This window comes from Neovison vison, chromosome 6, assembly GCF_020171115.1.
Source record: "Neovison vison isolate M4711 chromosome 6, ASM_NN_V1, whole genome shotgun sequence".
Classification (NCBI taxonomy): domain Eukaryota; kingdom Metazoa; phylum Chordata; class Mammalia; order Carnivora; family Mustelidae; genus Neogale; species Neogale vison.
The window spans coordinates 150471948-150616126 of NC_058096.1; the positions used below are offsets into that span (position 1 = coordinate 150471948).

General features: G+C 36.2%; 1 protein-coding gene and 1 pseudogene across 6 annotated transcripts; one reads left to right on the plus strand and one right to left on the minus strand.

The window, feature by feature from the left end:
- Positions 1 to 228: 228 nt before the first annotated feature.
- On the minus strand, positions 229 to 111538 carry SLC4A7 (solute carrier family 4 member 7). Of its 6 annotated transcripts, XM_044252595.1 has the most exons (26): positions 111429 to 111538; positions 67459 to 67540; positions 63466 to 63612; positions 55939 to 56077; positions 55182 to 55342; positions 53366 to 53554; positions 50658 to 51026; positions 45477 to 45592; positions 43387 to 43544; positions 41488 to 41575; positions 40751 to 40897; positions 36540 to 36646; positions 34144 to 34318; positions 30543 to 30676; positions 29114 to 29359; positions 25915 to 26020; positions 23585 to 23746; positions 23073 to 23186; positions 20455 to 20616; positions 20019 to 20270; positions 16920 to 16988; positions 15264 to 15437; positions 11182 to 11313; positions 8863 to 8960; positions 6279 to 6386; positions 229 to 4299 (listed from the first exon to the last, which is right to left on the minus strand). In XM_044252595.1, exons 1-26 carry the CDS (start codon positions 111492 to 111494, stop codon positions 4218 to 4220), a joined length of 3783 nt encoding a protein of 1260 aa, XP_044108530.1. In that variant the 5' UTR covers positions 111495 to 111538; the 3' UTR covers positions 229 to 4217. The 6 variants fall into 6 exon arrangements, with proteins under 6 accessions (XP_044108530.1, XP_044108528.1, XP_044108525.1 ...); XM_044252593.1 differs by lacking the exon at positions 50658 to 51026 and having other exon boundaries at positions 53405 to 53554; positions 111429 to 111535; XM_044252590.1 differs by lacking the exon at positions 50658 to 51026 and having other exon boundaries at positions 111429 to 111535.
- LOC122909042 lies at positions 27932 to 28366 on the plus strand (annotated as a pseudogene).
- Positions 111539 to 144179: the final 32641 nt, after the last annotated feature.

The window sequence follows — 144179 nt, forward strand, 5'->3', positions numbered from 1 at the left end:
AGATATGCAGCAATTCTAATAATTAAAGTACAAAATAAAGACAATATCCAACAACTAATTCAGTAGACTTTTATTGCTCTCTCAACTTCAATAACATCTCTAAAAAATAGTTTTCTTCTAACAATTATGAAACAAATTTGAAAGGCAGAATTGTTCACATTATAGACTTGGTAGAGACCTGTACTTCATATAAATGAAAAATACCAGTTCTACATTTTAAATGTTTAATTTACCTTGAATTTTATTACAAAAGAAAATATTATCATTGTAATTATAAAAGTCATAAAAATTAGAACTGTACTGTGAAATTATACCAAGCTATCAAATACTATATAAATGAACAATAAAATTCAATTTCTATTTATTCAAACATAGTAAACATTGAAAGATAACCCCCTACAAAACAAACAAAAATCCCCCCAGATTTTTAATATTAAAGCAACAAAAGAAAAGCCACAACACAAAAATCACAAAATCTGATTTAAAAACCACTGGGGTTTAACAATTACTATAAGTCAACTGTAGAAGTCAGTATGTGCTAATTAAATTAAAGTTTTAAAATGATCTTTAGATGATTCCATTTCCAACTATATATTTTCCTATTATTGATACTTATATTACTTTCTGATAATGTTAGAAAAGAACCAACTTTACATTAAAATTGCCAAATTTTGAATTTTGAACACTATTTTAATTTTCAATGTCCTTAAAATCTTTAAACTTACTTTCTAAAAAATAAATAATTGTTGGACTAAACCAAAAAACATTTCACACATTTGCATTATATATGATTAACAATGATGTAATCTACATAAATAAATTTAAAACATTAAGTTATTTAATTTAAACATTTTTGAATTACAATGTTATATCAATGGCTTACACATCCAAAATCTGAGCACTTTAAAACAGGATTCACATGTTGAGCACATTTAAAGAACTGACGCACATGATATGATCCTTGAAAAACAGCAAGCTCTGGTGTAATACCTCAGTTTCAGAAACCATTTTATGTTTTACAGAATTCTGAACCTGTGTTTGTGAAAGGAAAAACTTAGAAAGCTATTATATACATACATAAACTTGAAGCATGAGGAAGAAACAAATGCTTTTTGGGTGGAGAAAACAAAAATTAGTAATTTTGAGTGGTAAAGAAACCTGCTTTATAAATAACATGCATTAGCACATCATGTTTTACAAAGACTTGGCAAATATGAACATTGATATGCCACAGCTTTTTTCAATAACTGAAGAGATTTAAGATTTTAAACATCATTTTTTCTCTCTCTCTTACACCACACACACACACATAGACACACACACACGAAAGACTGTGTGCTTCACTTCAGCATATCTAATATAAGAGAATATAAAGAATCATCCTTTTATCATAAGGAAGTTCATTCATTGTTTTCTCAAAAGCTGCTATTTTAGAGTGAAATAGCATTCAAAAGAAAGTAAATTTCAGATGGTCAACATCAGGATTTATTATAGTCTCTGTAAACAGGCCTCTATAAATAAATAAAATAGGGTGGAGAGAAGAATATCCTGAGGTGGCTCTGTAGCCAGGGTATTCAGTAGCACTAAGCTCCATCCTGGAAACCAAGGCATCTAAGAAAGTGCAGGGCTGTTTATATTAACTTATTTTGTAAATGGAATATGTACAGGTTTAATTATTTTGCACCTTGAGGTAAATCAGTACACTGCAATTACTACTGCTCATTTATACCTATTTAAGGCAACATTTAGAAATTAATATATGTAGTAAATTATAATTTTTACTGTCTTGCAATGAACACTAGCCAAGACCGTTATTTTTTTTTAAAATAGTGGAAAATACTATAACCATGTAGAACAAGCAGTTAATTACTTAATAAACATGAGTTACCTTTGCTCTTCAATGGAGTAGTCGTATCAGATCATTTTTTAAGTCAAGTAGTCAAAAGAAAGCAGAAACCATTAACAATTAGAAATAGTGAAAACATTTTGAGTGCAAAGTATTTTGCAAGTCATGGTTTTTCTGGCACTGGACAATTACTATACATAATTAAATAAAATCACAGAAACACTATGATCCCAGGTAGTTCTCAGTTTAAATTTTAAAATCCCTTCCTATAAAATAAGCACATCTGTTAACCCTATGATGTCTAGACACAAAGAAATGATGTGAGGAAATCCCCTTGTTCGGGTACACCAGGGGAGTTTACAAAATATAGCAGCAAATACTGGGGTCTTTGGAAATGATTATGCTGCTACGAATAATAGGAATCATTTCAGTGGAAGCTCATAAAAAATAATAAGCACCGTGGGTAATACTCAATTATCAATTGCCAATATAGTCTAACTCTTTTTCAGGCAGTGCCAAATGATGCCAGCTCTATTTTCTACAGAAAAGTAGCTACATTTCCAACTTCTCATTTGAGGCAGAAGTCGAATTCTTTAACTAGAATCTGACAATATGGTCTCAGATGGGGAAATTATATCAGCTACCGAGCAGTTTACAATGGATTCAAAACACGTCAGAATTGCTAAAATACCAGCTTTTGGCATTCCTCATGATCCTCTATAAGATCAACTGTTCATACTTTTGAACTTCAATTACAAATGATTAAGGGGCGCATTGGAATTTCATTAAAATTTTCATCCTCATATCCATGTTACAATTTCGGTATTCCTGTGGCTTCTCAATACTCATTTGGTTTTCGTAAATTATCCTCTTGCCAAATCACTTTCACAACCCCATTCATCCAGTCCTACAGGCTTAACAAGAATAACATTTATTTATTTCATGTAGAGCTAAGAGTTTATAAAAGATGACTAAAAAGATTTGCTAGAAGTTAAAGATAGCTCAGAAAAGCAGAAACTAAATAACAAATACTAACACAAACCAGAAAGAATGCCATCAATCTGAGCTATACATAAAATGTTTAAATTCCTTTTAAAATACAAATATGGCAGTGCTTTATATCAAAGATGTAAAATCTGTCAACTGCTTTCGAAGATAATAAACCATAAATGCAAGTGAGCACCAACTATTTACATGAACAATTTAAATTATTCTGTATTTGTTACCTTTTCAAATGTTTATATATCTAAGTATCATATCAATGAAAATAAATAAAATAGTTTATAATAGATCACAGATAACAATCTATTAAATATTATCTATACCATAGAAAGAATAACAACGTAAACAAGAAAATGAAAGGTAATTCTTTAGAATAAAATAATACTGATCATAAACCCATTAAGAGAATTGTGATTCCTGATTATTTAGTCATATTACTTGTAATAGAAAAATAATCAAGAATTTAAACCTGATATAAACTTAACCATATTTTAAGTAAAAGACAGCAAAGGCAGAGAACAGAGGAAGCATTCTGGGCTCTTATAAAGCATTAGGATTCAAAAAAAAATTCTACAAAGGCAACAAAATTTAACTATTATCAACTGGCATTTTACAGCTTCTAAAATCCACAAAGTTATGACTGGTATGGGGTTAAATTATAATAAAATCACCTGCAATTTTACTTGCCTATTCGAATAGAAACCTGGATGTGGACGTTTTTTAAGATTTAAAATAAATTTTAAAGACACAAAGGTCAAGACTATAGTTCTTATCTAGACAGTTTCTATTGTTCTACCGCTAGAGCCAAAAACTCTCCACTGCTTGTGAAACATGATGGACATCTGCATAAATGAAACATACATACAGAGAAGCCATGACATGTTACCATTTGTCCACAACAATGGCATAAAGACTCCCTGTTCTTCCCACAAAGAACTAACAAAAGTGAAATAATATGTAAAAATTTTTAGTAGCTCAAGTAAAAATTATAAATATATGGACAAAGTACATCACATAAGGTTGGTATGAATTACCACTGATGAACAAATAGACTTAAAGGAAAAGTAGATTGAATGCATTTCCCCACATCTTTCTACTGCAGAACAGAAATTTTTTTTTCAACAGAATAAATATTTGAATAGAAAGAACCATGTACCTCATTTCTAAGAGACCATTTCATTATATACACAGTCTCCATGGTGTTCCTAACAAACTTTAGACACTACTTCAAAAACCCAGGAGTCACACATAAACAGCATGACTTACAATATTGTTATATATAATGACATGAAATACACACATTATATATATATATATAAATAAAATATATATCTGTATAGCTATATATATAATTCCTCTTGGTTCAATTCTATAACGAAGTTTCAGCATCCATGTATTTCTTTGTTGGTTCGTCTTCAAGATTTATTTTCACACTCACAGGTTTTTCAGGGCTATTTAAAACAAGGAATGAGAATAAATGATTCTTATTACTTTCAAAAAATGGCCAATGCTTAGTATCCACAATAAGCCTTTTGAAATTACTATTAATACTATAAACATATGATTCACTATTATTATTTTACTGCTTTCTTTTCCTACCAATAAATTTGATTGGAAGGACAAATATTAAAAATTCTTAGTATTTTTAATGGATATGCTTGCCACTGAAATACATGGTTTTTTTTTTTTTTTACAACTGAAGAGGAGTTTCTTAGTCACTATATGACTAAGTCTGATTTATTAGTTTTATTTTATAAATAAATAGTTGTAGCATGTAACATTTCACTGACAAATCCATTAAAAAAAGCAACCTTTGTTAATATAGATAAGCATCTATATAATAATTTTCTGCAAAATGTAACAAATTTATAAACTTTCTCTCACCAAATTTGGTTTACAAATAAAAAAAAATAAAAACACGTATATTCTATATTTTCAAATTTATATCAAATACAATAATTTCATGTCCATGGATTTAAGTGACTAATTTAATTGTAACACATGAATATGTGTTTTGAAAAAGCTTTTCAAATGTATAACAACACACTGGTTTGCTGCCTTGTCCAGACAAGACTGAAGGAAGGACCTCCAAACATTTTTTCTGTTAAATGACATAACCTATACACTGTTTTTCTTCCCCTATTAATTTGGAATTGAGAGGCAACCTCAATGAGAGGCAGAAGCATAAAAGATAATTTTATATTATTGTATAGCATACAATAATATTATTATAAGGTCTTTACATTTGCAACTATATTAATAATCTGGGCCACAAGTGCTGACAACGTGTGAAAAATTATTAAGAGTAAAAAGAGCATTAAGCTAAATTCTAGCCGCATGGAATAATCAAAATGACAAAGAGTTCATTTTTTAAAAACTTTTAAGATCAAAGACAGAAAAAGGGAAATAGTCCAGCTTAAAAAAATCAGAAGGCAAGAAATTATTTTAAAAAAAAACAAAAGTCGGGGGGGATAATAGAGATTAAGTAGGAGCAAAGCTCTAAGAAGAGGCGAGGAAGGAATGAATAAAACCTAACTAATTACTATCAAAAGACAGTGGCCAGAAAGACAGTAACTAATCAATCAGAAGTAGCCAGTGACCATTTGCCCTGAAAAAAGTTTTGATCTGATGTCCAAGCAGAGTATATGGACACCCAACAGTGTCTGACACAAAGTGCACACAGAGTATTTGTGCAATATGAATGACTGCATGCACTACAGGATAATACCTCATTTCTCCACAGACCCAAGGGATTAAAGTAGTAACGGTTATCAAAATAGAATCCCTTAGATTCAGGCCTTGAAGTGAGCATAAAAGAAAGACAAAATGGATTCCTAACAAGAAATCTAAGAGAGGAGTTATAAAAATTGTTATGGAATATGTGGTCCATTATAAAACCAAATGGTGTTTATATCCATGGATTAAAAATTTCTTCCAACTATCTTCTAGGAAAATGTTTATCTCATCTGAAGAAATGCCACGCTAAAGCAAAACAAGGAAAACAGTCATGTCTATCTTTTTTCTCAGACCATCAGAAAGCATGACTGAGGCAGTGTTCACTTAAGAGTATTTATGTAACCTCTAGTAATTATCTTTCTTTATATGGTTTTGGTATTTTATATACTTATTCCATACTGCCACATGTATATATTCATTTTTATTATAAAATGGCTCAAATTCTTTTCGGAAATAGGCAATTATGAATTTAAAAGGTAACCAATCAGCACTTATATCTGATTTCCAATATTCGGCAAAATGATGGACAGACAGATAAAAGGAAGAGGGGAAGAAAAGAAGAAGGCTGGCTTTGTTAAGAGAATATAACTTATACAAACTGAGTTACCTTTAAAGGTTTTATGAAATAGCTATCTACCCATAAGTCGATTAAAAATCGGCTACAGTTAGAAAATGCATAAAGAGTTACAGCTACCTCGTGCTAGATCTGGTTACTTTGGCATTCTCAGTATTCATGGAAAGTGCCTTCCACTGTGCAGTTTTGGCCATTTCATCTGATATGTTAACAACTGAGGGATCAACACTGAAGAACAAATATACTTTTTGGTTAGTATTCAGTACTTGCAAAAGCATTAATATTATCACTCTCTATTAATATTTGTCTTCATCAATTTTAAAATTGAGAAAACTCTTTGTCATGCATTTAAACCAAGGTCTAGCAAAACATCAGAATTTCGGAGTTCTGTTATAAAGGTTTCGTGGGGAATTACATCCTTCTATATAACCAAAACTAGGAGTTAAGATTAATTAAATTGGCAATGAAGCCCAAAGATGATCATCTTGGCTATACACATATTATTGAAATAACAAAAGAATATATTACATATAAAAAATACAGCCTTAAGTCAATTAGAAAACTTTTATAACTAGGATAAATTTCAACCTCATCAACTAGAGATCCAAAGTACATAAGGAAAACTTAAGATCATGATTTTAAAAAAAAATGCAATGGCAGCTACATGATAAATAACTAAATGGCTGTAATTTTAGAAAGTGTTAGCTTTGTTCACATCTTAAATCCAAATGTTTAAAATATAAGACTTCTGAGAAATGTGACATGTCCCTGCAGAATCTCTAGAAAAGGTGGTTTACCAGATCAATTTTTTTAAAGTGTACAAAATTTGAATGCTCAGATTCACAAGGGCAGAGTCCACCAACTGGAAACTATCTACTCTGAGTAAATGTTTCTGTAGCTGGTTGCCAACTTCAAATAACTGAAGAGAGACATTCCTGAAGCACTTTCTAGCTTCAAATGTCCCCCTTTAAGAACTTTCCCATTAGGAGAAATCAAGACCTTTTTTTAAAAAAATAGTACATTTTGATTTTTTCCCCAAAATAAAACGAGATGGGGGAAAAAAAAAATCTGTCTATATTAAATCAACTACTTTCATATTTAATGGAGTTTTACAGTTTCCCAATGTTTTTCTTTATTATCTCATTTGATTTTTATGGTAAGTAACCCAAAGCTACTTAAGATTTTAAATTAGAACAGATAAACAGATCAGCCAATTGCTGGCATTCTTTAATGTCCAAATTTTAAGCAAAGCAGCCTTTATCTTGGCCTATGTCATCACTTAAAAAGACAAAAGTAAATAGAGATAATCATTCTTTTTGTTAAACATCAGATTGTGTAAGTATAAATTCCACTTAAATTTGTCAAGGCCTGTGTATAATCACACTGAGAAAGGGGTAATGCAGGACCTATAGAAATTAAGTGGAAAATAATCTCAACAAATTGATGTCACTAATAACCATCATAGCAGTTCCTATACTCTTTTTTTAAGTACAACAAAGTTAATATATTAACTCATTTAATGAACATTTACAGAATCAAGCAAAGCCAAGCATTATAGCTGTGTATATTAAGATATCTGTACTTGGCATTTAGTTTAAAGTATATTATATAAGAAAGATTTGAAAGGTGACACAAAGTAATACCAATGATGAAAATTAATAGTAAAAAGTATAAAGGACTATTACTTGATGAATTCATTTATCAAAACTAATCAACATGTACAAGTCTAAGTAAGACCTCTGTAAAAACTATAAAGATTCATTAAAAATGAAAACAAACCCAAAGTTAATAAATACCAACAAATCTTTTCCATTAACTGGTCAGGGAAGGAACCTATATACATTCTAAACCTGACTTTTCTACTATCAATAGCTAATTAGAAATAGAAAAAATGTGGAAATAAGAATCAGATATATAGGGGCGCCTGGGTGGCTCAGTGGGTTAAGCCGCTGCCTTCGGCTCAGGTCATGATCTCAGGGTCCTGGGATCGAGTCCCACATCGGGCTCTCTGCTCAGCAGGGAGCTTGCTTCCCTCTCTTTCTCTCTGCCTGCCTCTCAGTCTACTTGTGATTTCTCTCTGTCAAATAAATAAATAAAATCTTAAAAAAAAAAAAAAAAGAATCAGATATATACGTTTTTAATCTTTTAAAACTACAAAAAGATAAACAGAAGAATTTGCCACTGTCTTTAGTTCTTAAATTTACATGTAAATCAACAAACTCATACATAATAAGCTATACATGGAACTCAACTTTTTCATAATAGGAGCATACTCACTGCCAATGGTCAAGTCACAATTTGGAAAGTTATCAGAAAATGGGTTACAAAGATTAATTTTCCAGCACACTCTGATGCAGGCCTAATAAAGTACAGAGAGGGAAAGCTATACTGATTTTAAACTTCATTCAAACAGGAGTGATGCAAGACAAGTACTCTTGTCTGCTTGGCTTGGAAGTTGGTTTAAGGCTCTGGTTCAAGTCAAGCTTTTTCTTCCCTCCTGCCTACAAACCTGCAAGGGGAAGGACCATGAGATTTCCCTTTCAAATTTCCGAAGACCCCCTTGAGTTGTTGACCTTAGGCCAGGTATCAGTTTTGTCATCTTTTTAAAAATAGAGATCACTACTTTAACAAAGCATTAACATGGCTTATTCATGTACTTGACATGTACACAAAACACATTTTACAAGATAAAGTTTTATCTCACCTATATTTGAGGGCCTTAACCGGAATCTGTAAGAGACTTCCCCCTTCAAAGGGAAGGTGCACGGTGTCATCATCAGCTTGAAGCATTCGTTCAGCTTCCTTCAGAGCACATACATGAAAAAATTACTTTTCCCAGAATATTTTCACAAGGACCAATTAATAGATAACATCTTCAAGAATTACAAACCCAAACTGACAATATATTTAAACATATCTGTCATGACTGAAAAATTCCTTTTACAACTATAAACACATACTGGCAGCACAAAAGAAAACAACCACTTGTAAAGGTTAAATTTTAAATGGTTATAACTTTCATTTCTTTCAGTTATATGAATACTATGTTAAAATTAATTCAACTACATAAATTTTATTATCAATTATTAGTATATAGTAAGATAAAATTTTGTAAAATCTGATGGCTTTCATTACAATACAATATAAGCAAAACCTCATTTGGATGAGGCAGGGTTTCTCAATCTCAGCAATACTGACATTTAGGGCCAAACAATTCTTCGTAGTAAGGGAAAATCTTGCATATATAGGATATTTGGTAGCAGCCCGGACCTCTACCCACTAGATGCCCATCCAATTCTGACAATCAAAAGTTTCTCAAACACAGAAATATAAACCCTGAGGAGAAATGTCGCCCCAGGTGGAGAAAAACATATACTGGAGACATGACCTAAAATCATGATATCGTATTTACTGGGGATACATCAGGATGGACTGGGAGAACATCTACACGCTTCTTTCTTACCACTAGAAATCCCACTACTTGTAGGTGACAATATGCCCAGCTTTTAAAAAAAAAAAAAAAAAAAAAAAAAACAAACAAAAAACCAGAGCTAAATTTCCCAGCATTTGTAGTAACTCCACGTGGCCATGAGATTCAAGTGGAACTTACTGGATGACATTTCTGGAGACTTCTTAAAAAACAAGGATAGCAGGGGAGAGCCCATTTTGCTTTCTCACCCCATCCTTTCTGCCATCTCTAATGCTAACATGAGAGCTCAGGCTCTGCATTCATTTTGACCTATGAGGCTATTCTGAGACTGGAAACTGTATGCCTAGGCTAGGGGGAAAGAGGCACAGGCTCTCCAGACAACTCTGGGGAGCCATTACACCAGATCATTCACCCTTCTCAAGACTTCTATAGGAGACCATAAACGCTTGTGCTGAGGCCTCCTTTACTTTTGTCTTCTGCTATGTAAACTGAAACTTATTCTAACTTAATGCAAAAAATAATAAACAGGTAATTTTAACCTAAGTATTTTATAAATGAATTGCATCCTCTTTGAAAATTCACCAAAAGCTCATAAACATTTACACATATTTGTTAGTATCCTAAATAAAGAATCATAATTTCTGTTAAATAAAAACCAGTAATTGTGCCATAAATTAGCATTGAATAATCAATCCAAACTATGTAAAGAAAAAAAAATACCAAGGCCTAAACCCAGTTGTCTGTTAAGTTTTAACAAACCCATTTCCATAAATACTATGCAATATAATAAGGTATAAATTATGTTGCCGTCTCTCAAAAATTAGAGGAAAAGTAATGTTGAGATCCCTATTTAAACAGGACTACAATATCTTTCTTCTTATCTTTGAATTTCAAGCAATATTCTCATTCTAATGGGAAAACGGAGTTAGGTACTAAAATCAATACAATCATCTATGCTACATGTGAACTTGCTACATGTCTACTTTTCTTTCTTACTAAGCAACAGCATTGAACTGGTTATTTAAAAAATCAAATTCGGAATAAAATATTCATGTAAATCTCTGTATACAAAATAAAGGTACATAATACTGAAAATTAAGACTACAGTTTAACACTACTTTCTGTAAAAAGATTAAATTTAAAGTCCTTTTTGTCATTATGTATATGTCAGAATATTAAAATGTTAAAATTAAAATGTACAGTAAAATGTGCTTATGTATTTAATGTGCTTGTGTTACCTATGCATTACCTATGTTTTAAAGACAGCTAAATTCTCTCACTTTTAAAATTAAGTACACATGTGATAATGTAATTTTTGAAAGTTTTTTTTGGGGGGTCAAGGCTTTGGAGGGGCAACTTATGTTGGTAAAATGGATTAAGAGCTAATGTTTAAAGCAAGTTCCCTACTAACCTATGCCTCAGTTTCCTTATTTGTAAACTGGGAATAATAGAAGTACCTACGCTTCATAATAATAAGGTTCTTAGGAGGATCAAAGAAGCGGATTCCTGTAAAGTGACCACAAGAGGGCCAGTTACTCGATACAAAATATTAAACAAGTGAATAGCATAAATTTGAAATTCTGGTCTTTTTACCTCTTTCTCTTTTTTCTTTTTGTCATCTTCTTTCTTTTTCTTACTTTCTGGCATGAGATCGTCAAGCCAACTAAGTTCTCTCTTTGTGAAACACAGATCCATGAGTTTGCGTACAAAGACTAATGCAAGAACCTTTAAAAAGGGGGGGAGAAACTATTAAGTAACATCTAAAAATATACAAATTATGTCATTTAAAGAGAGAAAAAGTATCAAATCACAAATAACAAAAAAGTACTTCTTGCATTTTATTTAAAAATCACTTCAGGGGCCCCTGCATGGTGCAGCTGATTAAGCATCAGGACTCTTGGTTTTGGCTCAGGTCATGAGATCAAACCCCGACTGGGGTTCCACCCAGCAAGGAGTCTGTTAAAGTCTCTCTCTGTCTCTCCCTGCTTCCTCCCCTCTCTCTCAAGTAAATTTTTTAAAAATCACTTTATATACCATCTTATTTCAAAGGAACTGAGTCACCTATTTATCTTTCAAGATTCCAGCTCAAAGAAAACATATAAAAGAAATGGCATTTTTAACCTTTTCCTATATAAATCCCATACATTCTGCATAAAATTATAAAGCAGATTAAGCATGAGATCTTCACTTTAATTAATTAAATTCAATTAATTTTTATGATGACCTTAAACTATATACATTATATAAGCAGATATGTGTGTGCGTGTAAAAAAAAATATATATTTATTTATTTATTTATTTATTGGGGGGGGGTGTTGTGGGGGGAAGGGGGACAGACAGAGAATCTTAAGCAGGCTCCATTCCTGCCCAGCAGGAAGCTCAAGGTAGGGCTCGATCTCATGACCTGAGCCAAAATCAAGAGTAGGACACTTAACCGACTAAGACACCCAGTCGCCCCCAAATTGAAATAAATTTAAAAATCTCTTGAGCAATTCATTAGAGAGCCCATTTGCCAATACTGGCTTTAGACTTCCAATTACATATGTGATAAAGATACACCATTACTTTAATTTGTTTTCCTTTAACTGATACTAAGGTTCAAGATATTTTCAAATGTCCGCTGATTTCTTCTTTTCCTTATTACTATCTTTTGCCTGGTTTTCAATTGCCTTTTATGACTTTTATTCGTGAGTTCATAAGAGCTCTGTGCAGTTCAGATAGAAGCATTTTATCTGCCCCGAATGTTACAAACACTTTCTCCTAGTTCACAATCTGATTTTACTATGTCCATATAAAACATTTAATTATCATGTGGTCAAATAGATCTTTCCTTTACAGCTGGGTTTCCCTATCCTCTTGAAAGGTTACCCTCCATCACTAGACTACATAAATATCTTTCAAAAATTTCTACTACATTTTAACATTTAAATCTTCAATTCATTTATGGTTTCTTTCTGAATATGGTTATCAGTTACAGAAGCAACCTTAGCTTCCATACACAGTCAAATCTTCTAAGATTATATACTCAAAGTATATAGTTCACAATGACAACACCCTCTCCGAATACACACAAACACACATGTAAATAAAATTCATAAAATTCAAACATGGAAGTGACATTTTTACAATACTAAGTATGCACAAAGAATATGATGTATCTTCCTCTTTGTTCAGATCTAAATTTTATGTACTTCGCAACATTATTATGGATTGAATTGTGTCCCCCATAAAAGATACATTGAAATCCTAACCCCTGGTACCTCAGAATATGATTTTGTTTGGAAATAGGGTTGTTGGAGATATACTTAAGATGAGGTCATACTGGAGTAGGGTGGTTTCCTAATACAGTATGCCCAAGGTCTTAATAAAACGGTCATATAAAGACACAGTGATATACAGACCACATCACAAGGTACCAGTTTGGAGTTACACAGTTGCAACACAATGCCAAACTTTCAGCAAACCACTAGAAGCTAGGAAGAGGCAAAAGAGTTCCCTTACAGGTTACAAAGGGAGCATGGCCCCATCCATACCTTGCTTGCAAACCTACAGCATCCAAAGCTATCATATAATAAATTTCTTTTGGTACGTCAACCAGTTTTCTTGTAACCACCCACTCTAACAAAATTCTTACTAATTCTACTAGGGCTTTTAGTCTTTTTTCATTTGATTTATTTGAGTTAACAGGCAAACAATCATATTATCTACAAATGATGTTACCTCTCCCTTATAACAAATATTATATTATTCTTTTATCACAGTTAGAACCTTCAGTTCATATCAAATAACAACAGTAATAGTGTGCTTCCCTATATTGGAATTTATTTACAAATTTTTATGCACAATGACTACAATTTTATAAGACTTTCTATCTTTAATTATGTTGGTATTTTTTATTTGCTGCTGAAGTATCACACTCTATTTAATCATATTTTACTTATAGAAACACAAAAATTTATTTGTAAATATCTTAAGAGTTTTTGGACTTATATTAGTTAAGTGAGAAGTCACCATCACTCTTTTTACAACTTTACTAGGCTTTGGTATTAAGATCTTGCTAGTATTTCATGAGAAAAAAATGCAGACTTTTCCATCTCTTCCTTTCCTTTCCTAGAATAATTCCAGAAGTACTGGAATTAACTGTTCTTTAAAATCACCTGGGCCTGTGATCCAAGGGCAGATCTTTGGCCATTTTTCCAGTCTCTTGTATGCAACTGAGTTATACAGATCCATAAATTTTCCATTTCTCTTTGGGCTAATTCTTGGAAATGTATGTATAGAATGGAAATAACCCATCTCCTCTAGACCAGTGGTAAACAAACCACAGCCCCTGGGTTAAATCTTGCCCTACCTGTTTTGTATGGCCTGTGACCATACAAAGATGCACATTTGGAAATGACTTGATGATAGGGAACATTAACTTTGAACCTCAGCCCCATGAAATATCTCAAATGAAAAAGAATTATATTCTTCTCATTAGTAGTCTTTCATTTTAAAAAACTATACAATTACTTTTTAGGATTTACCAATAAGAAATTGTGGAAATTTCTCTCCTGTTATAGAAGTGCCTATATATCTTGTGATCTACAAAGCTGAAAATATTTGACACTTTACAGAAATAAAGTTTGTCAACCTCCACACTAGATGTACAAACTTACTCCTATAGATTCATGTAGTACTTTCTGAAAGCCCCTCAAATCTCTTCCAGTACTGTGATTACATTTCTTTTCTCTTTCTTAATCTTGTATATTTTGCTCTGTCCTTTTCTTCTTTACTCAAATTGAAAGGAGCTTATTCATTATTGAGTTTTACAAATAAAAAATTTGGTTGCATTTTTTAAAAAGTCTTCTTGAATAATCTATGTAGTGAAGGGTATACATTTTCCTTATGAACGTTAGATGTATCTCACCGACTTTGTTCAAAATTCCCTGCTGCAATACCCACAATGTTTTTTTAACTCAGTTTTCAACCCAGGGATTATTTCAGCATTTAATGTCTAAATACTTCACATGTTTTTAGTGCTTTTCATTATTCATTTGTAATTTATTTGTGATCAGGAAATGTAATTACCTGCATAATTTTTATAGCTTCTTAATTTTTAAAGACTTTCTCTGTGGCCAAGTACATAACCAGTGTTTACATGGAATTTAAGAAGGATGAATATTCTCTGTTTGCAAAATTCAATATTCTGTGATAATTTAGTGAACAATGTTATCTTCTTAATACTACCTAAAATTTTTATTATTTTTTAACTTCTAGATCTGTTAATTTCTGAGAAAGATGTATTGAAACATTTTGTTAAAGAACTATGCTGTTCTAGCTGCTTTGCTTTTTTATATCTCATTATCATCTTTGTTCCATAAATGTCCTAAACTTTAAAGTTGTTCAAAAATACAAAACAACATTCTGTAGCCCAGGGACTAAAAAACAAACAAAAATATGGAAAATAACAGGCGAATTCAGTTTCTAAAGTGACTGGTTTAATAGCTACGAAAGGGCCAGTTCATATTTTGAAACACCTAAGGTACTAAGGTGAGCTATTCCCTTTCTCAAATACAAACATTACTAATATGTTATTATATTACTAAGAGAAAAGTAAAATACTGTTGAAACAAAGAGCGTTATTAATTAGTGACAAAGTCTGAAAAAAAAATTAAAAAAAAAAAAAGCCTTACCATCATGGGGAAAACTACCGCCGCAGCTGAAGCTTTTATCACCCACAAAAGAACAAGACAAGTGAGCTGAATGACTGTGAAAATATGGACTTTCCAGAGAGGCACGTAACGAAGATATATCAGATCGGGCTGATGCTTAGCAGGCATTCCAAATAATTTTATACGGTCAAAAAACTACGTATTGAATGGAAAACAAAACAAAGCAAGAAAAAGTTTTTAACAAAACCATCATTTCTGCTACTTAAGCAATTATATACAACCTCAGAGTTTTGTAATTTAAACTGTAACTTCCTTAATACGTTCTCATAGTACAGGAGAATACTGCAATACAGAACATCTGGACCCAAGGAGGGGGCAAAAATCAAGGCAATCATTCTAAATTCATGCAATTAATTTAATCAGAAGACTCAACCCAAAATGTCTTAAGTTGGGGGATTAAAATATTTAGATATGTTTATTTGCTATAACCAACTGCATACGCCATTTACTTTCTTTGACCTTGTTTTCTAATATGTACAGTAAAAGAACAACAATTTCCAAGGTTCTTTCCAACTCTAACATTATCAATGCTATAAAATAGCCTTAAGTCACAATTATTAAACTTCCACCCAATGTAAAGGAAACTATGAGCAAATTCCTTGGTCTTTCTAAACTTCAGTTTCTTCATTTATAAACCAGAAGTAAGATCTCACAAAATTATAAAAGAAAGTTGTAAAAGAAAAAATAAAAAAATAAAGTGTGTTAATGAGATCATTTCTTGACCAGTGGAGGGGAGATCCAAGACTACTGGGGGGAAAAAAAAAAAAAAAGATGCAATCTCTGTGAAGCCTTGCCAGCCTTAGCTGGCAACATCAGACAATATGCTTTCCATGATAGGTGGTGGCTATGTGGTGCTAACAGTGCTTATGGAGCCAAGTGTTTTACATAAAGAACTAAATAAATTTTATCCAGTTGTTTTCCAGGAATTATTATAAACAAGACAGAGTAGGGAAATCACTGGGTTCTAACCTTGGCTCCATTGCTTACTTGATTAAGAATAGTCCATAAGTCCCTCTGTTTCTTAGTTGACAAAATTAGTATTTCTTCCTTTCCTGCCTAACAATGTTGTTTTGCGAATCACAGAAAATAATTTGTGTACTAGGTTCATAACTGTAATGCACTGCACAAATGGCAAGTATTAACAATTCCAGTCCTCAACATCCCCCCTCTTACTATACCAGTCTTTATCAATAGTTATAAGGCCTTTCACTGGCTTCTATTAAAAAGAGATCATGATCAACTAAGGGTTGGGGGGAGGGCAGGGAGAGAGTGGTTAGGTTGTGGACATTGGGGAGGGTATGCGCTATGTTGAGTGCTGTGTGCACTATGGTGAGTGCTGTGAAGTGTGTAAACCTGGCGATTCACAGACCTGTACTCCTGGGGCTAATACTAATTATATGTTAAAAAAAAAGTCATGCTCTCATTCTTGAGGGAAAAAATGTGTAGTAAGCAATAATCACTTGGAAAATGTGGATTTAAAGTTATCAGCTACCTGCCTCCCAGAATATCATCACTACCATTATAAATACATCACTACCATTACAAAAACAATCTTGGCAAATGTAAAATATGTTCTAAGTTCCTCTACAAAATCATTATTAACTACTTAAGACTTGCCTGGATTCCTTTTAATGAGGAAACTCCCATATAAAGGAAAACACCATACAGGACAGGCATTGGTATAAACTGTAAGTAAAAAGACCACAGTTAGAACCCATGCTACTAAAATAATTTCATAGCAATAAAATACACAAAACACAGTGAGTACCTATGGAGGTAGAATTAAAAGATCTTTCAGTGAGGAGACCTAACTTATATTCTCTATTTAAGAAAAATGGTAGTAAACAATAGCCTCCTTGAAAAACTATCTTCTACATGTTTTCTTCATGAAACGGGAGAATGTCCAGTGGTTAAGAATGTGAGCACTATAATCAAGACTGCTTGCTTTAAAAAGCCAGTTAACCTCTTCATAAGCCTTAACCTCTCTATGCCATAATTTCTATAACAGATTGCATGAAGATTAAAGGATTTCAAATACTAAAATACTCAGAAAAGCACATGGTGCGTATCAATCATTCATAAAGCTTTAACCAGGAATTAAAATAAAAGCTTAATTAAAAAAAATTTTAAGGGCATTAGCCATTAATTTTGATATCACTACCATACAGTAACTATTATACAGTAGTACCATTTACTGATATAATAATTGAACTCCACTCCAAAATAAAGTCCTTACTACTTTGGCAGTTAGAGGGATCCCAACTGCCTACCTACCATGCCTAGGCATCCTACAGTAAAGCCATTAACAGGATCCATCCACCTACTCAAAAAACAAGAAACAACACCTAAGAGCTACAGAGGAAAACCACGTTCATTCTCTATGAACAAATGAGCACGTCTTTCCTAAGAAACCCAGGAGGAAAAGGTACTACAGGAAGAGAAGAAATCTAATAAATATCCTCAGGAAATTTTAAGAGAATATTTTACCCATAAAGCAACTTTAGAATGCTAGGAAAAATAATAAGAAAGAAAAAGCCTTCTAGATTTAAACATATATTATCAAATTAATTAATTCTGTCACAATGATTTTGATGAGACCAAAGAGCTCTTTAAAAAAAAAAAAAAAAAAAAAAAAAGCCAGGAAATTTTCATTAACAGTGAAGACATGGGATAGAAATATGAGAACATATTCAAAGGTCTAATATCTGTAATAGGTAATAGGTGCTAAGAAAACTGACTGGGTCCTAAGGCTTGGGCAGTTACTCTTCAAGCAGCAACAGGAGCTTAGTGAAATAGGGTATATTTCTGCCTCCGTGCAGGCAGATCAGACTGCTTAGTCCTCAGTGAACACATAGGTATCATCATAATACTAATTATGTGTTCCCAGAGGGCTTACATTATTATAATTTAACTTACAGAAAAAGCATGGACAGTTTAATTATAATTACAGCATAGAATGCAAATGTTGGTAACCATTACAGTAAAACTAAAAACAGTCAACCAAAGGCAGCTGATGGAAGGAAGACTGGCTGGTGGACACATAAGTGTGTTAAATCCTCATAAAACATCCGACCTCGGGCGCCTGGGTGGCTCAGTGGGTTAAGCCGCTGCCTTTGGCTCAGGTCATGATCTCAGGGTCCTGGGATTGAGTCCCACATCAGGCTCTCTGCTCAGCGGGGAGCCTGCTTCCTCCTCTCTCTCTCTGCCTGCCTCTCTGCCTACTTGTGATCTCTCTCTGTCAAATAAATAAATAAAATCTTTAAAAAAAAAAAAAATCCGACCTTACATGACAGGCTCCCAAGCTTTTTGGTCTCAGGACCCTTCTAGGTTCTTCAGAGATAAACTGAGGACATGCTCCCCAAATACTTTTGCTTCTGTGGACTCCCAGAGGTCATCCTTAGACTAAACTTTAAGAATCACTGTCTTGGGTAAAGAGACTCAGTGTAATAATAATAAAGCAAAAAATAAAATTACAAAAGCATGTAAACCTATAATGGCTGTAACTACCAATATAACTTTTAAAAATAAAGATGTTAAAAAGAAATTATCTCTGGAGAGTTGGTTCTGGAAAGCCAACAGAAAATAGGAAGACTAACTTCTCATTTTAGGGCTTTCCTGATGTTCTATTTGAATTTCCTGCCTATATACAGTCAATACTTAAAAAATTTTAAAGGCAACCTTCCTTAGTAGGGGACAATATCCCCAAAAGAGTGCACTAAATCTTTCTCCTCTTTTGCCAAGTACTTCCAACAATACACTCACCACAATGCAGTAAATGCCCCTTTACCTATCTGCTTCACCAACTAGACTGCCAAGTTCTGAAAAGCAAACAATAATATATCCTATTTATTATTATTTCCCCAGTCTTAATAACAGCAGAGTAAGTACTCAACAAATATCTGGTGAATTAGTCTGTTGCTAGAAAGTTCACGAGATGAAGGCCAAAGAAGTCTAGCATACAACTTTAATTTTTTTAGTTAATACAGTAACATTAATACACATTCCAAGTTTATTCCCCAATATATAAATGTACATAGCTCTTTGCTTAATAGTTTTTTTTGCAATAACTAGAACACCAAAGGAAAAAAATAGAGCTCTTCCCACGATGAACTGAAAATCTCAGATTATATACTTAGCTACATTTGCTATTGTTATATTTTTTAATCACTAGATCCATTAGGATATGTATAGTAAATACCAAATGTTAACTAAAAGATATTTAACACAAAGTTAAAGGTCTTGCATTAAACGTAGTTCTTGCATTCTTCATTTATAGTAGCTGTACGTATTTTCTAATGAGCGCTACTACCTTTACTTCATTTAGCTGATCAGAAATAATACATTTATTTAATTAACAGCAATTATTTTCACGTTTTGGTCAAATAATTATATCAAGCATATTTCACTATTACTTCTTCTAAGATGCCTATAAAATCCTCTCAGTATATTCTTCTTTTAGATCATAACAAAGCCATGGATTAACTCCTTCCAAAACTCTATAGTCTTTAATACTATCCTTTTATAATATTTCTAAAATGGACACATCTAATACTGAAATGCCTCCTATATTAAACACCAATTATCAGAATATTATTTTCCAAGTAAATTCCAGGAAATGAAAACTAATTTTAGATATTTTCATGTTTCATTTTCATACAAGCAAGTATAATTTTATGACAAAAAAGATTTTAAAATATTGCAGTAAAGAGATTTTACCTTTAGTACTGAAGTCATGAACACAGACAGGCCCATCAGAATAAAAATCATGAGCCCTGTAACTCGCTGTTCACGAATTCCCAAAAACTTGGGTTGCTCCCCAGGAGCAGAACATTCAGATTCAACTTTCAAGCTGTTGACATGACTTATTGACAACACTGTTGCAGCCACAAACCATGGAAGTCCCATGATAGAGCAAACTCCCAACATAACACCAACCATGAGCAAATCAAGGTGATAGCCAGCTCCCTTCTGAAAAGTGAAATGAACATGAATATTTATTAGTTAAAACTGTTCTTTTAGGTTAAAATACTATATTATTTTATACACGGGGAAGAAATTAATTTTCATCTCATACATTTTAATGTTCTAGTCATTATGAAAATATCCCAAACTCTTGAAGAAATTATAGACCTGAGGCAAAGTTTAGAATTACCTTCAATTTGTGCTCCTTTCTGTTTATGATTACAGCTGTAATTTGCTGGTCCATAAAGATGAGAATGGTACAAAGCAGAGCTGGGATGGCAGCTATTAGTAAAGTCCACCAAGGGTTCTCTCCCAACGGGCTTATGATCCAGCCCCTACTTGGATCAGTGGGCTGTTAAAAAATTAAAGATAAAAAGACGTTTCTTCCTACTGCACAAAATTTCTGCAACATGGGTTGTGTCTATTCCAAGAAATTCCAAGGGGTTAAAAAGAACTAGATTAAATCTTGGAATGTGTAGTGAATTATCTGCAAAGACAGCCACAAGAATGCTTCCCATCCCTCGATACAGGTCACTTGGCCATGTAGTCAATCTTTCCATCTACAGGAGGAATCCATTTCCTCCCCTTGGACCTAGGATGTCCTTATGGTTTACTTCAGCCAACAGAATAAAGCCAAAGTGACACTGTGTGACTTCTGAGTCTTGATCTCAAGGGACCCTGCAGTTTCTCTAACCCTCTTGGAACCCTGAGATTAAGCTGTTGAGTAAGCCTGGATAAGCCTTCTTGAGGATAAGATACAAAATGGTGAGAGAGAGAAAGGAACCAATTATCCCAGCTGCTTCAGCCATCTGATCTGAGCTCCCAGACATGGGAATGAAGACATACTGCCACCATCAAAGCAATGGATGACTGCAGCCACACAGAAAGATCCCAAGCCACGAGACCAGACCAGTACCAGGCTAAGCTTAGTACCAACTGCCACCGATTTATGACCAAATAAGGTGTTGCTGTTTTACAGGCTTTAGATTTGGGAGGTTTGTTATAGACAAATAGGTAAATGAAGCAGAGTATCATTTCAACATGCTCCTAACCTACTTCGAATAAAGTGAGGTCAATCTACCTACCAGATCAACTCCTAAACTAAACTGCTTTGAAGATCCTACAGACTAGTGATCTTGGCAGGGTCAGTACTAAAGGGTCAGAGGCAGGGTCAGAACTGGGCCTCAGGGCATACTTTTCCAAAGATGTGGCAATTTATCGGACTCAAATACATTCCAATGCAGTATCGTAAAATTTGTTTTGTAATAAAACATTTTAAAAGATCCTACAAGGTTAGTATTCTTAGAAGGCATGGAATATATTGAAAACTAAACATATTTCCATTACCTAAACTTCATTTTAAGCCTGTTTTTTCATCACAAAAACATGTTAATACAAAAGGAACATTAAGTATTTTCAAATGCAGGTATTCCAATTTTCCCACACCGATACCGATACACATTAAGCTGTTTGGTATTAAAAATTGTACATGAATAAAAACATTTTATGTATACAATGCAAAGTTCTTAAGCGTTCCTTGATTTATTTCCTCAAATATATCTTATGCCCCTTGAAATCAGTTTGCTACTTGAAAGCTAGATCAATAAACAATTAACAAAAATATATTTAGGGATGAATATAAGAAACAGGGCCCAGGATTAAAGGAAATTACATCAATATTTTGAACCAGTATTAATTTATAGTTTCATCTGGTAAAAGACTTGGTTTAAAAAAAAAAAAAAAGATTTTCATATAGTCATCTTTTAATGGCCAAAAATCTTTAGAGGCTCAGTATCTGTGCTTTCAAACAAAGGTTTCCAAATTTTATTATATACTTCCAGCAATAAAACAATAAAATTTTTTTAAATATAACTGAGTATACCCAATGGCTCTATACACATTTATGTTAGGTTACGAATGGTTTTCCATATAGTAAAATTCATATAGTAAGTATTACAAAGCTAAATTTTTCTTATTTTCAAATAAAAATCTAAGTAGACATTCTTTATAATTTTGGTGGATCATTTTTCAGCCATGCACTCTACTTTGGAGACTACCGGTTTTAAAATAATTTCTCCCCAGTGAGAAATAAAACATACTAAAATTATATTCATTTTATTCCTTATTTCTAATCCCTCTAAAGAGACCTTCTGTTTTTAAAATAAGTCATATAATTTGCTATAAAGATAAACATAATCAGTGACACAAATACTCAACTATGAGCAATTCCAGAAACTACTCAAAAGCTATCAACTCCTACTTAAAAGGGAAAACAATTTTGAATCTATGTTATGCATATGCTATATTATGCACAACATACCTACAGGCTACTGATGAATGCAAAGGATTCATGGATGGTCACATAGGTATCATTCTTCTTGTGGAAGAATACACTTAATTCTCTCCTGATTCTGCTAGAAAATGAGACATGGAGTCTTCCATTTATTGTCAGATAACACTACCCTACTAATAACTAGGATCTCCTTGTTACAATTCTAAATTCAAGTTTGAGTCACTTCCTTATGAAGGAATAAAAAATGTTTCTTTCGCCTGGAAAATAAATCATGAACTCCAGCTACAACAGCAGGGTTAAATTTTTTAAATGACTCCCAAATACCATGAGTATTTTCATTCACTCTCCCTGACAGGACTAACTTCGATACCTTCTTGCTTACTTCCTAAATAGGTTCACTTGTCTCTTCACATCTTGTCACCTTTTATGTATGTGAGAAATATATATTTCTATAAAGTGTCTAATTTTAAAATAGTTTGGTATCCCAAGTAACAACAAAATATTTTAATTCTTACCTCGAATTTTTCAGGAACATGAAGTTTAGGAGATGGAACTCCTACAAGGTAGTCAATTGCAACCATTATTACTATTGTGAGAAATACAGCAAAGTCACTGATTGTCGATCGCACCTATATTAAAGGGATTATGTTAAAATAAACGCAGAGAAACTATGTCTTTTCTAAATAATTCTCACCTTTCAAATTAAAATATGCCACTAGAAAGTGTGAATAAGGTTTTTAATTAGTGACATGCCCATGAAATACATTTATATCTAATATCTTTTCAAAGAGACAAAACACATTTCACAGCTAACATACTACTACCATCCCATTCCTCATGGTACCATTATCTTCCTACTGTTAGTTCAGAAATGTGATAAACATTTTTCACTATAAGTAAGTTCTTTACCACTATTTGATATCAAGTATTAACCCCAAACAATGTATTACTGTTCTGAAAAAAAAACAAGGTAACAAAAACTAAAAACATGAATACTATCAGGACTCCAAAACCACACCCCAATTACCTTAGTAGGAAAATACCGCTTGGTCTTAAATTGCTTGAGGAATGAAGACAGAAAAAATGTTGTGAAAAATAAGATGACACACCAAAAGAGCACATCTGGAATATAAGGGCCATGAAGACTACAAGCGGATCCTACAAATACACCATGAAAGGTTCTACATTCCTGGGGGAAAAGGAGGAATAAAAATAGAAAAAGGAGAAAATGAAGAAGATTCTCAGGTATCTAATAAATTATCAATGAACTCCACTGACTCAAAGATCCTAGTGACTGAAGACATGCCATTATTTTATATTTCACTTAGAAAGAAAAAATACTGCCAAGTCAACTTTAACGCATCATCAACCATAAGATATACTCTGAGTTCAGAGATGTTACAGTTTGAAAAACATGTGTATCTTAAGTCACTGAACTGAAATACAGTGTTTTGCCAAGTTATACCCCACGGTCCTTTCAATTCCATATTCCCTTTAGTGAATGTCTTGGAGTGAATAGTAATTTCCACATATTTTGTATGCATTCTTGCTGATCTGCAATTTTACTATCTTTTGTTTATTTCCAAACAAGTTGCTTAAAACAAAAGCAACCAACAGAAAATTGCTACTGCATCTACTTACAATGCTGAATAAGAAATGGCTACAGTGCTAAATTCAAATCAGGAATAAAAACCGGGTGGCTTTTCTGACTTAACTGAAAACCATGGGTTTGAAGTATGGGACTAATTGCAGCAGAGCAATCATTCAAATAGTAATTCTATTTTTAAAAAAATCTTCATCAATTATATGGCATAATATAATGTAATTTTCTTTTGACCTAATTTTCCTTTTGGGGAAAAAGTACTGAAAGGCAACCAGAGATTAACAATGATACATATCACTAATGTTACTTATATTCTAAGGAGACTCATTTTAACAAACACAACTCAGGTTTACCAAGAGAGAAATAGTCCATTATTCTCGATTTCTAATTGCTGAGATTAGTACAGCTACAGATTTTCATCATGGATCACAAAAATAAAAGCTATAAGTATAAAAAACCAACAAAAACAAAAACTGTGGGACTTTTGAATATCAAGAAAACAAACGCAGAAGACCATTATCTGTAGTATCAAGACCTCCTATTCACCATGGTATGAGGTCTTTTTTAACAGATTACTTTCATTTGAGCACCTCTATTAACTCTTTTGTAGCAAAACTGAATTTTTAATAAAACACTGAAGCATTAATCTAGGTTGATTACTGATCTATAAATGTGTTTTAAATCAGCACTGTCCTACAGAACTTTCTGTGCTGACGGAAATGTTCTTTATCTCCACTGTCCAATGTAGCAGCCACACGAACTGACTGAGCTCTTGAAACATGGCTAGTGCAACTGAGAACTGAACTTCTAATGAATTGTATTTAATTTAAATTTAAATTAATTAATTGGTTTAAATTTAAATTAGACACATTTGGCCAATGGCTACTATAGTGGACCATACAGACTTAAATTATTAGTGAAATAAAATTGCAGACGGCACCCTTCCAATTACATATCGATACCCTTCCAATAATATATCTTTAGTGAGAAAACAATGACCTATAATCACTTATATGATATAAAAAGCACCAGAGAAGCTCAAGAGCTCTTGATTTTAATTGATATTGCCAGAATCACTTTATACCTTAATACCAAAGCCCAGTCTGGGAAGTGCCCTGAACAGATAGATACTCTATGACCAGAACAACATTATAAGAACATGCGGTAGTATTCCGTACACAGTAGGTGCTCATTACATGTTTTTGTCCTGTTTCCCTTTTCAGGTGCTTCAGTTACACTAGTTTCTACAGACTAGACTACAGAGTAGACCACTATGCCACCGTTAAACCAAGTTCAGTTTGATATCGAGGACATTAGGAAAGGTTTCATGATCTTCTAAATAAGCTGTTCATGGAGGAGATAAACTGATACACAGAGAACAGAACAATGGATATGGGCTGTTCTGTCAACCCCAGTATATTCAACCATAGTCCTAAGTAAACACTTTCTTTGAATTTATCAATCTACAATCTACAGGAATTAGATACCAGAAGTATATTCACACTTTTTAATTAATTAAATCTTGGAAGTCACATTTAGTTCATTTTTATCCCCCTTACCAGGTTCATTCTTTCCAGCCTACACTTTTCACCGCATGATACATAAACATGTGGTAACTCCTGTCTGCTCAGCACAACACTACACTCTGAAAACACCCCATACCTACTGATCAAGAGGAAAATGTAGGTCTACTCATAAAAAGCTAAAGAACTAGGTTAATGTTTGCAAAATCCTTTATTTTATAATGTACTCACAGAAACAGTGAGATTCCCCCAGAAAATATCATCTGCTGTTAAATTCTTTTCCTTCCAGATTTTTAGAGTTTCATTGCTAGGGTTAGGAGGTTCAACACATACACATCTGAGAAATGAGAACAGGATAAAATTTTAAGGGTCCTGCATTTCCTGTTTACATTTTATTAAATCAATCACACAATGTGGTAGCTTTTTTTTTTTTTAATTTATTTATTTGACAGATAGAGATCACAAGCAGGCAGAGAGGCAGGCAGAGAAAGAGAGAGAGGCTTTAACCCACTGAGCTACCCAGGCGCCCCAATGTGGTAGCTTTTTGTTGCTGTTGTTATATCTTATTTATTTGAGAGAGAGCACATGTGCGTGTGTTGTGGGGAGGGGCAATCGGAGAGGGAGGAGCAGACTCCCCACTGAGCAGGGAACCCAGTCATGGGGTTAGATCCAAGACCCTGAGATCAGGACCTGAGCTGAAGGCAGACACTTAAAACACTGAGCCACCGAGGCGCCCCTGTGGTAGCTTTTAATTAATCTTTTTTCCCATGCTGCAATGCACGGAGATTAAAAAGTGAAAACACATCAGAAACAATGGAAGGGAACAAGATTTGGCCTATGTAAATAAAAACATAATTAATATACAAATATCAATACAATGATATGTTAGAGTACCTTAAAGAAACCTGTTACATATATCCCTTGGGGAGGGATACTATTTTCTTTAAAAATATGACAAGATACCACCATGTTTAGCAAGGTCACTCTCCACTAAATCTTACCTACTTAACCCTCAGGGGAGCTATTCTGCCTCTCGACACACACATACACAAAACACACAGATTCCCAATAAAGTGATACTCCTATTAATGCTTTGTACTCTGACAAGCCCTGCCTACTCATGCTCATCCTTCACTGATCTTAACATTCATTCTTACAGAAATAAAGTAACATGATTTTTCACCGGGACAGGACTAGGAAGGTCATAAGGAGATCACAGAGTTCAGTTTATATCCAGAACTATCTCATCTAAAGACAAGCTAGAAGCACACACAAAGAAATCTCTAAATGTGAATTTTAAAAAGAAAAAGAAAAAATCAATAAAAAATAAAAAGAAGAAGCACACAGGAATATTCCCAGTTAGATTATGAGCTGTTCTGAACACAGGCAAGAGGCTGGACTTTGGATTCATTCCATGCTCTATCATTTACTAGCTGACTCCAGGCAGGTTTTAACCTCCATGAGGCTCAGTTTCTTTATATACAAAAGGGGTTATGATACAAATAATCAAGTCACATGTGATATGAATTACGCAACACTGCTAACACAGTACCTGCAAATGCTCACAGGATGTCAGCTGACTGAATCATGATCACATGTAATTACTCAGTTAACCAGAAGCAAATACTATTCTGATTGGCTGGCACTAGCTATAAAAGCCATGCTTCATAAAGATCAAAGGAATAGGAAAGAGGAAAAAAACAAGAATAACATTTAAAAAATTAACTAGTTTAAGAGCAAAGATGATAGCACAAAACAGAGTTGGCATCAGAATGTCTCTCTTCTCCTCAAATAGGTCAATATCAAAATTTTCATACCCCTCCCTACTCTGTTCATCAAAGTTGAGTATGCAAGAAAGGGATGGAGGGAAAGGGGAGAGCACAGGGATTTGAGACTTGGGTAGAAGAAGGAGGGAACTGTATCCTTGTTTGTTTGTGACCACTTTCTCCATGTAAGTCAACCAAATCCAGGATCACATTTACACCAAGCATTGACTGCTCAAAACAGCAAATATAGGTCTCTATCTACCTAGATACATTTAATTTTAACAACCTATTTGACTGTACTGAATATATTTGGCAACCATTTGTAACTATTATAATTACTTTTCAAATTTTATTTTATTCTAGAGTCTTTAAATATTTTCAATTCATGATTTTCTTATCATAAGTACTGCACTAAATATTACACATGAGAGTATACTGAAATTATACTTTAAAAATAAATACTATCAGCTTTTTCCGCCATCTTGGGGCCTGTGGAGGCCTGCTGGGAACAGGACTCCTCTAAAACGCCGAATAATGTCTGGAAGGCTGTGGTCCAAGGCCATTTTGCTGGCTATAAGCGGGGTCTCCGCAACCAGAGGGAGCACACAGCTCTTCTTAAAATCGAAGGTGTATATGCTCGAGATGAAACGGAATTCTATCTAGGCAAGAGATGTGCTTACGTGTACAAAGCAAAGAACAACACAGTGACTCCTGGTGGCAAACCAAACAAAACCAGAGTAATCTGGGGAAAAGTAACTTGTGCTCATGGAAACAGCGGCATGGTTCGTGCCAAATTCCGAAGCAACCTTCTTGCTAAAGCCATTGGCCACAGAATCCGTGTGATGCTGTACCCCTCAAGGATTTAAATTTAATGAAAAGTAAATAAAGGTGTAGATTTGTAAAAAAAAAAAAAAAAATACTATCAGACTTCAAATACAAATTATCAGACTTCAAAAAATGTTAATAAGATAAAATTTTATCAAACTTTAAAGTAAATATTATCAGACTTCAAATAAAACTTATCAGACTTCAAAAATGTTAATGAAAATGCAATATACGAAAAATGTAAGAAACAGAGGAGTACCCAGGTGACTCAGTTGGTTAAGCGTCTGCCTTCAGCTCAGGTCATGCTCCCAGAATCCTGGGATGGAGCCCCGCCTCGGGTTCCCTGCTCAGTGAGGAACCTGTTTCTCCCTCTGCTTCCCATCTGTGCTCTCTCTATCTCTCTCTCTCTCTCTCCCAAAAAAAACCAATAAAATCTTAATATATATAAAAAAGAAAAAAATAAAAGAAATATTACATCCTACATTCAGGATTTGGCTAAAGAATACAAGATCTAATACAATTGCCTGATTCAAATAGATTGTGGTTACCAATTAAATTTAAATTGACTGATTCAATTCAAACAGAAGATTAAAAATACACATACTTGAATAAGTTGTTTCAGGGAATAAAAATGATTGAATTTGTTCAACTGTATTTATGTTCATGGAGTGCTCTGGTAAAATCTCATCTGTAATAAACAAGTCAACCTCCATATAGCTAGTCGGGTAGTTACAGCTAGATATACAATGAGCATCACAATGCAAATAAATTCATTTTTTTTGGCTCAGACATCTCTGCAAAAATACATTTTAATACCGGGGAAAATGGAATACACTTACGAGTAGTGGGTCAGTTCATCTAAATTGTTGTGCATATTAAATGCATATATTTCTCCTAAATGAAAGAGCTTCTCCAAAGCCTCATAGATGAATATGATGCAAATTAGAGCCGCAAAAGCCTCCTCTGTGAATCGAGTAATATAACACACAAGGCTGCTCGCATCTGTTGCAACCAAAACAATGCACAAGAAAGCAGTCCACAGACCAATACTGGTTCTTAATGACAGATAGGAAAGCTGATAATCTCTGTTTAGGGAAAAAACATGGACATGATAAACATACACACATGGCAATGTATATCTTTAATTAAAATTTCATACCAAGCAATAAAAAGAGTATGGAAACATAAGATCCCGAAAAAAAGAGCAAATTACCGGATAAAAATAACAACTAAAGAAAGCTATCTGTACGTTTCTGCTGTAACTGAAGATTACAGAACTATAATGGCTCTATTTTACCTATACAAAAGATTTACAGTGAAAGTCTACCAGGTAATTAACATTCCAAAACCAAAGACCTCACTTTGAAATCAGTTCTAAGGAGTAAATGACAGATGTACATTCTATAGGACAACTGGACGTGACTCTCTGAAGACCCAGAAACTCTGTCAACATAGTAACCACATCCCTGTCCCCTTCACCACCACCACCAATACCATCCCCCCTGCCACCAGTGTCACCGCAGGAAGTGACTTCATTTTTTAAACTCAGTGTCAAGTAAGAAATTACTGTAAGACCACAGGGTCCAGAATAGTTCAGGACACTGCATTCCCTCTCAGTCTATGTACTTAGTATGCCAGATTGGAATCAGAATCAGCTTGTTCAGTGAAGAAAGAATCAGAACAAGATGAGTTAGGTGAATCAAATATTTAATAATTTAAGTTGTTTCAGGCTAAAATATTCAACTACACTTGTCTCACAAAAGGAACAGTACTGGCCATGTCAAATTCCAAGTCTACCAGCTATAGTACCATGCACTGATTCCCACTGTGAATGACCCAGCCAGTGGAGACTGACAACACAACAGATAGCTATGGCTGTCTGATTGATATAGCCTGATAGATAAAGTCAGCTTAAGCCTCCAAGATCCACCTCTTTTTAAAATTCCTTTGTATGATCAACATACCAACTAATCAACAATGAGTTTAACACTTTTTAGTGGGTTTAAATTTGCTAGAACATAAGATTCTTATTGCCCGAGTGATTTGTTGACCAGGACTCAAATCCACTGATTTTATACTCAAGGTGACTGGGGTAGGAATGATAGTAGGGACCAGAGTAGGGTCAACTACATGGTAGCCCCAAAATTCTGAAAATATATATATTTATCAGGTCCTCTTTTTCAGCTACTAAATACATAAGGTACCTTTAACTAAAGTTAATAAACAATGTAATTATACACATATGATAAGTAAATAACAATTACGTACCTGCAGAATTTAAATAAAATTTTTTCAAACACTAAAACTGGACCTGTGCTCCCCAATATTGTTAGAGGTTGCCCAGCAAACAACGAATAGGCAATCCCAGTTAATGATGCTCCAAAAAGAGACTCTATTGCACTCTGTTTAAGGAAAAAAGAAATGAATAGAAGTAATACATCATAAACCTATCTCTAACCTACCAAAATACATATAAGACATCTGGAAAATAAAAATACTAATCAAGCAGTTAAAAATATAAAGCAGACACAACTTTTAAGTCAAATTTAAATTTTAAATATGGAAAATTACAAATACATTTTAAATACATAGGGAAAACTGCTTTGTTTTCATATTAAAAGTGAACTTTTACAATCAACCTTTATTCAAAACATATTATTGTGGGAGGCCAGGAGGGAGGAGTAAGTGCAAGAGAGATACAGAGATTTTAACTCTATCTATAGGTATTTCATTTTTTAAGTTTGTGGGGAGTACAAAGACGTTTGTTATTTTGGATGTTTTTGTTATGTCTGAAATAGTTCACTTAAAAAAAAACAGAAAACATTAAATATTCCATATGGTGTGCACAAAAACACTTTCAAGTAAATAAATCAGAAATTAACAACTGATGCCATCATTCTCAAAATGATTTCTAAAAAGCAATTTTCTACACATCTTAAAGAAATTCATTTTATATGATGGGCTTAACTAACAGATATCAAAAATAAAATGTTTTTACCCTAAAACAGATGGAAAATGTCTTTAAAAAACTCACAGCAACCATTAAATAAAGAGGTGGTTTAAAAAGATAAAATAAGAAAATGAAAGCCTCAGGAGAGTTTTACTTAAAGCGAGCATCTCGTTTCTGTACCACTACCAACATTACATTTTAACTTATTAGGCAGTAAGGGGTACAGTCTATGCCACTAGACAGAGGGGAGGGATCAGAGAGAGAAGAGCAGTTTACCATTTACAAACATCAAGGTCAACGGAAGGCACTCTCAAGAGAGGAAAAGCCCATCGTTGGGAAGGCAAGGAAAAGCAGCTTATGAGAAACGCCCCTCCTGGACCTGGCAGGCAGCAGAGCAGCAGGCAAGAGCGGGCTTCAGAACCAGACTGGAGCAGGAGACCCATTTCTACTAGACTTTAAGCCATAGCCGTATCTCAAATGCTTCAAGCCCAACCTTTCTCTCTTTTAAATAGGAGTGACCAAAGCCAAGAGAATTTAAGGAAGCCATGTTTGTGCAAACACCTAGCAAGCCTACAGGCTGCCATACGAATGCACTCAATAAATGGCAGTAAATCTCATCATCAGTAATAACAACGTCTTCCAAAATCAAAATCACAAAAATAATAGTATGCAGTAAAAGCATTACTCAACTATTACTATAAAAATAGGATCAAACTCACATATTTTTGGCAAGACAAAGTGTCCATATTAACTGCTAAGCCATTATAAAATCCTTAGTTCAATTAGACTGTATAATTTAGGAATGAATTTAAGTAGAGCTCAAGTCAAAGAAAAAAATGTCTAAATAATGTCTACAGAGATAGAAAGCAAAAAATTCAGAAGAGAACCAAGGAGATGGCAAAGAAATGCTAAGGTGGGGGAGGGTGAGAGGGATAGGCACAAAATTACAGTTTTCCTTCCAAAGATCATGTTGAAAAGGCAGAACCTGCCAGATGAAGACCTTCCCTTCACCACTCCCCCACTGCTCTCCCATCCTCTTATTGACACATTCACTAGCTCCTTTACTCAGATCTATTCTTTTTCTAATTTTGTTATGTTCATTCCCAAACTGAAAGGTCTCTCTCCCTAAAGAAATCACTGCCCCACCACCCCGCCTTTCCCTCGTGACATTCACAAGTTTCCACTGTAGCCATCAGAAGCCCTACCATTATCCTCCCCATACACCTCGCCACTGCATGGCACTGACCACTCCACATTCCTCTTTACTCTTTTTCTCAAAGCCTCTATTTTGGTTTTTGCAAAATCACATCATGGTGATTCCTCTTTTGAAGTTATGACAGTGCCCATGTCTAATTTGCCATTTTTCTCCTCATTCTCATTCTTCCTCTAGTCCACAAATGTAACTTCCCACTTTTTCTCCTCTCCAGTCACTGTAAAATCTCTCCCTTGTTAACCTCATCTATTCCCAACCTTTGTTCTTCCTCCTTGCCACTCTACAAACTCTGGAACTGTACCTTCTACTTGAGGTTCCAATAAAGCACCTGAAAGCAAATGCATAATCTCCCACCACTCTCCTGTGCAATACTCCTGATTTCTCTGTTCCTGGTACTTCAGCTGCTACAGCTCTTCCTTGATCTCACTCACATGTGGCACAGCACACCATGACCTGTTACCTACATATACACTATCTTATCTTCTTCTCTTCGGTTAGGGTCCATTTCACAGCTGTCTACATTCCCCCAATGCCTCAAGCACTTCCACATGCACACGTTACTAAACAGCAGGATGAGAAGGGCAGGCAGTGCTGGACAGTCGAAAAGCAAGCAGCATTTCCGTGATGGTAACAGACAAGACACATCTCCAGGGGACCAGCAGAGTTACATGTACAGTATGAGACAGCATATAAAAGCAACTTACTAAAAATAGATTCCCTTGATACAATTACTGCAGAATAAGGTAAAAGAATCTAAATAATCAAAACCAGTATAGTTTCAAAGGAAATTTCAGTTGTCAAGTTTGTCTCAGATTCAGCTCATGAAGTATTTTAATTGAATTATCATTACTTATTTAAATCTTTTATCTGTAAAAAATGAATTTCCTCCCAAGAGTAAATACAATTAAATAAAATATACTCAAGAATTACAAATAATCTCATTTACATGCCATTAAAATGTATGTAAACAAAAAAATTAGTCTTTCAACATTTTACAAAGCACTGGATACTCTGTTATCATGCCTCCCACAGCCCCTTATACAACATTACCAAGAACAAAAAATCATAAAAACTTTCATTTTAGTCATATCAAAATATGGGTGCAGTTTTCTATTATACTTTCTAATTAAAATGTTATCTACCTTCACAAAAATTTAATAACAGCAAAGTAACACTAAAAATCCACCATTTGTCTACACCTTCTGAAGACTAATTGTGGAGTCAGGGCCTACCCACCAGGGCTGATGAGTTAATAATTGCATGGCTCTAACTAATCCTATGATGCCTTACAGAATATCAAGTAGCCCTGCTGGTAAATTCCCCCACCCATGACCCACCCGGCATCAGTTCAATTTGTCTCCCACAGGCAACCCTTCCCCACTCCCCACAACAAAGACAGTACAAGCCTTTTACTCAATTTATAAAACCATTCATCCAGCAAGCCAGGTTAAACTTTTTTTTTTCTCTCTTTTTTCTTTTTTTTCTTTATTTTATTTATTTTTTACCTCAACTGTGCATCTTCTCCTGCTCAAATGGCTTCCCCATGTTTTCCATAGCAATTACCTTTGGGGGAAGTCTGCTTTGGGACAGGTTAATCATGCTGTGGGTAGACTCTTCAAATGAAAGTATGAATAGTGAGACAAATGCATACACACACTTGCCTCTGAAGAGCTAAGAGCCTGGCCACTACCAATCTTTGTACTCACTATTCTGCCTTCTGTAGCTTCTCCAAGCAGCCCTCCAAAAGTGATTACAGGAGACATACAGGCACAGTATAGGAAAAGAATCGAGGCCAGGCACTGTAGACTTAATGCATCCTTGAAGTCACTCAAGAAAAAAGGTGTTTTCCTTTTGATGTCAAGTATCAAACCACCAAAAAGCCTAAATAGGTGAGATGAAACTCGTCAAACTGTACACTAGAGGATTCTAGCTAGTTCAAACTAAAACTATGGGCTACATAAAACTGCTGGTGCCTAGTGTTTCGTCAACAAAAATTAATATCCTATTTAAATCATGATATAAATTATAGAAGATACACTCATTTAGTCTAATCCACTGATAGAGGAAAGGCAGATCTCATTAAGTTAAAAGACACATAAACATCTGTATTTTATGGACTATATATTAAGAAGACTGCAGGTAAATGATTTTATATGAGTAAATGTAATTTCAGACACAAATGCACAAGAAAATATACAATAAAATAAGTAAGACCTAACACTCCATTCATGAAAATGAGCATAAGCAATTCTATCAATTATTATCTACATTATAAATCTTAAAGGCAAATATCAGAAATATCAGGAAGGCAATTATATTATAAATCCTAAGTCTCCCAAAACGCTTTAATATGAATATAGTATGTTGTGCTTAGACTCAGTCAGTAGTGAATTAAATAATTCTAATGACTTTTAAAATTAGTACCACAATAACATAAGTATTTCTTGTCCAGGAGAAAAGCCTAAAAACCACTTCAGAGCATTTAATTTACTGAATATATACTCAAGTTCATGTACACATTAGTAAAACTAAGAGATTTTAATTGGGAAATTTAAAATCTGTATTTGTACATTAAAGCCTTATCATTTTAATGTGTGTGTGTGTGTTATTTTTTTAATCAGACTCTTATAGACATCTTATATAAGCTCTGTGAGGGGTAGGGGCTTTTCCTTGTTCACTGCCTTTATCACCAGTGTCTAGAACACTGTCTAGGACATAGTAGGTACTCAGTAAATACTAGAGACAACTCAGTAATTCAAAAAGGTTTTGTGACTCATAAAACATACAATCACTCTGTAGAAAATACACCAAAAAATTAATCTTATGCTTTAAAATGCTTTGGAGGTATCAAGGTTTATCATTCTACCTTTATTTAAAGTTAATACTGAAATAAATGCTAAACACACATTGACAAGTATAAGTTACTCTATAAATAATGTGACAGCAAGGGAAATCAACTTGCAATAAAGGTGCTAATCTAGAAAATAAAACTGTATATTCAAATCAACAACTGTTTTATATTTTATGGGAGGCTCTTGTGTGACCATGAAATCAGTGGGAGTCCTACTTGGTATTTCTCAATCACTAACCCTATCTCAGTCAGAGACCTAAAGAAATAACACTAACAGGTAGTATTAGACCACCACTTTCCGCACCAGGGCAATCTTATTCTTTATGATAGAGACTATCTCATATATATTCTACAGAGACTATTTTCTATTGTAGAGATTATAATACATTAGGCAATGAATAAACTGTAAGTTTTAAGTTTCTCTAAATTTTATATTCAGTATGCCATTTGTTATTTTTCTTCTATATAGTATTCTTTAGGCATGTCATCAATGCCACCTAATAATGTTTCTGTATAAAATAGTCTGATTTGCTAAACAAGTATTTAAGATTCAAAATCTCTTATGTTCACTCCACCATCAATAGATAACAATATCAATATCCACATGATTTGCTATGGTATGGAAATACTGTAACATTTCTCTACTTCTACAAAATATTTTAAGACAATGTTTGCACCCAGCAATATTTCTATATTTATTGCAAAAATTAACGTCTTCAATAGTTTTTCTAGCTAGGTTTCTAAAGCTTATTACCGTGGTTTAATTATGCTTCACTCTCTAATTTTACATTATCTCATGATATAATGCTCATTTAAGAGTTTTAAGTCTAGGCACACACACAGAAAATCTCAGTTACAATTTCTCTCTATTCCTATAATTCTCTACCTTCATATGGAGAATTTTAATAGCACTCCACACCTTCTTCAAGAACCTTCTGTATGGGTAATGTAAATCATCCTATATACTATGTAACTGCTTAATATTCTTACTGTATGATCCATAATATTTTCACTTTAAATTAAAATCTGATACTCAAAGTCCAAGTATATATTAGTAAATTTATTTTAAAATGAATAATTTTCCTTAACATCATACATTTACAAAATACTTTTTTAAATATGAAAAAAAAACACTGTATAAGACTAACTTCCATATATTTAAAACGAAAAAAAGAATTTTTATGCCTTCTTCATCAAATCAACCCTTAGCCCCCCAGAAGACTCCCACACTGAATCTGTATTTGTACCCACCGTCCAGTCCTCTGTAGCTCAGGCCCAGCATGGTGGTCGGCCTCTTTGGGAGTATCACCCGAGCTGGGGGCAGATCCATTGGGAAATACAGGAATCTTTCTCTTTTCCTGCATTTCACAAAAAACACATTTTCAGAATTCTGTTTTAAAAAAGCTAAGACAGTACCCTTGAATTAGAGGGAATAGAAGATCTTATGTTGATTACATATCTAATCAGTACTTCTAGAAAAAATGATTCTCAATATAAACTCCACTTTAAATAAACTGCACTTTAGAATGGCATCTAATATCTGTCTCTATTAGTGTTTATGCTTATGATTGGCTTTTTATATTTTGTATTTTAATATCAAATATATGATGTATATTTATACTATTACATATTGATATATAATATCAAATATACTATATATATTTAATATCAAATATACTATGAAACACATTCATACACACTATTTCAAATCAGCCATAGGAAAATAAGTATCCAATAAAGCATCTCTCCAACCAGAATATTTAAAATATTGTTCATGCTAACTAATGAAGAGTATTATTACATTAATAAAAAAGTAAATGTCGTATTTATTTTACCAAACTACTTCCCTGAAGACATTAATACAAGAGTTATCTGTTAAAATACATTTTAATAAAAATAAACTTCCCATTAAACCTTATTACTAATTCAAGATTCTTATGATAAAGAATGTCCCTGCCCCCCCCTCACCTTAAGATAAAAAAGGTAACTTCTAATTTGTTACTTATAGGGGTGAAAGGTTGTATGTGACACAGGGAGCAAGAGGGAAGGAGACAAAAAGAAAAACAGAAGAAAGAGAGAAAGGTGGGGGAGGAGTGTTCATCCTTGGATATCCCCTGAGTCAAAAGCTCTGAGTAAACTACAAACTTAAACTACTTGGTTTATATGTTCAGTAGTAAAACTTATCTATAATTGTATGTTTACCATTTGAAAATAAATTAAAACTAACACATCCTAGCTCAAAGGGGAAAGAGAGAACAAAATTATAGAATTCCTAAAAAACAAAAATAATAAAAAATATTATGTAATACAATCTATGGGATATAGCAAAAGCTTCATTCAAGAAAATTAAGCACTTCTATTAAGAAAAACCAAAGGATAAAAATAAATGAATTAAATATCTAACTCAGGAAATGTGAAAACAAAATTCTTTAATGAAGTGAATGGAATGAAATAAAATGGCTAAAAGCAGAAACTGAGCCACAAAATGCTTTTTTTAAAAAGGAAAAATAAAATAAGTTGTAAAAGCTGCTCTATTTGAAAAAATATAAACCATTAGCTAATACTCAGCAAAAGCTGAGGGAAATTTTCTAAACACACACACACACACACACACACACACACAAACACAGACTATACTGTATAATGTTATGCAAATAAATTAAAAAACCTTGATGAAATGGGTAATATACAAATAATACATAATTTCCCAAAACTGATACCAGAAAAACAAGAAATAGGTAATGTTCTAGGAAAACATAAGACTGACCCCAGAAAAAAACAGAAAGCTTACACAAGCGAATCACCACAGAAGAAATAAGCATATTACTGAAGCCCACCACACAACCCAAGACTCAGAATCAGAACATTTTACGAAGGGATTCTTCCAAACTTTTAGAACCAAATCATTCCAAGCCATTTAAAGTTTTGATACCACAAGGAGAGGAAAATTTACAAATTTACCTTTATGAAACAAATGTAACAAAGATGTCAAGCGTGAATGGAGACAGCACAAAATACTGCAAACTAATCTACTTACAGTGATGCAAACAACTCAAACAAAATATTAGAGACAACCAGCACTTTGAAGCTGAGTCTGGGCTTATTCTATCAACACAAGAGTGTTTTCGTATTATATACTCCTTTACTATGGTTCACCACAATAATCGGTAAATAAAATTCATACAATCATCTCTAGAAATGCTAACAGGCTATTTGAAAAAATTTAACACCCACTTATATTAAAAATTCCAATGAAATAAAAATTAAGATACTTTCTTAGCATGATAAAAATGTGTATTTTGGCCTCCAATGTCAGTGACTTAATGAGAGAAACATTAAAAACATGGACTACAGTTCAGGGGCGCCTGGGTGGCTCAGTGGGTTAAAGCCTCTGCCTTCGGCTCAGGTCATGATCTCAGGGTTCTGGGATCGAGTCCCACATTGGGCTCTTTGCTCAGCGGGGAGCCTGCTTCCTCCTCTCTCTCTGCCTCTCTGCCTACTTGTGACCTCTGTCAAATAAATAAAAATAAAATCGTAAAAAAAAAAAAAGAAAACCATGGACTACAAGTTCAGAACAAATTCAGAAATGCCCATTTAGGTGCACCTGGATGGCTCAGTGAGTTAAGCTCTGAGTTTCAGCTCAGGTCCCAGTTTCAGTGCCATGAGATGAAGCAGAGTCTGCTGGAGATTCTCTCCCTCTCCTTCTATCCCACCCACTCTACTCACATCTACACAGGAGTATTCTCTCTTTCTCTCTACAATAAATAAATCAATTAAAAAAAGAAAAGAAAAGAAATGCCCATGTAAATTCAACTACCACTTAACACTACTAGAGTTTCAGTAAGTACAATTAGACAATAGAAAATGTATTAGAGCTGGAAGAATGAGAAAAGGATGGATAAAATTATCTGACTGCAGATGATATGACTGTAAAACTTACATACAATGAAAGAACTAGGAAGGGAGGAAGATCAAAAAGAAACATACAGCAACAAATAGCCTTCATATATAAAAGTAAAAACTGGTGATACAATGAACAAAACCCTCATTTACAACAGAGACAATAAAGACAAAATGCTAATGAATACACTCACCAAAAAGTGTGTAAAGTGTAGATAAGGAGAACTTTATTGCATTCCTTAAGGACATAAGAACTGACTTGAAATAGGAAAACAAGTGGGGGAAAACATACCATATTCTTGAATGATTCAATGTTACAAAGATGTTAATTCTCCCTCAGTTCACTTACAAATTTCACAATTTTTGAAAAATCAGGTTTTATTTCTGGAAATTAAAGCTGATTTTAAAGCTTACATAGAAAAAATAGACATGCAGAAACAGCAAAGAAAATTCAGAAAAGAAAAAGTAATAGGTCAAGAGGGAATCTAGACCTACTAGATATTCATATATGCTAAAAAGCCTCAGAAATTAAAGTGTGGAACTGGTCCATGAATAGACAGGCTATGGAAAAGAAATTCTAGAAACAGACTTGAATGAAAATGGAAATTTAGAAAATGTAATGTAGCAGCACTTAACACTTAACTTTTTAATAAGCTAGAACAAAAAGGCAGCTAAAAATTTAGATGAAAAATAAACTTGGATGCATACTCCACATAATATACCATAATAAATTCCATAGGTTCAACAAGTGAGTTCAGTACTAAGAAAAGGTGTTTTTTTTGAGGGGGGTTGGAGTGATGAACTACAGATAACCAAGAATATTCAACTTCACTAATTACAGAAGTGTACATTAAAACCACTTTAAAGTACTTGACATAGTAGGATAAAGATAGCTATCAGACTGACAAATACCTAAAGTCTGACAACACAGTTAGTGAGGCTGTAGGGAAAGGCCATTCATCAGCGTGGGAGTCCAAAACAGTGCAACCCAGTAAGAAGGGATTCTGGTAGTATCGACTAAAATCATAAGTAAGTTCCCATGTGAGCCAGCAATCCTATTTCTGGGAATCTACCCTATAAATACACCTACCTAAGACTAAATTGGCATATTAATACTGTTCTATGCTTTGTAAAAGCAAAAGCCTAAGCCCAGGAAAAGCACAAACTACGGGATATCCATAAATGACCCATAACAAAGCTGTGAGAAAATGAGAAATATTTCTAGGATATATTGTGATCGAATCTCCAGAATATATTGTCATATGAAAAAAGCAAAGTGCAGAACAGTCCATGTGGTATGTTAACTTTTGGTAAGAAAGAGAAAGAAATAGGACTATATTCATATTTCCTTGTACTGAATGAAAATTAGAAGGATAAACAAAAAACTAATAACAAATGGTCCTCTCACAGGAGGTGGGTATAGGGTTTTATAAGAAGGTAAATGGAATATGGTAGGAGTTTACATTTTTATATATAGTTTTGATTTCTGAACCATAAAAATATTCAATTCAAAAATATTTTAACTAAGAAAAAGTAATTCACTGAATTGTGCAGATTCTTACCTGAGAAGGAACACTTTTTGGTGGCTCTATGCGTATTGAAGGATCCCACTCTCCTGGAGGTAGGACAGTTACTTGATCTAAAAATTCATCAATTCCAGATAAGAGGTCATTTCTGTCTTTTGCCTTATAGGCTACATCATGAAAAATCTACCAAAAAAAAAAAAAAATGGGTAAAAGGATTTTAAAGCTGAAAGAAAATTCTACACATAGTAAATCCACTTTAGATATGATAAATAAGTCTAACACTTAATTACAAAATCTCTGCCCCAAATAGAAACAGCAGTCCTGGTCAATATAAGTCATGTTCAGTGAAAAGGTTCAAAAACGAAGAGAGAAATTATGGAGAAAAAAAAAGCTAGAAGGAGGAGAAGATGAAATCCTGAGCAAAACCCAAAGAAATGATATCCTGAAATGCAGGATGAACAAAATTTCAAGAAAGTGGCCAATAACTCCAAATACGGGGGGTTGGGGAGGAAGAGAAAAAGACCAAAAAGCATCCACTGATCTTGACAGAAAGGTCTCAAAGACCTTACCAAAGGCAAGTAGTTGAAGAGGTAATAAGATAAAATAGTACAGACAGCAAGGACAATTTTGTAAGCTTCACTATGAAGAAAAAGAAAACTAGAATATGTTTCACAATCAGTGCCCGCTTGAAAAGGATCTGAAATTCCACTTCTAAGAGATTTTATAATATGATATTCATAATGAGTATCTACCTCTTGGGACATTTTAATTACCTCATCTGTCATGAGAGTGGCTATTGATCTTCCAATTTCATGGTACTGTGGTGCCTTGCCTGCGGGACCCAGTAACAGAAACAAAAATCTAAAGAAACATTAAAATACACAGACTTTAATAAAAACAACATATACAAAAAGACCGAGGCAATCATAAAGAAATAATTCAAATATAAACACAGAAAGAACGTTCAGATCTCTTTCCCACCTCCCACACTAATCAGTGAGAAAAAGAGGACACTCTACTCATAGTAAAGCAGACCACAAAACTAATAAGCAAGGCATTCATAATTAACTTTCTACCAAGTTACTGCTCCCCATCTTCTTTAGGGTAAAAAAATAATTAGAGAATTGAGAGTTTTATGATAAAAGTTCCCATTTTCTTTACCCTTTTGAATCTGAATAAGCAATTTTATCTAATCTGTATTGATGAAAAAGTAAATTAACGAATAATGGAAATACCAATCCCACTAAATACTTAGAAGTAAGGTTTACCTAATAAAATAGTGCAGAGTATACACAAAAAATTCATAATCCCTCAAATTATGGTCTGGATAAAGACTCTACTGCGGTAAATAAGGGACTATGCAGGGGTTCCTCGGTGGCTCAGTCTGGTTTTTCTTTTTTTTTTTTAAAGATTTTATTTATTTATTTGTCAGAGAGAGAGAGAAAGATCACAAGTAGGCAGAGAGACAGGCAGAGGGTGAAGCAGGTTCCCCGCCAAGCAAGGAGCCCCATGTGGGACTCGATCCCAGGACGCTGGGATCATGACCTGAGCTGAAGGCAGCCACTTAACCAACTGAGCCACCCAGGTGTCCCGGTGGCTCATTCTATTAAGCATCTGCGGCTCAGGTCACGATCCCAAGCCAAGGTCCTGTGATGGAGCCCCACCCCTCCTCAGCAGAAAGCCTGTCTCTAATTCATCTCTCTATCAAGTAAATAATTAAAAATCTTTTTTAAAAAAATGGAACGCTGCAAGGAAAAAGAATTTTTATTCACAACTCCACAAATTTAACATCAAATTTCATATTATTTTAGTTTTTAAATTTATTTATAAATGACTAAATAAAAAGTATTTAACTACGTACTTAGTTATACCCTCATTAACACTACAGTAAGATATTAATATTCACACCCAAATTGGAAGTGCTCATCTTCTTGTTTCATGAAAATTTAAATGTGAATCTACAGAATTCTTTTTCTCACTTATCTTAATACTATACCATTAATGTAACCCAGGAAAACATACCAGAAATAGGCACATATACTCTAATCAAGTTACAATTAATTCTTCATCTTTACTATTATAAAAAATGGTTTTCTGAGTATTCTTAAAATTCTTATTTACAATTAAATTTATATAGTCAGTAGCTAATAAACTGATTATCCTATAACACAACTTGCTAATTCTTATGTATACTGAACAGAAATTTTTGGTCAGGTCAGAACAAAGCATTTTACCTAATTCAGAGGCATTTTATTACATTTAATCAACCTATGAAGTAATCACATCTTCATTTTATAAATGAAGCTTAGGAAATTTAAGTCAGGCTTGACCTTCCCAGAAAAAGTGACCCAGCAAAGATTCAATTCCATTCTGACTCCACAGAACATAATAGGTCTAAAATGATGAGCTGCCTTTTAAACCAAAGCTCCTAAAACACCAAACCTCTTATAAAGGTATAAATGCTAATTATTTTTTAAAAGGATGTTTCCTTTTTGTTTTTAATTCCAGAAAGAAAGATAACTCTTTTATACTCTACTAGTCAAAGCATTCGGTGCAATGACAATATTAAAAATTAAAATAAGCTTTTAAAAGCAAAAATGCTCCTTTTAACCAATAGATAAAATTTTTTAAATTTGAGCCATGCTGAGAGTGTTAATCAGAACTAACTCTACCTCGTAGGAACAGGGACTTCAGTCAACCCTGAGAGGAGAACAGCAGGAGCCAGTCTCACAAATGCAATTATAGGTCTTTCCAAAAAGTCTACTTCTCCCACCAGAACATTGGATGCCTCGGCTCCCGAAGGAATTTTTCTCATGAAATTCATATCAACCTATTGACAAATAAATAATAATTAAAATCAAATTTGTATGGTATTTTTAAGCCTATTTAGAGGTAAATAGGAAAGAAAAACTCCTTTTAAGGCTACTATTTGCTAAAAAAAAAAACCAGTGATCTAATAGATGTAAAAACACCAAAATTCTCACACATATAAAGAATAGAGTAGACAAATACAAAAAAAAGCAAGCAACACATCTATCAAACAATGCTCCCAACTGTTTTTTCTTTACTATTTCAGAGATCTAAATTTTCAAACATACAAACTAGAGAAAATTTTCAGTGATTATAGCACTATTCATTAAAAACTATTAAGGACAAAAATATATTCACAAACTAACAATGGCTCATGAAATTATACACAGTGCTAAAAATTATTCATTTCATGATTATTTTTGTTTAATCTTAGAAATGAATTAGCCCTTTTATATTTTACATATTTTGTTTTAAGTCCTTTTTATTTTAAAAAAGCTCTGTGTATTCCTTGGTATTTTCATTAGGTGCAAAAACTGTTTTTATTTTTATTTAAAACTAAAGTAAATAGCCATCGCTGGTATAGATTTAGGATAGTGCTATAAAATCAAATTTAGTAGTCTGTGTATAATTACAAAGAAAAGGTTATCAACATAATATCAAAGTATGGGGACTTCATTTCTATGCAGTTTCACACAAGTCACTAAACGACCACTTACAGGGCTATCTATGAGAAATGAAACCAGCACTTACAGCGGGCCTCTTGAGTCCCACACCCAGTGTGCCACAACTACAGTGCCAGGAGGCAGACTCCTGCCCAACAGGAGACAAGGAGGGGTACACAAGGATAGGCCAAGTAAAAATAAGTAAAACTGTGACAGAGGAACAGAAATAAACGGCATCTGCCATGTCTAGAGGAGATGTCTAATGAAAATTACATTTATCCATTTAACCAGAATAAGCTGCAGTATGGTTACTAAACACTTTCCACTCATCTGAAATAACAGAGGTACCAGCAAAAATACGGTCAAGTTAGAATAGAAGAATTAAAAATACTTTTATAATTTTAGAGCAAGATGCTCAAGCAAAGCTATACTGCAAATCATTTATTTATACTCCTTTTCTGCAAAATGTGATTTATAGATTTTATACCATAAGAGGCTTAAGAAAATGCATCTTACTTGAAATAGTCACATTTAATTTAAAGTCTTAAATTGGATACAACGATGTTAAAATAGAGTGTCTTACAGCAAACTAATCAGAAATTATAACAGCTACACAGAATCAACTATTCAGAAGGAATACTCATAAAGTATGCTTTAAATTCAACTGCAATTTGAACTTAAGGGTTTTCTGCCCAGTTCTTTTGAAATTTTGAGTTTTCTATTTTTATTTTACCTAAATACTCATCTACCAAAATAAAAAATCACAGCTGAGATAGGTAAGTTGTGTTTAAATCCATGCCTTTACCTACCCATGAGGATACACCAATATGTTTCCCAGGGACATTCCAGAAAATACTGACACTGTAAGACAGTAATTCTGGGATCTTATTACAGCCAAGAAAAAGCTGAATCACCAATGCTGTAACAAAATTCCCAGAATTATTCTTTCTGCTGGAAAGTAGCTCCAGAACAAATGACAAATTCAAAAGGTACTAAAGTTTCATGATATCTATGGGTAGGTAAGATGGAAATACCATATTATTCACATATTCTTTTGTCAAAATTCCTGAAACTAGTAATATAGAAAGATATTCAAATGCTTTTAAGACTGTTAACTTTCTCATAATTTTTGACCTTAAGTATCACAAGTATCACATGTAGGCTTGTAATCACCAATTTATTAAAAAATTATTATAATCAGTGTTAATAAAGTCACATTGCTAGTGATTTTCTCTGTGATTATAAAAATCTCAGTGATTAAGAAAATTTACCGGGAATGACAGAATTACCTTGCTGAAGTCAACAGTACTATTTTCTCTGCTTCCTCCACCTCCATTACCTTTAATTTCTCCACTTTTACTATTGTCCAGGTTTCCAGGTGCAGACTGTGGAGAGGCCAAAATACCTGTTTTTAAGAATCAAGATATTCCAAATCAGTAAGGAGGAAATTCACTTTGCAAACTGACTCTGCTCATATCCTGAAAGTGATAATTTATTAAAAGCAAATGTGCAAGGTTTAAAAAAAAAAAGTGCCAAGTGTTAGTATCATACCAGCAAGACTAGAATAACATTTTAAGCAATAATGAAGCTGTATATTTTAACATTTAAAAATAATATAATTGGAATTTACAAAAACGGTGGCCATTTGCAAAGAGAAGGAAAAAGTGAGTAGGTGAGGAACACAGAAAATGGAAGAGCTGAGTCTCACTACACCACTACAAATACTCAAGGAATGCACTTGCGATGTACATAAACACACATGCCAACTGCAGAGCTTAATGATGCCAAATTACACTTGGCATACTTACATCAGTGACAATATTTATTTTCTGATAAACCTTAAATGCAACTCAGAAAATCCAAGAGTTCCATCAACTAAATGTAGGTTAAATTTATCAGAATCTTCCACCATAATGATATCCTCAATAATTTCATTTCTCTTGAGTAGTATTTACATGCTGCCTACTGCCATTACTCCTAAGAAGTATAACTTGAAAATACAATAGCAATGTTTTTACAGTATAAATACAAAAAGTGTTTTATAATCAAACACATCTGTGTTGAAATAAGCACCCTTTGCCACTTTGTAGCCGTATGACTTTAACTCACTCAACCTAAAAGCTCAGACAAATCTCTAAAATTAGCTTGTTTAGATTACAAATGATAGATATACATTCTATCAGTAGTATGCTCACTTCAAGTGATATCCAGCAGCAATATTTCACAACAATAAAATAATCTAAAAAAACCTATAGCCTATGACCAATTGTTAGCCCTGTGAAGTCTGCAAAAAGCTCAAGTCTCAATGTTTATAAAGTACAGAACACAGATTTCTACCACTAAATGTATCTCACTTTTTCAAAACACCCAGGATATTCTAGTTCAAGAATACAGCTTATTATTGTCCAAAACACTGAGCACAAGAAAAAAGGTGGTAGGCTGACCTACAACAGACCTGACTTTTAGTTTTAACTCTGCCACTCACACAACAATCTAGCTACCCACAGAAATTCAATTAAGCAGTTTGTGCCTAAATCCTATAAACTTTAAAGTTAATATTGGTAAATTTCCTGAATTTTAAGCACATTGGATATACCTGATCCATGAGAGGGAATTTTCATTTTTCTAGAACATAGTGTAACTAATAATTGAATCTACGTCATTTGGGTTTACTACTCCAACGCAGTGACCAAAGACATTTGTGACATCCCCTTCTCTTGTTAAATACCTAAAACAGGATGTTATCATGACCCAAAAACCTAAAAATAAAAAGCATATATAACTGTTGGGGTGGCTGACTGGCTTGGTCAGTGGAGTGTGCAACTCCTGATCTTGGAGTTGTGGGTTTGAGCTCCACACTAGGTGTCAGATTACTTAAAAATAAAATCTTAAAAAACAAACAAACAAACATATACAAACAATTTAGCTACATGCTCTGGAAGTGTTAAACAATTCTCAAATAAAAACTATATGCTAAAACTTATCTCATTTCTACCACCTTAGCTTAGCAGAATAGTGACTATGATTCCTCTTCTTTGACCTTTGCCTCTGAAATTCCAGAACAGAGTCCATTCCTTTATTAAAATACATGCCCAGTTTGGTGGGGGGAGGTGTGAAAACCAGGTTAACCAGTATTTTTCAGTGGCATATATTCAGTCCACACATGTATAATCAAAAGAATATACATGCAATTTCCCAGAACAGTGTCAGCCACCAGATTTTAAAGAGAAGAGTAGAACGGAGACTATGGGGAGAATGTAAGGATATAGTGGGAGCAGGAAGAAGAAATGATATGGAAATGCAAAACTGATAGAAGTTAGAATAGGATCTGAAGTCATCCAGCTAACCTGGTCATCCTAAACCTATTAGAACTGGCATAAGAAGTATACGTTAAAAGTTTTTCACCAGTATCTTCTCTATGTAGTCCTTCCCAATCTCAGCTAAGTTAAAGCTGTTTCTCAACCAGTAAAGGAAGTCTCCCTGCTTGTACAATAAATTCCAGTGCTCAGAATTAAATTGAGTAAATTCCCCAAAATTAAAACTATCACTAGCACAGATAACTCAGAAAGGCTGTACTTCTTGGCTTTAAAAAAAAACAACGTCTGTGTATATATATAAAATCAATACTCGGATTTAAAAATCATACTTTAGTAAATCTATTCTTTTGTGTTTACAGTTTTTCTCACAATAACATATCTACCTAGAGAAAGATAAATCCAAGATATCAGAGTCTTCTGCCACTAAAAGATTGAAAATAGAAGCAGCTGGAGCAGTGATACACAAAGAGAAGATTCTGTCCCCCAAGAGACATCTGGCAATAGGGAGGGACATTTTTCATCACCACAACTAGGGAGTAATACTGGCAGCTAGTGCAGAGGCCAGAGATGCTGTAGAACATCCTACAATGCACCTGATAGCCCCTCATGACAAAGACGAGTCCAGCCCAAAATGTCAACAGTGCCAAATTTGAAAAACAGGGAGTCAGAGGATAGTTACAAATACTAAAACTAAGCTTAACTCTTTTACATGTAATTATTCTCCAAAGCATAATAGGAAACACCACTTTCTTTCTTACTATGGGTATGCACAAATCATGATCCCGTGATACAAGATCTAGGACATCAGTCTCTTCAAAATGACGCTAAGGCCACTTTCCTCCTGTAACATAACAGCAGACTTCAAGGAAACTCAACCAGGGTTTCTAGGTGTTTTAAGCACCACAGGTAATCATACCAGGGAACAACATATAGCTGTTCCTATAATTTTAATTACATACCTTCTATACATGTCTTTTTAAACAGTAATTATGGGCTTTTTCTTGTCTTTAGAAATTCCTCTCTTTTCCCTCCATTCTAATTTCTTTTCTTTAAATCTCATGGCAGACTTATGGCAGAGGAGAAAAAAAAAAGCTGAATTTCTTCAATTTTCAGTTAATTGCTACCTTTATCTTAACAACATGGCCTAACAAGCTACTGTGAAACCGTGTATCATCTCCTAGTTCCCTTACAAAATTTATAATCCCTCATAGAAGCTGGTAAAACAAGAAATGTTCAGTATTACTGCTAGATATAAGTAAAAACAAATGCGAAGGATTAACTTTAAAATCACTTTTCTTGGGGCACCTGGGTGGCTCAGTGGGTTAAAGCCTCTGCTTTCGGCTCAGGTCATGATCCCAGGGTCCTGGGATAGAGCCCCACACTGGTCTCTGCTCAGTGCGTAGCCTGCTTCTCCCTCTCTCTCTGCCTGCCTCTCTACCTACTTGCGATCTCTGTCAACTAAATAAATAAAAAATCTTTTTAAAAAAATGACCTTTCTTCAAAGAAAAATAGTAAGTCTTGCTGGTTCTTTCTAATTAAGACTATTGATTACTTCTGAGTAAATAATTATAGGTATTTCTTTTTGTTCATTACTATACTATGTATTTTCTACAAGGTATTAAAATCTACAATGATATATTATACTGTAGATTTTGCTGTGGATAGATTGGAGTTCAATTCCTGGTCATTTATGGCATGATCTTAATAAGTCTTTGTTTTCTTGATTTGTAAAATAGGGAATAACAAGAACCTCATCAAACTGTTAGGACAATTATATTTGAAAAGTAATACCATTGCATGTAGAACAAACTAGAAAGCAATGGAAGCTATAGCTATGGTCATAACTAATGTACAATGACTTAGCCACCATATGTCCATTTTTTACTTCTAGAAATATGGTGTTTTGTTTTTTGGGTTTTTTTTGGCAACTACAAAAAGCCTTGATTAAATATACTTGGTATGTCTGGTGAAATTCAGTACAGAGAAAGAGAAGTTTGTCATATATGATAGGATCTCGAGGATTTTGTCAGAGGACTTAGGCTATCACTTACTAGTTCTATGATCCAGAGAGAAGTTCTCTAGCTTTTCTGAGTTTCTGAGTTTTAGAATCTGAGTTTCTGAAAAAAATGGGTGCATCCAACTAATTGACACAAATTTTTATACAAACTGAATAGCTAATACAATAAACATAAGTTATCAGTGAAGCATTAAATGTTACTGGTATTATGAAGAAATGAAAAAATACTTCTATGATTAAAACCACTAGCTAGCATTTACATGTCACACTGACACTTAGCTGTCAGTAAAAGAAGTCACTAAAGAATACTTCTTTATATGAATTGAGTGGAATGATATACATGTTTAAATGTACATATAACATATATTATGAAAACAAAATTACCATAATATAGAACACTTGGATGAATTATTAAACCTTCTATCCACTAAGAAATAATTTTTCTAATTCACAGACAAAAATATATCCTAGCCACTACTCTAGGATCTCTGGTCTTAAGAATTTCAAGGTCAATTTGGAGTAAAGGTAGCTATGACATTAAACAGAGGACAAACTAAAGTCTATCCCAAAATATAATACTAGTTTTAAAATAATGATGATTCCAGATAGCCATCAGAGAACTTTGATCTTCTCAGAGACAAAAGGAGGAAAAGAATATTTGATCCTATTTGTGTTAGGAAGGTTAAAATATTCTGCAGTCTTTGGAAAAAAGCAACAAATAGTAGCTGAAAGGCACATCACCTCGTTGTAATTTATGTCCAAGATGTGTTCATTCATACTATGAAGGAAATGCACAAGAAGTCACCATTTTTTTTAAATCTTATAGAATTAAAAAATTACTTATAACAATTTGTTTTTCTGAACCATTCAAATGTCCTGATCTGTAAAATCTCAGTAAAAATTTTTGAAAGGGCTTTAAGTTATGCGTAGTTCTTTGCAGTCTTTTTGTAATCTAAAAATGTTTAATGCTTCTGTTCTTTTCTACAATATACTATAAGGGAAAAAAAACATGCAGAAGTCAAAATAAATTATAAGCATTATCTACATATGCTGCTAAAGCTCTGTGCTGAAAGGCATTCCAAGTGCAAGTGATCCAGAGGCAAAAAGCACCACACAAGGAGGATGCGAATAGTTGCCTGGAGTCATGTCAACATTTTCCTCCTTCTTCTGCTCCTGGCCTCTCAGTGCTTCTAAGTCTTCCTCAGGCGGATGAATTACTACTGTGGGAATATCATCACTGGCAGGTGAAACCAGTAGTTCTGGGGCCTGAAGCTGACTCTGCTGGGAACTTCTGGAGGTCAGGCGACTGACGCTAGGGCTGGAAGGAGGGCTGTTTTGAGGGGTGGGTACTGGGGTTGTACACCTTGAGCCTGCAGGGCTTCCAGCTCTTGAAGAAGGAAGAAGATGACTGAGAAGAAGAGATAAAGGCGATTCTCCTCTCAATGAAAGGTTTGAGGCAGACAGACCTGTTCGTAAAGAGTGGCGGGAGGCTGAAAGGCCTTCCCCTGAGATAAAACAAATAAATGAAAAATGATGAAGTTCATTGCAGAAGGCAAACAGACACACACACATAACATCAATTTACAATGTAAACTGCAAGCTTTAAAGCCCAAAATTTCAAATTCATGCTATCAGAGTTAGCATGGCAATCAGATGTTTAAATGTTAGAAAGGCAATGAAAAGCTGCTTAAATTATACCTGAAGGTGTATCCAGAAAACAAAACAGAAAATAAAAAACAATGCAAATGATAGATGCTGGGGGGTAATATTCTGTTAGTAATCCCAATATTCAATAATGTGGCTTTTTAAAAAAAACTATCAGTGCAAAGTTGATAAACAATAAATAGCAAATAAGAATGTAATATAAAAATAAGCTAAGAAACAAAACCCTAAACAAAACTTACAAGCACTGATAGATTCTATTTAGTGTATTTTTCCTACACTGTACCCAAGCTGCTATAGGTAATTCTCTCACAAGGAAAGTTTGTATCATCTAATAATTCCTAACTTAAAATCGATACCAAATCTTTACATTAGTCAGTAGAGCATCACCTACTGGTAGTGCTCTCAAGCAAAATTTTAAAACATAAGGAAAGTTACAGGAATTAAAAAAAAAAAAAGTATCAATTTGAAAGGGTATTCTTCAGCCCTATAAAGATACTAGAAATGTCTTAAAATATGCATCCATTTCTAATACAGCAGATAAAATTAAATACATACAATTTAATTTAGCTAGATAATAAAGTATTTCTCACCAACAGTGGCAAAAATGAAGTAAGTCTAGCATATTTCAAAAGGTCATATACATTTATATTTCAAAGATCTGGTTTTCTAAGAAGTGTAGCTTAGTGGAATACTGATTTTAGGGAAAACATGAGAACTATGACAGTCAATCCTATATGATCTAAGTTATCAAAGCCATATGCTCAAGAGATCCCAGAAATATAAAAAAGATGAACCTTAGTTCATAAACAACCACAACTTAGTTAAAACTAAAGCTATATGCTGTTAAATTACAACTATAATACAAAAAAATGACATGCGCATGCTAAAATGACATTTAAAAGAAAACACCCATTGTCTTATGATTAAAAGGAAACAAATGACAATCAGGGAATATCAGGAACAATTCCACGTGAAGCATAAAGATTTAATAGGGTCTCTCTGAGTAAGAGAAAGCTCAGGAAAGCTGAGAATATACAGTACATGAAGATGAAAAAGACGCAAAATGTGGCTTGGATGGCTTAATTTTAAATTGAACTTAGGTCCGTAAGAAGAAAATGTACTTAAGTATGTCACGCTGAGCTGCTAAAGATGATTACTGTCCACTCTAGACACATTAAACCCCATCCCATCCCCAATGGCTGTTTGTTTGTAGAATGCTTAAAAGCCATATTATTATTGCAGGGACAAAGATGATGAGCAGAAAAACACTGTGGTCCATCAACCACCCCTCTTAACTCTAATCCTTGGGTAATGGTATCAGCTAGAGGCAAGAAGGATCCTCCTAAGCAACTCCAGCCCTTTGGACCTAGGTTTTGGAGAGTCTCAGTCATCAGAGCTCTCTCTTTGAGAGCCAAAACAGAACCCCAGGGAAGTATCTTCTGCCTCCAGATGTGCCAGCCTTAAAACAGTGATGGAGGTGAATAGCTACAAAAACAATGCATCCCCACATAAGCCACCAGGTCCCACATAATCCACTGCTAGACCATGACAGTTGAGAGCTAGAAAATGGTCTGTGCCATTCTCAATGGTTTGGAAGACATCAAGGAAGTCATCCCTAGCTTAAGAACAAACCATCCATAAAAAACCTTACACAAAGTATATAAATAAAGGGCAGTCAAATCATCAAACCAACCCAAAAACATTTATGCTCTGCAAAAAAAGTATATTTGGGGAAACAAACAAAAAAATCACTATGAAAAATCTAATATAAATAATAAAGTTTCAAATCCAAGACTTAGAATAAAAGATTAAACTTACAGATCATAATTTATGTCTCTTTAATCAGTTATTCAATTGTTCTTGACAAAAACAAAAAAGAAAGAAGTAATTCAGGATTGGCTATAGTGATAAATGTGCCATTATAACAAAGTGAATATTTAGTTTTTTCATCTGAATGATTTCTACAAATTAGTTGTCATGTTATAAAGAATATTTTAGAAATGATATTTTTAAATACAAAAATAACATCATTCCTTTTTAAAAAATAATAAAAGAGATAATAAAATGATCTACAGAATTATCTGGAAAAAATATCTTTCTGCCCCCAAATGCTAATTGTACACTGGAATGCTGTTAGAGTAGAAGTGTTAGTGAAACTGGATGCCACAACTTATCTCACCATTCCTTTCAAGCAAGTGAGGGTCAGAATGTTTCTTGCCTATATCTGCAAAAGATCGAACAAGGGGAATCCGACTGGTGAATCTTTTCTCATTCTGATGATGATGTCTCTTCAGAAGAGCTTCTCTGACATTCTCTCTTATGGACTCATCCAACTGGCCAGAGGCTATCATGTTGTCCAATACCATATCTATTGAAAGAAAAGTTAACAGCCGTTTTTATTAAATAAATGAATATCTGGATGACTATAACATAAACCATAAAATGTACATGAAACCTTACTGAAAAATAAGACCTTTAAATAGTTCTCTAGAAAATATCATTCTCTTCTGATATTGAATAATGTATGCGTAAGGATAAATATGTGCTAAAGGGGTGGTGGGTGAGAATGGGGTAACTGGGTGATGGGCATTAAGAAGGGCACTTGATGTATAGAGCACTGGGTGTTGTATATAACTGATGAATCAACATTCTACCCCCAGAAGTAATAATACACTATATGTTAACTAACTTGAATTTAAATAGGGAGAAAAAAAAGAAAGATAAATATGAACATTATCTAAGAAAAGTAAACAAGTTACATGAAGACCCCTATCTTTTGTAAATACTGTTATTTCTAAAGAGGTCATTATTCTACACTAATAGCCTTCCTATAGTTGAAAGTGCTTTCCTGATATGGACACAATAAATTCTATTAAACTCAATATTCAGTAATATTGGCTTCCTAAAAAGTAAAGGTATTTTATTGCCTCGCTTCATATTTTTTGTCAAAATTACAGATGAGCATTGGACTCTTTCATTCAATAATGAACTATTTACTGAGTACCTTACATGTTGGGAATACAGAATTTAATTAAGGAGATCAAGTTTCCGCTTTCACTCTTCTAGAGGTAGAAAAACCAATGAGCAAGTGAAAGGATAAAATATCGTGAAGTAATAAATTCTAGGAAGATGAGTGTATCAGGCTGTGAGGGAAGTATGGGGAATGGAGAGATTAATGTAATGCCATATAATACATTATTGTAGTGATTGGACTATTTTTAAACTATAAAATATATATAAATATTTTAAAACAGTGCCATTAATTTGAGATAAAACAGTCAAGCTTTCAAACATAAGAGATTCCTCTGAGAGAAAACTGGAATCAACCTGATAGGTAGACTGTAACATTAACATAAGTACTACAGCCTACTATACAAAGGGACTTTGGATTAGAAGACATTACATCATAAATAATTAAAACATTGCTCTGTGTTATGTGATACTTGCAAAGCCAAAGTAATGTCTCCTAATACTATTCAAGAAATCTGTATACTCACAGGGAACTGACTTCCATGTGAGATCCATACCTGTTTTTCTATACTTTTTAGACCTTTCTTTCTTCTCTTCCTCCTCCTCAGAATACTTTCTTTTTCCTGTACCACCTGCTCCTTGTTCTCATGTGTTCAAAGTCTATAAATAAGTAGTAAATAAGCAGTACATTTAATGTCCTTGTGGATTTTCCCCAGATACCTTGGTCCAAAAACTGAAGAAACAAAAAGCTCTTTCCTCTACATTTCCAGAAACAGACTACATATCTTGCTTATGGCACCACTTTCTTTCTGGTACTACAGTTGTGCTTGTCTAGTTTATTAATCTTCTAGACTAAGTTTATTAAAGACAAAAAGGGTTATTTATATGTGTACTCCTCATGCTGTCTTACAGAGGACAGAACTTCAACCAAGAGCAATTTATCAATGGTCTAAAATCCCACCTCATTTTCCTTATTTAAATATGGCTAATTTCAGCACAACATAGGTACTGAAAAAGTGCTTAACCTGCTATTTCATCTAGAGTGCTTGCTCTCATGTCCAGCATCACTGTTCCATTTAGGATGCAACTTCTTAGTTCAAAAAGACTGTGCAAAGAAAGAGTTGCCACATAAGGTTTACTCCATCGGTCACCACCATCTTCAACATCCTCTTCAAATTTCAGCCATCTGAAATACGTCAACCAAAAATATATTTTGTAAATAATGATGATTTCATTTGCTTATTTTAATATAATAAACATACGCTTGTTCTTTTTTTATATATACTTGTTCTTTTAAAGAGAAAAAAAAGATTACCACTACCAACACAAAATTTGACTACAAACTCATTTTTACAAAGTGAACCATTAGCTAATGGTCCACTCTACTCACAAGTTACAACCTCTACAGTTCCTCATTCTGTTCTAGCTACACAATAATAGGTCCTCAAAGACAAACTACAGAACCTTGTGGTTTCCACTGCTAATCCTCTTCTAAACTGAACATATGCAGCAGGACCTTGATTTTTGAAATTTATTTCTCTAATTAAAGACATTAAAAAGTATAATTAACATAATTACTTCTATGCTATGTTAAAGTGGTAAGGATTACTTAAGAAAACCAATTTTGAGAATAAAGAGATAAACTAAAGCTATAGCTTCCAGAGAAGAAGAAATTCTCTCCTCATTATTTTAAAGCACCCAGGAACATTATATTTACAACACAAGAAAAAAAATCAAGAGAAGCCAACTAAATATGAAGACTAATAATACAGGTATTATTACCTGGCAGTTTCTTTCCATTCATACTCTTCACCATCTCTGTAACACAGTTCATCCATTTCCGTAAAGAGATCATGAGGAATGTGCTCTTCATCATCATCTTCAGTACCAAGAATGAACTGAACTCTTTGGGATGGTGTATCTTGACAAAAGAATTTAAATACACTGAAAAATTGCCGCAATTCCTTCAAAGATAAACTCAGTTTGAAAGTGAGATGCATTCAAATAAATGTATTTATTTGAATATTTAATATATTTCAATAAAAATAAATAAAAATATATTCCATCAAAACTTTTATTAAAATACTATAAATCTGGAAGAAAACAAAGACCAACAATCCAAAAACAAAGAGTACCACAGAAAGATCACCTCCATAGACAAAAAAGAAAAATTATATCTTAAAAATAAACAAGTAAGGGGTGTCTTGGCTGGCTCAGTCAGTAGAACATGTGACTCTTGATCTCAGGGTTGTAAGTTTGAGCCTCATACTGGGTACAAAGATTACTTAAAAATAATATTTTTTAAAAAGTAAAATTAAAAATAAATAAGTGAAACTAATATAACGTGTAAAAACAAATAAAAATATACAATATCCAAAAACATGGAACACTATATCAAAAATAAGACTCTTTTCTCACTAAAAATATAAGAAAATGTTGGACAAAACAAATTTTAAAAATATGTAATTAATATGTAGATAAGATCAAAGCTGAAAAAGGAAAATCTCCCAATGTCCAAAAAATTACGAGAAAAAGCAAAGTGAGAGGTATATAGAAACTGGCTTTTTGTACTACCACAGAGAAGCAAAACTCTGTCAGCTAAGGTTAGGGAGGCAGGACAAATCACTGATATGAAACAGAATCCCCATCATGGCATCTGAATTTAAACTACCTACACAGTCAGTATAGGGTCCCTTGAAAAATTAGTATAAACTCTAGTCCAGGACAGTTGATAGCCCTTGGACAAGAAAACAACCAAAAGCATCAGCTGAAAACAAAATCAACTCCTGCTGAATATGAGATATGAAGTCAAAATCAAAATCTACACCGAAGTAAACAAACTTGCAGGCACTTGCAGATGCAATAAACAGGTTAAAGAATATGTTAGGACGATTAATAAAGGAAAAGACAGGGACACCTGGGTGGCTTAGTTGGTTAAGTTGCTGCCTTTGGCTCCGATCAAGATACCAGGGTCTTGGGATTAAGTCCCATGTCAGGTTCCTTGCTCAGCAGGAAGCCTGCTTCTCCCTCTGTCTTTGCCCCTCACCCTTGCTTGTGCTCACTTGCTCTTTCTCTCTCTCTCTCTCTCTCTGGCAAATAAAATCTTTTAAAGATAAATAAATTTTTAAAAAGAATTTTTATAAATAATATTAATAAATAAATAAAGGAAAAGACAAAGCTGAAGAAATCAGACTGCATCAATAACAAATAAGAAGATGGAAAACTAAAGGTTCAGAAATGTAGAGAACAAAGTAAGAAAAATCAAACAGGAAAAACTCCAGAAATCAGAAAACACAGAACAGGGGAGAAGAAATAAAAAGCAAATTTGAAAATTTTCCAGTATGTATATCACATAGGTCCTCATATTAAAGGACCACCCTGAGACCTATGCAGGACAAACTAAAACATATTATGACTGAAATTCCTGATGTTTTGAACCTTCCAACATTTATGTCTTACAGTTCTCTTGTCAGATTTACTTCTAAGCAGTATTTTTGGTTCTACTATAAGTGGTTTTTTTTTTTAAAAGATTTTATTTATTTATTTGACACAGAGAGATCACAAGTAGGCAGAGAGGCAGGCAGAGACAGAGAGAGAGAAGGAAGTAGGCTCCCTGCCGAGCAGAGAGCCCTATGCGGGGCTCGATCCCAGGACCCTGAGATCATGACCTGAGCCGAAGGCAGAGGCTTAACCCACTGAGCCACCCAGGTGCCCCATAAGTGGTTTTTTTATTTCAATTTCTGATTGTTCATTGCTACTCGAGAAATATATAGAAATATAATTGTATATTTTATAACCTTTCTAAACTCACTTAGTTCTATAATTTCACAGATTCCCTAGGATTTATATACATGATCTTGTATCTGTAAATAAAGACAGTTTTACTTCTTCCTTTGCAATCTGTATGCCTTTAATTTTTCTTGCCTTATCACGCAAGCTAGGTGCTACAATACCATGTTCTACAGAAGTGGTAGAGAACAACCCTGCCTTTCTCCAAATCATAACGAGAAAGCATTCCATCTCTCAGCACTAAGTGTGAGGTTGACAAAGTGTTTTTGTAGATGCTGTGTATCTGGTAGAGGAAGTTTTCTTTTATTCCTTCTTTGCTGAGAATTTTATCATGAATGGCCGTGGAATTTTGTCAAAGGCTTTTTCTGCACCTACTGAGAAAATTACAGGGGTTTCCTCCTTTATAGTGTTAATGTGGTTATTTATATTGATAGTTAAATTTTATACCAACCCTGTTTTCCCACATGGTTATTATACTAATATCCTATTGCTGCTGTAACAAATTACCACAAACTTGGTGGCCTAAAGTCTTATATAGTTCTGGAGACCAGAAGTCCAAAATGAGTCTTACAATGTTAAAGTCATTGGCTGGTTCATTCTGCAAGCTCTAGGGGAAAAATCCATTTCCTTACCTTTTCTAGCTTCTGGAAGCTGCCTATGTTATTTGGGTCTGAACTACTTACTACAACTATTTGCTTGCATGGTCAAAACTACTTCCTCTCTGATCTTCTGACTCCCTCTTACTAAAGGATCCTTGTAATTACAACTGGCCCAATGGCATACTTCACTCAATTTCTCCATCTAAAAATCCTTAATCTAGTCACATTTATAAATTCAAGTTTGCTATCAAGTTAACATTCACAGTTTCTGGGCATTGGGAAGAGAGATATCTTGGGAACCATTATTCTGCCTAACACAGTAATGATACAGTATCCTTTTTGGATATTACAGGGTAAAATGTGTTTCTAGTTTGTTAATGCTTTGTGAATCTACATTCATGAGAGATATTTAGTCTATAGTTTTATTTTTTTGTAACAACTGTTATTCAGTTTTGGTATCGAGGCAATGTTGGATTCATAACAATGAAATGGGAAGTAGTCCTTCATCTTCGATTTTCTGGCAGTCTCTCTAATTTCTTCCTTATATGTTTGATCAGATTCATCCATGATGCCATCTGGGAGTAAAATGGCATTGTGGGAATGTTTTAGACTACAAATTTAATTTCTTTATACATGTAGGGTAAGATTATCCATTTTTTTGTTAGTTTATATTCTTAAGGAATTTCACCATTTTATCTTAAAATACCAATTTTGTTGGCATAAAACCATTCATAATATTCCCTCATCAGTCTTCTAATACCTGTACAATCTGCACTGAAATTTTCTGATGCTGGTAATTCATATCTTTTTTTTCTCCCTCATCACTCTGGCTATATAAGTTTATCAATTTTACTTATCTTTTCAAAGAATCAGACTCCAGTCTAACTGATTTTTACTCTTGTTTTTCTGGTCTTTATTCATTTTCTGCAACAGTTTTTATTTTTCTTTTCGTTTCCTTACTTTGGTTTAATTTGTTCTAGGCTTTCTCCTAGTTTCTTAAATTAAAAATTTAGGTCACTGAAGATCAGATCTTCCTTCTTTTCTAATATAAGGATTAAATGCTTCAAATATTCCTCTATGCACTGCTTTAACTGCATCTAACGAATTTCAATTTATACATAGTCCTAACTTTGCACAGTACCATGCTAACAGAACCTGTACACCAGAAGCATGTCCTCACTTTGCAAGATTTTATCTCAATCATTGCCAGTACTGTGTTTTTATTTTTATGAGTTCAAAATATTTCCTAATTTCTTTTCCGATTGCTTCTTTAACCCAGAGATTATTGAGAAACATCTGTTTAATTTCCAACTATCCAGGGATTTTTCTTGGTATCTTTGTAATTTAATTCCATTGTGGTCACAGAATATACTTTCAATCTTTTCAACGTATTAAGACTTATTTATTGACTGGAATATAATCTATCTTGGGAAACATTCCATCTACACTTGTAAAAAAAAATGTATTCTGCTATTGTTGGGTGGAGGGCTCAAGGAATATGAATATCAACCTAACTGATAATATTACTCAGGTCTTCCATATCCTTACTGATTTTTTTTCCTGTATTATCCATAACTAAGAAAAGAGAGTTGAAATCTATAACTTTTATAAATTTATCCAACTGTAAATTTATCTCTCTTCTCAATTTTATCACTTCTGCTTCATGTATTTTGAAGCTGTTATTATATGCATATTCATATAGGATTGTTACATCCTGGCTTCAGCAATTTAATTTTTATGTGCCTTTGTGTGATTATCTTCATGTTTCTTCTTGGGTTTTGCTGAGCTCCCTGAACCTGTCCAGAGTTTTCATTAAACTTAGAAATTTTATAACTATTATTTCTTCAAATATTGTTTTCTGCCACCTTCTTTGCTGGCACTACAAATATACATATGTCAGACTAACCGATATTGCTCTACAAATTACTGATGCTCTATTTATTCATTTCAGTGTTTTCTATTTCACTTTGGGTAGTTTCTATCACTATGTCTTGAAAATCACTGACTATTTTTTTTCCTGTACAGCCAAACCCACTGTTAATCTTACTTAGTGTATTTTTTCACTTCAGAGACTGTATTTTTCATCTCTGGAATTTCCTTTTGGGTTTTCTTACATTTTCAATTTCTCTGTTCATCAGTCACATTCTCTATCTTCTTGAACATACAAAGCAGATATGTTATAGTTGCTTTAACATGTTCACTTTTGAATTCCATCAACTCTGTCATTTCTGGGTCGGTTTCTACTAGTTTATTTTTCTCCTAGTTATGGCTCCTATCTTCCTACTTTTCATATTTCAAGTAATTTGTAGATATCAGATATTGTGGATTTTATATGCTTAGGTGCTGGATTTTACTTTATTTCTTTTAGTAGTACTGTACTTTGTCCTGGAAAAGGACTTTAATTCTTTTAAGACCTGCCTTAAAAATTTTTAGAACAAATCCACTGCAGCTTTTGGTGTAAAATTAAGATCCACTATTAGGGCAATACCTTTCTGAGAACTCTCCACAATGCCCCATATGCCAAGATCTTTCCTCTCTGTCTGATGGAAACACACCCTATTCCCAGTCTTATACAATATCCAAGAACTATTTAGCCTACTGTTTTCTGGTGGCCATTTCCCAGGCCTCAAGTAGTTTCCTTAATGACTTTTGGAAGCGTCTCTGTGTATAGCTCTCTACTCTCTGGCACTCCCTACCTGACTGGCCTCTTTGGCCTTACCAAATTCCAATCTCTGTCTCAACTCTCAGAGCCTGCAAGGTTCTGTTCCAGATTCCCCTCCCTGTGCTGTGGCCTGGAAACTGTCTCTAGGTAATATGCTCAGGCAAGCATAAGGCTCATCTCACTTTCCTACCCTCTCTCAGTGGTCAGAATGGTACAATGTGTTGTCCAATATCTGTAAGTTAATGTTTTATGCACTTTGTCAATTTTTCTAATTGTTTAAAGTAAGAGGGAAAATTCATGTTATTCCATCATGTCCAGAAGCAAAAGTCCTAAGTAATTTACATTTAGAGAGTGGACAATGGGAAAAAAGAGACCTCATTCATAGCAATTTCTTGGATACATATTGGCAGTTAAAACCAAAAGAAACCTACTTCAGTGGCATAAAACTTTTCTAAGAATAGTTATTCCATCAAAAAGTCACAAATATTTCCTCCACTAAATTCTTCAAACCACTATATTTAGACTTCACATGTATACCTTAGCTTGAAACATCAAACCACCTATCCTAGTGACCACACTTACAGTTTTACAGATAGCATTCTATAAAAACATGATCTACCCTTTTATTCACATCAATTAGAGAAGCATAATGATCTATTCAAAATAGCAGAAGATATCCTAAACTGGATGGATACATCATACAGAACAGCAAAATAGTTCTAAATAGTTCTAAATTACCTAATATCATCAAAGTCTACCAGTGACCCTTTCTGAAACTAGTACTGGTTTCTCCATTGGTACCTACAGGACTTTTGTTTAACTATGTGACCACTTAGTACTTTGTACTAGGCCATCATATACCAGGCCATGTACTACCTCTTAACAGAAGCTTTTAAGAGATTCCCATCACATTTAACCTCTCTAAGCTGAAGTATCTCCATCTACAAAATGAAAACAATACCCATCTTTTAAAAATGCAGAGAAAATGCATGTGGTATTGTTCAGCCATAAAAAAGAATGAAATCTTGCCATTGGCAATGACATGGAAGGAGCCACAGTATAATGTCAAGCAAAGTTAAGTCAGTCAGAGAAAAATAAATACCATATGATTTCATTCATATGTGGAATTTAATAAACAAAACAAATAAGGAAAGAGAAAAAAAAAAAAAGAGAGAAAAACAAACCAAGAAACAAACTCTTAACTACAGAGAACAAACTGATAGTTACCAAAAGGGAGGTGGGTAGGTGATGGGTGATATAGGTGATGGGGATTAAGGAATGTATTTGGTGTGATGAGCACCAGGTGTTGTATGGAACTGCTGAATCACTATATCATACACCTAAAATGAATATAACACTGTGTGTTAAGTAACTGGAATTAAAATTAGAATTAAAAAAATAAAATTAAAAGCGCAGAGAGAATTAAATCAAAGAGCATATGTCAAGGGCTTGGTGGAATGCTTAGCACAGAATTGGCACTTCATAGATCACTATTTTCTTATGTTCATGTTGTAGCTCTATGACCCATAAGATTCTTTCCCTCTTCGTTACAAAAACATTCCTTTAGCAAGCACACAAATGCCTCCAAGGACAGCTCATGTAACTTTGCTAGAATGCACATACTAGAACCCACGGTGTAGAGATGGCCATGCAGGCCCATTATGTCCTAAAAAAATGATGTTGCTTTATATGTCCACTAACTACAATATCCTAGAAGTCCTCCTCAAGCTGTACAGCATTTGCACATTTCAGGGCCACTTAAATCGGTACTTACCAAAATTTTTTTCAGGTAATATTCTCTTTCCTCTACCATATGCCTTTTTTCTTTCTGATTTCCTCTATTGGCCCTTCTGTATTTCTCTTCTTTCAAACAAACCTCTGTCCTTTCACAGGCAATACTATCAAATGAGAGCACTCTTTTTTTGCAAAGATAGCCAAATAGTTCAATTTAGTGGGTAAATTTTTCTAGCCAAAAAATGGAAGAAAAATTAATCTTATCCAGGAGCCTGAAGATTCCAGATATTTGTTCATTGCACATATAAATAATGAAATATATAATAGAGAAAAATATTATTACTTCAATGAGTATATTCCTTGGAGAAAAAAATATTACTTCAATTAGTATATTCTTCAAGGTTTAATAATGTGTCTAAATTACAGCAGACATAAAATTTAAGAAAGAAAATATTCTACTTTTTAAACAAAATTTGTCAGGAAAGAATTTTAAGGTGTTAACAAGGAACTACTGTTTTCTCTTACCATAAGAAGGAGACTCCCGTCCATCTTCTTTATCTGATTCTTTATCTTTTCTTCTTCGGTGGTGATGTTTGTGTCCACGATGCCTATGACGCCGACGACTCTCTTTACTAAATGGGACGTGAACGCCAATATAGACAGCTCGATGACCTAGCCAAGGGTTCAGAAACATTACTAATTTTCCAAAAAGGAAAGAATACACATAAAAGTATACCAAATTTTACTTTGATAAAAAAGAATTATATTTAAGCTCATGTAATTAACCATGCTATTTCCTGTTCTTTTCCTTTGCAGAACACTAAAAGAATGCTGTCACAGATTAATACCACTGACTAATAAAACAGGTTACTGTGTAAGCATTATTTTGGCAAGGTTAAAAAGGCATTTTGGGAAAGAAGATGAAAGAAGAGATTGGCCTATCTGAAATCATACCATGTAGACATAAATTTATTCCACCAACATTTTGATGTCAAACCTAGTTAACAGACATCCTTAAGAGATATGTTTTAATGATAATACCTTATAATCAATATTCATAGACAGATATTTATAAATATTTATTAATTACAGTTTTGAAAATCTCAAATCAGCAAGGTCCAAATTACTGAAAGCCAAATTAAATGTAAATGATCCAAATACTCCAATTAAAGGGCATAAATTATCAGATCGGTGGGGGGAAACAATATAATAAGGTTATCACATGCTTCTGGAATATTAAAAAGCTACTGTTGAATTTGCACAATTCCCAATTTGTATTGTGACCAACAAAATGGTTATAAAAGGTAGTCTCTGCTTTTGTCCACTAAATAAAACTTAATCAAGGAACTAGAAAGCTAGCAGCACTATGTCAAATACTGAGGCATGAACTTGACTTCTTAAATAGTTTAAGTAACGTTCCTTTCTAAGTTACATGGAGTGGTGGGCTACAAGTTTAACTAATTGGCAACTCTACAAATGCCTTCTGACACGGTGCTGCTTTTTGACCTTACGTACTTTAAAAAGTAACATGCTGAAATACACATAGTTAATGACATTCTTTTCTTAACAAGTTCCCTAAGATGGTCAGAAAATAAATACTTCAAGGAACTGAATTTCTTGAAGTATTTATTTTCTGACCATCAAGATCCTCTACTTTAGATGAGATGTGAAAGTACAGTCAATCCTCATTATTTGTGAATTCTTTATTTTCAAATTTGCCAACTTCTTAAAATTCACTTGTAACCCTAAAATCAATACCCACGGCAATTCTGCGTTCATTTACCAATATCCATTTACAAAAAATTTGAGTTTTCTGAAACACACATATCCAGCTAAATTTGAAAAAGTTGACTTGATTTCTTGCTTCAGATGCCAACACAGTAATATCAATAAATTAAGTCATTACATTTAAACTAAAACAGAACTAGATATACAATGGACTATAGATATACAACAACTAAAATTATTTGCTTTACCATCTTCCCATGCCTAGTACGTTGCCTAGTACACAGTACACACTAGATAAAAAAAATTATAGAAATTAAATACCAATTATTTTTTAAGCCCAAAATTAAAAATCAATTGTATAGCATGGGGGGAGGGGAGATGATGGAAATGTTCTAGAATTAGAGTGGTCATGGTTGCACAACATAGCGAATATACCTTAAATATAATTAACTATGCACTTTAAAATGGTGAAATTTATGTTAAATGAATTATATCTCAATAAGAAAACTAAAAAAATTATAACAAAACTCAATGATATTACTATTTAATTTTAGTGAGACTATTTTCTTCTGAATACTACAGAAAAGTAGAAATTAAAAAGTCAGATTCTCATCACTGAGCACTGGGAATTACAAGGTTGTACTCCAATTAGTACTAATGGCTCTGGCACACAGCCCTAATGCACCAAAATAAAAATAAATTATAGGAGTTTCCAATTTAGAAAGAATAAACAGGAATATGAAAATCTAAGCCTTGTTTATTTAGCTTTTATTATCAACCTTAGTGTTCTATGTTACGATTCTTTCTTTTCTTTCCTTTCTTTCCTTTTCTTTAACCTTTACTCTGTCAAAGGGCTATTCAGTCAAACGCAGATAAACGTAATCTCTCCCTCAAACCCCATACTGAAATTTAGATATCAAGTACGCAAAGCTAAAGGCTCTGGGATAACAAAGGGAAGCAAAAAAAAACCACATCCAAATGCTAGTCTTCATGTTCTAGATTGCACACATTTGAGAGGTAACATTATATGGTAATAAGCTTCCAGATAACTGAGATTCCTTTCAGAAGCCCTAGGAAGCCTAGATTTCTAAAGATAATTTTAAAAGACAGGGCTTTCTTCCATCTCACAAAGTAAATACGGAGAACACTTTTTTGCCTCTTTCCATCTCTTTTTTAAAAGCAACAGATTAATGTCCTTATAGGATACCAGCTTTCACAGAAGGCTTTAACTTAAAAACATAGTTCCCAAAAAGACCTCAAAAGTCTATCAGAACATTTGCCAGGAACACCACTCTAACCAAGGGTTCAAAGTTAACAATACTAATTAAGTCACACTGACATCACATGTCCCCACATACGATACGCTCACTTCTGTGGTAAGCTTCCCAAATATCCATAATCTCAGTCTGTTCATATGATAACATAAACAAACCCAAACTTAGAGACATTCTACAAAGTATCTAACCACTACCCTTCAAACACATCAAGGTCATGAAAAACAAGGAAAGACTAAGAAACTGTCATAGAAGAGACTAAGGAGATGAGACATCTAAATGTACTATTGGATCTTGAACTGTTTGACGTGATCCTGGAACAGGACACCAACATCAGTTGAAAATAGGTGAAATCTGAATAAAATTTAGTCTAGTTAATAAAACTGTACCAACGTTAATTTCTTCATTTTCATTAACAATGATGGTTACGTAAAATGTTAAAATTTTAAAAAGCTGCGTAAAGGGTAACAGAACACTATACTATCTTTGCAACTCCTCTGTAAAACAAAATTATTTCAGTCAGAAGGAAAAAATAAAAAGAGAAGAAACCATTTGCCAGGACTTCTTCCTGGAAGACAGAATGACATATAATTCATTTGTTCCACAATTCTATGCTGAGGTATCATAGCACTGGAAAAGGCTGGTGCAACTGACCTATAAAATGAACATTTAGATGACTAGTAATAACTATGGATATGGCATTCTGGATTGATAAAAACACATATTACCTAGCCTCTAGAAATGAAAAAAAAAAAAATAAAAGAATCAACTGACTTTTTAACTTTGGTATTTTAATTTCCAACGTAAATAATGGCAACCACCAGGGAAGATTGAGAAGCATCGATTCTAAGGGTACCTAGGTGGCTCAGTCAGTTAAGCATCCAACTCTTGGTTTTGGCTCAGGTCATGATCTCGGCATCATGAGATTGAGCCCTACATTAGGCTCCACACTAAGTGTGCAGCCTGCTTGAGATTCTCCCTCTCCCTCTAACCCATACACCCCTCCCTGCTCACACGCTCGTGCTCTCTCTCTCTCAGAAGAAAAAAAAAAGCATATAGATTCTGAAATCTTTGTTATATCAATACTTTCAACAAGAAAAATCAAGGAATATTCTAACTGCAGCTATGAGTATGGTTATATGGGTATATGGGTACCTTGAACTATATTTAGAAAAGTATTAAACGTTCTTTTAAATGTATGCTCTACCTCATAACAACAAAATGTTTCCACAAATAGGTAAAAAAAATGTTTTTTAAAGATTTTATTTATTTATTTGACAGAGAGAGATCACAAGTAGGCAGAGAGGCAGGCAGAGAGAAAAGGAAGCAGGCTCCACGCTGAGCAGAGAGCCCAACATGGGGCTCGATCCCAGGACCCTGAGACCATGACCTGAGACGAAGGCAGTGGCCTAACCCACTAAGCCACCCAGGCGCCCCCAAATAGGTCAAATTTAAAGCACACGAACAAACTTTCATTAGTAATTTATCCTGCTAAGCATAAGTTAAACAAACTTACTTTCTAGTTCTTCTTTTTCAAACTTTGTGTTCACAGTTGAACTGGTTTTGCCAAGGTCCACAACAGCTTCTTCATCAGGACCCTAAAAAGAAATTATTCTCATTTACTTATGATGTCAAATATACACTATATACCTACTAATAGGGGCATTATTTGAAAAAGCAAAAAAAATAAGTAACAGATTGCCTTCCCCTCAAAGAAGGTAACTATAAGCTAACTAATTATAGCTAACTGCATTCTTTTTCAACATAAGCTTATAGGTGTTTTTTTGTTTTTTTAATCCACAAAAGACTATTCCAAATTTCATGTTAAGAACTGAGGTAACAATTTTTTGTTGGTCTTCTATGGAAGTTACTAAGTAACTGGTACATATATTCACTACAACAGAAAGACCATCCAGATCAACAATTAGAGAAAAATGGGGGGGCGGTGAGGGAAACCCTTAGATATCAATATGGAATGCTTTTTTGGTTGTTCTTTGCTCTTAGGTCCCCTAATTAAAAAGGAAACACTTAACTCAGCTATACCAGATTGTATTATGGTTCCACATAAAAAAAAACACATCTATAGGAGCACCTGGGTGGCTAAGTGGGTTAAGCCTCTGCCTTCGGCTCAGGTCATGATCCCAGGGTCCTGGAATTGAGCCCCTATCAGGCTCTCTGCTCAGCCAGAAGCCTGGTTACCCCTCCCCCTCTGCCTGACTCTGCCTACTGTGATCTCTCCATCAAACAAATAAATAAAATCTTAAAAAAAAATGCATCTATAGACTAAACATGTAGTACACTTCCACTCATAAATTAACCAAGAGCCAATCCAAGTTACAAGAACTTAATTCTCTACAAAGGAAAAGCCACAACTAAATTTAACCTTTAAGGAGGTTCTAACTTCGACTTCCAAGTCTACCTTCTTAATTTTGATCCCTTTTCCAGCTCAACAAAAAGAAACATATTTTTGTAAAATACTGTAGACTATTTTTTTAAATGAATAAAATTTTAGTTTTACCTTCCCTTCCCAACTTCAAACTTAACTTCGAAAGGAACATTAGTATGCTCAAGATTCTGCAGCACAGATATGAACAGATGAGGAAATTCCCTTCCCTCAAAAAGTCTTCATTTTGAGCTGTGGCCCATACTGAACCCTTGCCCAGCATGGGTCAGCTGTAGCTGACCAAGGAAACCTCGCCAACTTTTACCATTGTTAGGGGGCCTTGCACTTTGTCCAATATGACTACCGCAACACGTCTCAACAGGTGCACCCTGACTGGGTAGACAAAGAAGTTTTCTAGTTCCTCAGGAAAGTCTATTCCATTTTAAGACTAGAGAACAGTGTACAATACTCAGTCAACAGTAAACAAGGACTCAGCTATGGTCAACAAAGCCAGGGACTGAGGAGACATATTGGAGAAGACATTCAAGAATTTGGAAAAATATACAAAGGTTCTGAGGAAGAGCTGGCAATATTAAACAAAACTACGTAAAACTTTAAGAGTGACCTAGATCAGCTCACACAGTCTATGCTATATGTGGAGTATGCTGAAGAACCCAGAATATGAAACCTCCTTCAGCAAACCAATCACACCAGGGAGGTCCTATCCTATAATGCTTTTGTCAAAGAATCAAACTGAAAGATGAATGCAAGGAAAGGATGGCCCAGGAAGAGGCTAAAGATCCAGATATAACCCGGAAGGCACTGGGGGGCATGATGAAGAAAGAGGTGGATAAGCTGAAACCACTGTTCAAAGCAGGCAAAAGGATGGGCAACAGGAAATGGACAATGTTCTGGCTCAGATGAAATCAAAGTACTACAAACCTTCCAAAGGAAGAGAGGAAAGAGCTATCAAAAAAGAAAATAAATAATTTAATTCATTCTCTTTGAAGGTCCTTATGCTATAACCAGAAATTCTGTAGGCAACAGAAGACAACTGGAGATAAGAGAATCAAATAATAAAATTATAATTTTAATTATTATACATAAATGTTTATATAAATAAACATATTTATATAGAATATATAAATACATATAAATATAATTATAGTAGTAACATTAATTACAACATTAATATCCCACTGAATATTATTTTTCTAGAATACAGGCACTTTTTTATTGATCAAATTATAGCATTTTTCAAATTTTCAAGACACATTTTCAGCCATTCCCATTTTATGGCTGATCTCATTGTCCAGGATCTAACACTTAGAACAATAAACCGGAAAGAACACAGTTAGCTTCTAACCAATTTCAAGGGCCAAGCATAAACTGGAAGACCATTTAAGAAAGGATCAAACAGGAGGTTGGTTAAAATGATCGATTAACGTCTCCTCCAATTTTGATCTATACTAGCATATGTTTGTGTACAGCTTTTTTCAATGCATAGAATTCGTATACAATTGTGCCGTCCTATCCAGATTCTGTGTCTAAATTCTCCAATCTTTAAATCAGGAGCTGAATCAATTTTTTTTTAAAGATTTCATTTATTTTATTTGACAGACAGAGATCACAAGTAGGCAGAGAGGCAGGCAGAGAGATAGAGAGAGGAAGAAGCAGGCTTGCCGCTGAGCAGAGAGCCTGATGTGGGGCTCGATCCCAGGACCCTGGGATCATGACCTGAACTGAAGGCAGAGGCTTTAACCCACTGAGCCATCCAGGCGCCCCAAGAGCTGAATCAATTTGATTAACTTTTTATACAAATACCCTGCTATCCAAACTCTATTTGCGTCCCAAAATTCAGAACCAGAAACAATACATTAAGGCAATGCAGATCTCTTAATATCCAAATCCACTTTCTGAAGATTAGACATTCAAATATATAATCAAATAGAATTTAATTATATATTTGAAGGCAGAGGCTTTAACCCACTGAGCTACCCAGGCGCCCCAAAACTTCATTTTTTAACTCCAAGAATATAATGAAAAACTAAATATAGTAACAGCAAAGAGCAACCCCCGACATCAAAATGTTTTCATTCTTAACATCAGATAAGTGAGCAATGTAAATAAGCCAATGCCTATAAAGCCTTCCTAAAATGAAATAATCCCAAGGCACTGAGAAAACTGAAATACATGGAAGAATAAAAAAGCTACCCAAGGGGCACCTGGGTGGCTCAGTGGGTTAAGCCGCTGCCTTCAGCTCGGGTCATGATCTCAGGGTCCTGGGATCGAGCCCCGCATCGGGCTCTCTGCCCAGCGGGGAGTCTGCTTCCCCCTCTCTCTCTCTCTGCCTGCCTCTCTGCCTACTTGTGACCTCTCTCCCTCTGTCAAATAAATAAATAAAATCTTAAAAAAAAAAAAAAAAAAAGCTATCCAAAGTATGTCAATGTAAGATTGACTCACACTAATCTTCAGAAAATTATCTGCATTGGTTTCAAATTTCTATTCCATTTCTGTTTGTAAAATAAGGTTACTAATCAGATTATAAGTGCTCCGTAACAAAGAAGACAATAAAGAACTAGACATATAAGATCATAAAGAAAATTTAAATTCTCTGTGTATGAAAGGACACATGTACAAGATTATTTATTGCAGCTTATAATGGGAAAAGATTGGACACAATCCAAGAGTCCCTTAATAGAGGAATGGCTATGCCAGTGGAATACCAAGGTACTGGGAGGTACTTTTCATGCCAGTACATATAGTGTCTAAGACCTATTATAAAATGAAATATACACAAGGTAAAGAACCATATATAAGGTCTGCTACTTTCTGTGTTAGGAAGTACCCAGAACAGGAACATTTTAATTTGCATAATGAAACACTGGAAGACATACAAGAAAACAGGAAAACCAGTTACCTCTGGCAGTAGAAGTAGACTTTTGAATTTATTATTGTTTATATTCTCTGATTTATTTTTAGCCATGTGAATACAGAAGAAGACTTAAGAATGCAATCTTCTGAAAGTCACTTACCTATCTTGGTCCTCATCTACAGAGCATAATACCCACCTGAAAGCATTGTGGAAGGATATATTACATAAAATGCCACAAAAAAGTACAGAACCCATAGAAAATGCTCCCATTTTTTACTAAACTAAATGAGGAAACTATTCCATGTTTAAGGGGGGAAAAAAAAGCTTTCTAACTAGATTAGAGAGGCCTTACAAGTACAGAAACAAATACCTATGAGTTTCTTAATTAAAAATGAAGTGAAGATTTAAAATAAATCCTATAAAATAGTATTACGGTTGTATGAAGAATTATTCACAGGAAATACATGCCTAAGTATCTAGGAGAAAATGCCAAGATACAGCAAGTAACTTTCATAAGGATATAAAACTATTACTTTAAGAGACTTTTAAATGTATTAAAAATTCAGGCACACCTAAAGAGTTTTTTAAAATTCACCTCCCCTTGCTCTATGCTAGACGTGCTCATTCAGTAGGTTAAGGTGGATAACAAGTATCTCTGTTAAATAACCCCCTTATGTGATTCTGGTGCACACCAAAGTTTAAATACCACCTCCCTCCCTGCATTATGATTAGGACTAAAGTACTACACATGCTCTTCAATAAAGAGTGCTTCATGCTTTTAATCATTTTAGTAAGACTGCCTGGGAGTACTGACAACTTCACTTACATTGTTTTAATCCTTCAGAAAATGAAAAGTATATTCCAATTCACAAGAAAATACTGTAAATTATACCCTTTCACTGAAATACAAAGAAACCTAAATCAATAAATAGTATTTTAAAAGTTGATTTATATGTCAGAATATTTCCCCAAAACGTGTAGGGCAATTTATCAAAGTATGTATAAATAACAATGTTGTCCCCCCCCAAAATACAAGTTTCCTCCAACATTTCCAATTCCTAACCATATCCCCATCTACCACCAAAAGTTGAACTTATTTAGGAAACTATAAATTTATGGGCAAAAAGCTTAAGAATAGGGCAAATAATCTTTTCTAATCCAATTAAAAGGAGATCAATCATCAGTGCCTACCATTTCATAAAGTAAAAGTCAAAGAATGATATTCATAGTTTCTAAAGAACTCACTTGGCATTTCTGATTCATTCCTCTAAAACATGCAGAAAAGACAGAAGAGGTATATGGGAAATTACTGCAAATTTAAAACAGCAAATTTCAAACTCAGGCAATCATGCAATTCCCACCGGGGCGGGGGGGATCAAAGTCTTGAGAAAAATGCCTTGTGCCCGGATATATTCGGATGTTGGAGGAAAAAGCCTTCAAAAATCTATTTTATGAAACAAGATGGGATCGGGAGGGAGACAAACCATAAGTGACTCTTAATCTCACACAACAAACTGAGGGTTGCTGGGGTCCTCCCTCCCAGCAACCCTCAGTTTGTTGTGTGAGATTAAGGGGTTATGGACATTGGGGAGGATATGTGCTACGGTGAGTGCTGTTAAGTGTGTAAACCTGGCGATTCACAGACCTGTACCCCTGGGGATAAAAATACATTATATGTTTATTTTTTAAAAATCTATTTTATATACCACTGTTTAAACTAAACACAATGAATTTTAGGAAAAAGTTTCAAAAGAAAAAAGTGAAGTAACAAAGAATGTAAGAGTAAGAAAACTAAGAGGTCTGAGGCATAAAAACTGCCACATAATGGACTCCAATAAGAAAGAGGATTGCTGGGACGCCTGGGTGGCTCAGTTGATTAAGCAGCTGCCTTCGGCTCAGGTAATGATCCCAGCGTTCCTGGGATCGAGTCCCACATCAGGCTCCTTGCTCAGCAGGGAGCCTGCTTCTCCCTCTGCCTCTGCCTGCCATTCTGTCTGCCTGTGCTCGCTCTCTCCCCCTCTCTCTCTCTGATAAATAAATCAAATTTAAAAAAAAAAAAAAAAAAGAGGATTGCTAGTGACTGTCACGTGCTTCATCACAAGGCACAAGAGTCATGAACAAATGGAAAGCCTCATCAGGGTTCTACTTGAAATTATAAATCACAAATATTTATTATATTATTTCTATGGGGAAATGCATTCTTTCCAAGTTCCAAATCAGTACACACACACACACACACACACCCCAAAAAACATACAAATCACTTATTTTATGGTTATCAAGTAGTATATGTTTACTGAAATAAGCATAATAAAATCTATTTCTAAAACAGGCTTTTTAAAAAAAACTATCACAATCTTATTAGTAATTAAAATGTGCAGAAAAGCACAGGCATTCTGCACTAAAGGGAAAACACACACACACACACACACATATCCAATCAGTTTTTCAACGAAATAAGGCCCAGTACATGTTCTGTCAAGATTCCTCATCTCCGGTCAGTACGAGGTTATCACTACCTGGCTATTTTTAGGGTTTCTTTGCAGTTTTCTAGTAAAAACCAACAGGAGACAGCCAGAAAATCCCTTAGCAATATGGTCAGTTTGCCTCTTCTTCCACTAGATAATAACCTTATTCCCCGTTAATCCAACAGGTCATGAGAGAAGTTTCATTCCCTTAAAGACTAGGAATTAAGGAACTCATCCATTCAACAAATATTTACTGAGTACAAACTATGTGCCAAGCATATTTCAGGTACCAGGGATACATAAATGAATGAAAAACTGTAATACCATCAAATTTCCAGCTTAACAGTTAATTTACAGCTAAGTGGCTCTCCATAGTAAAAAAAAAAAAATCTGGAGGTAAGTGAATTATCTTTTCCATTCCTAATCTTAATGAATGAGACCTCACAGACTCATAGGGATCAACAGGCTTTATTTTTTCGTTCAATGTTCAGATTTTATACATACATTATACACACACACCTTAAGTGACATAAGATCACACTGTAAGCTGGTGAAAGAACTGAAATTAAAATCCAGGTCTCTACAGAGTCCCAGTTACATGGGTTCTTTACCCACACAACAACAGACCAAGGTCACTATAATATATGCTGAGAACACATAGTACTTTTTCTTCACAACATCTGTTAAAACTTACAATTATATATTATACTTCTTCAATGTTCTTTACATACTTATATAACTACTTCTTTAACTTCTTTCTACTATCTTCCAATAGAACATAAGTTCCAAGAAGAGGGGAATCATGTTTGTTTTGTTCACTAGTATACCCTAAGCATCAACCAGGATTCTTAGTAAGCTCTCTAATACTAGAATGTTGAGTATGTTTCAAAAGACAAGACTACTCAGCTAAAAATTTACACTGGATTTACTTAAAGACTCCTTATGAACACAATTAAAGCTCAAACATACAAAGGTATTCAGTACTTTGAAATGTAATAAATCAGTTTATAAACAAAAAAGCCCATCACCAACACATGATAAAACTAAAATTTAATTCACAAGTGGGAATTCCCAGCAAAATCAAACTATTTGAAACAGACTTTGTAACTATGTAACACATTGTTCTAATTCTTCCCATAAGTCATTTTTCCATCTGAAACAGCACAATCTGTGATTTGTGTTTTCTTGGCCAAATGACCAAAAACCAAACTTTAACAGGTCAAAGGCATAATATTAAGGAAAAAAAAAAAGAAAAGAAAAAGAATGTTAAAAGATTATTTAACAATATACCATAAATCTAGTTTTTTATCCTTTTTGGACATTTGAGGTTTACAAAATCTGTTTTAAAACAGCGTAAGATCCCTATCACAAATTAATTTCTTCATTACTTAAGACATATGGCCACAGGCCAAAAGTAGTACCTCCAAAAAAAATGATTGTAACTACAAAGAGTTATCAAATATTTCAGTTTATATTCAAAACATACTTAGCCATTAAAGACAAAGTGATATCTTTCCCAGTATCTTGGCCAAACAGAATTTTTAAAAGCCTCATTCCAGTAATATTAACTGGTCAAAAAAACTAATTTTATAGAATAATAATGATGCTACAAACATTGCTAACTTTATACCAGGATCTCCTCTTTACAGCAAACGACTTCCACAGCCAAGGACACAGAGGATGATACTATTCTAAGCCAGTGCTAATAAGCCTGACATTTCTTCAAGCTTCACTAGTAAACTGAAAAAGTCAGATCTGTTTGTAAATAAAACACAAGATCACAACCAGGTACATACAGGAAACTTCTTCTCCAGGCGAAATCTCTCCATAGCAATATATAAATGGCTTGTCTTTGACAATGTAACGCAGTTAAGTCCCTTGAAGATTCCAGGGACAGTAAGTACATATCTGATTTAGGTCACTGTGCTTTGCACAGATGAACTCTCCTAAGTTGCTTTTATGGTACAGCCAATCACAGTCTTCTAAGTTACCTAATCTTCCAAGCTAATGACTACAACTTATACAGAGAGAATGACAGCAAAAGAGACTAGGAGCATAATACACACAGTAGTAATAGAAAATACCAAAAGAGAAATATAGCAACCAGTTTTCAACTGAAACTTACTGTAACAGTAGTTCAAAAGAGAACATACTCTAAGGATATATGAGGATGGTTACGTGAGTGAGTGAGTGAGGTTTAGACAGATCTTAGAGAATAAACTGCCAACAACATAGTTCATTAAATCTAGCCCTTTCACTTAATTTCAGGAGGACCCAAAGATGTCTGCATCTGAAGAAAGTTCTGCCTTTAATTGTTACTCTAATATTTATACCAACTTGTATAATTGTTACTCTAATATTTATACCAACTACATTAATAGTATATAATATAATAGCTATATTAATAAGATTAATTCAACAAAGTTATTTAATCACATTATGGTTTACAATTATTTTAATCTTTTAGCTAAAAGAGGAAAAAGAAAATGAGAAGCACTCCTCCAACTTTCAGACTCAAGATCTCTTTACACTCTAAAAATTACAGAAGACCTCAAACGGCCTTTGTTTATACAAGTTTAACATCTATATTTACTATATTGGAAGTAAAACTAAGAAAACTTTAAAACATTTAAATTCAATTTAAAATAAAGTCATTACACGTTAACATAAATAGTATTTTAATGAAAAATAATCCTTTTCAAAAATAAAAGCTTTAATGAAAAAACAGGCTTTTACATTTCTGTACATCTCTAACACCTGTCCTTAATAGAAGACAATTAGATTCTCATATCTAATTCTCTAATCAAGGATATGATTTGGTTGAATTATATAAAAATTCCAGATCCATGAAATATTCTGTTGTCAAGGGAGAAGTGTTTTAATACTCTTTTCAGTTAACTGTGGATACTCCTCACTGATACTGCACCAAATTTAAAAAGTAGTCATTTTTAAAATTTTTATTTTAAAATTTATTTTTAAAATAATTTATTTTAAAATTATTATAATAATTTAATAATTTATAATAATTTATTTTAAAATATTTATTTTTAAATAAGCTCTATGCCCAAGGTAGAGATCAGGACCCTGAAATCAAGAGTCGCATGCTCTACCAACTGAGCCAGCCAGGCACCCCAAGAAGTAGTCATTTCTTAAACATTAGATTGCAAAGTAGAATCTAAAACCATTTCAAATGAATGCTTTTGTGCATGTATACTGAAATCCATTAGTCTACCATGCACTTTGAATGGCTCTCTCACCCAGTTCTAAAATACGTGTTCACTGGGTACTAGAACTTTTCCAAACCTCGCATTTCATTATATGATATTAAAAATATATATTGTTAATATCATCAATAACCTCATCAGAGAAGTTCAGCTGGTAGATAAAACTTTTCCAAATTTCTTGTTTTATCATGAAAGCTAGATTTATTATCATTGGTAACAAATGCTACCAGTTCTTTTTGTTTGAAGTGGTAGGTTCACTTCCTTTTTTAGGAAATACCTGCCAAATGTCAAGTCTGAATAACCATAGTTTAGTCTGCAGTTACTTTCAAGTACAAAAGCAGCCAGCTTCAGCTCATAAGTCAAGCAATCACACCAGTGTATTTACCCCAATTACTGTTACTTCAGTATGTAACAGAAGTGTTTTCATGCATACTTCCTATTTTGTCATTCAGAATATTAAAGTAATGTGCACTCAAAGACTCAGATTTACCAAGACGGTTTTTACTTCTTCATCAAGGACGTTCCTAAGTGAAAATCTGTTTCATTTTTTAAACTGAGAATGCCTACCAGGGCTGTTTGGTGCCTCTGCCTTGTTTTGAGCTAAGGGACCAGCAGTTTTACTCATCATTGCCTCTGTACCCTCAGTACAAATTCCACAACAGTGGAAAAGGCAAATAATGTCTTGAACTATTAAAAATAGTTTTGACATTAGAGATCCCCTGATCTCAGGGGCTGGCAGAGGTCCATGGACAGCACTTTGAAAACTACTGTAAAAGGCTGTATCTTGAAAATATAAAGTTTTGGGTGTGGGGTGGCTGGCTCAGTCAGTGGAGCATATGAATCTGGATCTTGGGGTTGAGAGTTTAAGCCCCACACTAGGCACAGAGCTTACTTTAACTAAATAAATAAATACATACATACATACATACATAGTTGTGGGTGGATTATATTCTTTTTAGTTTCTCTATGATATTGTTTGTTCAACAAACATTTTAAAGAATGAAGACTAAAAATTATCATTCTATTATTCTGGGTATCTAAAAAAAAAATAAAAATACTTATTGAGCACCTATGATGTGCCAAAACTAGGCTAAACATGATGATACACACTGAACTATTACATAGTACATTTAACCTTCAGACATTTAATTTAATCCTCTCAACACTAACTAAAGCTCAGAGAAGTTAAATTACTTCTCCGAAGTCACAGATCTAGTAAGCAGTAGGTTTAAGAGTCAAACCTAGTCTTTCTCAGTCCATGCTTTTTCCTCTATTCCAACAGTCTATAAAGAAAAACAGATGTAAAATATAAGACAGATATAAGAAATACTGATGTAAAAAACAGATATAAGAAATAGAAATAATAAAAAAATTTCAACTATAGATGATTAAAACAAAATTCTAACTGAACATGAATTAATAAAATAAAATGTGTACCAAATCCATATAGATTGTACTCTTAATTTAGGGTACCTAGGTGGTTCAGTTGGTTCAGTGTCTGCCTTTGGCCCAGGTCATTCATGATTTCAGTGTCCTGGGCTCCCTGCTCAATGGGAAGTCTGTTTCTCCCTCTCCCTCTGCCACTCCAGCACTTGTGTGCACTTACACTCTCTCTCAAATAAAATCTTAAAAAAAAAAATTTTTTAAATGCCTGGGTGGCTCAGTCATTGGGCGTCTACCTTCGGCTCAGGTCATGATCCCAGGGTTCTGGGATCAAGCCCCACATTGGGCTCCCTGTTCTGTGGGAAGCCTGATTCTCCCTCTCCCACTCCCCTGTGCTTGTGTTCCCCCTTTCACTGTGTCTCTCTCTGTCAAACAAATAAATAAAAATCTTAAAAAAAAATTTTTTTAAATAATTGTAATCTAAATTAAACTATTCTCTTTGGATAGTATATTTTCTCCCTGGAGCCATCAAAGCCTTAAAATAATGCAAATAAATGATATTTTTTATAGGAATATCTATTTCCCAAAAACGAAGTCTTACTACCAGCTAATCCTGCAAAATCCAGATAACATATACCAGATAAATAACAAAGTAAGAAATGTAAAACCAAAATAATATATCAAACAGAAAAACAGTGTTTTAATTTTCCACAGCTTTATAGGATACTGTAGATAGCAGTCAAAAGACATAACATAGCCTTCAAACTAAAACTTCTATTTTATTAAACTTCTCTAAGATAGAAACCCCAATGACATCAACAGTTCCCCTAAAGCATATAAATAATCATATTTTTAAAATATTCAACCTTTCTATGATTTATAGTTGGCAAATAAACATAAATTTTTAGAAAGCAACTAGAAAAGATGTTAGTCAACATTTTTTTTTAAAGATTTTATTTATTTATTTGAGAGAGAGACAGTGAGAGAGAGCATGAGCGAGGAGAAGGTCAGAGAGAGAAGCAGACTCGCCGTGGAGCTGGGAGCCCGATGCAAGACTCGATCCCGGGACTCCAGGATCATGACCTGAGCCGAAGGCAGTTGTCCAACCGACTGAGCCACCCAGGCACCCCGTTAGTCAACAATTTTAAAAATTCTCAATACATCACAACCAGAATGAAAAATGTCTGCAAACAATCAAGTTCAATAGTAATTCCTACAATAACCTCTCGAAATTTACCTCCTGTAGAAACTCTTGGCCCTCTCCACTATATTTAAGAGCTTAACATCCTAGTCAGCCATAGGTCTCAAGCACTCGATTATAAAAACCCTGAGCACAGGGATTAGGTAAAAGGAAGGAGGGAAAGCCGGGTGGTAGTATCGGACACATGTATAGGAGAGAGAGGAAAGGAAGGTTAAGAGTCCCCAGGAAAGGGAAAAGAAGGAATTAGGTACAAATTTTTAATTTCCTAAATTGCAAAACAAAACTGACTCTACATCAAAATACAAAAAATCAATCTCTGCAGCACATTATCTGTTGTGACAGTATCCTGGGTACTACTAAAACCAATATTCAAAGTAAACTTTAAAAAATCAAGTTTACAGATTAAATAGAAAGGTAAAATAAGCTTTATTCTACCACTCTCTTGATAAAATAAAAAGATATTAACTCAACATAAAAGGTAAGAATTTAAATCTATTTCTTTAAAGATTTTTCAGCAATCCTTATTTTAAGGCGACCTATTGAGGTATGATCAACATGTATGTAATACATACAACTCTGAGTCTGGGGATACACACCCATAAAACCATCTCCACCATCAAGGCCACAGACATATCTGTCACCTCCCGAAGTTTCCTCTCACCCCTCCCCTTATTACTGAGTGTGTGTGTATGGTAAGAATACCGGACCATTATCTGTCAAAAAAATTATAAGTATATAATACAGCTTTTTTTTTTTAAAGATTTTATTTATTTATTTGACAGAGAACACAAATAGGCAGAGAGGCAGGCAGAGATGGGGTGGGAAGCAGGCTCCCTGCTAAGCAGAGAGCCCGATGAGAAGCTCAATCCCAGGACACTGGGACTATGACCTGGGCCTAAGGCAGAGGCTTTAACCCACTGAGCCACCCAGGTTCCCCTATAATACAGTTTTCTTAGCTGTAGGCACTATGCTGTGTAACACATTTCCAGAACTTAATTACCTTATGTAACTGAAACTTTGTACCCTTTAACCATCACCCCCCTCACTTCCTCCTACCTGCAGCTCCAGCAACCATCCATTCCACTGTCTGCTTCTGTGAGTCTGATATAAGTGAGAGCATACTGTATTTGTTATTCTGTATCCGGCTTATTTCATTTAGGCATCCATTTACATGAATCAAAACAGTCTCGTTTATTCCCTTATTCTCTCTGCCCCATTTTCAACCTATATTCCATTTCTGTAATGCAAATAGAAGTATATATATTCTTACCAAAAAAGATAGCCATGTTACAACTCACTGTTATATACGTAACTTGCTTTGTTCCAATTAAAAAATACACCCTGGATGGCTCAGAGGGTTAAGCCGCTGCCTTCGGCTCAAGTCCCGCATCGGGCTCTCTGCTCACTGAGCCTGCCTCCCCTCTCTCTCTCTGCCTGCCTCTCTACCTGCTTGTGATCTCTCTCTCTGTCAAATAATTAAATAAAATCTTAAAAAAAAAAAAAAGAATCTCTAAAAAAAAAGGAAAAAATTAAGTAAACCTGTACATAATAGAAGAAATCAAGACTTACACAAGGCTCCCTACTCCTCTCATATTATGTCCACTCACCGGACAGAACTATCTTCTGTTTTTGCCTTATAACTGTTCTTGGTAGCTAGAGTTGTCATCATAACTTTAAATAATGTATCACTTTCGGCAATATCTGCTTATTTTACAAAAAGAAAAATAAGGATTTTCCACAACCCTGACACACACACACACACACCTTTTTCACTTACATGAATTAGATTTCTATTTTTATATAAAGACTGATAGTAACTACCTTCTGTTCCATATTTATAGTGAAGCCTTCTAAGTAAGCTGTGCCTATGGTTAGTCTTGAATTTTAAAATCCATGTTAAAAATACATTTGGAATACTAGGATTACTTAAACACTACTATCTAGTTCAGAATCAAGATTTATGACTGGACCATTAGAAAATGTCACTAAACCCCGTGCTGCTCAAGAAACTCTCTCAAATATTACACTCAAGTTATCTCTTTCAATGTAACTTAAATATAATTAGAATATGAAGAACCTGCCCCAAAATGATAAATTACTGACTAGATAACAAAAGCAAACATATTAAAATGCAAAATACTAAAGATTTCAGTCTTTGCACAAGTCATAAGATTCCACTATCTCTAAGACAATCTATTCCCAATAAAATCATGGAAAAAGGGGGGGAGGGGACACTTCGCCTAAAAAAACAATCCAATATACTATAAAATTATGATATGTATGGTACCAACACAGAAACAATAATTATATATTTTATAAGGCAAAATTGAGTCAAGAAACTGAAACTAAGACTTCTTTGCTTTTCCAGTTTGATAAAATGAAGTTGTCTACTTCGTTGTCAAACCACAGGTAAAAATAAATTCTATATGGATTACTTAGAAGGGTAGTATCTTGGAGTGGGGATATATTCTTAGTCAAGATGAGAAGTCAAGATGAGAAAGAAAAAGACGGATAAAGATGTATTTTACTCCATTAAAAACAAACATTTCTCTAAAGCAAAGAACATCATAAGAGACAAGGTAGAACATAAGGAAATATATGCAGAATGACAGACATATCATTATATATCTCTAATACAAGAAATTTCTTGATTTAAAAAGGAAGTAAAAGGCATTAAAAAATAGACAAAAAATATGAACCAAGTAATTTCCTTAAAGAAAATATAAAGGACCAATAATCGTATAAGACGGACATTCTCACTACAGGTTCAGCAAATTTTACTCATCAGATTAGGGAAATAAAATTAACATCTAACCAATAAACAGACACTCATAATTCCCAGTGGGAATATAAATTTCTCAAAACTTTCTGGAGTATAAGCTAGCAAGAATCCATTTTTTTAAATCTTTAAGAATATTCTTTGTGCAGCAGTATCACTCCTAAGTATCTACTCAGAAATAAAGGCACCAAAAGGTATAGATAAGGTCAAACATGCTTACTATTCAAACTGGCAAAAGAGAAAACAACCTGAAAGTAAATCGGGAACAGCTAATTACCATTAGATATTAGTAAGACACAAAGAATGAAACAGAACCTGGAGGTTCCACTCTATAGATACCAGTTAATATATTAAGAAAAAAAGCAAATTGTAGAAGTATCATATTTAATATGATCACATTTTTATGTTTTATAAAGGATAAAACATATTTGTTAGTAAGTATTTCTATAAACATAAAAGATAAAAAGTATGAGGATGATCTACTGGTCTGTTTCAAAAAAGATCACGCTTCTCTAAAGATGTTAAGGATCTATTAATTCAACATACAGTATATTAAATATACTGATATTAAATCAGAAATAACCATTAAAAAGTTATTAAACATGAAAAATTATCATTTTAGTCAATTCTTCAAAACTCATCAATTCCAAGTGCCTGGGGTGGCTCAGTCCATTAAGTGTCCAAATCATGGTTTCACCTCAGGTCATGATATCCCAGCTGTGGGATAGAGCCCTACATCAGGCTTTGTGCTCAGTGCAGAGTCTCCTTCAGATTCCCTCTCCCCTCACCATTTCGTTCTCTCCCCACTGCCCAAATAAGTAAGTACAATCTTTGGGGGGAAAAAATGTGGTCAACTCATGTTTTAATAGAACTTTGATAACAAGGCAAGTAACATTTCAAAAGTGCATTTCATGAGGTCAGAAGATGGATCAAAATTTTCAACACATTTCTGTTTTTTAAAAATGAATTTATAGTTAAGAGTCTGTTTCTTGGGGCACCTGAGTAGCTCAAGCCTTAAGCCTCTGCCTTTGGCTCAGGTCATGATCCCAGGGTGCTGGGATCAAGCCCTGCATCAGACTCTCTACTCAGCAGGGAGCAGAGAGTCTCTCTCTGCCTGCCTCTCTGCCTACTTGTGATTTCTGTCTGTCACGTAAGTAAATACGTGAATAAATACGTAAGTAAATACAACCTTAAAAGAAAAAAAAAAAAAAGAGTCTGTTTCTTGGTTTGCGCCCTCTCTTTTTCTTCCCCTTTTGCTCATTTATGATGGTTACCAGAGGGGAAGCAGTAGGGAATGGGTGAAAATAGGTAACTTGTGATTAAGGAGAGCAGCTGTTGTGATGAGCTCCCAGTGTCCTATGAAGTGGTAAATCACTATATTGTACCCCTGAAACTAATACTGCACTGTGTATTAACTGGGATTTAAATAAAAACATTAAAAAAATAAAAACTGGGGTGCCTGGGTGGCTAACTGGGTTAAAGCCTCTGCCTTCGGCTCGGGTCAAGATCCCAGGGTCGGCGGGGAGCCTGCTTCCCCCCTCCTCACTCTGCCTGCCTCTCTGCCTAGTTGTGATCCCTGTCTGTCAAATAAATAAATAAAATCTTTTTTTTAATAAATAAATAAAATAAAAAATAAAAACTTGTAGGCACAGTATAAACTAACAATTTTCAGCATCATATGCGAAAATTATATAATCACAACTGATTTTTTATAAAATGACTTTCTTATTTAAATTCAGGAAAAAAATAATACTAAAACAAAATTCTAACTGTGAATTTCAATCAGCCCAAGGAGGAAAATCCCCCACCAAACAGTTTGGTAGAGAATAGTACAAGAATCAAAATGATTTTAAAAACATGTAATATCCATTTAAATTCCATTTACAGTCACCTTTTCAGTGTAGCAGTTCCCCACCCTGATCAGCAGGAGATGCAGTCCAACACCCCCAACAGATGCCTGAAACTCAGACAATGCCAATTCCTATATACACTATGTTTTTCCTATACATACATAGCAATAATAAAATTTAATTTATAAATTAGCCCAGTAAGAGATTAAAAAGAATAACTCAAAACAATTACAACAATGTACTGTAATAAGTCATATGAATGTGATCTTTTTCTCAAAATCTTATTGTACTGTATTTGCCCCTTCTTGGGATGATGTGAGGTCAAAAGATGTATACGTGATGAGATGAAGTGAGGTGCATGACACAGGCATTGTGATGTGCGGTAGGCTACTACTGACCTCCTGACAAAGGTCAGGAGGAGCAGCTCCCTCTCCATCTCCATCATGGAAAGCCAAACTGTTGACGGGGCAGGACTACTATAGAGGAACACAATACTGTGGTAATTGCTAATAATGTGTAGATAACACTGCTGACATAAAGCAGAGGACCCCGTGAAGTGTCTTTATCTGGCCAGAAAAAGGTGGAGTGCATCGTTTTTCCTAATTAAGAGAAAACATGTTTTAAATTCTTTAAAATTGCTACGTTCTCATATTTTCCTAAACTCTTAAAAAAAAATAGAGGTGTGACGAGAACAATCTGCTTTAACAATGATGGACGGGAGGGCGGCTGGGTGGCTCAGTCATTAGGCTCATGATCTTGGGATCCTGGGATCGAGCTCGATCCTGGGATCGAGCCCCACATTGGGCTCCTTGCTCAGTGGGGAGCCTGGTTCTTCCTCTCCCACTCCCCCCAGCTTGTGTTCCCTCTCTCACTGTGTCTCTCTCTGTCAAATAAATAAAAATAAAATCTTAAAAAAAAAAAAAATGATGGACAGGAATCTTGTGTTTCTTTCTTACTAGCTTTTATGGTATCAGAGGATAAAAGTAACATATGATTTATTAAAACTTTCTATATGCTTTATATACATTCTTCATTTACTATCCTAAACATTTCTACGAGTAGGTATTACTACCCAAATATACAGAAGAAGAAACTTATGCTCTAAAAGGGGAGGTAATTTTCCCAAAGTCCCACAGTTTGCACCTGGAGGAGCTAAAAAATCATGCACTTTTCAGGCCACTTACAAACCTTATTTTTAATTATCATAAGAACTCTGTAAGGTAACACAGCTGATCATTTTCCCAGGACCATCTCTGACTTCAAAGCCTATGCTCTTTCCATTAGGCTACATACCTTCCCCTAAGTTCAACTACATATTGTTTTATTTATTCTACATAAAATTTATTTGCTTATATGCCAAATTTAGGAAATTGTAAGTAAAATATACTCAGTCACAAAAATATTCACCTAATTATTTTAAATACTACTTTAAATCTATTAGAAATTTGGCAACAGCCATACCATAAAATAACTATCACCAAAAGCTAAAACTTTAACACAATAAATCAGCATCAATATTATAATAAATTTATGGGGATATTGTTTTACATTGGTTTCCACAGAAAAATTTGAAGCAAAGAGCCAAGAAAAAAAGAAAAAAACCCTGTAAAACAAAACAGGTCTCATGTTTCAGAGAGATGCATAGCCAGTCCACACCTTTTACCATTGCTAAATATCACTGCTGAGTTCAGCTGGCTTAATTCGGGCAACCAATTCAGTTTTCACCAAGTATGTCTTTATCGACATATAAGATCGCCATCTGGTGGCGATCATTAGACATGCGGAATGTCTAATGATCATGGAGAGAACCACTCTAAATTCATGTTCTATGCAGGAAATTCTGGGTTTGAAAAAACTTCCACTGGAACTGCTTTAAGAAACCTGAACATTAATTTCATTCATATCAGAAGGTAAAGAACTACTGAGGGGCGCATGGGTGGCTCAGTGGGTTAAGCCTCCGCCTTCAGCTCAGGTCATGATCTCAGGGTCTTAAAAAATTTTTAAAAACAAATTTAAAGAACTACTGAGTAAATATTCGATTTATATGTTAGAATATTTAAGAAATTATAGAGCTATATTTTTCATAAGGGCATTTTTACATGTACCACTGAATCATCAATGGGTTACAAGCAAAGTAGATTTTACAGGTTTTTTTTTCTTTTTCTTTTTTTTTTTTTTAAAGATTTCTATTTATTTATTTGAGAGAGAGACAGTGAGAGAGAGCATGAGAAGCGAGAAGGTCAGAGGGAGAAGCAGACTCCCCATGGAGCTGGCAGCCTGATGCGGGACTCGATCCCGGGACTCCGGGACCGTGACCTGAGCCGAAGGCAGTTGCCTAACCAACTGAGCCACCCAGGCGCCCTACAGGTTTTTTTTTTTTTTAATTGTTTCAAATACCTGCAGCGTATCAGGAATTTGGGGGGTTTTTTGTTCGTTTTTATAGATTTTATTTATTTATTTGACACACAGAGAGAGATCACAAGTAGGCAGAGAGGCAGGCAAAGAGAGAGGGGGAAGCAGGCTCCCTGCTGAGCAGAGAGCCTGATGCTGGACTCGATCCCAGGTCCCTGAGATCATGACCTGAGCCGAAAGCAGAGGCTTAACCCACTGAGCCACCCAGGCACCCAGGAATTTTGTTTTTAAACATACTCTGAGGTGTATCTATAACTTCATGAGAATTAAACAGTTGAAGAATCTAGTTCACAAGTATAGTTTACTATAAGGTAAATACTGTCTTATCAGAAACTTTCCAGGGGTGCCCAGCTGGCCCAGTTGGTGGAACGTGAGACTCAGGATCTTGGGGCCATGAGTTCAAGTCCCACACTGGGTGCTGAGATGACATAAATAAATCTTTTTAAAAAATTCACCATTATAAAAAGTAGCAACTCTTCTTGGGAAAGTATCTTTTTCTTAAGATTAATACTTCATATTTAAATGCTAGGGACAAAGGAGTCAATTTATATCTTCACTAAAAATATATTTAGTTGTAATACTCCTAAATGTTAATTACAAAGAATTTTTCATTCTTTTAGGTCTCATCTTGGACTACTGTTAGGAAAACGTATCTAAGAAATTAAAAAATATTCTGATTAGTAAGAATTAAAATATAACTAAAACTGGTTTATATACAGGAAAATCACCAAAGTTAAAATATAGATTAAAATAACGCACTCAGTGATATTTAAACACAGGCTTCCATAGAAATGACTTCCTCTTTCTCCCTAAGGCATTCTAAACCAATTCAGGGTAACTTCTCTAACTCCAATAACCTTTTAACCTTTTTGCTCTATGATCCTTGATTCTATATAATAGATTCTATACATCAACTTGGGCACCATCGATACTTGGGGTTGGACACTTCTTTGTTGTGGGGGGAGGGCCCATATATTGCAGAATGTTCAGCAGCATATCTGGCCTCTACTTACTAGATGCCATAGCACAGAAATCCCCTCTCCCCAGCTGTGACCATCAAAAAACGTCTCCAGGAAGGCCAAATACCCCTTTAGAGGCAAAAACACACCCCAACACACAAACCCACTGAGGAACCACTGCTTTAGCTGCAGTGGGAGCTACTACTTACTTCTTTAAGATCATATAAAAGAAATCAACAAAATCTACCAGATTCTTCCTCAAAAGTTGTCATGAATGTCCACAATAGTAAAGCCCTCATCCTTTTATAAAAACTGCATTTAGAAATGAACCCTACAGGCAAAAATCCATCTTGAACTTGCATTTAAGATTAACAGTTTCACTGAAAGCTACCTGTTATCAGTGTATTCCTACTATAGCTTTGATACAATACTTTTAAGTAAATAAAGGCAGGATGAAAATCTTTTTACATACGCATACTTTTCAGATACTACAAAACAAGTCCCTCAGGCCTTACCTTTTCGCCTAAACCTTCACATTTCAAAGTGGTTTTGGTACAGAGCACCTCTATAGTAACTCCTTCAGATCAACTGAATACACCAGAAAATCATCATAACTTGTCCCTGTATTTCACCACAAGGCACTTATTGGTTAATCTGTTAAATTAGAATTCTTAGCCTTAATCTTGCTTAGAAGGATTGAGACTAAAGACTATCAGCTTGACAGCAAAAATTAGAGGAGATGGAAGCAGATGCAGGCAGAAGCTAGGAGTGACATCAAGCAGCACATCACAAAGCAGCCATGTGTGGGAAATGAGGAAGAGGCAGGTGAGAGAGAGCTGCGCTCCAAAGCCACCTTAACTCTTTCGGATGCTTGTCCAGGAAAAACTCCATATACTTACAATAAAGATCTCTTTAACTATACAAGTTTAAATAGATTTCTGATCCCAGGCAACCAAAAGGACCCTGCCTGGAATACTCAAAATAATTGTTTGTTTTTACTTATCAAGATAAAAGCTCCATTATAAACTGTAATAGTTTAAAGAATTAAAATTAAAATGTTACCAAATTTAATTATTATGCAGATAAACTGGCAGATCTTTACCAATTACAATAAATGGTTGTTGCAATTACTCTGATACTAGATATTTTTTTAAAGATTCGAGTAATATTTATCTTTCAAAAGGCCCAAATTTGAATAAAATTAATACATCAGGCAATTATCCTCAAGCTCAAAAGCACATCATCTAACTTTAACTACGTTAAGCAACAAATTGATCAAACAAACACTATGGTCAGACATTTTATTTTGCATTCTCCCAATAGTTTCCATATTTGTTCTCTAACAGGAGACACATTTTTATGGGACTAAAAATAAAGATTCCTTCTAGGAGTAACTCATTTTATGCTTACAGAAGGCAGGGAAGTAAAGAAAAATGACTTGAGGTCATCGAGGAATATGAGAGATCAAAAACTGGGTTTGAGCCTATGTCTTCTTTCTCCTAATATTTACTAACATGATAGTAAAGCAATTTTTTAAAGGATAAGCTGACAAGTACAAAGAGGAAGAAGAAACTACAGGGATGCCTGGGTGGCTCAGTCGGGTAATCATCCAGACTCCAGGTTTCCACTCAGGTTGTAATCTCAGAACCTTAGGATCCAGCCTTGCTTCAGGCTCCAAGGTGGGCAGGGAGTCTGCTAGGGAATGTCTCTCTCCTTCTCCCTCTGCCTTCCCCTCTGCTCATATGTGAGCTCTCTCTCTCTAAAATAAATAAATCTTTAAAAACAAAAAAAGAAGGCAGAGAAGAAGAAACTACAACAAATGAAAAACATCACAAAATCTCTGGAAGATATAAAGTGCATGTTGCAATGGTTAGTGCATTTGGAAAACAATAACCTTAAAATAGGTGGCTATGTGAGAAATAAAATCGGACTTAGAAAGCAAAACCATGCTTAAATAATGAACACTGTAAAATTTTGTTAATTGAAACAGCTTCCAATTAATGACTTAATCCAGTGAGTTATCTCTTTAAGTCACATCAGTGTAAAATTAACACTAAATACTAATGAAAATAGTGTCTATATATGTATACACACACACACACAAAATGCAATCTGAAAACAAGTTTACTTTGGCTAAAGATAAAACATTAATGTGTATAGATTCTAGAATCAGACTGCCTGAATTCGAATCCCAGTTCTACTCTTTATTATGCAAAAGTGGGCAAATTACCTAATCTCACTGGATCTCAGTGTCCTCCCTTGTAGAATGTGGACAATAACAGTATCACAACTGATAAATTATAAAAATTTAACAAGATAATGAAGGCAATGAGTTTAGACAAGTTCCTGGCAGAAAACAATGTAACATTAAGAATTAGTACCATCCTGGGGCGCTTGGGTGGCTCAGTGGGTTAAGCCTCTGCCTTTTGCTCAGGTCATGATCTCAGGGTCCTGAGATTGAGCCCCACATTGGGCCCTCTGCCCGGCGGGGAGCCTGCTTCCCCTTCTCTCTACCTGCCTCTCTGCCTACTTGTGATCTCTCTCTCTGTCAAATAAATAAATAAAATCTTAAAAAAAAAAAAAAAAGAATTAGTACCATCCTACTACATGATCGTCTTTACTGCTCATACTATGTTAATTTCACATTTTATATTTAAGTGAAATTGAATCTATTCTTAATATATTTATCACCATTTCCCAACTAATTTCAAGGTCCTTGGAGATAAAAAAAAGTTTTTTTAGAGACAGAGAATTGGGGGGTGGGGGGGGAAGCACGTGCACACACACTGGTGAGGGGAGGGAGAGAAGAGGGAGACAGAAAATCTTAAACAGCCTCCATGTCTAGTTCAGAGCCCAGACTGGGGGGCTTGATCTCACAACCCTGAGATCATAACCTGAGCCAAAATCAAGAACTGCACACTTAACCAACTAAGCCACCCAGGCACCCCAGAGATGTAAGTTTCTTTACACAGAATTTTATTAATTCTGTACATATACAACAGATTCTTAGTGGTAAAAATGAAATATTCCTTGCTAGTTTACATTTGATACAAGTCACATATGGCTTTCTTTCCTTTTCTTTCTTTTTTTTTTTTTTTTGGCTTTCATTTCAAAACATGGACATTTTGAAAGGTAAAAACTAAAAACAAAACAAAAAAACTGATCCCAGCATAGGTAAGACACATACTGAAACTTGCCTTTTCAATTGTGATAATGGTTTCATACTCATTTGAGTCCCTCCTTATGAATTCTAGGAGACAGAGTAAGCAATCAGTAAATGTAGCCAGGAAATAGTATTCAAACGTGAATCTAGGGAAATTGAGTACCAACCTTTATATCCAAGGCCTGTTCAGTGCAAATGATTTTCCATTCATTTTATACAAATTTGCATCTTACTGAAAATATAGTATGTACTATGATAAATATTCAAGTTGCCCTTGCATTATCACAAAATTCTTCATTTGAATACAGGATTTTAAATCTACCTTTTCACCAGCTAAATCATTTGGATATCTATATATATATTTCAGAAATGTTTATACCTATCCTTATACAACATACTTTTATTTGTTCTTTTATCCACTTAATCATCTAACAGATATTTATCACGTGCATACTATGTGCCAAGCACTGTGGTAGGAGTAGGGATATCATATGCCCAGACCCAAAGATGATAAAGTCTACTAGCTTCAAATAACTAAAAAAATTTGACTATGGTTGAAATGCAGAAAAGAGGGAAGAGCAATTAAGACAGATAAAGGTAGAGGGTATGTGCTTTGGTGAGTGCTGTGAAGTGTGTAAACCTGGCGATTCACAGACCTGTACCCCTGGGGATAAAAATACAGGTTTATAAAAAATAAAAAATTAAAAAAAAAAAAAGACAGATAAAGGTAGAGAAGCGGGGAAAGGTGAGACCTTTCAGGGTGTAGCTAAGTTTTTTTTTTTCCTTTATTTTATGTAATTCAATTAACATATGGTATATTATTGGTTTCAGAGGCAGAGGTCAGTGATTCATCAGTCTTTTATAATACTCAGTGCTCATTACATCACATGCCCTCCTTAATGTCCATCACCCAGTTACCCCACCCCCTCACCCTTTTCCCCTCCAGCAGCCCTCAGTTTGTTTCCTATGATTAAGAGTCTCTTATGGCATGTCTCCCTCTCTGCTTTCGTCTTATTTTTCCCTCCCTTCCCCTTTGATCTCTGTTCTGTTTCTTAAATTCCACGAGTGAGAACACATGATAACTGTCTTTCTCTGATTGACTTATTTTGCTTAGCATAATACCTTCTAGCTCCATCCATGTCACTGCAAATGGCAAGATTTCATTTTTTTGATGACTGAGTAGTATTCCTGTGTGTGTGTGTGTGTGTGTGTGTGTGTGTGACAACTTTATCCATTCATCTGTCAATGGACATCTGGGTTCTTTCCATAGTTTGGCTATTGTGGACACTGCTGTTATGAACACTGGAGTGCAGATGTCCCTTCGGATCACTACACGCATACACAGACAAGTTTTAGATTCACCCTGAGAGCAATGGACTTTAAAAAGTGTATGCATTAGTACGAAGACACCCTCCCACCACCACCACCGAGCAAGGAAACAATGTAGAAACTGGTGACAAAAACTCTCTCTTTTGACCAAACTTTAATCAGGCTTCTCTAAGCAGACCTGGGGTTTCCCTCTCTGTCTTTGTGGGATTCAGTTTGAGTGAGAACCCTGATAAATCATTAATGAAAATCCCTCATCCTTGGTGTGTGGCCATCTTGGATATTTCACCACTCTGTCCTGCCTTCCAGATTCTGCCAAGTTGACCTAACAAGAACCCCCTTCCCCTCTGCTGTTTGCTCTTAGTAACTTTCCATCTAATGACCCCCATCCTTGCTTCTTGGATATAAATACTTCTTGTCCTTATTAGAGTCAGAGTTGGGTCCAATCCCTCTCCTCCACTGTAGTGGTCCCTACACCGATTTCATGATGGTCTCCCTTAAATAGTCTGTTTTATCCTCTTTAGCAAGTGTCACTGAATAACTTTTTCTTTAACACTGGAAGCCAACTGGAAAGATACTGCCTTATTCTAGGCAAAAGAAGATAGAGGCCTGAACTACAATGATCAAAGGAAGTATGGAGTAAGGAAACCTATCAGAGATAGGACGCTGAATCTGCTGGATTTGGGGTTTGGGTAGAGGGAGAGAAAAGTCGTGACACTGCTCACATTTTCAAATTTGAGCCAAGCAGACAGTGTGCCATTCACAGAGATACGAAACACAGGAAGAAAAGGTTTGGTAAGTCCCACATAAGACACCACAAGTTCCAGGTGAGCGATCCAAGTAAATGAAGTGTATGAAGCCCCTTCTGGTTTCCTCTAGTGCCTCTGTGAAGAAAGTAGCAATATTTACTAAGACTGAGGGGTGAGAGAATACATTCTGACCAAAGCAAGAATGTTTGGTGTACCCACTGCAGAGAACAGGAGACAATTAGACAGGGAGTATTTTCTGTTTGATGAGGAACCAGAGGGAAAGAAACATCGATGCACGAGGTACCAACCTAAAAAGCTGGGTAACTTAATTTTTCCAGTTGTTCTGAGCATCTTCAACACAGTTAAACTGCCTAAGAATTGGGAATTTACTGAAATAGTTAATTCCAAGAGACAGGATGATAAATGTCCTCAAACAACAAAGCAAATGCTGGAGATATGGGCCATGGATTCTAAACTGGACAGAAAAATGCAGGCAATAGACCAAAACAAAAATGAAAGGCAGGTTAAATAACTGGAGAGCCTCAAGGTTCACAGACTAGGAATTATGGGAGGATACTGTTACCAGATCACATTTACAACATTGCAAAACAGAAACAAATATTTCTCCAAGAGCCCACTGAAGACTTCTCAAACAGTCATCAAAAGCTCAAACATCATTTAGGCTTTAAAACCTGGTAAAGGAAATTAGTTCTAGAATGGCATAATTTAGAGGACCTCATATAAGATGCCAGCCAAGCCTAAATACACTTAAACCTATCAAGAGCCTAAATCTCAATTATATGAAAATTATTTTCACTATAACCATCTTTACAGTTAAAAATTCAACACAGTGGTCCATAGCTAAAGCTATTGCTAAGGTGCTAAGATGATCCAGTGAAAAACATGGCCATTTCGTCCAATCCCTAAAAAATAATTTAACTCTTCTAGGAATAATGAATCTGGTTAAGAAGTGGCTATAAGAGAATAGCTTCATATACTTTAAAATACTTTATTATAGGGGCACCTGGATGGCTCAATCTGTAGAGCACACAACTCTCAATCTCAGAGTCACACAGTTTGAGCCCACATTGGGGGTACAGTTTACTTAAAACAATATATATTTTTTATTATAAAAATAATATATGCTCTAGGACGCCTGAGTGGCTCAGTCGGTTAAGCGTCTGCCTTAGGCTCATGTCATGATCCAGAGTCCCGAGATCAAGTCCCACTCCTTGCTCAGCGGGGAGCCTGCTTCTCCCTCTGCCTGCCTCTCCCCACCCCGCCCCTATCTGTGCTTGTGCTCTCTCTCCTGCTCTGACAAATAAACAAACAAAAATCTCTTAAATTTTTTTTAAAAATAATATATTGCTCTAGGTAAAAATTTCAAAAACTAATAATCTTCTATTTACCCTTAAATTCCACCTCCAATATATTCAATATTAATTTTTCATATTTCAATATTAATAATATCCAATATTAAATCACCTTCCAGTTAATACATTAAAAAATGGAATCATAAGGAACATATTTTGCTTTCCTCACTAATACTTAATCTGCAAATACATTGAATTTAAATTATAGTTTATCAGGGGCACCTGGCTGGCTCAGTTGGTAACACAAACAACTCTTGATCTCAGGGTTGTGAGTTCAAGCCCCATGTTGGGTGTAGAGATTAAGGAGAAAATTACAGCTTATGAAACAGAATCAGACTCATTTCTCCTTACATCAACAAACTATTGAACCAAACGGAATCTCCTTCAGATCCCTCTCCAAGGGAAAAAAAAAAAGCCTAAGTCAATAAGGATTACCCTACACAATATATATAATAAACAAGATGCCTTCTTTCAAACCTTCTCTATGTGTTTACATATACACAGAACAGAAGAATTACAGTTTAATACCATTAACCAGTCCATGCTTCTCATCTTGCTTCTTATTAAATCTCAAAGCAGGTAATGTACAGCAATAGAGAACTGATTCAAGTGCTCGGGTAATAAAGGTAATATTTCTCTCTATGGAATGCTCATCTTCATAAAAATACTGCAATACCTCAGCTACTTGTCGGTCAAACTGACTAAACTGACTAACTTTTTATTTACACACATACATATAGGTTGTTTTGCTGACCACAATCCTAAAGCCTTAAACAGCTGATGAGAGTTTAAAATTGAACAGAAGAATATCTGTTGGAAATTCTTCTTTCTTATTATACCTCACTTATTATACATGGAACCAGAAGTTAAATTCTGCAATATAAAACCTTCTGATATAGCATTAACTTAGACTTAAAAGATAGTGTTTAATCTAGATATTTATTTGGATTTGTTAAAATTTTAAATGAAAAAACATTTTATACACACACACACACACACACACACACACATATATATATATAATGCCCAAAAGAAAATAATCAAATGTTAACCTTACAGAAATGGATTTCCAATTGTCTCTTAACAGGAATCCCTGGGACTACAGTATACACAGTTACCTGTTTACATCTACATATATATCTAATGAAAGTTTCACAAAACAATCATTCACCCAAATGTATTGTTTGGTATTTTCTATTACTTTTTTAATGCTTGTGATAACCCAATAAATTGTTTTTACAAATCACTAATAAATCATAACCGCTTGAAAAACTAAGGAGAAGATGCAGGGAATGAATATTTAGGGTTATCCTTCCTAAATTTTATTTAACAACACCTACTTTAAAAGCTGGACAAGCAGAGAGGCTAGTCGAGGTTTTAGCTTTGTAACTATTTTGAATAATGAGGGACAAAGTGAAAAAGGGTAAACTAAAATTTTACTTCACAATCAACACCATGAATAAAAAGTTCTGATTAAAGGCCCTAGATCTATGCTCTAAAACAAAGGTCAACTTCATTTATGTCATACAACAAACTAAAGCAAAAGCTGTTATCCCTTGAGTAATTAAAGGCATGAACATTAAAACACTAACCAACAGGTCCAACCGAAATCAGTCTATCAATGCTCACTGATTATGATGTGTGTGCCATTCTCTTGAGGCAGAATGAAAAATAAAGCTGAAACGATATCATTGGGCTTTTTACAAAAATTTTTCTCAGTAAACTTCACTTCTCTAATCAGATACCTCTACCTATTGTAGAGACAGGAAGATGCAGCAACCCTTGATAATCTGAGATCACTGCCAACAATCAGAATCTCCAACTGCCCCTGTTTGAAGTGCACAACCATTACTGAGGAAGCACTAGCACTCGAAGTATAAAACAATCCATAGTGGTCAATCCACTCAATATTTACCACTTAAACTTCTTAATCCATTCATTGCTAAATCAACCCAATTAGGAGATGAGAGCAAAGTAAATTAACATAAAAATTGAGTATAAATGCAATTATGTAAAAGATGGAATTTGTATTTTTTAACTGTGATCTGAAATGATGAAATTTAATCTAAAACTTCTTTCCCTTAGAGAAAAGGGAAAGAAGGGAACCCTCTTACCCTGTCAGTGGGAATGCAATCAAGTACAGCCATCCTGAAAACAGTATGGAGTTTCCTCAAAAAGTTGAAAATAGAACTACCCAGGACCCAGCAATTGTACTACTGGGTATTTACCCCAAAGACAGAAATGTCTCTGTGCCAAAGGGGCACCTGCACCCAAATGTTTATAGCAGCAACATGCACAACAGCCAAACTATGGAAAGAGCCCAGATATCCCTCGATAGATGAGTGGACAAAGATGTGGTATGTATACACATAAACACACACACACACACACACACACACGCACATAAATACATAACACATAAACACATAAGAAATCCAATATCAAAAGAAAATAATTAAAATAAGATTTTAAAAGACCACAACAGTCTAATAGCAGTAATCAGCACTCTATTCTCAAAAGGAAAGACATATATTACATTTTCAATGTTTTGTTAAGTGGTTAAATATGAAAATAATCAGACTATGGTTTAAACTTCTAAATATTTTGTCCCTGATTCCTGACACAGAACTCTTAAATCCCTTGGCACTTCCTGGATGAGAGCAAGGTCTCTTGTTCTAATGTGGTGACTCCTGGATGGGAGCTGATCGTGGTTAGAAGCTTGGAAGTCAGCCCTAAGCCCACTCTCCGAAGAGGGGAGAGGGGAGAAATGGAGTTAATGACTGTCATGCCAACTCGATGAAACCTCCCTAAGACTCCACAAGTACAAGGCCTGGAGAGCCTCCAGGTGGCTGGAGCACGTGGGTGGAGGTGCTGGGAGAGCGGCCCTCAAAGAGACTGACAGAAGCTCCACAATCCTTGCCCTATGCATCTCATCCATCTGGATGTTCATCTGTGACCTTTATCATATCCTTTTAGAGTAAGGTGGCAAACCGTAAATAAACTGATTTTATGAGTTCTGTATCAGTCGAGTTCAAGAAGGAGTCAGGGGAACCTCCACTTCCTAGCTATCAGTCAGAAGGACAGGTGACAACCTGGACCGGGCTTGGGCGAAGGGGCAGCTGTGTGACTCAGGGTACTTAACTCTGGGGATCAGATGCTATCTCAAAGAGGACAGTGCCAGAATTGAATTAAATAGCAGAACACCCAGCTCGTGTCACAGAATTGCTTGGGGTAAGAGGAAACACCCCATCCCACATCCTATTGTCAGAAGTGTGGTGAGTGGGGCAGTCATGTGAGAGTAAAGGAAAAATACAGGTAGAAGACTGAATTTTTCCCAATACCTAACCCCTTCCCACAGAGCCATCCAGAATATCTCAATGTCAGAGGATAGTCAAGACTATTTTCTGTTTCTTTTCAATCAATATGTAGACTGTTTTAGAATTCTGTTATATGAGGTATATCATAAGAATACAGGTTGGTTACATGTTTCCACAGGCACATTCAGCATTTTATGCACAGTATACTCTTTTCCCTGATCCTGAAGAAGCCCTATAAGTATTATAATTTCAATTTTATAGATGAGAAAAATGAGATTCAAAGATGTTAGTTGCCCAAGGCCACCTGGTGGCAGATTATGTATGAGAACCCGGTGTTGTGTGAAACCCAAGCACACACTTGTCGCACCAGGGGCTAAAGTTAGGCTGCATCCAAATTTTACCTTCTCCTGAAAATAAGGTTTTGGCCTCATGGTTATTTAGTGCATTTCCTATTAACTGAATAAAAACAGTTCAATAAAATAAAATGAAATACAAAATGAAGGCTAATTTTAGTCTGAATGAATACCTTATTCCTAACAAAACGGAGACCAATTTGCCCAGATTTAAAGAGGCTCCTAATGATACTGCTAAAGGTATGTGCAAAAATGGATAAGGAAATTCCTCCTGAACATACTATAAGGTCATCTGGGAACAATTACAAGCAAAACAAAAATAAATACAGAATATTACTGAAAGGACTCTACTGAGTCAGTGCACCGGCCAGTTATGGCACCTGTGCAAACACTGATGCCTGGACTGGGAAGTTAGGGAGGCAGAGTCCAGGAAGCAAGAGGGCCAACAGACCACAAAATCACAAAATTAAAAGCAAATGAACAAAATACATCTATTTTTTATGTAAGTAATAGTCCTTGGGGCTCCTGGGTGGCTCAGTGGGTTAAGCCTCTGCCTTCAGCTCAGGTCATGATCTCAGGGTCCTGGGACTGAGCCCTGCATGGGGCTCTCTGCTCAGCAGGGAGGCTGCTTCCCTCACCCTCTCTGCCTGACTCTGCCTACTTGTGATCTCTCTCTGTATCAAATAAAAATAAATAAATAAATAAAAATAGATTTTAAAAAGATCCTAATGAATTAAGAGAAATAGCACAATTTTAAACCAATATATATAACAGCTGACATCATATCTGAAGTTTGGGATCTCTTTTCTTGCCATTAGTCCTTTTATAACTGTATACATTAAAACTTGTAGATTTTCAAAAACCATATATTACACAAGTATTAATGTATTTAGAACTTGTGAAGTATCTTAAGAATCATAAAATTTTCATTTTAATGTACTTAATACTCACTTGTTTGAATCATATCTCAGTTTAAAAAAATATTAAGTACTGTTACTCTGAGATCAATCCAAAGCATATTTATTCACTATTTCCCCTAGAACCAAGGCAAAATTATTCTCTTCTACTGGCAGTTACATCAAGCAAAGCATTCTTTTCTTTGATAGTAACACCCCAGATTCCTATAAGATTCCTTAACTGACTGATTAAACAATTAACCATATTAAACTTCCAATCTTAGTTCACATTATCCTAATATTCATTCCCTGACCAGTCATTGACTGCTTTCTATGTGTTAAACCCCAGAAGAGACCTAAATTGAGGAATCAATAATGATCCAGAAAAATGTATTAGATTCCTTAAATCTGGAGACAAAGAGGCAAATTTCTTTGAAATATTTAATTTCCATTAATATTAACAACAAATTCGCAGAAGTTATAGTAATAAAAACCTTTAAATATAAAAATACAGTTCATTATCTAAGGCAAATAGAGCTTTCAATTACCACACATGTAAAATTACCTAATGTGATTAATGTTAAATGGTAGTGACAAACAGGGTCACTGACTACTCGAGGCTAATGAGAAATGGAACAAGAGGGAGAAGTGGTGCTTGAGCATAGACCATGAGCTCAAATCTTAGCTTGGCCTCCTACTAACTGTATGGCCTGGGAAATTTCAGGAAATCTGTTATAAGTTCACATCTGTAACAGGGATAATAAGTGATTGAAAGATACCTAATAAAACACGTGCCTCAAAGCAGGCTCTCTCTGAAGAGTTAGTTATCTGTTCTTCACTTGCCCCAGAGCAAAGGACAAAATGGTAAATCCTAGACTAGCAATTCACAATATGAGAATCATGGCATTCCTCCTCCTTACCCAGCGCTTCCCTTCAAAGAGGTTTCATTATTCCATCTGAAGTGCTGGGAAGTCTCAGAATACCACTGAGGTTTATAGTCAAATATAAGTACAAAAATACTTCCAAAAGAAGAAAAAAAAAATGATTCTCTCTTCCAAATTACTGGCTTCTAAAAACTGACTAAAGAGAAATCATTTCTTAGTCTTATTTTTAACTAGTTGTTTTAAATGTAGGGATTGACATTTCACAGGGAGTACATACGACAGGAAGAATCCATAGTTACAGTGATGTCTTCCCACAGCACTGCCACACTGCACAGCTCTATGGGAAAGCAGTCACACCACACTCAAGGTAATGGGCCCTTCTAGAGCAAAACAAGGAACAGAGTTCAGTGGTGGCCCCTGCAACTGTGCCGCTGTAATCTCAACAAATAATCGTAATTAGTCTGGATGATTTCTTTCTTAACACTTATGATCTTCAGTTGAAGGTAAGTATAAAAATCGAAAGGAAGATTCTAAATATAAGAATATATGTAACCAGGGTGCCTGGGTGGCTAAGTGGGTTAAGCCACTGCCTTCGGCTCAGGTCATGGTTCCAGGGTCCTGGGATCGAGTCCCACATCGGGCTCTCTGCTCAGCGGGGAGCCTGCTTCCTCCTCTCTCTCTCTGCCTGCCTCTCTGCCTTCTTGTGATCTCTCTCTGTCAAATAAGTAAATAAATTCTTTAAAAAAAAAAAAAAAAGAATATATGTAACCAAGCAGTTCTTTCCTATGCCTAAGGCACTTCATTTACAACACTTTTCTTCTTTTTCCACATCATGCCTTCTACTTAATCCTCCACAATCTAAATCCCCGGAGAGATAGGAGTTGAAAGGGTGAAGAGGATCAGGACATCAGTAACATGCAAACTCAAAGCTGTCAAAGGACCGAAGATTCAGTAATAGAGTTAGACATATAATATGTGACTTTACTCATAAGCATGTATTAACAACTCTGCCATTCTTATGGTGCTTTTTTAACATGAAAAATTAAGCAGCCGATATCATACTAAATTATACCAAGTCACTCATGAAATAGCTAGATATGCTAATCCATGACATAAAGTAATGTAAGAAACCATCCAATTTTATTGAATACTGTGTTTGCACAGTTCAAAAACCAAAACCACATAGAAAGGTACATATTAAAGTTTTGCTCCCACTCCTGTCTCAATTCCTGTTCCCTCATACCCTTCATGGCAACCATTTTTTGTTGGTTTTCTGTTTTCCTTTCCCGTGTATTTATAAAAATACTAGTAAATACAAATACATATTCTTATTATCCCCATAAAGAAAAAGCACTGTATAGTGCCCTCTGTCACTCACTTTTACTTTTTTAATCAATTAATCCCAGAGATCTGTCCACATCAATACAAAGAGATCTTCCTCAATCTTTTTTTATAGCTGTAGTACCTCACGCTGTGGCTATACCATAATTTATTCGACCTAACCTTATCAGGTTGTTCCCAAAGCATCTTCTTAAGTGATTATTTTTCAAAACTCTCCTGCTACTGTAACAAAGTGAATTATCACTATCACAGGCTTTGCTTTCTTAGACCTGTATTAGGACAGATTAGTGACCTACTGCTCATATTTTGTAAGAACCACCAGAAATTTCCATTTCACTGGAAATGGAAATATCCATGACTATATTCTCTCCCCACCAAAGTTTAATGTATTTATTATAGGATTTCTCAGAGCCTTTAATATGCCATTATGCAGTATGAATCTCTGAAAAGTACAGTGTGTGACATTTCCCAAACTTAATTGGCAAAGCCTGCTACAGATTAAATATTCCACAAAACAAACCATAGCAAATACCAGGGCTATAATAATTATTGTCATCTATTTAAGCAAAATATAAGACTTCTATGAACTTCTAAGAACACCAACTGAGCTAACTTTTAGACTAAGCATTCCTTCCACTACTTTTTGGATTATAAACCCCTTTGAGATCTGAATGTCAAGCCATTTGATCCTCTCCCGGAAAGAAAGCATACAAGCATAAAATTTTTCAGTTTCTGGGGGATTCATGGATCACAGTCCCTATGGTCTTACCTGTTTTGGAAACAATTTTGAATATAAGTGCTGTTTTATCTGTGGCACCATTAATACTACAAATGTTAGGACAGAACCCAGAGCTAATGAAAAAACAGGAGAGAATTCATCATGAAGTGTACCTTGGTGCAAAGCAAACAAAGCACACTCAAAAGGATCATGTTTAACAATTAATGGTATCAAGCAAAGTCAAGTCTACTAAATAATTATGGGAACTATCACGAGGGGTTATAGTCTGATTTTTACACAGAGGTCCTTCATTTTAAATACATATATTAGACTCTTACAAGATTAAAACATTGGGGGTCTTTAATTCATTTTGTACAATATGATCTTAACATCCAGGATTTTCAGAATGCAATACATTTCACATCACACAGCAGTATCTGCTGCAGATCTGAATGTGACAACGTGAATGCCCAGAGGAGAAAAAAAATCCTGGGAATTTAAAATGTAGAGCAAAGAATCCCCAAGCATGATTACAGTCCAGTAAGCAAAACGATTAGAGCAGAAGTATTAAATTGAAAAGCAAAAAATGTGGGGCTACCATATTCAATTTGGGATTGGTATCCTACAGAAAGGCAAAAGGGCTTTCAGGGAGAGCCGGTGAAGACTCAAAGTCCAGACCATGCTCCTCTCATGGAGTCTTGTGCTAGTTTGAATCTGCCTACAAGGGGCATCTGTTGTAATTTAAACAGAGTCCAATAATACCCTTCTTCCTTCCATTTCCTGACACTTACACCCCAAAACCCTACCTACCCATGGCAAAAATTAAAAAGTGCTACAATTACAAAAGAGAAAAGATGTTTTTCTAATCATAATGACACCCCAGCAGCCAAACTATAATAGAAAGGAAATCTAAATTCTTATCAAAAATTTGTCTCTTTGGGGACACCTGGGTGACTCAGTCCATTAAAGACTTTGATCATGATCCCAGGGTACAGAGATGGAGCCCCAAGAGGTGTTCCTTGCTCAGTGGGGAGTCTGCTTCTCCCTCTGCCCCTACCCCTGTCCCTGCTCCGTGCACACACTCTCTCTCAAATAAATAAATAAAATATTTTTTAAAAAATTTGTTTCGGGGTGCCTGGGTGGTTCAGTTGTTGAGTGTCTGCCTTCAGCCCAGGTCATGATCCAAGGGTCCTGGGATCGAGCCCTGCATTGGGCTTCCTGCTCTGAGGGACTGCTTCTCCCTCTCCCACTCCCTCTGCTTGTGTTCCCTCTCTCGCTGTGTCTCTCTCTGTCAAATAAATAAATAAGATCTTTTTAAAAAAATTTGTTTCCCTCTTTGTTTCTTTTTCTTTTTTTTTTTTAAAGAGAGGGAGAGAAAGAACCTTAAGCAGGCTCCACACCCAGCTTGGAGCCAGATGGGGATGCTCAATCTCCCAACCCTGAGCTGAAATCAAGAGTCAGATGCTTAACTGACTGAACCACCCAGACACCACTCAAAAATGGTTTCTTAAGTGAACTTTTTTTCTTAATGAAAACCTCTCCAAATACTACCATGGAACTCAATGGGAAGAGAGTCTGCTACATACATCCCTATCTTTGTTGAATACATCAATTGTTTAAGTAAGAGTCTGTGTAACTATTTTTCCAGTATTTTTCCAGAATAAAGAATGGTATTAGGCGCCTGGGTGGCTCAGTGGGTTAAAGCCTCTGCCTTTGGCTCAGGTCATGATCTCAGGATCCTGGGATGGAGCCGTGCATGGGGCTCTTTGCTCGACTGCTTCCTCCTCTAGCTCTGCCTGCATCTCTGCCTACTTGTGATCTCTGTCTGTCAAATAAATAAATAAATAAAATCTTAAAAAAAAAAAAAGAATGGTATCAAGCTGAAAACAATCTGCGTATAAAAGAACATGCACCAAACATAAAAGCACCAAGTGTTAATTATATGCTATGGCAAATGATGAGAAGGAGATTAAAAGTATTATGTTTTTCTTTCTCATGCTCTTCTGAGAAATCAGCCTACAGTCCATTCTATAATATAAAGTATGGGCAGGCTGCACATGTGAATCCATTTTTAAAGGTATACCCAATTCCCAAGTTCCTAGTCAGGGATGACATATAACTCAACAGGTTCTCCAAATCAGGCAATCTGACAAAAAAGAAGCAGTACAGTCCTGAACTCCAGAAAAAGAGGACAATTCTATACTGTCTGACAGGTAAACAAAATAAAAACTAGTGACACTAATCTCATATTCTCTACAAAAGAAAGAATATTTAAAATATTAAATTGTCTCTTCTATTTCACTATGAAAAGGCAGAGTATGCTTTACCCTTCACTTGGACATTGCTCAAAAAACAACTCCTTAGAGTTATTAAATCCAAACTATGGCTTAATAAAAATTAAAATATTTAAAAATATCCTCTTTGGAGTAAATATAAAAATCTTATAGTCAAACTAGAACCATTCTGCACTGACAAATGAGCTCCAGATCAAAGTGCATATTTATGTCATAATCACATTATCTTCCTAAACCAAGCACTGAAAAAAAAAAAAAAAGTGGCCACTCTCATCTTATAACAGTCATTAAAAATGTCCAGTTCATGAAGTGATGAATCACTAATTTAGGAAACCTAGCAGTACTCGAGGCTGCTAAGTCTGTGCCCTCAGGAAGACCGTTAACAGCAACCGTAACAAACACTATCCTAACATCATGCCAAGCACAGACCCCTTCATGGTTTATTATCATCATAATTACAAATAATCCTAAATGTCTCCCCAAGTTATAAAATCAGATGAATATTACTCAACAAAATACATGAAGTAGTTTACTAAGCAAAAACAGAGGCAAGATTCATTGTAAGCTATAGATTATGTGCTTTGTACAGGAAACAAAAACTCTCTTGGTTCAAAAGTGAGCTTAAAACCATCTCGGCAGGTTGTGGCACCCTTACATAGATAAACACTGATCTTTATTACTGATACATGCTTACTGCAAAATTAGAAATACTGTATCCATAAAAAGCAGACAACTACAGACGAATCTATAGTCAACAAGAAGAAGCTATAATATAAATCAAAAGCCACGCTGACTCTAGCACTAACCCTCTGCATCTACCTGTATTCTCCTTTTATGTAAATAGCCCATTTTGTGAGCTGCAGATCCTAACCACTTTAAGATCATATTTGTGGTAAAATATAGCAAGAAAGAAGGGGAAGGAAAGAGGAAGAAAAACAACCCATTACAGGATGTTGACAAGTTTAACTACTAAGGCTTTAAAATACATTGGTTAGCATACCACATACCACTAAAATAAACCAGGTTCCTCTAACAACAGGTTACTTTGGCTTTCGATTTTAACCTACTCAAGAAACAGACTAGTGTAAAAAAACATTCTAATTTTCATATCCTAAGCTCTCTTAGAAGAAAATCTATACTTATCACTCTCAATTACCAAATAAAACAATTCTTTAATCCAACTCAATTGTCCTACAGTTTCATTTGGACAGATGAGATTTCCTGTCTCTCCCTTTATTACAACTCCATGGACTGTGATGCATAGAAACCAACTAAAGGCAAAAAGGTAACTAAAATTCTGATACTATGCCGGGTACATATTATCTCTTGAGTTATCAATACCTAACCACAGATCCCAAAGAGTATGCTTACAGAACCACCAGAAAAACCTTCTACTTGTCAATCACCCCTGGATTCACAGTATATTGTTATTATCTTTTATTTACTGAATGACTACTTTTTTTTTAAAAGCATTTCTAATGAACTCAGGAAAATGTTTGAACTGGCACTCATAAACAGAATTAGCAGGAATGCAAATGCTATAAGTGTGTTCACTATACATGCCAAAATAAACTCAGTGAGGTTAGGACTCTACCTTGTGTGCCCATATCCCCAGTGCCTGGCACCTAGGAGATAATTTAATACCCATAAAATAAATGAAATTGTAAAACAACAAAATTCATGAAACAGACCAAAAATTTCAGTGGCAACAGAACTATGTTGAATAGTGTACTGCTTAAAAGAATAAATGCTTGCCAAAACTTGGGAACCTTCTAAACTGTTATCTGTTGTAACAGAATATTTAATACCAGAAAATAAGACTGACAGTTCACTTCTAAGGGAGGCCTGCAATAAGTTTCTGTAGCAAAGCAAACAAAAGTTGCGTTGTTGTTGTTTTTAAGATTTTGTTTATTTGACAGACAGAGACCACAAGTAGGCAGAGAGGCAGGCAGAGAGAGAGGAGGAAGCAGGCTCCGTGCTGAGCAGAGAGCTCGATGTGGGGCTTGATCCCTGGGATCATGACCTGAGCCGAAGGCAGAGGCTTAACCCACTGAGCTACCCTGGCGCCAAAAGTTGCATTTTTATAAATGACTTTTCTCCTACCCCAAAACCATGATCAATGAAAAGAACAGAATTTTAGAAGCAGAAGAAACCTCAGAGCCTAAATTATGGAACAGATGGGCTTGTTTCAGAGCAATATAAACTACCACCAATTTATTCAAAAATTTTGCATAATCACATACCCAAGATAGCATTTATAAATATTAATTTTATTCTACTTTTTTTGGCTATGCCAAGTAGCTGCCTGTTAAAGAAGAAATGACTGATGAATATCATAATCTTACATCTTTATGACTTTTCCAGGGGAAAACTGATCATGTATCAAGAGAGTTCCTCTCTTCCCAGTTTTTAAGTTAGAGTGGTCTGTACTACTTTAATCAACAGTTTTCCTGTTCTCCCATTCTGGTTTTAGACTGTGTGCTGTGACTGCTTATTATATTTGATTTCTACTACTGATTTGGATACATTTGCTGTGGCCAAGTCTTTACCTTCCAAAGTGCTCCCCAGCCAGACCATTTATAAGTGCTTGATAATTCCTTTGTCATTCATTTGAATGTAAGTTCTAGTATGCAGAGCTGGTTCTGTCTTGTTGAATACAACAAAATAGGTTCTAAGTGTTATTACAATGAATGAATGAATCACTGATCCGGAAGGCAATGGCATTACTATGCTTCTTTTGCTAGCTAAGTAGACAGTATTTGAGAAGACATAGCTTCCATCTAGCTTTATGAACACTAGAATGTTCTTTAACTGCTCCAAATTGAAAATTTGCAAATGTGACAACACTGTTTGATACACAGTAACAGAGAAAGTGCTAAAAAGAAAGAAACCTCCAAAACTCAGCTTATTCAAAATGTCACACAAAGAATTACTGAAGATTCCTTAGAATGAGTTTCCAGTATTCCATTACCATCCCTGTGACTTGATCTTCCCCAAAAACCACTGCTAAATGACTTCACTGTCTGGAGACTCCGTTTTCCTCCATGTTTTGAGAATTTGTAAGTGAACATACTGAAGTAATAACGAATGACCAGTCTCCAGGGCCTTACAATATTCTTTAAAAAGATTGGCCGGGGGGTGGGGGGTGGGGAGCGAGTTGGAAGAAAAGTCTTGAATAAAAACACACGAAAAGCAATTTTCCTGTTAGTTGTGAAAGACTGGAAAATTTTCAGTACAGCCACCCCTCCTCTGCTGGTCACAGAGTAAGAATTGGAAGTAGGAAAATTTATAACACTTCCATGCCGTTTTGAGTCAGGAATTACGAAGAGAGAAGAGAAAAGAGAATCACAACTGTGGGGACACATGTATTCTACATGAAAGCAGGAAGTCAGTTTCTCGAGCATGGGCCGCCGGTCCAGCATCCTAAACGGGAACGCTGGCCTTCTAAAAGCCTCCCCCCGCAACCCCCTCCTCTAATCCTGAAGCCAAAGCCACCGGGATACGAGATTTTGCTAGGCTGATGAAAGAAGGAGCAGCTCAGAGGGCTCAAGACACTTTCCTCTTTCTACTTGGCCTGCGGCAGGAGGATACTCCCCTGGTTCTCGCCAAAAGAGGAGGAGGCGGACCAGGCAGAGTCAGCAGCGAAAAGCAGCCTTGGCCGCGAAGGCAGCTCGTCCACGCGGCCGGAGAACTCACCGAACAAAGCATACCACGCGGACCCGGCAGGGAGAAGTGAAAGAAGGGAAAAGATTCACCCCAACTCTTCACCACTGCCTGAGGCCAGAAACAGGTGGAGCCGCGCTCAGAGGGAGAAAGAAGATGGGTTTTCGATGGGCAAATCTGAACTCCAGCGCCAAGGTAGCCGGAACGAAGACCCCGGCCGGGAAGAACGCCCGGGAGTAAGGGAGGTGAGCGCTGAGGGGAGAAAGGAAGAGCTGGTCGGGGTCAAGGGCGGACAGACGGCCCCCCGGGGCCGGAGCCACAGCGAGGATGCGGGTCTCGAGGATGCCCGCGGCGCGCTGCCGGCTGCCCCCACTCGGGCCTCCAGGGCGCCGCCGCCGCCGCCCCCTCGCACCCGCGTCCTGGGCGGCCACACAAAGGGGATGGCGAGGCGTGCCGGCTGCGGGGCGGCGGAGGGGCTCCGGGCCCGGGACGAAGTGGCCGGACCGCGACGCCCGCCGCGCCCCCGCCTTTGTCTGCCTCGTTCCGCGCCCCCCCCACTCCCGCCGAGGAGCCCCGCCGCCCGCGGCGCCCTCACCCTGTTGGTTACCCGGGTGAGTAGCGGTCTCATCTGTTCGCCGGCCCCATCCGCCTCCATGGCCCGCCGGCCAGCCCGCGGCGGCCGCTACCGAGCTGCCCCGCGCGGTCCGCCCGCCGCCCGCCGCCCGCCGCCGCCGCCGAGACCCGGGCGCGCGAGGGAAAACGAACGTGCGTCCGTGAGCGAGGCGCGCGCGTGGGGAGAGCCGTGCGCGGCAGACGCGGGGCAGCGTGTGCGCGCGGCAGCCGCAGCGCGGGCTCTCGCGGGGGAGCGAGGCCGCGGCGTGGAACGTGGAGCGAGAACTGAGCGAGCGGGAGGTCTAGGCGGGGGAGGAGGAGTAACTCGCGTAGGGTCTGGGGGCGGGGCCGCAGGCCGTGACGCGCGGCGCCCGGGCCCCGCCCCAACACGCCCCCTCCCCGCCTCCCTCGTCACGCCCCCTGCCAGTTTGGCACCGCCAGCCTGCTCCGCGCGCCCGCCGGCCCTGCCGGGAGGCCACCGGACACCGGGAGGGAGGGAAGCGGGACGGGCATTTGTTCCAGCCAATCGGCGGCTCGTAGAGGTCCGCGTGCACCACCCCCAGGCCACCTCCTCACGAGGCTCCGCCCCTCTTTGTAAAATCTTGACTGAAACAGAACGTCTAACTCGTTTTTCGGGTGGAAGGTTCTCCTGAAGCTTCCAAGTGCGGTGGGGTTTACCAACGCACCTACCTCCTAACCACGTTCTTTAGAGTAGCAGGAAGATAGGAGGATGCCACCCTTATGAAGGACGCTCACAGGAACCCCAAAGGAACTAACTGGTCTTCAGGACTCCTGCAAGGTTTTTTTTTTCCCCCTCTCAGTTGAGGAGGTGTGAACCCCAGCTCGGGGCCCTGAAACAGGGAGTCCTCCTAACGAGGTATCCTCGAGTGCTTGTCCCTTTGACCCGGCATCACGACGGCTCCCACACTCTTGAGTCCACCCCCACATATCCACACCTGGAGCGCAGCTCTCAAATATCCACAGCTCCATCTGGGAATGATGATGGGACCTGCCACCGACGGCACGGAAGGGCTCAGTGACTTTTTATCCGCAAACCTGGGATCGAAGCACAGCATGCTTATTATGGGCATTATTGATAACAGGGTTATCCTGTGTATTTTTTTTTAAAGATTATTTATTTATTTGACAGAGAGATCACAAGTAGGCAGAGAGAGAGAGGAGGAGGAAGCAGGCTCCTCGCCGAGCTGTCGTGCGTATTTTTAAAAGATAAGAAAGTTAGGGGCGCCTGGGTGGCTCAGTGGGTTGGGGCCTCTGCCTTGGGCTCAGGTCATGATTCCAGGGTCCTGGGATCAAGCCCCGCATCGGGCTCTCTGTTCAACAGGGAGCCTTCTTTCTCCACTCTCTGCCTGCCTCTCTGCCTGCTTGTGGTCTGTCTGTCAAATAAATAAATAAAATCTTAAAAAAAAAAAAAAAAGATAAGAAAGCTAGCTAATAAGAGCTTCATCAGTGCTTTGGAGAGAGACTTTATGTTACAGAGGATTCAGAGCACATGTCTTATCCATCTCCAATAGGATATTAGCAAAGCCCTTTGTCAGAAAATTAAGGATGCTGCAAGACCCATTCCTGGTTTGGGTCCTAGTCCCCTTTTGTTCTCAACTTCCCAGAGAGTTACTTTGAGTCTAGCACACATAGATCCACTTACTTGGATAAGAGCAGATGTGCTTTTAATAATAGCTACCATTTAAAGAGGTCTGCAATTAGAGACTCTGATGTTTTGCAAACATGCTTCATCTTTAATCCTCACAACACTACAAAATGTTTTTATTATCCCCACTTTATGGATAAGGAAACTGAGGCTCATAGAGATAAGTGGCTTTAGGTCCTAGTTACTAAACCTACTCTTTCTGTTGCACCATTCCAATGCCTCATTAAAGATAGTTGAACAACAATAAGAAAACGGGAAGAAAAGATGAAACAAGAATGAAAAGGAAAATAATATGGAGAAAGAGGGGACCTGGAATTTAAAAAAAAAAAAAAAAAAGCACCTTATAAATTTGTTGAAGGCATCCATCACTTGTACCCATACCATCACTCTTTAAGATGAATATGATTTATATAGAAGAATTTGTTCTGGACTCTCTTACAAAGTAGCCATTAACTGTAATTAGTGTACACAGAACACCTTCCATTCCCTTTCTCTGCCTTATTTTTCTATATAGCACTTACCCTCTTAAAACATTTTATATATGCTACGCTTTATCATGTTTATTGTCTGTATACATACATTAGCATAGTTTTATGTATGCTTCATTCAAGCAGTGATTTGGGCGGGGGGGGGGGGGGGGGGCTCTGCTTTGTTTGTTGTTAAATTCCTAGTACACCCAGAAGAGTTCTCGGCCCTTGTAAGCTCTACTTGGATTAATTGAATGAAGTAGGGGCACAAGGGGACATCCTTTAAGACCTAAGAGCATCCTGGGTGACAGCTGAGGATGTGACCAAAAGTAGTAACAGGAACGAAGTAGGAGCCATGACTCTTGAAGCCAGAGTTGAAAGAGCTAAGTAGTCAGCTTCAAGAAGGGCTTAACAATATACACTCAGGCTCCTGGATGGCTTCATTGGTTAAGCCACTGACTTTTGATTTCAACTCAGGTCATGATCTCAGGGTTGTGAGATCAAGCCCCACTCAGCTCCGTGGTGAGTGTAGAATCTACTTGGATATCTCTCTCTCTCTCCCTTTGCCCCTCCCCCCACTCAATAAATAAAATCTTTAAAGAACAACAACAAATATATATACATATACACACTCAGGAAACCATGCTAGAAAATGAGTTTCTCTTCATCCATCTTGCAAAAAAAAAAATATATATATATATAAAAAATAAGCCCTTAGTTTATTTAATTCACAATTATTTTTTGAGTAACCTCTGTGTTGCCATGCACTTTTTCTACTTTTCACTTGATCCCAACTACTAGAAAAACAATGTAGTAAAGGTCTGAATTATAGAATTTATTACTCTCAATTGCCCATTTAATTCTGACTTAGCCGGAGTTCATCCTGAAGTGATATTGTGGTGAGTAAAGAAGGTAATGTGTTAAAATCACTTTCATCAAATGTAAATGACTGTAATGTTCCAAGGTGCTGAAAGGCAAATTATTATCTTAAGTATTTTAAATATTCATCCAAAATGTAGCACAGAGAGACAATTGCTAAACAAAGGTGAATGTGAACCTAAATTCATCGCTAACAATGGATATATAGCACCTAAAATTAATGACATTCAGCTGTAGCCCAAGACACTTACCAGGTTTCTGGAACAGTAGGTAATACTAGCAGGGACATGGATACAACATTTTGGCAAGATCTTCATCCTGAAGAGAAATAATCTTCACCCAACAGTTCTCTAAGAAGCCAGGACATATTCTGTAAAGACAAATAGCAGCTTCTGTGTCATTTTGAAAAGCATGAAACCAACCTTTAACGGAAGATCCATTAACAATTATGAATCTCTTCATTACCTCTTCTAGTCATGGCTGAAATTTAAATGTTCCCAATCATCCACACCCATGAGGAAAACTAAACTCCTTGGAATAGTGCTTACAAGAACACCAGGGCAGTTGTAAGGGGAGGAAAACAATAGGAAGATGATGGGGGGGGGGGTGACGTAGCTCTTTCAATAAATTTAAAAAACGGAACAAAAAAGCAGGCCTGTTCCTGATTTCATGGAGTTCAAGGTGGAAGACATTGATATACAGACAAATGCCAACAATGCAATGTGTGCAGCTCTAATATGATCATGGGAACCTCAATGAAAAAGAATAGAATGTTTTTTGCTAGAAGAGGAAGGGAATGAGGGCTGCCAGCTACAGGAAAAGGACAAAAGTGAAGGCATTTGGAAAAGTTACAGAGAAACACATTAGATTTAAACTGAGTTATGAATGTTAATGGTATTACTTGATCAAACTGCTGGGGGAGGGGAGGAAAGAGGTAACAAGCAGAGGTAACAACAAGATCAAGGGCACTGGAAAAAAAAATCAGAAACAGACTCATAAATACAAAGAAAAACTGGTAGTAGCCGGAGGGGATGGGAGAAACAGGTGAAGGGGATTAAGAGGTACAGCTTCCAGTTAGAAAATAAATAAGTCATGGGGATGAAAAGCACAGCATAGGGAATATAGTCAATAATATTGTAATAATATGGCCTGTTAAAAAGACAAAATTCAAGAGTAAATTTGAAGATTTAATTGACCTTATTAAAGAATTCATGCATCTGGCAGCATTCTACCTACCAAGTAGAGGGGAGTTCCAAGGTGTCAGACAAAATGGAAGGTATTTACAGGAAGGAGGGTGGGAAGAAAGTTGTAAGCAAAATTTAAAAAAGGATTGTTTTAGGCAAGATCATCTTCCCTTCCGGGGAATGGCAGAGGGTCTTATTATGAGGATTACCTCATTTTTCTGTAAGGAATGGAAGAGAGTCCATGTGACACATTACCTCATGAACACTGCTCAGAAAATCCCTGACTGACCAGTTAAAACTACATTTCTGGGGGATATTGAAACTGCAGCTGGGGGACACCCGACTGGCTAAGCATCTGCCTTCAGCTCAGGTCAGGATCCCAGGGTCCTAGGATGAGTCCCACATCGAGCTCCTTGCTCAGTGGGGGCCTGCTTCTCCCCCTGCCTGCTGCTCCCCCTGCTTGTGCTCTCTCTCTCTCTCTCTCTCTCTGAAAAATAAATAAATTAATAATCTTTAAAAAAAAGAAACAAACAAACAAACAAACAAACTGCAATTGGGTTTGGTGACTTGGCCCGACCCAAGTGACATTTTAGACCCGTGGTTTTCTTTTCAACAGGGGACAAAAGGTAACTGCACTTAATCATCGTGAGCATTGTGAGCACGTAATTGTCAACTCACTATGTTGTACATTTGAAACTAATATAACATTGTATGTCAACTATACTTCAATAATATTTTTTTTTTTTTTAAAAAAAGATCAAGGTTATTGATCGGAAGAAACAGGGTAACCCAGTGGTGAAGCTTCCCTCCCCATCCAGGCAAACTTCCCGAGACAGATTGCCTTTGTGGTTGTTCTTATGTTTTTGAGGAAGACTTCACCTTGCCTGCCTTCTTTTTGAAACTATAAATTGGAGCAAATCATAGTAGTATCCTCCTGAGTTTGCAATGTCAAAGATTAATTGAGAACATCTAGCACAACACCTAACATATAGGACAATGAAAATACCATTTGGTAACATAATAATGGATACATGCCATTATACACATGTCTAAATCCAAGGAATGTACACCACCAGGAGTAAACTGTAATGTAGTCTATGGACTTTGGGTGATTATGATGTGTCAGTGTTGGTTCATCAGTTGTAACAAAAAAGTATCCCTCTGTTGGACACTGTTGTTAAGAGGGGAGGCTGTGCTGGTGTGGGGGCAGGGAGTACAGGGAAAATCTCTGTACCTTCCCCTCAACTTAGCTCTGAACCTAAAACTGCTTTAAGAAAATAGTCTTAAGGGACACCTGGGTGGCTCAGCTGGTTAAGCTCCTGCCTTTGGCTCAGGTCATGATTCCAGAGTCCTGGGATTGAGTCCTGCATTGGGCTCCCTGCTCAGTGGGGAGTCTGCTTCTCCCTCTAAGTCTCTCCCCTCTCACACTCTCCCTTTCTCTCTAAAATAAATAAATAAAGTCTTTTAAAAAGTAGTCTTAAAAAAAGCCTAAAGAACAAAGCTTAAGTTAGTGCCACAGGAAACAAATAAAAGCATTTTAATCTGCTTTCACTAATAAAAATGGTGGGTAAAGTATATGTTTAGGTATGTTCATTGATATATTTTGATAGGAAAAAAACTGGCAATACTATGTCAGCAAGGGGGATTGGTTAAATATATTTTGGCTCTCCAAATGATGAAATACAATTTAGCACTGAAAGAATGAGTTATATAAATATGCCTATAAGGAAAGTGTTTCAAGATATATTCTTAATATTAAGTTACAGAAAAACAAAAAGCAAAGTGAGTAAATGGGTATATTATGATGCTTTTTGTAAGGAAAAAAACCCAATTATATACTTATATCTATATCTTTTCCTTCTATAATTATTTGTATGTCTATTTCTGAATTATCTTATGCACATATGGGGAAGGAACTATGATTATTGTACAAAGTACAATTATGTCAAAGACTGTAAGCACTATCATGATCAAATAACAGAGCAAGTTAGAAAAGGCCCTGGGACTGAATTCTAGACTGAGTAACACTCAGCTCATTGTTTCTTTAACAATGCTGATTTTTTCCAAGTCAGTTCAAAGTCATTGGTCACCATCTAGTTTGCTCAGACATTAGGTGAAATACTATAATCCACCATTGAGTAACAGATGGCAAGTGAGTACAGAATAGTGTACATTGGCACTTTGAGATATGCCAGCAAACTTCTTTTAAAGATTGTTACACACTTTGATTTAGGCAGTGTTCTTTAAAAGTCAGAGTCCATTTTGGTAACACCTAGGTACACCTGGGTGTGGCTTGTGTTTTGACTGCTTTCCAAGGACTATTCCTCTCTGCACTTGGGCTAGGAAAACACTGAATGATTCTTGTCTGGTTTTTGTTTTTGTTTTTGTTTTTAATTCTCAGCACAACTCTTTAGATACACTTAAACTTCAGTAATCACATACCCCTTTTATGAAAGTGATTCCTTCAAGCAGGTCCACAACTGAGACGACAATGAATTCTGGAAAAGAACTCATCTGAACCAAAGGAGAAATCTAAAATCCCAAGGCCTATCTTGAGAAAGAGAAACAAAGGTTTAAAAGATTTTTAGGGAGGCAAAGATGGAATCAAATTTCTTAAATTTTTTTTAAACAAATTTAAATTTGTTTTTTTTAAAGATTTTAAAGATTTTATTTTTAAGTAATCTCTGTTTTTTTTTAAAGATTTTGGTTTTTTTAAGATTTTATTTTGAAGTACTCTCTACACCCAGCATGGGGCTCAAACCTACATCCCTGAGATCAAGAGTTGCAAGCTGCATGGACTGAGCCAGCCAGGCACCCCATACCAGGCCACTAATGTTAAAATAAATACTTGGGTTGCTTTAGATCATCTTGAAATATTCATAATCATCTTATTTTATGATCATCTAAAACTGACAGGAAAAAGACTTAGCTTCTGCACGACACTGCATGTTGTCACTAACACCTCTGGACTTCTGTTTCCTGATCTGTAAAATGGGGATCATTGAGACCACAATCCTTTACCCTCAATTGCAAACTCCATAAATCTCTGAAAAACTAAACGATTTTCATAACTCATCTAACCGCAGAAACCTCACCTAAACTGATGTGAAGCTGTTTATAGTTTTTTTTCCCTTATTGTGAATATCCATTTGTCTCATTACCCAAATAATGGGTCTGATAACAGGATGATACCTCAGACCCCGTTTAAGGGTGTTTCATAGCGTACACAATTGGCATTATGTCATTTGTCTAAATTCTGAAAAATTCTGAAATCTAAAAGATCTGGCCCTAAGGGTTTCAAATAAAGGACTGCACACCTACAATACTTGTTCCCTTTATTTCAAAGGTGTGGCAATGGCCAAATAAGGCAATAGATAATAAAATACTTGACAGAATGAGTGCTGTATCTATTTTAACTATAGGGAGCCCTGAAGATCCTACTTTCTATAACTTCTTCAGTACCGATGATCTCTCCCTCCTGCTCAAACAGCTTTGAGCTCCTGCCTGTCTTAGGCTTCTCCTGTTCCAGTCATGCTGTTCCTGTCCTTAAAGATCTCTCTTAAAAAAAGCTCTGTGTGATTAGGGGTTCATTTCCCACCCAGGGCCTGTCCATCTGGATCTCTTGTAGTTCTATAGCTTTGCTTTGCGAAATTCAGGCTGTTAATGAATTGCCAATAGAGAGTGGAGAGATCAGATCAAGTGGAAATTTAAGCCCTCAGGGTGCTTCCAAATGCTCTCTAGACATCCTAGGGACTACTGTAATCTTTACTGCTTGAAGCCAGAAGCCAGTATATGGTAACTTGTGCCTGTAGGTAAAAGAGTACACCTACTCTCTCTCCCTCTCTCCCCCCCACCTCACACACACACACACACATGCATACATGCAACATAAGCCCTAATCTTAGAAATTATGGTCCTAGTCAAATAATTTATGGTTCCTTTATTATACAAACTGATTCATTTGGTGGAAAGAGCCAGTCCAGCACATGTCACTGGGCACACTAACCCACATGACAACTCCACCGTGTCCTTGTAACCTGGGGTCAGTGAGGCCTGAGAAGTGGTAAGCTTTCCTTTTACTTGTTTTTCATAGTTGAGTTCCATTGACATATCATGCACAGTTGAAAGCTGAGAATGGGGAGGGAAGATGAAAAAGATATTTTACAAAGTATGAAGCTACAAGCACTGCATTTTTTCTTTTCCTAAAGACAGTTAACCAGAAAAATCACCAAGAATTTGAAAATGTTTCCACTGGAGGACTGAGAATATATCCCCCACCAATGAGAATACTAGTGTTATCATTTATCAATGACTCCCTCACTGTATCTCCTCTTTAAATGTCAATTTACAATAATGTTTATAATATGAATAGAGATCCAGGCCATGGTGCCACTCATAAGCTGCCCTTTGTATGTGAAGATGGCATGACTCCTCATCAGTAACATATATTCTATAAGACTTTGGTACAATAGTAGATGTAGTTGATAGGGCTCTTTCTACACCCCACCTATACTATTCATTGTGCAACTAGGTTGTCAGAGTTAGGAATACAAGTCCGGGATCACAGAACACAGGGAGGCTAATCAGTGTATCCAAAAATCACGTCCATTTCCTAGTGCTTATTGGCCCCTATGGATCCATCTAGTCAAGGGTAATTTCTAGCATCTCCCTCTAAAGACACCCCCTGGGCCTAAATTGGTACAGTCTTTCTGAAAAGCAATTTGGCAACACGTATTAACAATCTCAAAAAATAGCATGTTCTTCAACCCAGTAATAGCATCACAAGGAATGTCTTAAAAGATGGGTCATAGATATGGACATATATTTGTTTATATAAAATGGGGTTTATGCCAATGTTATGTTATGAAATGTATATATTAAAGTGAAAAATTAAAAACCATCTAAAAATGAAGCAATGAAAAAGTATTAAATAAATAAATGTTTGCATATCTTCATGATGGAATATAATGTACTCACCAAGACATTCTAAATTTTCATAGAATATAATGTACTCACCAAGACATTCTAAATTTTCATAGAAAAATGCTCGCTGTATCAAGTTTTGTTAAAAGATCTATATACAAAGTTGACATCAAGTTTAATCCTAATTATAATTACCTATCAGTGAATGATCAATTGAAACTAACGTATTAAAAGTTAACGATAAAATGATTAAACAGAAATAGACGAAAATGCTGACCGTGAATAGGAATACAGGTGATTTTTCTATATTTATTTATCTTAAAGATTTATTTGAGAGCACGTGCCCACATATGCATGTGGTGGGGGGGGGGAGCAGGGAAGGACAGAGGGAGAAGTAAAGAATCAAGCAGATTCCCCACAGAACGGGGAGCTTCATGTGGGGCTCCACCTAATGACCCTGAGACCATGAACTGAGCTGAAATCAGAAATGGAATGCGCCAAGGACTGAGCCACCCAGGTGCCCCAGGAATATAGGTGGTTTTTAAATTTTATTTTTTTTATGTTTCTATAAATTTCTACAATGAATAAATTACTTTTATACTAAGAAAAGATAGATGTAAACATTATTTTTAATGTTATTTCACAGTGGTTTAGAATAAGAATATTTGAAAGTTAAATATCACTTTAAATAAGCACAAGCACAATAGTAGTAACTAAAACTAAATAGTGCATAAGAATATTCATAACTTGTTAAGAGGGATCACTTCTCTCATTGAGGCCAAGTCAAAACACTCAATGGGTTAGGGATGTCTGGGTGGCTCCGTTGGTTAAGCCTCTGCTTTGGGCTCAGGTCCTGATCCCAGGGTCCTGGGATGGAGTCCTGCATCCATCTCCCTGCTCAGCGGGGAGCCTGCTTATCTCTCTCCTTTTGCCCTCCCCCTGCTCCCTGCTCCCACTCTCTCTCTCTCAAATAAATGAATAAAATCTTAAAAAAAAAAAAAAAAAACAAAAAACAAAAAACCTCAATGTGTTAAAAGTCAAGTCTTCCATGAGGTCTGTAGAGTATGCTGTAGGCATCCAAAAAAAAGAAGAAAGTTTTCAGAGTAAATATTCCTAATGGCATCTTTTCTGGATAAGGAAAAATACATATTTTAGCAAAGAGATAGAAAACAAAGGAGTTTCAGAAAGTCTCATGTCCAGGAAACTAAACCCAAGTCAGTAGAGCAGCCATTGCCTAGCAACCTAATGAGGGTTTCATAAAGGTGTCATTTAAGTCCATAGGTCATCAGCATCAGCAAACACAAATTTGAAATGGAAGCTTTCTGCCAATTATTACAACAAACTTTCGAAGACCTGTCAAATAATCCTTCTTTAGGATGAAAGCTTCTAAGATTACTGCCTTGTTGGACAAGGGTTTTTGTTTTTGTTTTAAATTCTCTTAGACCAGGCTTCCCGAATTTTCTTATTTGTAAGTGTCACCTGGGGTACTTATAAAATATGTGGATTTCCTTAGAGATTCAGCAGGTCCAGGATGGGTCCAAGTACTCCCCAATTTTACCACAGGCCCTAGATGATTCTTCTGACCAGCAAATTTGAGAAATATTACTATAAACTTCCATTTCCCTCCTAGCACTTCTTGCTCGTTCTAATAACGTGCTGTCCTTACCTGTTCGCTGATTTGTTTAATGTCTGCATCTATCACCAAGCAGTAAATTCCATGAGAACAGGGGTGCTGTGCACTCATCCCTGCACCTCCAAGGATCAGTATGGTATCTGGCACATGAGTAGGAGCTCAGTAGATATTTCTTGAATCAATCAATCGATGAATCAAAATGTACTTTGTTGTATCAAATAAGAGCCCAATTTAAGTCTCAGTAGTCCTCAGGATTGTAGAAAAACCCCTGCCCCTGGAAAGCACAAGGGAAATACAGAATGCATGACACTCTGTCAGGGACCTTTTTTTACCTTAAGGAGAGTGTCCACGCAAAACTAGAAGAATATTGCCAAAGAGGACACACTGACTGCCAGGCACTTTAAGACATCAAATTCATAAAGAAAACAAATATCCTCTCCATTTCTCCCAATATGTCTAGATAATATCTATTACTTAGGCAAGCGTATTGCATGCTGATTTGATATGGGGGGGGGGCATTAGCAACAACAACACAAGACTTAATTCCCTGGCTCCTTTGAGGTTACTCGAGGGAAAGGTGATTGCCAAGCAGGTCAGGGGTCCCTCTTTCTCCTAATATTTAGGCTCACTAATTACTCTAAGGCTAAAGAATGTTCTATAGAAATCTGGGGTCTGCAAACTCTCCCTTTAGGACAAAACTACTCTCTAGTTTTTAAAAGATTAAATTCCATATTAACTGGAAGAAACAGGGCATCTGTGTAGATACACAGTAAACCTTTGCATACCCAAGCATTCATTGAACAGGGGTTTCTAAAATGTGCACTGAATCAATGTGTCAGGACAAAACCAGCTCTGGTGATTGAAATACAGGGAGCTTTCCAGTTGTAGCCTATCTACTGCACAACCACAGCTACACTTCCATGGAGATGTTCCCCACCCTGCCCTCACTTTGGGAAATAAGAAGCTTATTAACCACTGTGACCTGGGCTCCAGATGTTGGGTCACTGTGGCTCTGTTCTTGACTCTTGGCTAAGCCTTCCTCCACCACTCAAACTCAAACCCATCAAAAAGGCCCCGATGAGGGACAACAAATGAATTGCCTGTGGACCAGATCTAACCAGCCACCTGTTTTTGTAATTAAAGTTTTATTGGGAGACAGTCATGCCCATTCATTTGTATATGGTCTAAAGCTGAATTTGGCATCATAACAGGCTAGAGTAGTTGTGACGGAGATCATCGACACACAAAGCTTTAAATATCCACTGTCTGACCCCCTTAGAGGAAAAGTTTGCCCATTCCTGGCCTAGATGCATAGGGTCAGATAATAATAATTATTGTAATAAAAATCTTAATGTGGCATTTATCATATGCTAGGTAGTATTCTAAGGTCTTTACATATATTAATTTATTTAGATCTCCCTACAATTTTACAAGGAAACTAAGGCACAAAGAGGTTAAGATAACACAACTAATAAGGGCCAGCCTACATAGGAGAGGTATTATAACATAAATAGGTTATCCTTAGGTTCTAAAACTGATGAACAAAATCATAATTTAGAGGCTCGAGTAAAGCAGTAAACTATTGACGGTAAAGGTTACAAGAACAATGTGGTCATAGACGCAGGTTATTACTAATAACCACATTGAGATCACTTCCAAAATCTTTTACATATGAAACTTTTAAATGAAAAAGTATGTTTAAGAAAATAAAATAGAAGTTACTAAAACAATTCTTTTTTTTTTTTTTTTTAAGTATTTCTGGAACATCTGGGTGGCTCAGTCGGTTAAGCATCTATTTTGGCTCAGGTCATGACCCTGGCATCCTGGAATCAAGTCCCACATTCGGCTCCTTGCTCTGCAGGGAGCCTGCTTCTCCTTCAGCCTCTGCCTGCCACTCCGCCTGCCTGGGTGTGTGTGTCTCTCTCTCTGACAAATAAATAAATAAAATCTTTTAAAAAAAAAAAATTTCTACCAGAGCTTCTACATTTAAATTGTAATTTCTGCTTCAAGATAGTCACCTTGGAATACTCTTCCTTTATTAAAAGTAATTCTAAATGTTCTTGAAATTTGTATTTGGAAATTATCTTCAGAATCAGTTTACTCATATAAGAAACCCAATGTTTTTAATTTGTGGTTCCATAGTTATAAAGTTTATTTTAGTCCCAAGTAGTATTATGGTTACTATTTAGTTTTATGGTCCATGTTATTCACCAGATGTGGCCCCTAGCAACATTTGCCTTCTTTAGAAAAGTAAATTCACTGCAAAACAATTCTAAGGATAAAGATTTCTCACACCTTTATCTAAATAGTTCACTACTACACACCAGAACCTGGTACATAGTAACTGTTCAAAAATAATCGTTGAACAAATGAGTGACTTTCTCAAAGAGAAGTTCCAAAAATGTTTTAGGAAATGACAGCCCTGTTGGAAAATCTCTTTGGGCATTTGCTTCGGGGAAACAAACAAACACACACAAACAAAAAAAAACCATGCATTTGGTTCATCAAATTTCTTTGATTCAGCTATTCAACAAATACTCATTGAGAGCCAGGAGTAGCCACATAATACTATGTGGGACCCAGTGCAAAGTGAAAGACAAAATCCCTTATTCAAAAAGCAGCAACCAATAGTGTTTTCCTTTTTTCTGGGGCCTCCTTCTCAACCTGTCATTGTATTTTTTATTTGCTACTCAGCGTTGTGTTCCTTTGGACGAGTGGGGACTCAAAGAGAGTGCTGGACTCACAGGCAGTATGACTCTGTGCTTGACTCCATATCTGGGCACAAGAATATAACCAACCCTTCCAGGTTCCTGCACCAAAGTGGGTGTGGTGGAGGGGAATGGGAGAGGAAAGGCAGCAGTGGTCACTGGATGGAGCAGGGAGCATCCCATGAGGGGGGACCAGGGTTCCAAGCCTCTGGTGTACACTCCATTGTTCCATTAGACTTCACTTACAAAACATAAGGCCAAAGACAAATAATTAAAAAGTTCAAGGGATGCCTGGCTGACTCAGTCAGTGGAGCATGGGACCTTAATCTCCAGGTTGTGGGTTTGAGCCCCACCTTGGGTGTAGAGAGTACCCAAAAATAAAATCTTTAGGGATGCCTGGGAGGCTTAGTCAGTTAAGTGTTTGATTCTTGATTTCAGCTCAGGTCATGATCTCATGGTTGTGAGATCAAGCCCCCCAGCCTTTACTGCCCATGGGCTCCGAGCTGGGTGTGGAGCCTGCATAAGGCTCTCTCTCTCCTCTCCCTTTGCTTCTCCCTCCCTCAAGCACCTGCCTGCATGCACACGCACATACAGGCACTGTTCATCTAAAATTAAATAAAACAAAATAAAATCTTAAAAAAAAGTTCAAGACAGCAACTGACATTTATCAAAACCAAAACTCCTACCTAAATGCTCATGAAGCTGGCCCTATCAAGAACCCACTGTGCGGCAGGCAGTAAATGTATGGCATGAACAAGACAAAGATGGACCTTTCTGTCTAACAGAGAACAGACAAGGAAAGAGAACATTACCCTGTCGGGTCTAATAGCATCGATGTGAGTACTGGTAGCTTCAGTCTTCGGGTCAAGAAGGAGGCCCAAATACAGAGACTGCTAAATGAGACCTAAAGTATAGGAAGAAACTATGGAAATGATCCCTGAAAGTCTAGTCTTTAAAGTATAGGAAGAATAAAAGCAAAGGTAGAGCAGTCAGAGGAAACAGCGCTTGAAGATCTAGGGGTGGAGAGTATGAAGCAGGCATTCCAGAAGAACCTAAAGAGATTGGCTAGAGTGGGAATACACAATTCAGGGCTGGCACGTGGGGAATGGGGACTTTCTGAGAATAATGGGGAGCCACCCCACAGCATTAAGACAGAGGCACTTGTTCAGAGCTGTGTTACGTGAAGTCACCCAAGTTACAACGGGAAGAAGAAACAGACCATGTGGAGAGAAGAGAAATTCCAAAGGGCAGGGAATTTGGTAGGGAGAGTAGTCAGGCAGGGTCAAAGGAGAAGAAGCAAAAAGCAGTTTGAAGATATGTGGGAGGCACTAGATATCCACAAGGTCTCACACAGGGATGAGAAAGACCCAGAATACAAAGATGGATGCATCCAGAACCCATTTCAATAGCCATCTGGTAGCTGGGGACCAAAGGTATCAAACAGGCAGCAGACTGAGCCTGCACTGACTGTGCCTCTTTGGGAGGCCTCGACCAGATCAGCTGCAGACTCTTACCACTCACTGTTCTAGAACTGTCACACAGCACTGAGGCCTGACACTTGTTGCAGAGCCGACGAGTGGCACTCATTCCACATCCTTCATTACAAAAGAACTTACTCTGCAAAGCAAACGCAATAACCCTGAGAAAATGCTATCTGAGCAATCCCATGAATGGGCCAGAGGTAAAATACAAAGGCAGATGTTTCAGCTTCTTAAAAAAAGCGCAGGATATGTGCCTGTGCTTAGTCCTTAGGGCTGTGCGCATGGAACAGCATCACAGGCTGGTCAATGCTGGGAAGACGGAATCCTAACACATTCAACTAAACACATACAACTTTTTGAGTCCGTGAAGTGTCTACCAGATCATCAGAGTCCCCCGCTTGTCTGTCAGGTGCAATAAAAGCGATCAATGGCTTCAAAAGTCATGTTGCAACTACAGAGCTTATTGGCCAAGCAGTTTGGCAAGGTCTGTAGGGGCTCAAGAGGTGGTCAGATGAACTTGCTGGGCACCATGACGTTTAGAAAGCACAGCTCTTAAGATGTCCTTCCTGGCTTTGAAAAGTATTATTTGAGTTGGGAAAGCCATAAGAAACCACTGAGGGCAGGACTCCTGGGTGGCTCAGTCGGTTAAGTGTCTGCCTTCAGCTCAGGTCATGATCTTGGAGTCCCAGGATCGAGTCCCATGTTGGGCTCCCTGCTCAGGGGGGAGTCTGCTTCTCCCATTTACCCTCCCCCATCTTGTGCTCTCTCATTCTCTCTCAAATAAATAAATAAAATCTAAAAAAACAAAAAAAAACACTGAGGGCAGAATTTTAACACCTGCTGAATAATTTAGTGTGAAATGGAAGAGGTCTAAGATTTAATGAGAGAAGGTCTATCAGCACCATTAATTTCTTATAGGGTATCAAACCACTATTTCGTGTTGGGTTGTAATTAATTGCCCCCATGCCTTCCTTCTCTGTTGAATACCAGTAAGTTCCATGAGGACTGGGAACATGGCTTCCTCATTTTCACCTCCCTCTCGGCTTTCTATACAGTATACATAAACTACATAAAGATTTGTTAAATAGGTGAACTGCTCAACATCTTCCTCTTTGGCAAAGGGATCCTGGCTGATTTTTTTTTATAGACGAAATTTGGGGCAGGGAGCGGATTCTCTTAGTTAAAACGTGAGAGGATATTCAGGGTCAGGATGTTTCTTGTTCTAGTCTTTCCTGCATGTACTGGAAGCCAGTGAATCGCTCTTCAGCTCCCTGTGGGAGGAAAGAGCAAAGCTGTCCCTGATCACACCACAGTAATCTGAGTCAAGGATATGAAACAAGCCCTTCAGGAAGTGAGCCGATTAAATGTTATTTCCTCAGATATGAGGTTAATAAACAAAATTTAGTTAAAGAATCAAAACACTTTAGACTCTTATATTCCCTAAAGGGGTAGAAAGAGCTGAGATCCTGTGGTAAAGATAAACGAGGACCATGGGAAATTTTTCTCATTTTCCCCATCCCGGGGTCTTATCCTTCATGCTTCATGCCCAGAGTGACGTTAAAACCAGAAGAACTTTTTTCTTTCCCCTTTTGTCAGAGGGTAAATACCAGCTGGAGTTTTGTGAGCAGTGAGTAATACACCTGGCACAGGACCAAGGTAACCGCCACCTGAAAACTTTCCACTCTGCTATTATTCTCTAGCTCAGGAGTCTAAGGGTCTGACTGGGTGAACAAAGGATGCTGCCTTCATGGGCTCTCCCCCACAGGACGTTTCCTACAGCTCAGATTGCCTGGTTATGTCAACTCTCACTTTCTCCCCTGCGCCCTGGCCATGCCCAAATGTTTGGAAATCTCAGAATGATTTCTTCTTCTCAGCATACCTTTGGCTTCTCTCTCCCCTGGCCCCAGCTTGGAACATCCTCAGAGATGGAAACCAACCTTCATATCATAACAAGAAAAATATATTTCGGCTGTCCATGTAGCAGAGGCTACACTGACAGGTTTCTGCGCATAACCCTCGGGCTTTATCTGTAGGCTTCCAACGGTCAGTACCTGCCTTTCTGTCCCCCAAGGCCATTTCCTTAAGCCCGGGGAGGCTGCTCTACCTGGCACAAAGCAGGCCTCAAGCTCAGAAGAATCAATGGCCAGCAATAGCCATAACCCACTCCAATAGCAACTGGGGACTGATATCCTCGCTTCCCGGCCCCTCAGTTGAGATAATTCTAAAGTGTATGCTTCATGGTTCACAGTGGGGCTGAGCTCCTCTCATACCTTTGATTAATGGCATTCTCCATCCCTACATCACACCCACGCTACCATACTATTTCCTGTCACTCCCAGATAAACGACTAGCTACTGAGTCTTTGTCTTGGGTCAACTGCCAGGGACACCCAGACCAAGATGGTCAGCAGGTGCCTCCCCAAATTCTTAGAATGGATTCCAAAGTCAAATAGCCATAATTTTCTAATCATCCACAGGATGATGAAAGCTTGATAATTTCTCTGACTGAAAAACTAAGACTGAAAGTGGCTAAACTTAAGTTCCTTCATTTGCAGCATCCATGTTCTTCAAACTTGCTTCTTCACGCTCTGAAAGTGTTCTTCTGACTGAATGACCTCTGTTGGTTAAGTAGTTTAACAGAATGCATTTCCGATCAGTTTAATGTGCTTTGAAGGTTACGGTACAAGCCTCTGAATCATGATTCACAGGTGTTTTCCGGAACTCTTTCTGATGGACCAAGTGACCTTAGCCATTTTAATCCCTATGTTCAACCAGAATATGCTGTGTTGTGAAATCATAGTCCGTACCTGGTACAACAGATGTTTTAGTTGTGGGACTTACTTAATTCTTTTTCACGATTCTTTATTTTCCCTTTTCCCCAAATACTGATTTATTATTTTTCTTCTCTTCCCCTTTTACTCACATATCTCCCTCCTGGTACTGTTCTTTTTATGACAAAATGGTGCAATTGCAGATAATATGTGTACAGTGGATGCTCCGTGCCCAACAGGTCCCTCTCGGATCAAGGGATATTGGCTGCTAATGGCTCACAACTCAGTTCCTCTTCAGGAACTGTCCTGAGCTGAAGGTTATACTCCTCCCTGGGGACAACCAGCTTCCAAAAATGCTCAGACCATTTGTCTCAGTTTGGAACAACTCTGAAGAATCATTCCAGCTCCAAAGCTCTGCGTAGGATCAACTGAAGCCTCTTTGCAATTACATTATGGTTCACCTTCTCCTCTTGCTTTTCCTTCTGCTTTTCTTGCTCTTTGCAAGTGCTGCTCTCCAGAGCACCCCACAATCAAACTTCTGTCCAAAAATGTAAGAATCACAGGAGTCTGTTTCCCAGGAATCTGGCCTCTGACACTTCCAAACAAAATCAGAAAGTCAAGAGGGGTAAAAATGTGTTTATTTTAGGTTACTATCATTTGTGTACTCTACCTGGGTTATATATAGGTTGGTGTCACCAAAACTTACGAGGTGCAGTATATATTTGTATATGCTGCTATTTGAAATATATAGAAAAATAAAATGTGTAGATCTGGTTGAACCCTAGAAAACAAATGTGATAGCACCTGACATATGAAAGGAGCTCAACAAATATTTCCTGAAATTTTCACTTGGCTTTCTTGCAATAAAGTGATTTATACTTGTCTCATAATTCGTGCTTCAAAGACTGTGTATTTTTAATTGTAAATAACTGAGTGTTTAATAAAAGTGTTCACATTTTGGGATGTTGGGCTGGTTCAGCTGGTAGAGCATGCAACTTTTTTTTCTTTTAAGTTTTTATTTATTTATTTGTCAGAGAGAGAGAGAGAGATCATGTGCATAAGCAGGGGGAGCATCCAGCAGAAGGAGAGCAGGCTTCCCACTGAGCAAGGAGCCTGATACAGGACTTGATCCCAGGACCCTGAGATCTTGACCTGAGCTGAAGGCAGATGCTTAACAGACTGAGCCACCCAGGCATCCCAAGCATCTGACTCTTGATCTTTGGGTTGTGAGTTTGAGCCCCATATTAAATGTAGAGATCACTTTAAAAATTTTTTTTAAATTAAAAAAAATATTCTATTAATAGTGCCCAACACATCACATGCCATCCTTAATGTCTATCACCCAGTTACACTCCCCTTCACCCCTCTCCCTTTTAGCAACCTTCAGTTTATTTCCTATGGTTAAGAGTCTGAGGGATTTGAAGTGGCGGGAGTGGGGTGGGAGGTTGGGGTACATGGTGGTGGGCATTATGGAGGGCACGGATTACATGGAGCACTGGGTGTGGTGAAAAAATAATGAATACTGTTTTTCTGAAAATAAATTAATTAATTAATTAAAAAAAAAAAAGAGTCTCTTCTAGTTTGTCTCCCTCTCTGATTTTATCTTATTTTTCCTTCCCTTTCTCTTTGTTCATCTGTTTTGTTTCTTCAGTTGCACATATGAGAGAAATCATATGGTATTTGTCTTTCTCTGACTGATTTTTAAAATTTTTTAAATTTTTTATAAGGTTTTATTTATTTATTTGACAGACAGAGATCAAAAGTAGGCAGAGAGGCAAGCAGAGAGAGAGAGAGAGAGGAGGAAGCAGGCTCCCTGCTGAGCAGGGAGCCCGACTCAGGACTCTATCCCAGGACCCTGAGATCATGACCTGAGCTGAAGGCAGAGGCTTAACCCACTGAGCCACCCAGGCGCCTGCTGACTTTTTTTTTAAACAAATTTTTTAAAAGATTTATTTATTTGATGGAAAAAGAGAGAGAGAGAGCACAAGCAGGGGGAGTGGCAGGCAGACGGAGAGGAGAAGCAGGCTCCCCGCAGAGCAGAGAACCCAGCAAAGGACTCGATCCCAAGACCCCTGGATCATGACCTGAGCCAAAGGCAGTCACTTAATCAACTGAGCTGCCCAGGCACCCTCTGACTGACTTATTTCACTTAGCATAATATCCTCTAGTTCCAACCATGTTATTGCAAATGGCAAGATTTCATTCGTTTTGATGCCTGAGTAATATTATACATACACACACACACACACACACACACACACGCAGTCGAATATATATATACACTACATCTTTATCCATTCATCTGTCAATGGACATTTGGGCTTTTCTCATAGTTTGGCTATTGAGGACATTGCTGCTATAAACATTGGGGTGCATGTCCCCCTTTGAATCACTATAAAATATTCACATTTTAATCTATATACAGGTAAATAAAACAATTTAAGCTAAATTATTTCTTGGGGCTCCTGGCCGGCTCAGTCAATAAAACATGTGACTCTTGATCTTGGGATTGTAAGTTCGAGCCCCATGTTGGGTGTAGAAATTACTTAAAAATAAAATCTTATAAATAATAAATAAATAAATAAGTAAAATTATTTCCTTAACTGCAGAATAAGGTGGCTCATGCTCCCTGGCTTGCTGTTCTCACTATACCTACATTTAATTTATGACAGATGAAAAGATAGATGGAATATAAACAATGTTCATTTTGTTGAGTAAGAATTTCAAAACTTAGCATACCTAAAAATAACCCATCATTGTTCCTAATGGTCAGCCTTCCTCTCACCATCATCATGGTGGAAATAATTCAGATATCACGAACTCCTGAGGCTCTCCTCCATTAATCACAATGCAACATCCTCTCCTCACCCACCTCCCATACCACCCCCATTCTCACTCTTGGGAGAGTTATGAAAGTCTTTCCTGCTAACTTTTTCCCAACTCAGTCATATTTGAGGATGGAGTTGGTGAGGGACAAGTTGTAAAGAGGAGATTTTGCTACTGATAAATTAATTAATTAAAACAACAAAAAAAGTAGGAAGTAAGGCAATGACCAACTAAAAATGAGAACCAGAAGGAAGAAAAGGTAAAAGGGTTACGTTTCTGAGATGGTGTTCCCTGTGAGTTTGCTGAAGGCACATCTGATGGTGTTGCTTCATCTAATTGTAGTCCTTCAATTGTGAGCCGCTCAAATCCCTTGTTAGTTAGGGTCATACTAGCAGCTATAATAAATAAACCTCAAAATATATAATGCTCATGCCTCATAAAAGCTTATTTCTTGCTCACCTAAACTGTTTCTGGGTGGTGGGTGACTCTGGGCATGCTCAGTCCCCTTCATATTGTGTTTTGTTTTACTAGGTAGCTCCCTCCTCCCCCAAGGCCTCACCATCATCAACATCCAATCAATAAAGGAAGAAACAGAGCAAGGAGGAGACTTCCGTTTTTCCTAAAAGGCTTGGCTCAACTATGGCACAAACGATTTCCTGCACACATTCTGTTGGTGAGAATTCATGACCTCGACAAACTATGAAGAAACCTGGGTATTATGGTCTGATTGTATGCTCAGAAGGTTGGCGGGGTGGGGGTGGGGTGGTGCTCATTTTTGCTGAACAGCGAACTTACCCAGACACAGAGCCCTTGTGCAGCTTAAAAAAGATAAGCGAATACCAAACTTCTCAAACCGTCTGGGGGGGATCTTAAACGGGCCGCCTGACTGACTCTTAGAGCCAGGCAATGGAAGTCCACCTTCTTCAGCTCTCCTTGGGGCCCCTAATACTTAACATCTCATAATAATTCCAATCTTTCAGTAATGGTTGTACCTAGACACCCAAACAGGCTCCACAGTAAAGCACTCTGTCTCTCCGAGACAGGGTTGATGGCCTCTTAGGAACTGACTGAAGAATTAAGCCTGCCTTTCCTCCCTCCCCCTTCCCTTTCTAATGAAGCAGTCACATTGTTTGGGAAGGTTTCTGAGATCACTATCTGGATGCCTCATCATTCTGACACCACTACTCTGGGCACTAGAATTTCAATCACCAAGTCCTGTGAAACTTAACCAGTTCCTTTTCTGAGCCTCTTGCCAACAAACAGAATCAAGTTTTTTCATAAAATGAGTTACAAAAAAAATATCATTTTTTCTCTTGACCCATTATAGGAGAAAACAGTGAATCTTTCATTTCAATATTCAAACCAGAGAGATCAGAATTTTATTTGAAGAAGATGACAACTTTGTGGCTAATGGTATTCTTTTTGTACTTACTCACTCTTCCAGATGAATGACCAAGAATAATTGGTCATTCTGAAGATGGCGTCATAAGAGAAGAGCTTACAACCCATGTTGTATTTTTTTTTTTTTTTTAATTTCAGAAAGGACATTCCTGAGGGAAAATATGATCAGGTTTATATGAGTCGAATGAAACTCTCTGTGTAGGAGGCTTATGCTTTGTAGCATAAATGGTTAACTCAGGCGTGTCTACACATAGAAGAGCCAAATTATAATTAAGAGCCTTCAGTGAACACCACCACACTAGATATTATCAGTGTTTACCAGAAGTGTCTGCTCATATTTACAAATCACTTTTTAATGTTCATGAAAGTATCTTACCTTAATTATTTATAACTACTCATATAGCATGGGTGGATAATCTTTTTTTTAATTACCAGTTACATCCCCTAAAGCAAAATCAACCTTGTAATTAATTTAGAGTTGTTTTTCCTTAAAGAAATATTAAGCATCAAAATTACTTTCTTTTCAGCTTAGCAAAGAAAGCAAAAAAGTACATAATTCTGACAAAAATACTTTGGGGCACCTGAGTGGCTCAGTTAGTTAAGCACGCCACTCTTGATTTCAGCTCAGGTCATGACCTCAGGGTTGTGAGGTCAAGCCCCCAAAAGGCTCTATGCTGAGCATGGAGCATGCTTAAGATTCTTTCTCTCTCTCTCTCTCTCTCTCTGTCAAAAAAAACCATACATACATACAAAATTTAAAAATACTTTAAAAAGTATATTTTATTTCTATATTGTAGCCGGGTAAGAGGAAAGGGAACAAGGAAGAGGTGAAGAAAGAGGTGAAGAGAAGGGTGAGAAATGGAGACAGAGACAGGTGAGTAGACATAAAAAAAGAAAGGAAAGTCTTAATAAAAAGAGGGAAATTCCAGGGAGAAAGGCAGAGAAGAAAATGAGAAAGAAAAGTGAAGGGAAAAAGGAGTAAGAGAATGTTTTCTTGAAAGAAATGGGGGACATTTGGACAAAGTAAAGAACAGAACCTACCTAGGAGGGAAAAGAATTGGGGAAAGTTTTCTCCCATGTGATAGCCATTATGATGAGAGCAACTCAAGGTTGAATGAAATCAAATCCAAGGTAGGTCTAGCTGTGGGTGTTAGTTTCTTACAATAGACTTTATGAAGGGCCACATCTCTCTCATCAGAAAGATACTCTTACTTAAGTGATTTTTCATAATTTGCTTTCTTTATGAGTATCAGATTCTTTAAAAATTTGAAAAATTTACTTTAAAGTAAGATCTATACCCAACATGGGGCTTGAACTCATGACCCCAAGATCAAAGGTCACATGCTCTGATGACTGAGCCAGCCGGGCACCCCATAGATTCTTTTTTTTAAATTGACATATAATTTATGTACATCAAATTAGCTTTTTAAAGGTATATAGTTCAAGGCTTTTGAGAAATTTATAAGGTTATACAATTATCACTAATTAATTCAAGAATTTTTCATCACCCCTAAAAGAAACTTCATATACATTAGCACTAATTCCCCATAAGAATTCCCCTCCATCTGCCAGCCACTGGAAACTAAAAATCTTCTTTGTATTTTTGTTAATTTGCACATTTGGGAAATTTTATATAAATGGAATTCTGTAATATGTGGCCTTTTGTGTGTGTTGCCTTTCATTTAGCACATGTTTAAGGTTCATTCATGTTGTAGCATTGATGTTACTTCATTCCTTTTTATAGGGAGACAATATTCCATTGCATGGGTCTATCACATCTCTTTATCCATTTATCAGTTAATGGACATTTGAATTGTTTCCAATTCTTAGCTATTATGATAATGTTGCTCTGAACATTTTTGTGCAAGTTTTTTGTGAATCATCTGTTTTCAATTTTCTTGAGTATATGCCTGGGAGTGAAATTACTACGTGACATAGTAACGTGACAGTTAACCTTTTGAGAAATTACCAAACTGTTTTGCAAAGTAGCTGCACCATTTTATTCAAACCAGCAGTCTGTAAGTGTTCCAAATTCTCCACGACCTCACCAGCACTTGCTAAAGTCCAACTTTTTGAGTATAGTCATCCAGGTGTGGGTGTGAAGTAGTTCTCATTGTGGTGCTGATTTGCATTTCTCTAATGACTTATGAGTTGAGCATCTTTTCATGTGCTTAATGGTCATTTGTATATCTTTGAAGAAATTTCTAAAACAACACTTGCTCACATTTTAATTAGGTTGTCTTTTTATGATTGAGTTGTAAATGTTCTTCAAATAATTTGGTTACCAGATCCTTGTCAGATATATGAATTGCAAATATTTTCTCCCATTCTGTGCATTGTCTTTTCACTTCTTGATACATCTAAGTTTTTAATTTTTATTAAGTCTACTTTATTCATGTTTTCTTTGTTGGATTATGCTTTATGTGTCATATCTAAGAAACTGTTGCCTAAATCCAAGGTCATGAAGACTTACACCTATGCTTCCTCTAAGAGTTTTATGGATTTAGCTCTTACACTTAGGTCTTTGATCTGTTCTGAGTTAATTTTTGTATATGATATGAAGTAGAGGACCATATTCATTCTTTCACATGTGGATATCAGTTGATCTAGCACCATTTGTTGAACTGGACTATTCTTTCCGCATTGACTTTTTTTTTGGCACTGTAGAAACTTAATCATTTAATCTAGGTTATCCCATTTGTTGACAATTGTTCATGGTATTCTCTTATAATCTTTTTTATTTCTGTAAGATTGGTTATAACATCACCTCTTTCATTCTTGGGTTCAGTACTCTGAGTCCTCTCCCTTTTTTTTTTGCATCAGTCTAGCTAAATTTTTAAAATTTTGTTGATGCTTTCAATAAACCAAATTTGGGGTTTTTAAAATCTTCTTCATTATTCTTCTATTCTCGATTTCACTTATTTCTGATGTAATCTTTATCATTTTCCTCCTTCTGCTTGCTGTTGGTTTAGATTAGCCTTCTTTTTACTTTCTTAAGGTAGAAGTGTAGGTTATTGATTTAATAGCTTTACTCTTTTTTAATATAAGTATTTAAACCTATAAGCTTTCCTCTAAGCATACCATAAATCATGGTTGTACTTTTTTTTGTACTTTTTTTCATTCATTTGAAATTATTCCTAATTTCCCATGTGATTTCTCCTTTTACCCATTATTTAAGAGAGTATTAACTTCTGACACATTAATTTATAAGTGGGAATTTCCAAAATTCCTTCTGTTATTGACTTCTAATTTAATTTCACTATATTCAGGAAACATACTTTGTATAATTTTAATCCTTTCAAATGTTCTGAGACTTCTTTTATTACTTAATATATGGGTCTATCCTGGAGAATATTCCATGTTCACTTGAGAAGAATGTGTTTTAGCATTTTGGGGAGTGTTCTATAAGTGTCTGTAATGTCAAGATGGTTTACAGTATTGTTTAAATCATCTCTTTCAGGGCACCTGGGTGGCTCAGTATGGTAAAGCCTCTACCTTCGGCTCAGATCATGATCCCAGGGTCCTGGGATCAAGTTCTGCATCACATTGAGCTCTCTGCTCAGCAGGGAGCCTGCTTCCCCCCTCTCTCTCTCTGCCTGCCTCTCTGCCTACTTGTGATCTCTGTCTGTCAAATACATAAATAAAACCTTTTTTTAAAAAAATCATCTCTTTATATGGTGATCTTCTGTCCAGTTTTTCTAACAGTTTTTCAAGGTGGGATTTTGATGTCTCCCATTATTACTGTTGAATTTTCTATTTCTTGCTTAAATTCTTACTTTTTTGCTTCATGAATCTGGGGACTCTCTTCTTAGGTATGTGTAACATTGAACATTTTTGTGCAAGTTCCTAAGTTTCTATATAAGTTTCTAATTATTATAACTTCTTGATGCATTGACCCTTTTATCATTATAAAATGCCCTTTTTTTGTCTCTAGTAACAATTTCATCTTAGAGTCTATTTTGTCTGATATTAACGTAACAACGTTAGCTTTCTTTTGGTTACTCTTTGAATGGTATATCTCTATCATTTTACTTTTATCTTATTTGTATCTTCAATCTAAAGTTTGTTGCTTATAAACAGAATATACTTGGAGCATTTTTAAAAATCTATTCTACTTGGGTCCTGGATGCCTCAGTAGGATAAGGGTCCAACTTTTGATTTCAGCTCAGGTCATGATCTCAGGGTCCTGAGACTGAGCCCTCCATCAGGCTCTGTGCGGAGCATGGAGCCCATTTAGGATTCTCTCTCTCTCTCCCCCACTGCCCCTCCCTCCACGCCTACATACACACTATCTCTCTTTTTTAAAAAATCCATACTACATAATTGGAGTGTTTAATCATTTACATTTAAAGTAATTAATGTTAAGGTGGGATTTACATTTGCCATTTTGCCATTTGTTTTCTAAACGTCTTATGTCTTTTTTATTTCTCTTACTCTGTCACTGCCTTTTTTGTGTTAATGTCAAGTTTTTCCACTAGTAGTGATGCTAGTCTTCATCATTAACAAGAAATATCAACTATTTTGAGGTCACTCAAGTGACTTTAAAATCTCATTTGCAGTACTGATTGTTCTTCACTATTCCAATAAAACTAAACCATGAGAAAGATTCCATCTCATGGTTTAGAGTTTAGTCACTGCTTACTTGAAAGATTCAACATATTATTAATAATAAAATATTTTTGAAAAGTTTTACTTTGTCTCTTAAATCCTTTCATTATCCATTCATACACACGAGCCAACTTCACTCTATGCAATGATTTAGGCATGGGAAAACAACAGAGAATGAGATAGACAAGGTCCTTGTCCTCATGAAGCTTGAATTCTAGTGGGAGAGATAGTCAATGAATAAGTGAATAAGTATATTCTAAAAGATACAGAGAGATAAGGGCTAGGAAAAAATAAGGTAGGGGAAAGACATAGAGATACATAATGAAAGGGGTATTTTGGGTTGGGGGAAACTGAAAAGTGCTGAGGAAGTAACATTTTAGCAGATACCTATACGAAAAGAGAGCCCAAGTCATAATGATCTGCTAGGGTACTGTCCGAGATGGAGAAAACAGCAAATGCAAAGATCATCAGGCAGAAGTGTGCTTGGCATGGTTGCAGAGCCACAAAGATTCCCATGTGTTGCAGAGGAATAAGTGAGGGAAGACTGGTGAGAAATGAAGCAGGTGAGGCAGCCAGTGATTATATATGCATGATCTTTAGGCTTTAAGCCAGTAGAGGATTATAAACAAGAGAATGACATTGTTAGTTTTATATTTTAAATGGATCACTCTGGCTTCTGCATGGAGAATAAGCTGTAGGAGGGCATGTACAGAATTTGTAAGACCACTATGGTGGACACATGTTAAGTTGACCTCTAACGAAGTTGACCTCATGCTTTTGTATGGGAATCTCCTCGGAATGTAGGCAGAAACTATGACTTGTTTCTCATGAACAAAATATGGCAAATATGATGCCACTCTCTTAATTATGTTACTTTACATAAGATTTCATCTTGGCAGACTGGAATGTGAGAATTCTCTTGATTATATTTAGGAAGCAAACCACCTATGGCCTATGGAGGGGGGCCTTGTGTCAGAAAACTATGAGAGACCTCTAGAACCTATAGGCATTCCCCTGCCAGGAGCCAGTAAGCAGCCAGCCCTCAGTTCTACAACCACAAGGAACTAAATTTTGCCAACAATCTGCATGAAGCTGGAGATGGATTCTTCCTTAGTCGAACCTCCGAATGAGAATGCAACCAACACCTTGATTACAGACTGCTAGGCCCTGAACAGAACATCCGGTTAAGCTATTTCCAGACTCCTGACCCACGGAAACTGTGAGATACAACTGTGTGTGTTTTTAAGCCACCCAATTTGTGGTAATTTGTTACACAGCAACTGAAAACTAACACAACAAACCAAGATTTTTTTGTAGTAGACTGGGCAAGAGATGATGATGACTTGGACCTGGCTGGTGGTCATGGAGATAGGGAGAAGTGGTCTGATTTGACATGTGTTTTGAAAGTAGAGTCTATACATTGTGCCAACAACATTTGACAATAGCTTGGATATGTCATGTGTGAGAAAGAGAAATTGAAAATGACTCCAAAGATGGCTCCAAAACTACAAATACCCAGCTTATAAATAAAACCTGTTCAATCCCTGTTGACCTGCTGTAGCACCTCTTCCAGGAAGGCACTTGACCCTTTCTTAAGCCAGGCTTACTCTACCCATACTTCAAGGTTTAAATGAAATGTTTCCCTTCAGTGAAACCTCTATCAGGCAAGATAGTTGCTTAATTTTTTGTTCCCTTAGTCAGTTTGGGCTGCTATATATATAGACTGGGTGACTTATAAACAACAGAAATTTATTTCTCACGGTTCTAGAGGCTCAGAACTCCAAGGTCAAGGCACTGGCAGATGCGGTGTCTGGTTCATAGATAGTTGTCTTCCTGCTATGTCCTCACATGGGAGAAGGAACAGGGAAGTTCTGTAGGGCCCCTTTTTAAATAAGGCACTAATTCCATTCATGAAGACTCCACCTTCATGACTTAATCACTTCCCAAACACCCCACATCCAAATAACAAATCCCCATTGGGGGATTAGATTTCAACATATAAATTTTGGGGGACACAAATATTCAGTCTACAGCACTCTCCTAGAACATTGCTCAAAAAGATCTAATCTTTCTCGTGAACTGTAATTTATGTTTAATACCTCAGTCGCTTACATAAGGCAGATATCTCATTTTTCATCTTTATATTCTGAAAGCCTAGAACAGAGTCAGGGACATCTAGGAAATATTCACAAGTTTGATGAATGAATAATTGCAGTTATTTGTGAACCATGTGAAATCATCAGATTAATTGTATTTTGTTGGATTCTGTCCTCTCATATCAACATAGCTCATCTCACTGTATGATCAATTAAAGCAGAAAATATATGAACTCAGATACTACCTGTGTAATAAATAGATTGCAGTGTGATTATTTGACATTGTTAACTCCATTAATAATATTACTCATATTATATGAATATTATATGTGCTGTAAGTATGTGTCTGGATGCATTCATGTGCTTGTTCATGTATGTGTGTGTGAGAGAGAAAGAGATGGAGACAGAAAAAAAGGAGTTTATGAGCTGAAAATAATTTTTAAATCCAATTTGAAGTTCACATACCTTCTTCATTTATTTTTTTTTCTATCCTTATAAAAGGATGAAAGTAAGTTTGTGAGAAGACTTTGAGACTGATATTCCAACTACTTAAGAATGTGGGAAATGGATAAGATAGATGCTGGGTCCTTTTAAAAAAGGAAAGGAATTTTCCAATATAAAAAATACAGTATTCATAGGCTAAAGTTTGTTCAAACACACCGGGGTGAATTTCCAGGCTTCAATCCAATTGTATGATGCAGTCAGAAGCCCTGTGCCTTCTCAAAGAAATGTCTCAGATCAAAGACTTTGAAAACTTTCAGGATCTTTAACTCTCCCATGCACAGCAATGTTGGCCATTTCATCCGGGACCAGAAGTTCAATACTGAAGCTAACAGACCAATGATTATAGTTTCTGTGGTTCCAGAAAACACCATACACCTCCTAAGAGGACAAGTAACCTCAAAAGATTGTTGGAAGAGCCTCTCTGAGTCAATTCACCATTTGCCCTAAAGTGTTCATTTTCCTACTCTTATTCTGGAAAACCCAAATTCTCCAATAAATCATAAATACATAATTACTGTCACTTGGGAAACTTTTTGGCAGAAAGACTTATGGCCTGAAGCATGATGGAATTTTTGTCTCTCCAGTTAAAAATGATTCTCAAAGCAGCCCATTACTCTGGTTAGATTTATTCACAGATTGGAACCAGATCTGAAATGCCAACCCCAGAAGAAACCCAGACCTGAAAACTACTAGAAGGGTTTTCCATGGACATAATCAAGAAGCAGAACAAATCCAGGCTGTTCAAAAGTTTACTCAATCTAAACTTAGTTCTTAGACAAAGATGGAATATCAGTTGATAAAGATTGATATGATATGTTTTTACCAGTATGGATTAAAGCTACCCAAGAAATAATACCAAATGATAAGTCTCAACACTTGACCTGTGGTAGCTTGTAAATATTCAAACAACTATCATTGCTGAAAATGGATAAGAACTGGAAATTTATTTTTAGAAACACATTTAGTATATTCATTAAGCCCCTCATAGTTCTCTCAATCTCTGTTATAAAGAATGCCACTTAAATTATGCATGTTTGTGAAGGGGTGTGGAGGGGAATCAGTAGGTAAAGAAATATTTGCTTTGTGGTTACAAAGCCGTATTTCAGAGGCAGATAACATACACAAGACTTTTCTTTTAGAGAAAATCATCTAACTTGCAGATTTAAATCAATCCAGCCAGCCAGCCAGCCAGCAATGAAAATCAGTAACCCAACATGGTTAAAACTGGTGAACTATGCTAAATTCTGCATAGAGTTTCCATAAAGATATTTATAAACAGAAAGGAGATATTTTGAAAATTTTTTTCCTGTTGATCTTAACAGGAAACCAGGCCTATACAGCACTAACACTTTATTTGCGTTTAATAACTGTTAAATCTCAAATCATTATCTCTTCGAATAGCCCAGCAATTATCTTTTCTTAAAGATTTTATTTTTAAGTAATCGCTACACCCAGTGTGAGGCTCAAACTCATAACCCCAAGATCAAGAGTCACATGCTCTATCAAATGAGACAGCCAGGCAATCCCCAGGATTATCACCCTGCCACATACTTTGTCCTAATGAAACTGACATATCATGACAAACTGTTTTTGTTGTTTCACTTTTCAGTTTAAGATAGGCAGAACAGAATAATGGAAAGACCAATGGATTTGAACACAGAAAGGTATAGGTTTGAATCTTAAAGTAACTGTGATACAAGGTCTCATTTTCTCATCTGTAAAATAGGGATATCTTCTTACTTTTTGTGACATAGTGAAGTTAATGAGAATCTAATGGCTTCTATTTAAAGATGGCATATTAAACACATTCTTCCTAAAACCCAAATGCAACATTAATACAAATAATTTTTAAGGCATAAATCTACAATGGTAGAACAGAAAAGAAAACTATAGAAACAAAATTTTTGAGACAAGAATATAGACAAGTGGTGCTCTAACTGGAAAACCCAAGAAAACTGAATCTTAAGCCAACAGTGGGTAAATTTAGCTTAAGATGCATTAAAAGGGGGGCACACCGGGGTGGCTAAGTAGGTTAAAGCCTCTGCCATCGGTTCGGGTCGTGATCCCAGGGTCCTGGGCTCCAGCCCCGCATTGGGCGCTCTGCTCTGCGGGGAGCCTGCTTCCTCCTCCTTCTCTGCCTGCTTGTGACCTCTGCCTGTTAAATAAATAATATCTTTTAAAAAAAATTCATTAAAGGGTTCAGGAATTAATGAAACCCTCTGAAGGTGTGGGCATGTGTGTGTATAGATAATATTGATAGAGGAGCACTGGTTGAAAGATGTTTGAAAAGCAGTTGGGTCCCTGTATCTCCTCTCCCACTCCATGTGCTTGGGCAACCTGCCCATCCCCTACCCTGACAGATGTTTGGAAGTTTATTCTCTGGGAAGAGTAAAAGCACAGGGTCTCTTCATTTGGGTAATATCGGACAAGGATGAGCAACAGGGTCCATGACAAACCCAAGAAGATTAAGTGAAAGAATTTACAGCATTCTAAGACATTCCCCACTCACCCACCCAACTCTCTATGCCAGGAACATTGGCAATCAGACGTGGACTATCCTCTGAGTAGGAGACTGAAGGAGTCTTCCTTGGAGAAATTTGACCAACTTAATAGAAAAGACCTAAATATACTGAAATCAGTGGTTCTCTAATTTGGAGCATCACCCACACTCAGAGCCTTCAATCAGCTTTGGAGTTTTTCATTGTTAAACATGAATGGATTTACTTGTGGAGCATAAGGAATAACATGGAGGACATTAGGAGAAGGAAAGGAAAAGTGAATTAGGGAAATCAGAGGGGGAGAGGAACCATGAGAGACTGTGGACTCTGAGAAACAAACTGAGGGTTTGCAGGGGAGAGGGGTTGGGGGATGGGTGAACCTGGTGGTGGGTATTAAGGAGGTCATGTATTGCATGGAGCTCTGGGTGTGGTGAAAAAATTAAATTAAATTTAAAAAGAAAACACGAATGGACAAATCATTGACTAGCAACATCCAAGGAAAAGCTCTAATATAAGAAACACAGAAAATAAGAACAGCACATTGGGGGGAAAGCCATTCAGAGGAAACACACTATGCACAAAGTGGAAAATGTCAAATTAATATAATTAATATCCTTAGAGAAGAAAATACATTACAACCATGAAACATAAATGAGATGCTATTTAAGAAAGAAAACAAAAAATTAAAAAACCTTTTGGAAAACAATAATATTAGAGCAGAAATGAAAAACCCAATATAATAGTTAAAAGCAAAATTAAGAAAAACTCCCAGAAAGTGTAACTAAAATATGAAAATGGAAAATAGAAAACAAGATATAATAAAAAGAGAGGAGAAGTCACAGACATCCAACAACTAATTAACAGGAGTTGCAGAAAGACAGAATGTAAGAAATGATGAGAGGAACTTGGCAAAGAAATTATTCAAGAATACATCCCAGAAGTAAAGGACACCAATTTCCCCATTGAGAAATCCCACCAAAAGCCAGGACAATTAATGAAAACAAACTCATGGCAAGACCTATTATTGTGAAATTTCATAATAGTGAGAGCAAACAGAAGATCCCAAAATCTTTCAGAATGTAAGAATAAGGAATATAAAAAGCTGGTCTTTAGAATGGCATTGGATTTCCCAAAGAATCCTGAAACCTAGAAGATACTGGATCAATGTCTTCAAAATTCTGAAAGAAAATAATTCCAATCTAGAATTCCGTACCCAAGCAAACTATTAATTAACTATGAAGCTAGAATATATGCATTTCTGAATATGCAAAGCCTCAAATGATCTTCCTCCCATATAACTTTGCTAAGAATGCTACTTGGGGGATAAGTTCCACTATAACGAGAAAGTAAAGCATGAAAGAGGAATACACGAGACTCAAGAAACCAGAGATCCAACACTGGAGACAGGTGAAGGTAATCTCTGAGATGAGGGTGAAGGGAGATCTTAGAACACCAGCCCTCTCAATTCTAGAGCACAATCAGTTTAAACTGGAGCATATACAAGAAGGGTACTACTAGCAACCATTCTAAAACAAACAAAAACCCAAAACAGCTGAATTTGATAGATTATCTGATACCCTTGAACATGGTCTCAGAAGATGGATGATAATTTGAAGAGAAATTAATATAAGATACATAAAAATTAAGCAAATAAAAAGTGAAATTATTAAAATCAAAAAAGCAAGAAATTATACAAGCAAAGAAATCTAATCAGCATATTCCATAGCTCAACCATGAAAATAATTAATGATTTTTTAAAAATATTTTATTTATTTATTTGAGAGAGAGAGAGAGAGAGAGCATGAACAGTGGGGCAAGGCAGAGGGAGAGGGAGAAGCAGACTTTCCGCTGATGAGGGAGCCTGACATGGGGCTCCATCCCAAGATCCCAGGATCATGACCTGAGCCAAAGACATTTAACTGACTGAGCTAACCAACCACCCCCAAAACACTACATGATTAACTGAGTATTGACATAATCAAAATCTATGCCTCAATTAGGATGTCAGAGAGGAAATATCTGTGTAGCAGAGGCATAATGAGAGCACTAACCCCTTATTTTTTATATTAGGAAGTCAACAGATTATCTCTAAGCATATAAAATCAAGAAATAACAGGGTAAGTTTGTTAGCTGGACATATTGAAAAATATTAGAAGAACACCTGAAAGGGTAAATATGGTTGCTTTTGGAGAGTGGGAATTAAGAAGGGGAAGGGATAAAACTCAAGGATTGCTATTTTCCATAATAAGCTTCATTTAACTTTGAAAACAATGTATATATACAACTTTGATAAAAATAAAAACTTGTTGAAAAAAAAAAGGTTAAATGACAAATTTTGCATCAAAATCACCTCTTAGAGTGGGGCACCTGGGTGGCTCAGTGGGTTAAGCCACTGCCTTCGGCTCGGGTCATGATCTCAGGGTCCTGGGATCGAGTCCTGCATCGGGCTCTCTGCTCAGCAGGGGGCCTGCTTCCCTCTCTCTCTCTCTCTGCCTGCCTCTCCACCTACTTGTGATTTCTCTCTGTCAAATAAATAAATAATAATAAAAAAATCATCTCTTAGAGTACCTAGTTTGTAATAAGCAGCTAATAATTTCTTAATTTGTTTAAAATAAGAGTAGGAGGATTAGATGTGCGCCAGTTTTTACACAAGAGGAAGTCAATGACCCAGAATGTGGAAACTAGGAGCACACTGTCCAAGAGTACATGACAACATCTCATCTTTGGAAATTGTATGGACTTTATCAGGCACAACAAGGGAACAATGATATATTTTTCCTTATTGGCCCGGCAAGTCTGTTGAAACACAAATCAATGAAGCAATGTGAGCAAAGACCTTCATGCATCATGCATGTGTAGTAAATGCATTTGCTTGGTCCAAAGAGAAGTAAGAGATGGTTCAGAATTATGAGACAATGTAATGAGATAGCTCCATGAAATGGGTCAATTTCTCACTCTCAGAGCTTATCTGGAGTGGTTCTCAACCTGAAATACATACTAGATTCATCTGGGGACTCTTAAAGACTCTTGATGCCCACCATGTCTTGGACCAGTCAAGTCAGGATCTTCTTCAAAGTACCTTGCGTGATTCCAATGTGTAGTGAAGGTAGAGACCATGATGGTAAGGCATGAGTTCATGAGACTGGCTATTTGCCATTTCTGAAAGCCATCAGAGCCCAGGAGAAGGTAGAGAGACACGCTCCATAAGGAGAGAAGTTGGGTATCCCACCCTGTACCAGGTCCAACCTGCACTTCTTACCCAGCCCCACTCTCAACTGGCACAGTTATATGAATACATCTTCCGGGTCATTTTTAGGAATGTATTCTCAACAGGGTGTCATCCGGGACTCCTGGGTGGCACAGTCAGCTGAGTGTCTGCCTTTGGCTCAGGTCACGATCCCAAGGTCCTGCGAGTCCTGCATCATGTTTCCTGTCACTCCCCCTGCTTGTGCTCTCATACTCTCTCTGGCAAATGAATAGATAAAATCTGTTTTTAAAAGGGGAAAAATTTTTTTTAAGATTTTTTTTTTTTTTTTTAATTTGAGAGAGAGAGAGAAAGCATGAGTTGGGGGGAGAGATGGAGGGAAAGGGAGAAGCAGACTACCTGCTGAGCAGGGAGCCAAACATGGGTCTCCATCCCAGGACCCTGAGACAGGACCTGAGCCACAGGGAGACATTTAACTGACTGAGCCACCCAGATGCCCTCACAAAAATAATTATTAAAACCAAAACAAAACAAAATAGTGTATTATCTTCTCCTCCCTTACTCACCAGAAGAGCTCTGATTAGTCAAAAGCTAAGACACTGATGGGGAGTGGGCCTTGAAGGCAGAGACCATGCTGTATTCTTTCCCCTTTAGCCCTAGAGTCCAACAACGTAGACCTTTTTTTTTTTTTTTCCTATTTCTAGGCCACTGGCCTTCACAGGGTAGACTCAGGCCTGGGTAGACTGGCCTCCGTTTCAGCATCTCTGCCTGTGGGACTGGATCTCTCAGGAGAATCCAGGGAATGGGAACACAAGGACACTGACTTGGGTGACTCGGGCTGCCACAACAGAATACCATCGATCCGTGGTAGAGACAACAGGCACCTACCTCCAGCAGGAACTCCACTTCTGGAAGCTGGAAGTCTGAGGTCAGGGTGTCAACACAGTTGAGCTCTGGTGACAACTCTCTTCTTGACTTACAGAACGCTACCTTCTTGCTGTATCCTCACATGACCTCTCCTTTGTGCAGAAGTGAGGGGGAGGATGGGGGACAGAGAGTCCGGCAGAGAGACAGACAGACAGAGAGGGAGGGAGGGCTCTCTAATCCCATCATGAGGGCCCCACCCTTATTACCTCACCTAAGCCTAATTACCTCCCAAAGGCCT

Coding starts and splice junctions, on each gene's coding strand:
- SLC4A7 (XM_044252595.1), bottom strand. CDS start 111,494: ATGAAGATCTTGCCAAAATGTTGTATCCATGTCCCTGCTAGTATTACC. Junction 63,613..67,458: donor TGAAAAAGAAGAACTAGAAA/GTAAGTTTGTTT, acceptor ACCCTTGGCTAG/GTCATCGAGCTGTCTATATT. Junction 4,300..6,278: donor GTAACCAGATCTAGCACGAG/GTAGCTGTAACT, acceptor TGTTTTAAATAG/CCCTGAAAAACCTGTGAGTG.